Below are 144,179 nucleotides of genomic sequence, written 5' to 3'. Positions count from 1 at the left end.
GGTATACACTGACAGGAAAATTATAAAGCTTACTTTTTCCCGATATGAGATGAACGCCTTGCTTCATAACTCCATCGAAAGCTCCATGGCGCGACAACAGGACAACCTCGAACATCGACAAGAGCGCCTCCACAGACTTGACGCTGGCTCGCAATTCCGGCTTCCACTTCGGTTTCGGAGAGGCCAGGAAACAGGGAAAGATTTTAGGTGCGTGGAGAACAGTTGATCACGCCCAACGCACCACAACATTACTCTTGAACTTTCTATGTGAGATTGGTTTAGACGGTCGTCTCTAGGACCTGTGAGAGGTGAAGACAGTGCAAAATGTGTTTTCGCGATAACGATTTGTGTAGACAAGATTACTCCTGCTTGTATTGTGTCTGAAGCGCGCATCCGCCTATTGGACAACATCTATATAGTAAGTTCATTGTACCATATCATAATCACCTGTGACCTACATTTTCCTGTATCTCCCACTTCCCCTTACCCCAGTGAGGAGTAGCAGGCTAGAGACGTGCTGTCCAGGCAGACCTCTCCTCCTTTCTCTTCAGTAAAATCTAATCCTTATGCTCTTGTAATGCCCAAACGTAGTATTACATCAAGGCAAATTAGAGCACCTTGTTCACCTTTATTTTTGTCCAAGAAGAGTACACTTGCACAAAAATAAAACAATTAAATGCTAATCTAAAGCTAAACATAGCAATTAATTAATTAGTCATTACTTTTCTTGACTACGCACAACTTACAACTCGCTCCGGCTACGTGTTAAGCTTCCCGTGCTTAAATCATAATTTTGAGGTACGAAACTCAACGTAGCATATTTTATGATACGTTGGTCATTACACCGTTACCATCTCGTAATGTTTACGTTTACGCACTACACTGGTCACAAGCTCTACCTAAATGCAAGCAGCAGTTCATGCGAATGCAGTTTGTCAAATGTCGATGCGTTTCCACTTCTAGCGTGACCATGGCTGTGCGCATGGCGTTCAGCGTACCTCAGCGCAATCCCTGTGTTAGGGCTATAATCTGCCGCGAGTGCAAACTCTGCACGAGCTGACATGGTGTGGCATCATGCGCGCTTTCTTCGTGCACGTTTAGTGCTGGCGGATGCGTAATCTCGACTTTGGCAGCGACATTGAAGCGAGAGGCGGTCGAAGCATTCGCTCCCCGCTGCCGACGTTTTTCATAATAGCGTCGTCCCACTGACACTATCAGCCACGGGTGCGGGGTGGACGCAATGTCATGACTGGGCTCGCCTCGTACCGCCGATGTGAAGATACCGCCGTCGACGTGGCCTGAAACCGTATCTTTCGTCGCTGGCTCTGAAATTCAACAAAATTATTTGTTTTTCTCATTCAAATTTGCTTTTTTCTGATTGCCCGATAACAGGGTAAAATTTTGCGGCCCCTAAGAAATGGCGATCGGTGACTGTACTTATTTGCCTAAAAGCTGGAATTTCGATATAGAGAAATTTCAATATGACGAAGCAAATAGCCGGTTTAAGCGACTTCGTTATATCGAAGTATAGCTGTATGGTGTACAGCTGCATATGACTGTTGCAATATTGTTCCATGGACACTCCAGGTAATTTTTTGTCGTCACCGTTATGTTCGGGATACACATATTATGTATAGAAATTTCAGTTAAATAAATAAACAAACATATCCGCCGGCAGGATTCGATCACGGTACCGCCAGCACAGAAGCCCGATACTTTATATAACCGTGAAGCCGCACAGGCCTTTCTTCCTTTTATTATACGCCATAAAGGCATGTCACCAAGAGGCAGATTGGGATGTTCTATTCTGCCTGTTGAGGCATGACATCGAAAACCAGGATAGAACATCCATAAGAAGTTCCTACATGCGATCCGTCGTCTGGATATGCTTGACGTATCTTCCGACCGCCGACGGTTGCGAACCTCTCGCGCGAAGGAGTGACGCGATAGAGTTCAGTGGGTGGTGACTACGACCCTACCTCACCCCCAACACGCTGCAGAAGATCCTTCATCTACTTCAACTGGAGGTTCAATCACCTTCCAACCTTTTTCTTTACTGCCTCGCATGTAGCGCAGTTTGCAAACTCAAAAAAGAGATGTACAACGAGATCGTGTTGCGGTGAAACGTGAACCATTGCTCGCTGGCTACGTGTCATCGGCATCTTGGCATCTCTTAATGGTTACAGTACCGTGCTGCTGTGCTGAATGGCCGAGGTTCGATACCACCGTCGGTCACGCACTGTTTTCTTTCTTTATATTAAAGCGAGGTGAGACAGGAACCTGCCTTGTTCTACCTACCTGTACCTGTGTGTTGCAAAGTGCAGGAATTCAGTAACCAGGCTGAAGGAATCCAATAACCCCCAGCGTATCTTTCTTTTACGAGTTCCAGGCGTTCGCATTATGAAACTCTTTGGTGCGCGCGAGGGTTCGCAAGCGAAGAGGGAGAAGACAAAGAAGATTGCGCGCTCGAGAGTGGACGAGCCATTCGAAACTCAACAAAGCTGTTCACACCGCGCAGAAGAGAGTAAACAGACATGCCGACCAGCAGCGTCTCACCAGGTTTTTACGAGTGGACCATGCCCGTTCCCCGCGAACTGTGGAACCCCCAGCACCCGGAGCTGCTGCTAGCGGCGAAGCCGTACGCTCACGTCGAGACTGTCCTGGGCTACACTTTTCGTGATAAGGTGAGGCAGTCTCGGGAAGGGAGGGAGCAAGAAAGATCAAGGAGGCGCGTCGTATCGCGTGAGGCTGCAGTAGACAGACGCAATGGATATCCTGCGTATTTCCATCTCCTACTTCGCTGTTTTCGATTAGTGGTCGAGGATGTTCCTTAGAAACGAAATCATCAGGATAAAAACTCGCCGTGTTTTCTATACGTGCGCCCTTTCGCGCTCAACTGTGCTTGCCTGTGATACGGGACTGCGAGCTTGTCCTTTTACCGCTCTACCCCCACTGCGGCTATTCATGCCTGTTCGAGCAGTAAGAAATGCGTTCCTTGCAAAGTGGAGAAATAAAAAGGCGATGATGGGAATGCTTTTTCCGTGTTCTTAGGTAGCGAGCTATAGCATGCGAGATTGTAAACGCTGTGGCGTGTGGGTGTATTAATGTGATTAGCACTCTCAGCCTGCTTCCGCCACTACAGATAATAAATAAAGATGTATTGAGCAATACGGTGTGTCGCTACATTGCTCGAATGATAATAGAATTAGCGTCGACAGTCATTGTGAGGTGGGCTCCGCCGGAATTTTTTGTTCGCTCTCACTTCCTTTCTTACTGCAAGGCGAATTTCCAGACGTTGTAATAGTAGTAGTAGTAGTAAGTGAGCATTTACTTATTTAAAAGGTATATAACAAATTGCGGCACAAGCCATGTCACGATGACTGTCGACGGTAATGCATGATCATTGAACCTACAGCGACACGACGTACTGCCACCGTCGAAACGAGTTATACAAGAGGAACGTACTGCAGCGGGACTCATCTCTCGCGCGTCCCTATTTAGTCCCTAGGAACACGTACTCGACGCCATCTAGCGCCGCTATCGCGGAGCCGGTGCGTGGCCTCCGAAATGCACGGCGCGATGATGCGTGCGAACACTGAGAAACACGTCACGCGGCCACCGGGCTCCTCTCTCGCGCTTCTTTCTGGACACGCATGCGCCATTCAGCGACACTCGTGAGAAGTCCGCGCGTGGCCTCCGAGACGAGGAGCGTGGCGCGCCAGCACCTTCGAACGCTGACCATTATTTCCTCACTTGCTGCACACTGTAGAGCGGCACATGCTCGGTGACCCAAGTTGCCGGGAAGTTCGTCGAAAAGCGACACATACCCGGTGGATTCATGGCGCAGCTCGCTAGAGCGTTGGCGTGAAAGGCGTTCATTGAAAAGTGGCGCACACCCAATGCAGTTGTGGGGCAGCCTGTTATAGGCGTCGAGTCGCTGTCCTTGAGAAATGCTTGTGACGAGGATTCGATTACTCTTAGCATCGGAGAAATTTAAGGGATCTGTTTTTCGTAATTGTAGAACAGCACGTTCCCAGTGGCACTACCTATTCACTCAATATAGTTGACGTCAAAGGTGTTCTTCGAAGCGAGGCACACACCTACTGGCACATACCCAGTTGCCCATGTTGACATCGAAAAGGTTCATTGGAGACCTGCACAGACCGAGAGGCACATATAGTACTCCAAGCCGGCGTCAAAGAGTTTGCGTTACGTGCACAGACCTGCGTCCACAGTGACGCATGCCGGCGTGAAAGAAGTTCGTTGAAGAGCGGCACGTATCTACGTATTACCGCACACTCATCGACCCAAGTTGGACCGATGGTTGGTTTCGAACCCTGTTACTTCCGCACAGCAGCGCGATGCGCCACCACTGACTACCCAGTAAACCAGGTATAGGTAGGAGGACCGTTAGGTATATATATATATATATATATATATATATATACTATAATTAGATAGCCCCGGAAAGAGTGTGAAGTATTCAAAGAACGGCTAACGCATTATTACAGGAAGACAAAAGAAAAACGTTACTACTGACCGCTGTAACTGCCTTTGACAGCATTTCCTGATGAGGTTCCGCGTGCTCTGCGTTTTGCCATAATTCATAGCCCTGCCGCTGGCAACTCTTGCACTGCAGCCGCGATGCGTGTGCCACAGAAGTACCGTTCGCGTGACGTCATATCTCGTACGCTGCCAATTGTGGCGCTTCGGAAAAGAGTAGCGCGCAGGGTTTTGTTTGAGTTCACAGACATATTTTCACGCCTTTACGTCGGTGTATACATTGCAGAAACGACCGTCACCAGCTGACACCCGCACCGAGCGTGTCCGCTTGCTATGCGCAAACCTGGTAAGCTATCTAGGGGCCCCATCAGGACCTCCACTCTTCGCATATTCGCACCGCGCAGGGTTTCCTACTCATGGCTTTCACCCACGAGTCGTTTCCGCCCGCTTCTCGCATCGTTCCGGGATACATGCGTCCTTTGGACTTCATGGGTGACGCCCTGCTGAAGGAACTGCTGACCGTCCACCTGTACGGAACCATCTATCCCCTGACGCCGAAGGCGCTCCACGAGACGCGCAAGCGCCTCGAGAGCAACCGCTTCTTCGGGTACGTGGTGGTCCACCACGGAATGCACAAGCTGCTCCGGTCCGCGTCCTCCGCGCTCAGCGAGGACATCGTTGGATACGTGAGGAAACTGAGGGACGGGGTGAGTTGAGGGCGCCGAAAAAAAGTCACGTGAATAACCAGTGGTCGAACGAGGAATGTCGCTGGAGCCAACGCTTCGACAAGAACATATTGTCCGTACGTCAGGGCAACAACTGCCTTCCTCAGCAGCGTTTATGTCACGTTGTGGTGACCCCAGAGTTTCATATACAATAATTATTGCACGAAACTCTGTGGTAGCGACGGTGAGCGACCACAGTGCCACAACGCAAGTAATGAAACCGTTTAATGGGCGAACCTTTGTCGAGCAGGGCAAGTAGCACTCAGCACAATGATAACAGCGAGCACACTCGTAGAGCGCTGAAATTTGATCTGCGGGTCAAGCGCACCGGCTTTTATGCATGACTTGTCGAGTGTTTCAGCATAATCACTGGTGTCCGCATGCCTTCCAGAAAGCACTACACAATTGGTGTCGAGCATACAATTTGATTACACAAAAAGGTTCGGTGGCAACAGACCACGGTTAGCAGCTTTAGATATGCAGAAAGGCGCGTCTTGTGCTGGGCGATAACTTTGGACATTTGTTAGCCGTTAGAAGAGGTCACCGGGAAAAGTAATAAGTGCACGTGGCAATATAACCGTTGCTCACTCTTTCCCATCCTTAATAGAGAAGGAAGAAGCGAATCAGCTAGCTGGTGCGATGGTGAGAGACGTGAGTGTTCTAAAATAACAGAGGGGGAAGATGATAGGTTGCGTTGATACTGCTGTTAGATCTTGTTATTTTTTTTGAACATTTTGATTTCCATTACCACATTGTTCTTCTTCTCTTCCCCCATTGAGTTTGGAAGAGAGAGAGAGCAACGAGCACATAAACGCTAAGGAAAGCAGTTACCGTTCTTTCCCGTGTAATAAAACATATTGTTACGCATGAAGAAAACGAAGACCAGTGAACGTGCTTGCGGTCCCGAGTGGAAGAAGGAAGAAGAGAACGACGCTCAGTTGATAAACCAGCTGACCGCTCTTGCGCTCACCTTCGCGACCTAAAGTAAACGGTCCCCTTCATCCGTCAGGGTTATAAACGGTCTCCTTCGCGCGTAACAAAGTGGTGGAGGTGCTGGGTACACGTCCTTTTTTGTTACAGCATTCAAACGGCGATAGTCGACGCAAAATCTCCAAGATCCATCTTTTTTTTTAACAAGAATCACTGGAGCTGCCCACGGACTTGCTGACTCTTGTACGACTCCCTTTTTCATCATTTCGTGCACTTGTTCGTTGATAATCTGGCGCTCTGATGGTGAAACACGATATGGCTTTTGTCTAATCGGATTTGCTGAACCCGTGTTGATGGTATGGCGCGTTCGAGACGCAGGGATTGCAGGTATATTGTCCTTCTGCGCAAAGTCGAATACCGAAACGTGCTTCGAAAGCACACCCACTAACGTTCGGCGTTCACTCGTGCTGAGCGATTTATTGACCATCGACAAAAGGGCCGTTTCCGAACTGTGGCCGTCAGGTTCTTCCGGCACATCTGTAAGTTGAGCCACTGATAAGGACGCGTGTTCCCTGGCGAAGGCTAATTTCATGCCCTCAGATAGTATAACGGGCTCCTTAGAACAGTTTACGGTCCATAAGCCAGTGCGTCCGCCTTTGATCGACACCACACAATGTGGAACCAAAACATTCTTCTTCATACAGTTAAAGTGCATCGGTTCTACGGTAGCTTCGAAGCAGTCGGAATCGGCGCCGCAACAGACAACGGGAACGCAAACGGTAGATGATGCAGGTATGACCGTATCACCACAAACACACAGTGTAGTTTCGCGATCTACAGGGTTCTCCAGGAGTCCTGATGGAATCCTACCACTTAAGAATACTTTTCCGGTGCGGCAGTCGACAGTAGCACCACACTCCCGCAAGAAGTCCATGCCGAGAATAACATCATGGGTCGACCGAGGAATAATTACGAACTCTGTCGTAATAACATGGCCTCCCAAAAATACGTCAGCACTACACACACCAATAGGTCGCAACGGCTCACCACTCACTCCACAGAACTTTGAATCTTCGTCCCATTTAAACAAAACCTTTCGCCCTAACACGTGTTTAAACGAGACACTCATGACCGAAATTGTTGCGCCTGTGTCCACCAGAGCCATCACAGGGACATTATCTACAAGCACGCGCACTTTGTTTTTCAGCATCAACACAGGAGGTATTTCTGTCAGTAGCACGTCTCCAGCGACCTCACCTCCATCGGCCGCGCTAGCTAGTTTTCCGGTGACGAAGGGGACGCGGTGCGACGCAGCGGTGAGGGAGAACGGGGAGCACGACGTTGCGGTGGGGGTGTCAAACTTCTGTCAGATGCTGGGGAGCGATTCCGGGAGCTGCTCGGCCAATCCTCGTCGCCAGACGATACGTGTGCTGGCCACGGGGCACCGTGTGGCCGTTCGGAGGGCCGAAAAAACTCTGACGGCTGGCCATACCATGTGGTTATACGCTGGTTGCAAAACCGCGATATATGACCTGGGACACCACAGGAATAACACACCGGGAGAGGTCTAAACCTTGGTCGTTCGTCGATGAAGCGGATATTATCATTTTCCCGCGTGTAGTGGGTTGGTTCGTGGCGAGTGTCACGACGATACATCGGGCGTCGAGAAGGCGTGCGCTGAGTGCGTTGGTCATAGCGCGGAGTCGGCGGGCGTGTTGTCATCCTCGACTGTGGGGCTGCGCTGTACTCCACGGCCGCTGCGGTAACCATCGGTTGCCAAGGGGCCGAATGTGGCGCCGTCATAGCCTCACGTGACGTGTACACGCCATGGTGGTCACCAGTGGAATGCGACAACCCTTCGCGGCGGGAAAGTTCCTCGCGGACAATCTGTCGGATGGTCGAAGGAAGGTCGAGGCAAGGACTCGTGTCCACACTGGCAACCGTCGTAACGTTTGCCAACCGACCAAACTTTGGCGCAATCCGACGCATCTTGAGCGTTTCAAAAGTTCTGCAGTGCCGTATGACATCGGACACAGAACTGAGGCTCTCCTTTCCAATTAGAAAATTGTACACATCCTCAGCCACTCCTTTCAGCAAATGCCCAACTCTATCTTCTTCCGACATGCGAGCATTGACCACCTTGCACAGCTTTAACACTTCTTCGATGTATGTTGTGCATGTCTCACCTGGTAGCTGCGCCCGTTGCGACAGTGTCTGCTCCGCACGCTTTTTTTTGGCGACTGAGTCCCCAAAACACGCCTTTAACTCGTCAACAAAATGGTCCCACGTCGTAAGCGCGTCCTCGTGGTTCTCATACCACACGAGGGCGGTATCGGTCAGGGAGAACACCACGTTGGTGAGCTGAGCGGTTGCATCCCACCCGTTGGATTTGCTCACTCGTTTGTAGTGGACGAGCCACTCGTCGGCATCTTCCCCCGCTTTGCCTCCGAAGGTGGGTGGAACTCGGTAGTATGGCAGCGGACTGCTAGGCGCTGCCCTCGGAGTGGCTCCTTCTTCTGGCATGTCGAAGATGGTCACGGCTGATGGCGGGAGGCCGGCAAGTCGACGGCTTCGACGAAGCTGCGGCAGTGATGGTTCCGTTGTTGTGAGCGATACCCCGCACCTCCACCACTATGCCAGTGGCATAGGTATTCGTGCCGTCCTAGTTCAACGCTGCGGTGACCGCGAACACGTGATCGCATATGCAAGCCGCTCATTAAGTAGGCCCGAGCAGAATTACACTGTGACGGAACAAGAATGCCTCGCGGTAATATTTGCGGTTCAGCGGTTTCGTTCTTACCTGTATGGACGCCCCTTTACAGTGGTCACCGACCACCACTCGTTGTGTTGGCTTGTGAATCTTCGTGACCCTTGTGGCCGCCTTGCGCGCTGGGCGCTCCGACTGCAAGAATACAGCTTCACCGTCTCTTATAAGAGTGGTCGACGACACGCTGATGCGGACTGTCTCTCGCGTATGCCACTTAGTACTACGGACTGTGACGCCGACGACTTCGATCACCTCGTGGCTTCTGTGTCGCCGCGTTTTCCAGACTTCGACTGCTTCAAAACCGAACAGCGAAAAGACGATAAATTAACACCGCTCTTCACCGCTACGACCGCCTCGACGACAGCAAACCATTTCTGTGTACGTGATGGACTCCTCTATAAGAAGAACTTTTCCAGCACTGGCGCACGTTTTCTCCTAGTGGTGCCGGAGAGCCTGCGCACAGCAATTCTGCGTGCTATGCACGACGACCCTACGTCTGGCCATCTGGGTTCGGCGAGGACACTTTACCGGATTCAGGAACGCTTTTATTGGCCTGGAATGCGACAATCTGTTGAGACGTATGTGGCCAGCTGCATGCAGTGTCAGCGCCACAAACGGCCATCTACTGCTCCGGCAGGTCTTCTGCAGCCGATCCCGCCTCCAAGCACGCCTTTCCAACAAGTGGGCATTGACTTCGTAGGCCCATTTCCCAAATCAGCCAAGGGAAACCGCTGGATAGTTGTTTGCGTCGACTACCTCACACGCTACTGCGAGACGGCGGCCGTGCCCTCCGCAACTGCCACTGACGTTTCAACATTCCTGCTGCAATATGTGATCCTGCGACATGGTCCGCCCCGCGTGATCATCAGCGACCGTGGACGACAATTCACAGCGGACGTCGTAGAGGAGCTGCTTCGTTTGTGTGATTCCCACTTGCGTCACTCGACACCATACCATCCACAGACGAATGGGCTTACGGAGCGTACCAACCGAACTATTGTAAACATGCTATCTATGTACGTTTCATCCGACCACAAGAACTGGGATGACGTACTGCCTTTTATCACGTACGCATTCAACACCGCCAAGCACGAGACCACCGGCTATAGCCCTTTCTTCCTGCTGTACGCACGGCCACCCCGGTACACAATCGACACTGTTTTCCCCTTCTGCAGTCACGAAAATTCCACTGTCGCCGAGACTCTCTGCCTCGCCGAAGAAGCTCGTCGTATTGCTCGTTTGCGCACTTTGGCATCGCAGGACAGATCAAAAGTACGCTACGACATTCGCCACCGTCCGGTAACATATCGCCCTGGTGATTTAGTCTGGCTGTGGACTCCAGTACGGAAACGCGGGTTATGCCAAAAGCTTTTGGCCACCTACGATGGACCGTTTGTGATTATTAGCAGACTCACGGAAGTCACGTATAACATCGCTCGCCTCACGGCGAGGGGTAGAAGAGCTGCCAAGACACAAGTGGTCCATGTCGCCCGCTTGAAATTGTTCACGTCAAGACACATGGATTGACTCGCCCGGCGGGCTTCGTCTGCGACGAGAGGAATGTTACGCATGAAGAAAACGAAGACCAGTGAACGTGCTTGCGGTCCCGAGTGGAAGAAGGAAGAAGAGAACGACGCTCAGTTGATAAACCAGCTGACCGCTCTTGCGCTCACCTTCGCGACCTAAAGTAAACGGTCCCCTTCATCCGTCAGGGTTATAAACGGTCTCCTTCGCGCGTAACAATATATTAAAACTTTAATTTGCCAATCGCCCAATGAGAGTTCTGCGTTTCGCGCGTAATTTAACAGTGAAATGAAAAAAAAAAATAACGTCGCATTCTGCACCCTGAGCTCAAGCTGCTATTTGTGGTCGTAATTCTCAATCATTGCAAAAAGTCACTTTTTTTTTTTTTTTTTGCTCGAGAGAGTGCCTGGACACCATCAGGTACACTCATCATAAGGACATCATCACTCTGTACACAAAAGGATGGTTTGCTGGACAAGTTGGCGCTGCATTCTTGAAGCGAGCAGTGCGAAAATACTTGATCCGAAGGAAGGAAGAACGTTTTTACTGAAATCACACAAATACCTGGCGTTAAAAAACTTACGTTGCCTGCCTCTCTTTCCCACTCACTCACTCTCTATCTATCTATCTATCTATCTATCTATCTATCTATCTATCTATCTATCTATCTATCTATCTATCTATCTATCTATCTATCTATCTATCTATCTATCTATCTATCTATCCAATCACCCTCTCTAATCTTCCCGCACCAAGGAGTATCCGGGCTTCCGAATTGGGGCTCCTCCCAAGCCCCTAGCGGACGCCTTCGAGGCCCTGGCATCAGCCGTGTACTTGGACTCGGACCAGAGCAAGGCTACCCTGTGGCGTTCCTTTTTTCCCCTGCTGCGGCGCCAGATCAACGTGGAGCTCCAGAATACCGCTGCCATAGCCACAAGGAGGGGCAGCTCTACGACGAGCGGCAGCGAGTCATCCGATGAATAAACGCCGCTCGCCGGATGGTTATATTTCCCGTCTAAACAGTGACGCGTTGAATTCGCATTTCCTCTGCATAATTATCCCGTAGTCTACTTTCCAGGAAAATAAAGAAAAATAAGCTTCTCCACATGGGCTTCTTCGTTAGACATAGTATGAGTAGAACTTGTTACTGTGCGAGATGGTTGAGATTTAATGAATGCATTGTTGCGCTAACAGGAAAATAAAGACTTGGGAAGACAAGTAAGAAAAGGTAGGTGGAGCGCTGCACTTCAACTAACCTTAGTCTTGCAGCAGAGTAGGTAGAATCAACAAATGCACATGCGTACATCAGTGCTGTCTAGAGCGATGACAGTGACGTTTTTAACAGCTGCATCTGGTTGTCAAGCAGCAAAACAGGCGTATCAACTCGTGCCTCGCTATTTTATGTGATGTGCCTCCAAAAGTTCTCTTGCTAACGTATCACCACTCCTGCCATCCTTACCCATCTTAATCTCACGCAATATAGTGGCTGCCATTCGCCTGCCAAGTAAACCATGAAATGCGCAGGTAAATGCGCCTTACCTTTGTTAATTATAGGCAATTCATGCTCCCGTGTCCGGTCATTGACACATCTCTCTGTTTGGCCCACGTAGAACTTCCCACATTTCAGCGACATCTCGTATATAACGCCAGTCGCACATTTTACGTACGGTCTAGTGGGGTTTTTCTGGCACCACCCTGTCCTTTTGTCAACGCGGCTTATGCGCGGACACAGTCCAGCCAACTTGTGTGGCACCGAGAAAACAACTGGCACACCAAACCTATTAGCGACTTCAAGTTATGGGAAAGTTTGTGGACGTATGGCACCACTGCGGGTTTGCATGCTTTTTGGTCAGGGCTAGGCGTATGCTTTTTCCTATTCCCCTTCTGGAACAATGTTTTTGACACCGCCCCTACTCCCCCTCCTCCTCCCCACGTCAATGTCTGCGACAATGCGATTTTGAGACAATGTCTAATTTCAGGATAGAAATAACGAAAGTTAAGGCAAACGCGTTCTACGAGCGCACTCAGGTCCTTCATATCCTGGTCTAATTATACGAAAGTCGAATTAACTGGAGTAGGATGAACGGAATTGTATATACTGTAGTACTTTTTCTTCTGAAATACAAGTGTATATACTACTGTCGTATATTCCAACCAACCTGAAGGTAATACTTAACACGAAATAATTACAATCGGACTAACAGGGTGTCTACCAAGTTGACATTTCGAAATTCCCTGCGTTTTCCATGTTTTCCCTGAGTGCCTTTTCAAAATTTCCTGAGTGACGCAGAACTATGTTTTATGTCAAGACGGGCTTAAACCATGTCACCCGATGTTGTCAGTCTTTAGTAAGCTTGCGAAAAAAACAAATAACGAACGAATTAATTTTATTTGAATACTAAGGAGTAGCGTTAATTTTATTCAAAAAGAGAGTAAGAAGGGGGGGGGGTGTAACATGCACAGCAAATATCTTCGACAAACATTGCAAATCGAGTCGGACATTCTCAAATACGAATAAAAAGGAAATGCATACAAAAGCAAATATTTTCGAATATGAGCTATTTCTATCAACTGATAGCAAGCTCAGTGGTACGAGGCCAGAACTTTGTCACAATTGAGATTCTCTCTCAACAGCTCGTAAGTCAACCTCAACTGTCCTGGCATACTCTCCGCCCGCGCACGACGCCTCACTGTTGTGTTTCACTGCTTTAAAGTGTTTGTTTTGGTTTGGATCAGGGACACCTGCATCTCGGCATCAGCCAACACTTTGTTTTTTGTGCTCAAGCTCCTTCAAAATGGCGGCAGCAGGCTTCCTTTCCCGTTCAATGCTCAGTGCGTAGGCCCCAGCTTCTGTGCTCGTCCTCCTTCCGCCGCTCGTTCGCCCCGCGGACCACTTGAGTCATCCTCTTGATCAGTTGTACAATCAACGTCTGATTTTTCGAACTGTCTAGGGGCTGCGAAAACGTGCGAAAGAACGGCCAGTTGGAAAAAACGAATGTATGTCTTTCACTGTCCTTAAGGTTTCAAAATGTCATTGACACATTCGAAAAAGGTCTGAAGGCCTGTCAGTACATGTATTAGGCATATCGGTGCTCGTACTGTGGCAGGAGATACCGGGTTCGCGCGTGTATAGTTAAGGAATACATACTGTGTCCCGTGGCAATAGCCCCTTCCCATGCTTGTTATGCTTCACCGCAATACTTTTGCGTATGCTTCACCAAGTAACATTTCTGTACAGAGGCGAAGCTGACTTTCGGGAACCGGCGTTATGCAACGCATCGGGCTTTCCGAGCTTCGAAGCCAATCGCGAGGACCACAAAGACGGAATCGGTACCATTGCTGACAGCGGCGAATTATTTCAATGAAAAGCACGGCACACAACGGTAAGAAGCTTAATAGCGAACGTCGAAGCAGCTAGGCCTAGCGTTGCCGCAGTGGTGGCTACGGCTTTCAACGGATCTGCATGCGAGAGCGCCGGTTCGAGGCGGTGAGGTCATCAAAATGGCAGCAGTGATGGCTTTGATTAATGCCGCTTCGGACCTGCTGTCACGACAAAAAGTCCGGAAAATCGGACGGCAAAGGGTTCTTGCGTCCGAAATTTCAGACGTTCCGATACATTGACTCTATGGGGTACATGAAAGTGCTGCGAAGCCGTCCGAATTATCGGGCATCCGGAAAGTCGGTCTTTACTGTACACTGGCAATTTCTCCAGCCGACAACAGAGCGTCAAAGGCGATTCATCACGATTCCTGTCGGTTACTCGAGCCAGCATTACCGCGACACTCGCTCCCTTTCAAAAAAGTTACAGCTAATTTTCCCTGATAGAAGCACAAATTCCCAGAGTTTTTTCAGACTACTCAAAAACCCCGAGAATTCCCGGTTTTTCCTGAAGATTGATTAGGTCACATTTTATATTTTTTACGCAACCTTCTATCACCTGGGCCAGAGTAGTGTTCCTGTATATGCTCCCGCAGGGAGCAGAGTTGCGCATACCTTTTCCAGCGCCGCTCGCACCGCTATTGGCCGAGCGCGAAAAATGACGTCAAATGATCCGCGCCGCTGCGAAGCCAACTTTACGGGCGCATCGCCAACTCATGCGAATTTGTCGTTTGCGTCAGTGCCATCGCCATTGCAATCAGCGGACCGTTGATCGTGCGTTGTGAGGAGCAGCTGCGGGTTTCAGGTACGGTATTCGACGATGTGAAGTCAAGGACCTTGGTGAAGTGATACGAAACACATCGTACTGGCACTTGTATTCCAGTATGACGGGGTGCGACGCACCACACTGCACAAACCGCACGGAAGTCAGCCATAGGAGTAAATGCTTCAGCCAAGCAAACTAGCTGGAGACACACTGATACTATAGTGAGAGTGTTGTTGCTAACAAGTCTGGGCTCCTTGAGTTTGAATGCACCCTTCAGAGTTTAAAATTGAAATGAATAATATGTACCTCTCTCGTCAACCGCAATTTCTGAAGAGCTAGGACATCGTTGCAGAAAGCACACAAGGGAACAAGGATAAAACGGGTGCTAAGTTGGCATATGCATATTTAGCTCTCGAGCTGTGATAATTGTAATATATTCCTTCTCCGTGTGAAGTTTTGAGAACAGTAAAATTGATTCTAGTCAATTTATTGTCTTGAAGTGCACAGGCTGATTTATTTTGTTAACTAATTGCTGCCATAGAAGCTAAGCCGCAACTGTATGTGTGCTAGCTTGTGAGCATCATGTATCGGCCAGTGGAACAAAAACTTGTCGTTCATTTAAACACGCTAGAAATCCACGTTGTGCTTTGGTGAATGCTGTTTCCTGTGGGCGGGAGTGGAGTGAATGCACTGTTCAATGAGGTAAAATTTCCTTGCCTCTGATGCGATAGGTCACAAAGCTTTGTAACCTGGCTTTTTGGCCAAAAGCTGCTTCAGTGATTTCATTGATTTGATACAGTGTCTTCAACTACTGGCTTTTTTCCGAGTGGTAAGAGATCAAGAAAAATGTGTTGTCAGATTACAGTCTGCACTGTGTGAATAATTACACTGCAAGTTTGCCATCTTGATGTGATTAGTGCAATAAAAATAACCTACTCTTAATAGCTTGTTGCCTTTCCAGTTTCTTTGAATTCTGCCCCCAAGGTTCTAAGAACCAGCACACTTGGCCTGCTGCCAGCAGCCGTTCATGCATTCCCTTGTATGAAATAAATTTGATCTAGAAGCTCTTGCATCTTGAATCTTTTTCTATTTGCAGATTTGCTGCTATATATATATAGCTGATTAGTCTGCGGTATGAATGAATCGTAAAAGCAAGCTTTGCTTAAAATGTGCGCATGTGAACATTTGAAATGCGCTTAAATCTGTGTCTGCACCGCATGTATCGAAAACGTGCAGCTGTTGTGAACATTGGTTAGTGATAAATGACGCTCTGTTAACGGTCACTGACATAACTGCAGGCACGATAGCTATCTTGGCGACGGTCATTAATCGGCTGGTTTCGGCAGCCAAAATGCGCTAAGTGTTCACCTTACGTGTGTGAAGTTTTAAACACTCTTTAAAACATTTCTTGCTTTCTGACAGTGATAAGACAACTTCATATGCATGCTGAAAATCATTGCACCGCGTTTTGTGGCAACGTACTGCGCGTTTGCGAGCGAACTTTGGAGCTGTTCGAGCCACGGGAGTATTTTATTTTGGGGAATGGAAGGCGGTCCTACCCCCTATTTGTACGTTCATGTGTGTGTTTGTATATGCGTGTTTACATAGGTACATACAAAGTTTCGGTTGGTTGGAAGCCCACCCCCTACGACTGCACGAATGACTCGTTCGAGCGTAGCCTGTATTAAGAAGTGCCCTTTGCTAAGCGCCTGCGAACAATTGGCGCTTGTAGCTCGCGACCACTAGAGAAAAAGGCGGAACACCGCGCGGCATTTGGCTCCTGCGCGCACGAGGAGTGGCTTCGCTGCAGAGCTGGATCACGACGGCGGACCTATGCGCAACTCTGCTCCCTGCGGGAGCATATACAGGAACACTAGGCCAGAGGTCAAGCAGTCCGAGATCCAGTGAACTGTGTGCTGTGAAAGTGTGCTGGTCCAGGTTCTGCAACTGAAATTCACCACCTGCTGTGGTTCTGCTCAGGAAGAAGGGCTACCCGAAAGAATATAACAGCTGCCAAGCTACAAATGAATCAGACAGACAGACGGTTATAGCTGTTGGCTCATGGACAACAATCAAGTTCGCTTGGGCAATTTCTACATGAGGAGGACCTGCACACCTTTATGTAAATAAACAACTATGCCACGGGGTTCCTGAAAAAAAGAGCCAGATGTAGGTATAGAACAGCAAGTGTTTGAAGCCTGCATTAGTAATACCTAAACGTTCTTGCAGATCATACAAACTGTGGGAATCAGTTTATTTAAGCGATGCTTTCATTAATATTTGTGATCGAAGTACCCTAGCTGTTCCTGCTTAGCAACAATTTGCAAGTAGAGATTACGCAACCCAATTTGGCCCATTTTCGCTAAGAACCACCTGGCTCAACATAAACTTTTTCGTTCAATCATGCGATATGCTAGGCATAACGATGGAATTCAACCCCAACGACATGAGGATGGGACAACGACAATGGATGACGTCACCGTAATCAATACAAGATAACAACGGAGCAGCAACGACGGCATGACAACTGCACGTGATAACGACACAATGACAACAAATGCATGATAACGACGATGTGATGTACGACGACGGCATATGACCATGAGATGAGGATCGAAGCTGAAAATGATGCCGATGTTATGATGAAAGAATAACAAAAATGGAATGCCCATGGCAGTGTGACGATGCTACAATGCCGACAATGGCATGACTATGTGACAACGATGACATGACGATCATGGAATGACGACATTGGACCGACGACAATTAATGGTATGATGACAATGTGATGCCGACACTGGAATGTCAACGACGGTGCGTCAACAATATGTGATGTCGATGCTGGAATGATGCCAATTGTCATCATACCAGCATCAACATCACATTGTTGGGGTATGACAGTGAAGGAAAACAAAGATTGAACGACCGGCCACGGTGTCATGAAGACGCTAAAATGATGATGGCATGGCGATTATGGGACGATGCTCTAGCGGCGACGATGGTATATATGACGACGTGATGTCAATGCGTCGTCAATGCGACGACGTGATGTCAATGAGGGTGCAGCGGTGGCGTAGAGGTAGAACACCCGCCTCGCGTGCAAGAGGTCCGTGGTTCGAATCCCGGTGCCGGCAATTTTCCACCGGATTAAAAAAAAAATCCGCGTGTTGATAAAATTGCACAAACAGGCCTGGAGTGTGGCCTGATCCCGGTGACCAGAACCGGTAACGCACTCCCTCACCAGAGCAGGATTGGCCACCCTGGTGCAGTACTTGGCCACAACCTCCTATGAACACAACAATCAAACCCCGGCCCTCAGTCCCCAGCAGCTGCGAAGCAACTGACCACGGCGGCGGTCAGACCTGCGACGCAGCAGAGGGTGCTAAGAATCACTGGCTCCGGACAGGCCGCCATTGGAATATGAACCTGGCAACGTTTAACGCTAGAACGTTATCTAGTGAGGCGAGTCTAGCAGTGCTATTGGAGGAATTAGAGGGAAGTAAATGGGATATAATAGGGCTCAGTGAAGTTAGGAGGCCGAAAGAAGCATATACAGTGCTAAATAGCGGGCACGTCCTGTGCTACCGGGGCTTAGCGGATAGAAGAGAACTAGGAGTCGGATTCCTGATTAATAAGAATATAGCTGGTAACATACAGGAATTCTATAGCATTAACGAGAGGGTGGCAGGTCTTGTTGTGAAACTTAATAAGAGGTACAAAATGAAGATTGTACAGGTCTACGCCCCTACATCCAGTCATGATGACCAGGAAGTCGAAAGCTTCTATGAAGACGTGGAATCGGCGGTGGGGAGAGTGAAAACTAAATACACTATACTAATGGGCGACTTTAATGCCAAGGTAGGCAAGAAGCAGGCTGGAGACAAGGCAGTGGGGGAATATGGCATAGGCACTAGGAATAGCAGGGGAGAGTTATTAGTAGAGTTTGCGGAAAAGAATAATATGAGGATAATGAATACCTTCTTCAGCAAGCGGGATAGCCGAAAGTGGACATGGAGGAGCCCGAACGGCGAGACTAGAAATGAAATAGACTTCATACTCTGCGCTAACCCTGGCATCATGCAAGATGTGGACGTGCTCGGCAAGGTGCGCTGCAGTGACCACAGGATGGTAAGAACTCGAATTAGCCTAGACCTGAGGAGGGAACGGAAGAAACTGGTACATAAGAAGCCGATCAATGAGTTAGCGGTAAGAGGGAAAATAGAGGAATTCCAGATCAAGCTACAGAACAGGTATTCAGCTTTAACTCAGGAAGAGGACCTTAGTGTTGAAGCAATGAACGACAATCTTGTGGGCATCATTAAGGAGTGTGCAATGGAAGTCGGTGGTAACTCCGTTAGGCAGGATACCAGCAAACTATCGCAGGAGACGAAAGATCTGATCAAGAAACGCCAATGTATGAAAGCATCTAACCCTACAGCTAGAATAGAACTGGCAGAACTTTCGAAGTTAATCAACAAGCGTAAGACAGCTGACATAAGGAAGTATAATATGGATAGAATTGAACATGCTCTCAGGAGCGGAGGAAGCCTAAAAACAGTGAAGAAGAAACTAGGAATTGGCAAGAATCAGATGTATGCGTTAAGAGACAAAGCCGGCAATATCATTACTAATATGGATGAGATAGTTCAAGTGGCTGAGGAGTTCTATAGAGATTTATACAGTACCAGTGGCACCCACGACGATAATGGAAGAGAAAATAGTCTAGAGGAATTCGAAATCCCGAAGGTCACGCCGGAAGAAGTAAAGAAAGCCTTAGGAGATATGCAAAGGGGGAAGGCAGCTGGGGAGGATCAGGTAACAGCAGATTTGTTGGAGGATGGTGGACAGATTGTTCTAGAGAAACTGGCCACCCTGTATACGCAATGCCTCATGACCTCGAGCGTACCGGAATCTTGGAAGAACGCTAACATAATCCTAATCCATAAGAAAGGGGACGCCAAAGACTTGAAAAATTATAGACCAATCAGCTTACTGTCCGTTGCCTACAAAGTATTTACTAAGGTAATTGCAAATAGAATCAGGAACACCTTAGACTTCTGTCAACCAAAGGACCAGGCAGGATTCCGTAAAGGCTACTCAACAATAGACCATATTCACACTATCAAGCAAGTGATAGAGAAATGTGCAGAATATAACCAACCCTTATATATAGCTTTCATTGATTACGAGAAAGCGTTTGATTCAGTCGAAACCTCAGCAGTCATGGAGGCATTACGGAATCAGGGTGTAGATGAGCCATATGTAAAAATACTGGAAGATATCTATAGCGGCTCCACAGCCACCGTAGTCCTCCATAAAGCAAGCAACAAAATCCCAATAAAGAAAGGCGTCAGGCAGGGAGATACGATATCTCCAATGCTATTCACAGCTTGTTTACAGGAGGTATTCAGAGACCTGGATTGAGAAGAATTGGGGATAAAAGTTAATGGAGAATACCTTAGTAACTTGCGATTCGCTGATGATATTGCCTTGCTTAGCAACTCAGGGGACCAATTGCAATGCATGCTCACTGACCTGGAGAGGCAAAGCAGAAGAGTGGGTCTAAAAATTAATATGCAGAAAACTAAAGTAATGCTTAACAGTCTCGGGAGAGAACAGCAATTTGCAATAGGTAGCGAGGCACTGGAAGTCGTAAGGGAATACATCTACTTAGGGCAGGTAGTGACGGCGGATCCGGATCATGAGACGGAAATAATCAGAAGAATAAGAATGGGCTGGAGTGCGTTTGGCAGGCATTCCCAAATCATGAACAGCAGGTTGCCGTTATCACTCAAGAGAAAAGTATATAATAGCTGTGTCTTACCAGTACTCACCTACGGGGCAGGAACCTGGAGGCTTACGAAAAGGGTTCTACTCAAATTGAGGACGACACAACGAGCTATGGAAAGGAGAATGATAGGTGTAACGTTAGGGGATAAGAAAAGAGCAGATTGGGTGAGGGAACAAACGCGAGTTGATGACATCTTAGTTGAAATCAAGAAAAAGAAATGGGCATGGGCAGGACATGTAATGAGGAGGGAAGATAACCGATGGTCATTAAGGGTTACGGACTGGATCCCAAGGGAAGGGAAGCGTAGCAGGGGGCGGCAGAAAGTTAGGTGGGCGGATGAGATTAAGAAGTTTGCAGGGAAGGCATGGCCACAATTAGTACATGACCGGGGTTGTTGGAGAAGTATGGGAGAGGCCTTTGCCCTGCAGTGGGCGTAACTAGGCTGATGATGATGATGATGATGATGATGATGATGATGATGATGATGATGATGATGATGATGATGATGATGATGATGATGTCAATGCTGGATTGATGCCGATGGTATGACGAGGACAGTGTGACAATGATGGAGCTGGAATGATAACGGCATGACGACGCTAAAGTGATTACATATATAATGGTATGATGACTGCAAACAATAGCTCAAAGGTGGCAGTGCGAGGACGATATACAGGGTGTCCCAGCTAACTTGGACCAAGACTTTGAAAAAACCTATGCGTTCTTCAGAACATAAATTGGGTGGATGTTGTTATCGTTTATCTAAACTTACAGTACCTTTTTTCTCTTTTTTTGAGTAATTAGCCAAGATAAATTCATTAACTTCTTAAATATAGCTTGAAACGTTCAGGCGTCAATAGGGAAGTTGTGTAGCTTCACAAATATTGCCAAACCCAGGTACTTCCAACGAGATAGACTTAGCCATTTTTATTCGGGAAGAACGAAAGCCCGCGGAGTTTCAAAAATACCACGTGACAGCACGCTTTGTGCGCCCGAATGCGCCTCGATTACAGTGCTTTCATGAATGATTTGTAAAAACATCGCCAGCGCCGCGTCTTCCCTTCACTTACGAGGAAGGGCTTCAACCTTTGCTCGGCTTCGATATTACCGGCAGCGGCTGGCGACGGCGCTCCGAAAAAGCGCTTCGTCAGCAGCCGCTCGCGCTTGTCACTGAAGAACGCGCCGTCATCAGCCGTTTATTCCGACATGACGAGTAGAGTTTTTTTTTTCCAGTGTTGAAGTGAATGCGGAATAGAAAAAGTACACACAGAACATGCATCATACATCTGGAACCTGTGCGAGAGAGAGCATCATTTGTTACAATGCCGCTTTTCTTCCAAGCTGTGCCAGCGGCTAGATGCATGTGAGCTGGAGCTCGACTGTCTATTACTGTCGTGCCGCGCAACCGTGTCGAAGCATTTGTTTGCAGTGCCTAAAGCATGCCGTACTCAAGCGAGCAGAAGGCGAACATTGTCTTAGCCATGGGAGCGGCACGGGGCGACAAGAGGAAAGCTGCCAAGGTATACCGAAATTGTCAATGTGGGGGAAGACCTAGAGCGAACACAATTATGAGGAGTTACTTGACACTGAAAGAAACAGGTAGCTTCAAGAAGACACGGCACAGCAAGGGGACCATCAGTGAAGAGGCTGAAGGAGACATTTCGACTTTCATGACTGCAAACCCTCATTCCAGCGTGCGTGATGAGAGTGGTAAGGTCGGCATTTCAAAGTCTTCAGTACCAAGAGTTCTTAGAAAGGCTGAAACTCATCCGTATCACCTCCGACTGCGTCAAAAACTGCAAGAAAGATACTTTCAATGGCGGCTTGCTTTCTCAAATTGGATCCTTGTGAACAGTGACAAAATACCGGATTTCGTTGACAAAGTGCTCTGGACAGGTAAGGCAACCTTCTCCAGAAATTCTCAAGTCAACATCCATAATGCGCATTACTGGAGCGATACGAACCCGCATTGGGGGGCGCAGACCAGACACCAGTACCAATGGTCATTCAGTGTGTGGTGCGGTATCTTCGACAGAAGAATAATTTGCCCCATATTTTTTTACTACATGCTCACTGCTCAGCGGTACGTGAACATCTTGGAAGGCCCAGTCGAAGATTTTCGCTGTGACCTTCCTCTTGCGTTCTTAAATCGAACTTGGTAGCAGCACAATGGTGCACCAGCTCACAGCAGCAGCCTTGCCCGAGCCTGGCTTGGCGAAGCCTTCAAACGGCATAGGGTCGGGCGGCATGGACCAGTGGTATGGCCTGCAAGGTCACCAGACTTGATACCTCTTGACTCCTTCTTGTGGGGACATGTGAAAGACCGAGTGTACCGCAAACGTGCAACTGCACCAGAAGCGCTAAAGGCACAGATTGCTGAGGTCTGCAGCGAAATACCGTCTTGCATCATCAAAAAAGCTACATCGGACGTGCTGAAAAGGTGCTAATACTGCATTATGGCAGAGGGCGACTTGTTTGAACACATTTTAGAGCGCAGCTCTTTGGCGTCCGTTCCTGGGTTTCGCGTCGTCGTCGACGTTGTCGTCGGCCTCGTAACCAGCTCCGCCCCCCTTTCATCCCCCCAGCGCTAGCAGCGACCGACTGATACCGCTGGATGCCGCTGACGCCGCTAGAGAGTCAAGATAACGTGACTGCATAGAACACCGTCGCCGCCATGCAGAAAGAGGAGGAAAGGGTACCCCCCCCCCTGTTCTTGTGTGGCGGATAGGGTGCTCTTCAGTTGCCGACGCGCCGGTTATTTCACGTAGGCCCCGGCACGTCGACGAATACGTGACCACCTTCCCACGGCTAGACCTGGTTCTTAGCGCTGCGGAAGCGAGGGTATCAATGCAGGCATTTGCTCTGCGGTGGTGGTGGCGAACGGCATCGCAGAAAGCATAACCAAGTTCTTCGATACTTGCAGTTGCGGCTATCCTTCCGTGGAAACATCGCCCACGTGGCACCGGCGCTGACAGAGGAATCCTTCCACGATTACATCCAGCAGTGACGTCATCGAGCTCCTTAAAAGAACAAGGCTTCGCTGGCATCGGTGCATTTGCTCTGCGGTGGTGGTGGCGAACGGCATCGCAGAAAGCATAACCAAGTTCTTCGATACTTGCAGTTGCGGCTATCCTTCCGTGGAAACATCGCCCACGTGGCACCGGCGCTGACAGAGGAATCCTTCCACGATTACATCCAGCAGTGACGTCATCGAGCTCCTTAAAAGAACAAGGCTTCGCTGGCATCGGTGCATTTGCTCTGCGGTGGTGGTGGCGAACGGCATCGCAGAAAGCATAACCAAGTTCTTCGATACTTGCAGTTGCGGCTATCCTTCCGTGGAAACATCGCCCACGTGGCACCGGCGCTGACAGAGGAATCCTTCCACGATTACATCCAGCAGTGACGTCATCGAGCTCCTTAAAAGAACAAGGCTTCGCTGGCATCGGTGCATTTGCTCTGCGGTGGTGGTGGCGAACGGCATCGCAGAAAGCATAACCAAGTTCTTCGATACTTGCAGGTTGGTGCTGGTGCAAACTGTACCTTTTAGTAGAAGTATTGCTTGCTCCTTGCCACCACCACTGCTGCTTCTAATGTTACTCTGATGCACTTTTTTTGATTAGAAATGCCTGTGTCTGTACTTTGTCTAGTCTGCAATGACACCCTTCCAGAATCAGGCCCGTACCCTATGTGCACAGAATGCGGCTTTGGTTACCACCTCGGCGCATGCTCAGGCGTAACTAAGTCCGCGTTTAAAGCACAAGATGACGTGACAAAGAAAAATTGGAAATGTCAGACGTGTGTTGTATTAGCAGCTCGAATTGCCGCTGACGTGCGAAAAGAGAAACACGAGCAAGCTTCAGGAGTTGAACGGATGTTGTCTGAAATTAACAAGCAGTTGATGCAACTACCGGCCATTATGAATAAAGTTGAAGAACTCATGCTGCTGAAGCACACAGTAGGCAAATTAGAGCAAACTGTGCAGCATTTCTCGGATGCGTATGATCAAGTGCTGGCTACAATGAAAACACATTCTTCAGAGATAGCTGCTTTGAAAAAGAAGGTCGAAGAAGCTGAGGTAAACAATGGTAAAGAAGAAATCTCTAAACTGCGACAGCAAGTTAACCAAATTGAGCAGTATAGCAGGCACCACAATCTGGAAATTCATGGTATTCCGCACAGTGACAATGAAGTACTGCTTGACAAAGTAAACAACCTAGCGAAAACACTGCAACTTGCCGAACTGTCTCGAGCAGATGTTGAACGTATACATAGGCTTCCACCCAAACCAGGCAAAGAACCTGTAGTACTCGTCCGTTTTGTATCCCGTGTCATGCGGGATGAATGGATGACAAAAAAGAATGATTTGAAAGCAAGGAAATCGAATGTTTACTTCCTTGATAATCTGACGCCAGAAAACAAGAAGCTTCTGTGGGAAATGAAGCTACGATGTCAGGAGAAGCATTACCAATTCGACCCGCCGTGGTTGCTCAGTGGCTATGGTGTTGGGCTGCTGAGCACGAGGTCGCGGGATCAAATCCCGGCCACGGCGGCCGCATTTCGATGGGGGCGAAATGCGAAAACACCCGTGTGCTTAGATTTAGGTGCACGTTAAAGAACCCCAGGTGGTCAAAATTTCCGGAGTCCTCCACTACGGCGTGCCTCATAATCAGAAAGTGGTTTTGGCACGTAAAACCCCAAATATTATTATTATTATTATTATTATTATTACCAATTCGCTTGGCATAGGGACGGCAAACTGTTCGTGCGCAGGGCTCAGGGCGAGCGCGCAATCCGTATTGCATGCGAAGCTGATTTATCTCTGATACGCTGACTTTCTCGTGCCTTCTGGGCGTTACAGATTACTTTTTCTCATGGCGGGTACATGCGCATCAGCTTACTATGACAGTTCTTTATTTACATCTGCCATAAATGCTTCATTTTTTCTAAAAGATAACAAGCTATCTATCTTTCATTTAAATGCTAGGAGCCTGAAAAATAAATATATGGAAACGGAAACTTATTTGGAATCTTTAGAACATAAATTCGAAGTCCTAGCTTTTACTGAGACGTGGTTCACAAGCGCGGATGATATTGTTCAGTTTGATGGTTATAAATGTGAAGGTGTTTATCGTAAACACCGCCGTGGTGGAGGTACTTCACTTTATCTGAAAAACGATCTGTCCTACGAGCTGCTGTGCGAATTCTCGTGCGTTACTGATTCCTATGAGTGTATTGCTGTAAAATGTTGTAAATATTTTATTGCATCAGTGTACCGTCCTCCTTCAGGTGATCTTGATGATTTCATTGAATTCATTACCAAAATATTGGAATATGCTTCTGATCTGAGTTTCCCGGTTGTTTTGGTTGGCGATATGAACATTAACTTATTATTACCTACTGCTCACACTCAACAATTCATTGTGTTAGTGCAATTATAAGAATGCAGTACGTCAATTTGTTCGCCAACCAGAATAACGCCAGATTCTGAATCATTAATTGATATATGTATAACGAACCACGATCCAAATGATGTTTTTTCGGGAATTCTCACCTCTGATTTAAGTGATCATTTGCCGGTATTTTGTTTTTTGCCACGACATGAAAACAAAAGAAGGTGTTTTCGAAGTCAACTTTCTTTCTGTCGCCACTTTAGCGATGAGAATATGAGTTCCTTTCGCTCCATGATAGAGAATACAGACTGGTCTACAGTGTATAGCGAAAATGATCCGAATATTTCGTATGATACGTTTATTCAGATAATAAAATCGTGTTATGATGCTGCTTTCCCACTACAACAAATAAAGACCTACAAGAAAGCTAGGAAGCCGTGGGTAACTCGAGAGATGTATAAAAGAATGCAGAAACGTGACAAATTATTTGATACATTTATTCGGTACAGGGATCTTGCGATACTAAATGAATACAAGAAAATAAGAAACAAGTTGACTTCAGACCTCAAAAAAGCTAGAAACAGGTATTACGAACATATGTTTTCTACGGTATCAAACAATCCAAAGAAATTATGGAATGCAGTTCGCAGGTTAAAAGGAACCCAGTATAACACAAACCCGAAAAATTGGAGGACGCTTAAGCTTCGCCTTCAAGAGTGGAACGCGACAGCGTTCCCGTCGACCCGCCAAGGGGTGTAAGACAATGGGCTACGGCGCAGCGACTACGCGCCCCGCATCGGACGCGGTGAGCGTCGAGCAACGCAGCGTTCACTAGAGGCGCTCCGTCTCACACTCCGGAGACCCTGGTTCGATTCCCACCCAGCCCATCTTGGAAGTTGCTTTTTATTTATGAAGTGCCTGCCGTGATTTATCGCTCACGGCCAACGCCGCGGACGCCGACGCCGACACCGACGCCGACGACACCGGCTTTTCTGCGACACGAGCTCCTTAACGCTATCGCGTTAATACTCTAACGATTGGTGACACTGAATACAGTGAAACTTCCTTGGCCAATAAATTCAACGATCATTTTTTACTTGGTGGTGGGTCATCCCACTCTAGTGGTTCATTACTGCCACCTGAAAGATTTCTAAACCACGAGACTTCCAATTCTATCTTCCTATCACCCTGCACTGAAACGGAAGTGTATTCCGTTCTTAAGGCTTTAAAAAAAGATACTGCAGCAGGGACTGATGACATAAAAGCCGGACCAATCATATCTGTTGCTGATGTTGTCTCGGCTCCATTATGCCATATCTGTAACAGTGCTTTCGTGAATGATATTTTCCCCGATTCTATGAAAATTGCCAAAGTGATTGTATTGCATAAGGGAGGCTCTGTCGCTGATTTAAATAATTATAGACCGATATCCATACTACCTCTTTTCTCAAAAGTGTTGGAACGACTCGTAAAGTGCAGACTAACTAAATTTCTAGATAAAAACCACGCCCTTGTGGACCAACAGTTTGGCTTCCGTGAACACAGATCTACTGAAATGGCACTTGTTAAGATCAAAGAAAAACTCCTTAGTAACATCGAGAACAAACTATATACGGTTGGTCTTTTCCTGGATATTAGAAAAGCTTTCGACTCCATTGAACACACTATCCTATTTAATAAACTGTCATACTACGGAGTTCGCGGAGTGGCCCTGAAACTGATTCAGGATTACTTCACTACCAGACAACAATACACGTGTTATAATGGGTTTTGTTCACACAAGAAAGAAATTGCACTCGGTGTCCCTCAAGGGTCAATTTTGGGTCCCCTGTTCTTTATTCTATACGTAAACGATATTGTAAACATACCGCTTACTCCAGACATAGTCTTGTATGCTGACGACACAAGTTTGTTTTTCTCAGGTGACAGTCTACGAGTGCTAGAAATTACAGCTAATAATTTGGTTAGATCAACTTTTAGTTTGGTTATCAGCAAACCACCTGCAGTTAAACGTCAATAAAACAAAATATGTGGTTTTTAAGCCTAGAAATAGGCCTGATGACTGTGCTTTTTGTGTAAAGTTCAATAGTTGTGTAATCGAGCGGACTTCAGCTTTTAAATTTTTAGGTGTGCTTTTTGATGAGAACCTGAGTTTTACACCTCATGTAACGAAGATTCATTCTAGCATTTGTAGGTCAATAGGCATATTGTGTAAAATTAGATACCTTGTTCCTACTTGGTTGAAACGCCGTCTGTATTATGCTTTAATTCAGTCTCATCTTAGTTATTGCCTGTTGGTATGGGGGACTACATTCCAATCAAACTTGGATCGATTGATATGTCTCCAAAAACAAGCAGTTCGCTGTGTTGAGAACCTTGGACCCCGCGATCACACGGCACCTTTTTTCACAAAGCATGCACTTTTAAAAATTAATCAACTGTACGAACTTAAGCTCGCTATATACATACGAGGCGAACTCCTGAAAAATTCACTCATTCTTTATCAAAACCACCTCTCAAGCTACACCCAATACAATTTCAGGCATGACCATATTAGAGTTCCATTTTGCAGGACGAACTACGGTAGAAAACAACTAGCATACTTAGTCCCATCCTTCATAAATGCACATCCTAACACGATCACTATAGCGCAGAACTTCAGATCATTAAACTGCTTTAAAAGTGCCATGAAAAAATATTTGCTTTCCCTTTCTGATTGACATTGTGCTAATTGGTTTTTGTGTGTTTTACGTACAATTATTTTAAGTGCGTTTCATTTTGTGCTTGTAAATATATAAAAATTTTTCGTGTTCATATTACCCTGTTGATCCTAAACTATCTCTACTTGGAAAGTTGTATAGTGATTGTTGAATTTAATGCACGTATGTTTGCAATGTATGCTATGTATGTCTAATCCACGCTATTGATATGTGTGTATACTATCTGTATGTTATATGCTACCGCACTGTTGAGCAATGTATGGGTGACAGGGCCTTAGTCAGGCAGACAATGTACTGCCTTTAGCCTTGCCATCCAAGACCTTCACTGTGTCTAAATCAATGCTGCATAAATAAATATTGTTTGTGTCGGCATCGGCGGCGTTGTCCCTGAAACCAACTCCGCAGCTGGGGTTGACTCACTATCGGCGTCAGCGGCATCAGTCAGTCGCTGCTATCTCTTCCCTCCTCCCTTTATCGTGTTGTCCGCTTGCTGCGCGCGCTTCTGCCCCCATCGTTTGCCGCTGGGTGTACACGCCGCCCCCCTCCCCCCTCTTCCTGCGAGTCTCCGGTTGTCAAAGCGCCGGCTTGAACTTAATTCCTTTCTTCGCTCCTCCTCCAATGCAACCCCTGTGCGATGGCAATCAGAGAGCCAGATCGGTGGCGGCGGATCTGTATATGTGCACCGCCCGAGCCGAAATTGCCGCTGCCGTTCGCCCTGTGCGGTGGCAATCAGAGAGCCAGATCGGTGGCGGCGGATCTGTATATGTGCACCGCCCGAGCCGAAATTGCCGCTGCCGTTCGCCACTGCGAAATTATCTGCCAGTTCTTTCTGAGCCATGAGCGAGACGACCGATGGAAGTCCTCCGTCTGCTGCTGCTGCTGCTAAACGAGCTGCCAGAGCAGAGGCCCAGCCCCGTCGCCGTCAGAATCCAGAGGTGCGTGCCGCCGAAGCAGAAGCTTACCGTCGCCGCCGTCGAGATGATCCAGGAGTACGGGAAATATAAAAAAAAAATTCTGTGATAGCGCATACATGTGTTGCTCGATTTCTTTGCCTCAATCTATCGAAAAGGTGAAACAGCTTATTTGCTGCGCTCAAATTTCGCATTAGGAAGTAACGTAATCGTCGGTAATTTTTTTTAGACAGACATCACAGCGAATAAATCTCTACAACCATTATCCATGAAAAGAGCCATCTGTGTCAAACCTTTGTATGACGTGGAAAAGGCACGTAAGTAATAGGAAATTACAAATTCTCTGCCGACAAGGAATGGAAAGGAAGCTAAAAAGCAACCTTCTGTGTCAGTTTACAATTCTTCCTTTTGTGACAACCAGCGTAATTCACACGACATTATCAAGCTTGTTATCAAGGAGTTTGCTTGTTGGGGTTTTGCTCCCAAAGTTGAACTTATGAGCTTGTCATTTTTTACCCGCGTGCATTCTGCTAGCGCGAGAGTGCAATTATCGCCGCAGGAACGGGAGCCGCACTGTATTTCAACTGCCGCCCAAACCCACTGGAGTTTTTATCTCGAAACCAAGCACAACACGAAGCTCTGTTGTGGGCAGCACAACAGGCATGAAGCGAGCAATGTTTTTTACAAAGTATGATTGAGAGCGCTGTAATCGTGGCGCATTCTGGCGTACAGAGCGCGCTATCACGTGGTATTTTTTAAACTCTGCGGGCTTTTGTTTTTTCTTAATAAAAGCGGCCACACTAAGTCTTATCTCGTTGGAAATGCCTGAGTTGGGCAATGGTTGTGGAGCTCCACAACTTTTCTATTGATGCCTGAACGTTTCAAGCTATATTTTAAAAGTTAATTTATCTCGGCTAATTACTCAAAGAAAGACGAGTAACAAAATGGTACTGTAAGTTCAGATAAACGCTAACATCCATGAGATTTCTGTTCTGAAGAACGCATAGGTTCTTTTCAAAATCTTGGTCCAAGTTAGCTGGCACACGCTGTATATGACAATGCAGTGACAGTGAAGATGGCAAAAGTATGACAATATTTAAACGAAGGAATTATCAAGGAATGTAAATGAAGGAATGATCACAATGGCATGAAAATTATGTAATGATGACAACGGTGTGTTTGCATTGGAGCTCACATCCACACTTATGTGCATCTCCTGCCGCAGCTGTGGGCCATCTATTTCAATACGCACTATATCCAGTGCTTGTTTTCACCAAGTCCAGTACTGCTCAATCGTGCAATATTGTAGCCAGCAGTGATGACAATGGTACAACAACATTGGCGGCACAGAGACAACAACACGATGACAAAGGTATGACAATGCTAGAATGGCAACTGGATGTCAACTGGGTGACAACCACAGTATGACGATGTGATGCCGATCCTGGCCGATGCTGGCCGATGCAGGCCAAAGCCTGCCCAGCACATTTCTCCATGCCTAGCTCACCTCGGCACAACTAAAATGGGATGATGACGGTTCAATCACCAGGAAAGAAAGATGACGACAGAATGACTATGATGACATGGCAGCAAAGGAATTATCACAAGTAGGGATAATGATAGGAGTCCCGTCCTGTGTATGAGCTACTCAGCAAGACAGCCGCCAGCCAGCAGCAGCAGAAGCGGGAAAGTTGAAGGCAGAGGCAAAAAAAGCTCTGCATTAAGAAGCACTAACATGAACTGCAAGAATGTGTAAACTATAGACCAAAGGTCCTTCCATTCAATGCTGCACTCTGTGCTAAAACTCTCTAATGTAAAAAAAAATGACATGGAAGAACACAAGGTACATGAACAGGAAGTACACTGTACACAATTTTTATTGTTATTTCAGAATCTCTAATCTATGTTTCATCAATAACCTGAACATCCATGTCATCCTCATCAAAAGCACTATCTGGCATCTCAGGCACAAAAGCAGTCTCTGTTGACAGGACTTTGATGATGGCAGCAAGTAACCGTCGCTGGTTGGCTGATATGGTTCCTGCCAGGATCCCAGGTGCAGCAATTTTCCTTTCAAGAATGCGATCAAACTCTTGCCGCAAGTCCTGTGCATTAGAATAAAGATATACACAAATAAATAGCAAGCTACGCAGCCCCCAATATATCAGATTCTCACAATATCAACAGAAATGCCTCTTGTTAAACTGGACTTTTTTGTCAGGCATCACTGAAGACATTCTAGTGTTCAACTTGAGCTTAACATTGAAAATAATCATAATTGTTAAAAAATGTCATATAAAGGCTGGGCTTTCAATTAAATGTTAAATCGAGTTCCGTGCATTTTAGTGTTCATATACTGAATTATTTAGCAACCCCTTCAACTTCATCTGCCTAGACTCATAAGTAGGATTGAACAGAAATTGCAGTCACTATTAAATCAACACTCAATGACTGACTTGTGGCTAAATCTTGGCAGTAGCATGATCTGCCTTTGATGCAAATACAAAACATTTAGTGCTATAAGCCTTTATTCACACATATGTACTCATCGCAACGTTTTGTTTAGTAGTTCTTCCAAGGCCACAGCAATTTCATAAACAAGTTAATCCTACTGCCCCCAAAACTATATTGCTTATGCAGCTGTCAGCAATGGTGATGTCACACAATGGGCAAGAAAATACAACAAACCCATATCATGACGCAGTTGCAGAAAATTAAAAAAAAATTCTTCACTAAAGTCTGTAATGCTTTTGACTGAAACGCATGCATTTTAGAAGGGATTATTAAAGTTGCAGTGGCAATGTGGTACCAATGGTGAAACATTGCAAGCCACAGCACCATAGATTGTGACCCTTAATTTCCCCACGGTTGAGTCAACTAAGGCAGTGTTGCAAAAACGGCAAAAACGTGCTATGCAACCTCACTTGCATGTGCATGCATGTGTGTGTGCAGCACTTTATTGCACGCGAATTTGTGTCTCCTTGTGCCAGATTCATATGCACACAACAGGTGTCTATGCGGTGTGCTGACTTCTTTCAAGATCTCTGCCATCTTTAACAGTGAGTAGGCCTTTATGTCACAGTAGTTAAAGGCCAAGTGGAACAAATTTAACTTTGGCTAAATATGTTAAAAATGATTAGTACATGTACCACTGCACCAATCTCGGCAAAGCCACAGAGCTGGTAATTGTATAGTTTTTTATATATTGTTACGAAGAGTTGCGAAGAAATGGTTTTATTTACAGGCAAGGGATGATGATCATAGCGTGATAGTAGTGCAGCTCGGCCTCTCAAACTCCTTGTTCTCTTCGTCTTCTCTTCTTTTCTCTCGTCCGTGCCTTTCGTATCTGTTACATTTTCCCACAAGCAGACGAAGCCTGTGGGGCAAGTCAGGATGCACAAGCAGGGTAGAAAGGCTTCAGGCGAGCAATATGAGTCAGCTGAGTCCTGCTTCATCGCCGACCATTGCACAGTAGGCGAGCTATGACGTAAGTGAGTTCGCTCAGGCGGTCCACAACTACAAATGGGCCTGAATATTGTGACAAGAACTTTTGGCACAATCCACGCTTGTGTTGCAGTATCCAAAGAAGAACCAAGTCACCTTTTTCCAATGATACTTGTACGTGATGGTCGTCGCATCGCTCTTTCGAACGACTTTGCGAGGCCAGAGTACGAAGACAAGCTATTCGACAGGTTTCTTCAGCCAGACACAAAGTCTTCGATACAGAATCGTCACTGTGCAGAACGAAAAGTAAGAAAGTGTCGAGAGGGCTTCGCGGTAACCTTGCATACAGGAGATAAAATGGGCTATAGTTCGTGGTTTCGTGTTTCGCCGTGTTGTATGCGTAAATGATGGAGGGCAGCACGTCGTCCCAGTTCTTATGATTGGAGGAGACGTACATGGCAAGCATGTTGGTCAGCGTTCTGTTTGTCCTTTCAACGAGGCCATTGGTCTGTGGATGATACGGCGTGGAATGACGGAACTGTGATGTGCACAAACGAAGTAACTGTTCAATGGCATCAGCCGTGTACATGGCAAGCATGTTGGTCAGCGTTCTGTTTGTCCTTTCAACGAGGCCATTGGTCTGTGGATGATACGGCATGGAATGACAGAACTGTGATGTGCACAAACGAAGTAACTGTTCAATGGCATCAGCCGTGAACTGGCGACCACGGTCGTTGATGATGACACATGGTGGGCCATGACGAAGGACCACGGAACGCAACAGGAAGACCGCCACGCAAGCGGCGGTGGAAGACGGTACAGCTGCAGTTTCTGCATACCGTGTAAGATGGTCTACGCAGACAATTATCCAACAGTTCTTGTTGTTAGATAACGGGAATGGACCCAAAAGGTCAATGCCTACTTGCTCGAACGACGTGCTGGGCGGTTTCAATGGCCGAAGGGGACCCGGGGCTGCGGTGGTCGGTCGCTTGTGACGCTGGCACGTTTCACAACTAGCGACATAGCGCTTGGTTGTTTCGTACATCTTGGGCCAGTAAAAGCGCTCCTGCGTGCGGTGTAGCGTTCGTACGAAGCCGAAATGGCCGGATGTCACATTGTCATGCATGACGCATAGAACGTCGGAGCGAAGGCTCTCGGGGACAACAAGCAGAAAACGCGCTCCATGCCCGGAATAATTAGTTTTGTAGAGTAATTTATCACGGACAGTAAAGCGACCGCTGCCTTGAGAAGTATGGGCAGCGACAAAAAGCGGATCGAGGGTAACATCACTCCGTCGTTCTCGCTGAAAGTCTGCTGCGTCAGGGAACGTAGAAGTAACAGCAGCGAGACAGTCGTCAAAATTCTCAGCATCGCAGTCGGTAGCCTCAAGAGGAATCCGAGAGAGGCAGTCTGCGTCAGCGTGACGACGGCCACTCTTGTATGACACCACAAAGTCATATTCCTGGAGGCGCAGCGCCCAACGTGCGAGGCAACCAGAGGGATCACGCAAACCGACCAGCCAGCATAAAGAATGGTCGGTGATAATCTTGAATGGTCTACCGTAAAGATAACACCGAAACTTCTGTATGGCGAAAACAGCTGCCAGGCATTCCTGTCCTGTAACCGTATAATTGCGTTCAGATTTGCTCAGGCAACAGCTGGCATATGTGACATGTTCTGCGCCACTGTGACGTTGTACAAGCACCGCTCCTATCCTAATTCCACTAGCATAAGTGTGAACTTCAGTCGGGCAAGATGGATCGAAGTGACGCAAGAGGGGTGCTGATGTTAGTATAAACTTCAGTTGAGAGAAGGATGCGTCACACTCCGGTGTCCAATTGAAGGATGCATTTTGTCGCAAAATACTTGTCAACGGGTAAATGATGTCGGCAAACCTGGGAACAAAACGACGAAAATACCAACATAGGCCAATGAATGAGCGAAGTTCTCGTGCTGATTGTGGTGGATTGAAGGAGCTCACCGCTTCAATCTTACGAGGATCGGGTCTGACGCCATCCTTGTCGACTAAGTGTCCCAGGACCAGTGTTTGACGTTCGCCAAAGCGACATTTTTTGAGTTTAGAGCCAGTCCTGCTTTCTCGATGCAGTTGAGAACAAGGCTGAGGCGTTCATTATGTTCTTCAAACGTGCGGCCAAAGATTACAACATCATCGAGGTAACACATGCATATCTCCCACTTTAGACCACGTAGTACTGTGTCCATGAATCTTTCGAAGGTGGCAGGAGCATTGCAAAGGCCAAAAGGCATAACATTAAATTCGAATAGGCCATCTGGAGTCACGAAAGCGGTCTTTTCCTTGCCGGCAGGGTCCATAGGTACTTGCCAATACCCCGATCGCAAATGAAGTGTCGAGAAGTAAGAAGCAGCGTGTAAGCAATCAATGACGTCATCTATTCGCGGTAGTGGATAGACATCCTTCTTTGTCACTGCGTTTAGATGTCTGTAATCCACGCAGAATCTCCAGGAGCCATCTTTTTTTCGGACCAGGATTACTGGGGCTGCCCATGGACTAGACGACTCTTGAACAACACCTTTGTCCATCATCTCCTTGACTTGCTCTGCAATAACCTTTCGCTCAGAGGATGACACTCGGTAGGGCTTCTGGTGGATGGGGTGTGCGGAGCCGGTATCTATTCTGTGACGAGCGCGGGACGACGGTAAATGAAGGGGTGCATCTCCATGTGTGAAGTCGAATGCAGCCTCATGCCTGGCAAGGACATGTACCAGTGCTTGCCATTCCGACGTACCGAGAGCCTTGCTGATCATGCCAAGCATTAGCTCTTCAGAATGGTGATTATCGCAAGGAGAGCAAGCTGTAGAGACGTTCGTAGTTAGTGCTGCTATTGAGCTACATGTGGCTTTATCGAAGAGAGCGATTTTCATACCACGTGGAAGGACAAATGGCGTGGCGGAACAGTGCAGCGCCCACAATGTGGCGACTCCTTTCATCATGCCCACGACAGAGCAGGGCACAGGTATAGCTTTTTTAGCACAATTTATGCGGAGAGGCCTAACTACAAGGTCAACAAAATCAGCGTCAACAGTAGTTGCAGAAACACGAACGGGCGTCAGGCACCACGATGGTGCCATCACTTCATCAAGAACACTGAGTGTGTCTGTGTCCCTGCCTTCACCACACGAGCTTTGTTCGGAATCTGCTTATATAGTTACTTGTTCAATGATATTTCACCACAACCACAGTCCACGGAAGCACCGCACTGTTCAAGAAAATCAATACCAAGAATGACATCGTGCGAACAACGAGCAAGAACAAGGAATTCCGACACAAAAACTTTCCCAGCCAACAAAACACTCACAGCACAAACACCAAGGGGATGAAGCCACTCGCCGCCCACTCCACGAAAGGAAATACCGTAGTTCTAAGAAAACATAACTTTGTGGCCTAGACGGTTTTTGAAAGCGAGGCTCATTACAGACACAGTCGCCCCAGTATCAACTAACGCCATGGTCGGTATTCCGTCAATTGAGACATTCACTTTGTTTTTGAGCATCACAACAGGCAGAGGCATTTCTGGCAAAGACTGTCCGGCGACATCACCCCATTGGCCGCGGATGTTAGTTTCCCGGCGGCGGTGACGAAGAACAGTGCCGAGGGGACGGAGAGCGACGAGGACGGTTATTCGGTGGCATCAAACTCCACTCAGAAGTTGGTGAATCGCTGCGTCTGGTCTCGTGTGAGAAGTGGTCCATAGGAAGGGAATCGGTCGTCCGCAAGTCATATGAAGTACGAGTTCTGGGTGGCGAGAACATCGGTGGTGTCCTTCGTGATTGACGGCCTTGGCGACAATACCGAGCTATATGGCCTGTGGAACCACAGTTGTAGCACACGGGAGGGTCGCGGTTCACAGCATCTTCCTCGAAACGGATGCTAGGCTGCTGCTGGTGGCGAGAAAGTTCGTTGTGTGGATAACGTGTCTCTGCGGCTCGCCGAAATCCATTATATCGTTCATAAGTCACGTCTTGGTAGTAGGGTCAGTGCTCTTCTTGTCGCGGCCTGACAGAAGTCACAGGGCCTCGGGGGTAAAAACACGGCTGCTCTCGTTGTGGCCGAGCGTCATAAGTAGCGCCCCTGTCGTAGAGACGTGGCTGCTGTCGGGGCGCGAGTTCATAATCCTCGGTGCCCCTCGCCGCAGGATACAGGGAGGATGCCACGTTTGGCTCGAAATCTGGTGGTTGGCGGAAGCTATGAGTGCCTGGATGTGTCACTTTCGCGTGCAAGCTGAACTCTTCCCGAACTATTTGTCGCATCGTTGATGCAAGATCAAGAGGCTGGTTGTTGTCCACGCTTGCAACTGTAGTCACATTGGCTAGCCTGCCAAACTTCGGCGTGATGCGCCTCGTTTTCAGCTGCTCGAAAGTATGACAGTACCGAATGACGTCAGCGACGGAGGCCAGGTTGTCTTATGCGATGAGGAAATTATAAACGTCTTCAGCAATTCTTTTCACGATGTGCCCAACTTTATCTTCCTAAGACATTCCAGAGTCCACCATCCTACACAGTTTTATTACCGCCTCAATGTAGGTCGTGCAGGTTTCGCCTGGCACTTGCGCACGTTGCAGTAACGTCTGTTCTGCTCTTTTCTTTTTCGTCGCGGAGTCGCCGAATCGCTCTTTGATTTCAGAAACAAATCTTCCCCATGTTGTGAACGTTTCTTCGTGATTGTCGAACCACATCAACACAGTATCCGTAAGAAAGAACACAACGTTCGAAAGCTGAGAAGGACTGTTCCACTTGTTGGCGGCACTCACCCGGTGATAATGGATGAGCCATTCCTCGACGTCTTCGTCCGATCTTCCGGCGAAGGGACGCGCATCTCTCAGTTGTAGAAAGGAAGTTGTCAGCGCAGCTGTTGGAATGGGCCGTTGTTCGTCTGTGTCGTGAGACATATTCAACTCCGGTAGATTCGGCGGGAGTCCAGCAATGCAACGGCTCCGTCGAAGAACTTCTGGTTCAGCCTCCATCTTCGGGTGTCGATTACCCCGCACCTTCCACCACAACTGTTATGAAGAGTTGCGAAGAAATGGTTTTATTTACACGCGAGGGATGATGATCGTAGCGTGAAAGTAGCGCAGCTCGGCCTCTCAAACTTCTCGTTCTCTTCGTCTGCTCTTCTTTTCTCTTGTCCGTGCCTTTCGTATCTGTTACAATATTATATATTTCTATATAATTTACATATCTACATATAGTTAAACCTTAATATAACAAACTTCAATACAACGAAATTCGTGACATAACAAAGTATTTAACTTTTATAACTTCTTGTCTATAGAACAAACACCATGTATTTAGAACCTCAATATAATGAAATGTGTTTATACACGATTTCAATATAACAAAATTGCACAGCTGCCACAAAGGAATATTGAGACAATAAACGGAAACTTCCGCGGACGCGGATGGTCAAATGGTTGAATACAAGCAGCTGCTATAGGACGCACCCACAAATCGCACACCGTGCGACAATAAGCAACTGCCAAAACGGTGCAGCATCATGTTGTGCATAAAGTCCAAGTGCAATAACATCCTGTTATGTCTCAACATGGCCAGAGGCATTAATTAAACGTTTGCCACGAGGCAACCACCACCCATCAATCAGCGCCTACCAAGAAGTCAATGCAGCATCGACAACGAACGCTGATGGGTCCACAAAAGGCACCCACCCCCACCACTACTGACAGCCTGAACCAATGATAAAAAGGGCCAACGTCAAATGCTACCAAAGCCCAGCGTCGACCATGCAGTCCCAGGTTGCTATCCTGTCCCCTATTCTATGCTTCAGGTGAGCAGAGGCTTTGAAGGTGCAGGTGCTGTGGAGCGTTGCGATAGCATGGGCGTGGTATCACAACTGATTCGACAATTGTGATTGGCTGCGGTTCAGTCATTCCTAGTCATTGTCTTCCTAGTCGAGTCGCCTAAGGAAGACAATGGTATTAAAAGTGGAGACTTTTCATGCAGTAGGGCCGATATGTTCTGATGTGAACTCGGACGTTTAACATGCTCCTGTGTAGAGTGGACTTCTGTAACTGGAGCCGTGCAACTAATGTAAAATAAACCCTTTTTCCTTCAGTCCTACAATTGGACGTATTCATTGATGGGCTTGTTTGATTCACTGCCCTAACGCCACCTCGAGCCGCAACAATCCTATGAACCCCATGCACCCTTTGGTGTGAGTGAAAGTGTGCGAGGGTGAGCCAAGAAGGATGATGACTTGGTGAGCGTTGTCTTCCTGCACCCTACCAAGCGTGCGCGAGGAAGTGGGGCAGGGTGCAGATTGGCGGGCATCTTGTTTTCTAGCATGGCTGTAACTGCGCACGGCTGTCAGCGTCTGACAGAAAGGCAGCCAGCGCGTTCCATGTATTGAAGCTGCTTATGCAAAGAGTGGGCATGTTGAGATGGCATGGCATCATGTGCGCCGTCTTCCCACACGTTTAGTACTAAAGGCTGCGCAATCTCAAGTTATGGAGAGACGTTGAAGTGAGAGGCAGACGAAGCATTTGCTCCCTACTGTCAGCGCTTTTCACAATAGTGTCATCCCACTGCAGCCAACCATATCAGCTGCGGGGCCGGAATGGACGGGAAGGCATGGCTGGCTTCGCTTCGTCCCGTCGATGTGAAGATATTATCGACATGGTATGGAACCGTATCTTTCATCATCGACTCTCAAATCCATCAAGATGAGTTTTTTTCTCTCATTCAGATTTGCTTTTTCTGACTGCCTTATAATTTGGAAAATCTCGTGGCCCCTTCCGTGCAAGAAAAAATTATCAGCGGCTGTACTAATTTTCACAAAAAGGTCGCTTTTATAGATAACAAAATTTCGATATAACAGAGCAAATTGCCGATTTTACCGAGTTCATTGAGATTTAACTACATTATATATATATATATATATATATATATGTTCATTTATTTATTTATTTTATATGCAAGTCTCGGCATGCTATGCCCAAGATTTTTCAGCTTGCTGCGGGTGCCGGGCGCTCAAGCTAGCTCCCGTAGCTGCACCTGGAGAACTACAGAGACCGATCAGAGCCCAGTCAGCATCTCGCACTGGAGGAGAGCTCATCACTGCATCCCGTAGCAGCCGTGTCATTTTTGCAGTGTGGTCTCTAATATTGAGAAGGTCATGTTGAGGTACTGCATGTTAGCTTATGCGTCACTTCCAGTGAGCGGCAATGGTGGTGTTTATCAGTTTCAGTATTAAGACCAGCTATTTTTTTAAGCTTTTCGTGACACCTCCCTTGTATTTCAAACATCAAATTTTGCACCGAGGTTCCTCGTGTGTACACTATCTTGAACTAGGCTTTTTATGCTGTAAAATATATATTTGCAGTTGACCTTTAACTGTACATGAGCACATGTTCGACAACTCTAAACCTTGCTGCACCATCTCATTGTGCCTTATGGCTGCAGTTGTGCTGTGAGCTAGACAAGGCACAGAGATGATTGCTCATGTTGACTGAAGTCTGTGTAGTCGCATGAAACCATGCAGGACATAACTGCAGCATTTTTGCAGGTCACATATTTCTAGTACTGGCAGGCCTACGAATAGTTGGATGGTGCGTGGCGTCGGTGGCGTACTGACGAAAGTGCGGCTCTTGACCGTAAAATTTGCCGTGATTTGAGAGGTCAGTGAAGCAAACAAGGAACACTGATACTAGGGCATTCACAAAGTCCCTGCATTCTTTATAAAACAAAAAATTCATCGACCATTACGACACTCCTGAATGCAAAATTTGAGGGCAGCTCTACACGTTTCTATTTTGTGATATATTAGATGGCGTGGACAATCTGTTTGTGCGGCGCATTGCAAATGGAGCGAAGTGTGGCGCAACTGGCTCACTAATCTAAAGATCGCGAGAGCCAGTGCATGGGCGATGCGTGGGCGCGATCCACAGCAGCCACCGCTGACAGGCCTCCCAGACGACATGCGCTACTGTGGTGCCATCTCGTTGGTGTAGCCGCTGCACAATGCTTTTCTTCTGACGCTTTCAGCATACCCTCCTCCACTTTCCGCCTCAAAGTGCTGCTACACCCTCCTCTCCGCTTTCCTTCTCGCATCTTTCATCCCCACTGCGCTCCACATTCGCTTTCATCTTTCGCTGTGCTCGTTCGCTTGGTTATGCCAATGCCGACGCTCGCCGCAGCGTTCTAAAAGTACTACTCATAATGTTATTATGCCCTTGCAGTAACTCTGCCATTCATTAAAATTTGCAAAGCAACCTCAGTGCACTGCAGAGCACACACCTTGATGAGTTCTGCAAGATTATCATCGCACTGAAGAGTGATCCAGTCATCAAGCGTGATAGTGTCCCCGCTGTGCCTGAAAAAGCCTCCAAAGAGCAGAAGTGGAATGGGATAGACTGGAGTGACATCGTGCAGGAACGTCTGAAAAGGAACAATGAAAAAAATCTGAAGTCCCGCACAATGCACAAGAACACTCATAGGCACAGCGAAACATGTGCTACCAATAGATTTCTTGTGTGCACACATTCAGCTACCTGTGCTTTTTGCTTGGCATCCTCAGCCAGCGTGAGCAAGTTGCATGAAGCTGCAATGAAAGTGCCGAGCACAGCAGTATCACAGTGCCCGTACCACTCACAGCACTACCGCAATACTATTTAAAGCCTCACTTAAATGTACCTAATGTTCACATTGTTTGGGAGTCTGGCACTGGGAAGAACCAGCACAGCGCTGCACTTTAGACCCTGTTTGTGCCACAAAATTGCTTAAACAGTCATTGTGAACCAGACCTTTAGTGCAAAAAAATTTAAGAAGGAATCAAAAAAGAAGGCATAATGAAGAAAGAAAGAAATTGATGTATTTATCAGCTTAGAAGCCAAAGCATTTCAGAAGCCATAACAGACAGCAAAGGTGGGGAAGAGATCTTTTAGCCATGCAAGGTCTGCCAACTGAAGCAAGCTATGCAAGTCACAGATGTTATTACACACAAAGGCCTCACTTCCACAAGTACGCAAATACAGGCTGTAAAACAGTCCATTCATAAAGATCATACTACAGTACCTACTCGCATAAAGATCGCACTGTTTTGTCAAAAAAATTGCCGTAAATTCATGGGTGTGATCATTACACTGGTTAAATTTCCCACAAAAAGAAATTTTTTTTTCATCCGGAATTTGCTGCGGGATGACAACAGGTCAACAAACAGGCAGCTGCCGCTGTAACAGTGCAGGACACCAAAACAAAAATGGCGGCCGGCGGAGAAAGCTGAACGTGCCAAACAGGATTTTTTTTCCTTTCGTGAGTACATTACGCGCATTGAAACAGTTTCTTCCGTATCGGTAATGGATAATATTGTTAATATCAACAAGTCTGTGGCAATAACATAGACACGTCCACTTTGAGGAGACAGAAACAGAGATGGGCGTGCTTAGCTGCCAGTGACATAGAAACACATGGTGGGTATGCTGCGGAAACTACGGCATTTGCCTTCACTACTATCCTAATACGGAATGTTTCTGCTAAGTGTGGGCGGATATCTTAGCTGTGTTACAAGCATCAGAGTATGAATAGGGTGCACTTCTAATGTATCAGTGTAAACGTGGCTACTATTGTCGCTGCTCGTGATTTGCTACATGCCGACGAGTGCAGACAAGAAGAACCGAAAGGCGCCTTTTTTGTTGTTGTTATTGACCACAACCATTATAAAGCCTACAAATAATAAAGCCAAGGCAAGTTTGGTTGTAGCTTTTTTTTTTTTTTTTTTTTTTCATGGAAGTGTGGAAAGTGATGAAAGGAGTAAAGTGGGGCATCTGCTTAAGAATGTTGGTGCGTGCAGACCAGTTGGTATGTCTTGAAGAGTCGTTCGCATAGCATTCGACAGATGGTAAGCGCAATCATCGTTAGCTAGGCTTGGCACATGACATATCACCGCGGCAAGTTCGGGGTGCGATCATTACATGGGAAAGAAAAAAATGGAATTTTGACGACAAAATTCCGGGGTGTGATCATTACGCAAGTGCAATCATTATGCAAGTAAATACGGTATTTGTATTATAAACAGCATGCACTTGCATAACCTCTGCTCGTGCAGCACTTTGTTTCCATATATGGTATCGGTGGATGTGCTCGCCATATGCCTTATCAATGCCATCATCAGTGAATAGACGACGCGCACTACTTTGGTGCCATCTCATGGCGAGCGTCGCCACGCTGTGCTTGCGCAGCGCTACACTTTTCTTCTTGCGCTTTCGCCGTACCCTCCTCCTCTGCTTTTTGCCTGATGGTTCCGCTACACAATCCTCCTCCGCTTTCCTCCTCGTGCTCTCTTCGCAATTGCCATTTTTCACCCGCCGCTGCACTCCGTGTTTGCTCTTTCATCCTTCATTGTGCTCGTTCGTTCAGCTATGCCAAGGTATGCCAATGCTCAATGCAGAAGCAGCCGCCGAAGAGCGGCACTCTAAACATACATTGTCCTACATCCAGGTCTGATTTCACACTGTACAGGCTTCAAGAGCCAAAAAGATGATGAGCATCAATTGCAATGACAAAATGTGCTATTTTCACTTCACACAAAGTAGTGGGGACGTGCCTAGATTACAAATATTTTTAAAAAATGAGCAGTATGTTCTCACGCAGAAAATCGGTAACATCTCTCATGCTTTCATACCCCTTTACTATTTCACAAAACCACAGTATTGCTACTGCTACACATGACTAAAAGTCAAATAATAGTTCACATAGTGTACCATAAGAAACCCGACAAGGTTTAAAACATACGTCACTGTGAACGCAAGTATTCTGGTGGGCAAACATGAGGACAATGCACTGTAGAATAATTACAAACTGCTCACAACAGCTAGTAAAACAACTTAATGCACAAGGAATGCTGTTTAATGTGGGCGAGCTACTGCTGGCATTCAAGACGAGGACATGTATGCCACTATCAATAGCTGTGGATTACTTACCTTTGTCGACCGAATTTTGGTATAATACACAAACCACTGAGTGTCAAAGCCGCACTGAGATACATTCACAGACTTCGGATGTAGTGCAGCCTTTGCGTCAGTCTTCGTGGAGCACCTCACAAGTCTGTAAAAGCAAAAATGGAATGCTTAATATTTGCAGACCTTCAAAAGAAAGCGTCAAATTCTGTTTAAAAAAAGTATATATATATACTTAGCCCATCAAGACATTGGTTATGAGGACCTTGGCAGTAGGAGGTATAATAGTGTAATATTACAAATTTGTTTTTCACAGCACAACTTTTCAGCATTATCAAGCTACTACAAAAGAAAAGAATATATAGCTCCCATGTCAAAGGTTTTAGAGCGCAGCTCTTATGCACCTGTTCCTGCGTTGAGCGTCAGCGCCATACCTTGGTGGTGTGACCGAGCGAACGAGCGCAGCAAAATATGAAAGCGAACTTGGAGCGCAGCGGGAAAGAAGAGTGCACGAGGAGGAATGTGGAGGAGGGCACTACAGTGAAAGCACGAGGCGGAGAAGGAGCGAAGGGGAGACGGCCTGCGCATGCGCCGAGTTGCGAGTGGCCACAGCCGCCGCAGCCACATGGGCGATCTTATTTGCACTTCTGAAGGGGGGGGGGGGACAGAAAGCATGAGGGGGGAGTGCTACGCTCGTCTGCGGTACCAGCGTGTGTGACGGAGATCACTGCTCCTGCAAGAGGTGATGGCGAGCAGCTACAAGTAAGGCTCGATGTGACACTCCGTTGGGTGTCAGCACCGCTGACACTGGTGGCACGACTTCCCGGCGACGAAGGGCTGTTCTCATCGTTAGTGGAAAAGCGTAGTGCTGCGCAAGACGGGCTACGCAGCGGTGATGGCTATGATATGGCCCCAGAGTGGCACGCGTCGCATTGTCTGTATAGAAACAAAGCGCACTACTCACAGCGTTCTCTTCCTAATATAAACTGTGTATGTACCAATATAACCATAATAAAATATACTGACCCACGAAAACGCAGAAAGAGCTGCGCTCAAATTTCGCATTAGGAAGTGCTGTAATTGTCAGTGAATTTTTTGCTGACATAACACTTAATACGTATTATGTCAGAAACCATACGTTTCTTGGTGAATGCATTGACAGCCTGCACGAGCAAAGCATTGCTATCCACACCTTGAGGACCACCACATAATGCGAGATCCTAATGCAACAGTGGATTAGGTAAAATCTTCCTAAGCTCAGTCTTCCCACAAATTTGCCTATTCAATAGACCACACATCCAACAGAGTGCAAAAGGATAACAAAAACTTGAGACACCTTTACCAACCTTTTATTTTTGAACTGGCCCTTGGCAACATTTGGATACAGACCGGAGCAGATGACCGCTTGCAAGACTTTCAAGTTATCTGCATGAAAATCAAATAAATTCAGGTCATGGCGTAGGCTTCAGCTGGAGGGTGTCTGCAAAGTTGGTGCTTATTTTAAACCTTCAGTAATAAAAATCTGAAAATCCCATGCACTATGATAATCGATGTAAATGAAGCTTTGTATGCTGTTTGCTTTGACTGACAACAATTAGTGGTGATGTTGGCGGCGAATGTGCAATTTCTTCAGCATTAAGTCCAATACGAGAGTGGTGAGTTGATGTTAAACATTACTTTCCGTGTACCACAGCTGTTTGTCTATGTAGTCCACAGAACACACAGGGAGACATATTTGCTTGTTGTTAGTCATCATTCATAATGTCTGAGAGGGATGAGCATTATCATTGCCTCACATGGCACATTGGATTGTGGCAGAAGTGTTAAACTTTAATTGAACTATAGGGCTGTACATAATTCAATTAATTGTTATAATTGTATGTATACATTGCATACACACATTTGCAGTCTGCACCATGTTTCACTGCATAGCGAAGACGCTCCTGTTTCGCGCAACGCTTCTCTTGGGACTGGGTGTCCTCGACACTGAGTGCACACTTTGGAGCTATTTTGCTGGTACATATTTACGTGCTCTTTCTTCATACATGGCCAGCACGCTATTGAGAGGCCAGCTCTAAGCAGGCTGTGGATAGTTGTAATTTTTACACTATCACAGCCCAGCACAAGACCTCCACAGCCCAGCAACTGCATTTTTGTTGCACAGGAAAGCAAGCACAGCACGTCCCATACGCACAAACTGTGAAATGCCGCTGCCACCGCACCAGCTGGGATGCACGGAGGCAAGCGCATTCTGTTGGTGTTGCAAGAAACCCAGTGGCATGCGTGAGCAAGACCACAGCAGCAGCGCTCGGAAAGTCGGAAGAAGAGGCAAAGAAAGCCTTGCTTTAAAAAGAAAAATTACAGGCACGTTTGTCCATTTTGGTATAAGTCATTATGGTGAGTCTAAGTGAAAATGAGCCTGGCTGAGTAGAATTTTAGTGAGTCCGAGTGAGCCCTAAGCAAAAAAATATATTTTGTGAGGGAGTGTAAGCAAGTTCTGCTTGTTTTGACAACCTATGCGCCAAAGGGAAGTGTCCTGCACACGTCTTCAAACTTTGAGCAGCACTTCACTACAGCTTGCTTGAAGCCCCTCTACAAGGCAATGCATCGGTGGGGCATTTGGGCAGATGGAAATGCGAGAAGAAATTAGACCCAGATTTTGCTGCAGCACAGCAGCAGTGTTCACAACGAGAGAGCAATATGTGAACGTATGAGCGCATGTACAAACAAAACAGCAATTCAAAAGCTGAAGTGTTTAAGTTGTTCTTGGAATTTACGCTGATTTCATAAGTTTTATTGATTCATCACTTTCTACTCTTAAACCAGGAGGACGACTTGGTAAATTTTCATCCTTCTCATTTTACCTATGCAATTTGAACGATAACTAGGTCAAGTGACTTAAAAACAAGCTGCAAAATAAAAAAAAAGGGAAGCTCGTTGGCATAACTTGATAGACCACAAAACAAACATTCCAAGGTACACGGTGAGTAGCTGGAATAGTGCTCTCAAGTAGTAAAATAGTAAAACCAACAATTGCAGCAGCGTGTATTCTTACAAACGTAACATTGCGGCAATGAATGAATGCCGTAAACTTCTGAGTGCACGCATAGTAAGTGTCATGGCAACTGGCATGTGAGATCTGCTTTTTCTATGTGTCGTGTTTCAACACGTGTTTTGTGAATCCAAACGCATTACAATATTACATATACACTACACTCCTGAGGCACAATGTATGCCCATGAGCAAAAGTATACGGACCAGGCACTGCGTGATAAAACTCAATGCAACTTGCTAGAACAAAACAAAGGAAATAAAGAAAAACGTTGTGATCGAGCTAGTTCCTTACCTGCCACGCACCGGCTGAAGTAACACGTTCCGTTAGGTGTTAGTTGCAAACAAGCTGTGAAAGCTTTTGTCTTTGTGTAGCTAAAGTGCACGGATGCTTTTTTTTCTTTTTGCAACAAAAGCTATCACCACAAAAGCGAATTGACAACATCAGTGCAAAAGTTTAAACGTGCACTTTGTTTTGTCCCAGTCGCCATGTCTTTCTCTAAAGATCAGAAGAAAAACGCGATCCTTGCCTTGGGAGCTGCAAATGGCAACAAAAGGAAGGCTGCAAATATGTATCAGTCACTGAAGAGTGCCAGTACACCAAACGCATCGACTATTATCAGAAATGATGAAAACCCGAGACAAAATGGCAGCTTCCAAAAACAGCGATGGAGGACTCTGTCTTTCAGTCCTATCCTACGCATGGATGTTCTCACATTTATGACCTCAAACCCTCATGCTAGCGAGCAGGATGTGACCACCCAGGTACCAATTTCCAAGTCGTGTGTTTGGAAGTTTCTAAATGACTCAGCCTTTCACCCGCACCACCTTAACCTGCACCAATACTTCGAAGATAGGGACCAGCACAACCGTATAGATTTCTCAAATTGGGTCCTCACAAAAGCTGATGAGTCACTGGACTTTTTGAGCAACATCATGTGCACAGATGAAGCCAATTTTTGCAGAAACAGCCAGGTAAATTTGAATAATGCACACTATTGGAATGACTCCAATTCAAATTGGGTAAAGTGCACTCGGCACCAGTACCAGTGGTTGTTCAATGTGTGGTTCGGAATTTACGCCGGTGCTCTAATCAGTCCCATTTTCTTAGATCACACACTGACTGGACAGCGTTACGGTGGATGAAATCCTTGAATGAATGGTGGATGAGTGTCTCAGCAAAGTCTCACTGTCACGTCTTCCACTTTTGTGGTGTCAGCAAGATGGGACACCAGCACACAGCAGCAGCCGAGCACGATACTGGCTGGATGCGACTTTTCATGCGCAACACATAAGAAGGCACAGGCCTGTATATTGGCCGGCTAGGTCACCTGGCCTCTCTCCACTCAATTTCTTTCTTTAGGGTTGTGTGAAAAATCATGTTTAAATGATTCAGACGGACATCAAGTGCACTCAAGGCAAGGATAATGGATGTCTGCCATACAATTCCAGCGTCAGTCATCAAGAAAGCCACAGAAGATGTGATAGAGTGGACTCAGTACTGCATAGCTGCAGAAGGACACCCATTCAAACATGTCCTCTAGGCAGCAGCTGGTGTACAGCGGTGCTTACGAATTCACAGATAATAAGGGCACACTGAAATCTGATGGTTTCAAATGCACAAACATTTCTATACTTACCAACAGAAAAACCGTCCCTCCCGTCTGTCCCGTAAGACGATCGCTTTCAATAGAGCACCCGCAGCAGCAAGTGAATTCACGTTCATACTGCCTCTCGCTTCAACACCAATGAAGTCGCGAGAACACAGCGCTCAGCTCTCGGCACACGCCACACTCTGCCACTTTCGCAGATCGCTTTCAAGATAACGGCCGCACCACCGTGCCAGACGTAGCTACTGGCGGAGCAGAGTTGATCAAGATGGTTCAGTGTACCTAATAATTGTTGCATACATTTCCCTTATTTGCTACATCTCCCTCGTCATTTCATCCCACGTCCACATCCACTGCAGCTATCTATGACACCGGCAAACATTGCTTCTACTCGCCTCTTCTGCGTCATCTCATGCAGGTCTCACTTAACAAGTTTGGTGTTGCAACCGTGTTTCTCCGTTTCATGGCTCTTTCCTGGTCACTCTCACAATTATACGAAACACACCAGCATACTACCACAAAACACCACAACAGTACTACGAAATGCTTACGCATCATTCAAATACAAATCCCAGAAAAAAACTCTCCATATATATTTGTGTGCGTGCGTGTGCATCTGTGTGCGTGCACATGCGTGCGTGTTTATTTCACTTTTACTTTTTGCCACGAACCTGCTTTAACAGTACGTATACACTCTAATGAAAAATAAAACCTTCACTTTAATTTGTGTTTAGTCTGAAGCAAGTTTCTGGCGTGAAATATAGCTGCATGCGCACTCTTTCAATGCAGTGTGAGCAGAGCCGAGATTTTGAAACATTCTATGCCTATTCCATTGCTTTTTGCGTTTCGTGTGTGGTCATAGCAGCACTTCAGCCGTGTTATGAAGGGACTTTTGTTATCAATGTGATCAGTCAACCTTGAGATACGGATAATAAGTGTGACGTAGAAATGAGATGAAGGAATAGCTGCAAAGCCAAGAAACCTGCTGTTGATGCTCCTTCCGTACCATTAGCAAGGTGATGCGCTGTCTCTTCAGGTTTGTGACAGGTAAAGCAATTGCTTTCAAACAGATTATTTGGGGGTGCTGCTTTATGATGTGGGTGGGAGCGCAGTCATGTGGTATTTTTCATTTTTCATTTTTCACGGGGTTTCTTTACCAGTCGGAAAAAAATCGTACGTGATTAGTATGTCGCTGAAAATACTGCAGTTAGATGTCATTTGGGGGTGCCTACAAATGTCTCGTCGATACTTTGACAGTACATCTCAAGTTAGATAATTAATTATAATTACCTAGTTAAATCAGAGTAACAAAAAAATTACTGGCAGCTTCTCCACTGTACGGGAAACAATATGCACTAGTTTTCTTCGAGTAATGCAGCTGCTCTTTTTTTGGGTCTTGGTGCATGATAGTTGGGCCACCCTATATAATACACTCAGTAACCAAAATGATGCCAAGCCGGATTCAATCAAAATCAGAAGAATCAAAAGCAGTCATGCAAAGCAGTACTTATACTTAGACTCACAGAAAGAAAAATAGAGAGATGCTGCAGTTTCTCCAGAAAGGGAAAGCAGTATTAGTGATAGCAAAGTATAAAACGATTTCGCGAAGGAAGATTACACCACCGAGAGATGCCATATTCTTGGTTGGGTGAGAGGACTCGGGCTGTGAAATCGAACTGTCTTCTACTATGAGGTCTTGTATATACTCCTATCAGGCCGTCACTTCAGTGAACAATTATTCGAGGTCACACGAAGTTTCTTCAAGTGCAACTGCTATTCTAGGTTATATATATATATATATATATATATATATATATATATATATATATATATATATATATATATATATATATATATATATATATATATATATATATATATATATATATGCATGGGGTTCAAAAAGCTGGCCGGGCCTCAGCACTGCCCCCCCAGAAAAAATTAAACCTTTCCGCCTATGACTTGTGGTCTAAGTGGACTTGCCCAAGTCTGATTCTGGTAAGCAAGCACGAGTGAGCGCAGCCCAGTAGAATTTTGCTGAGTCTGAATAGGCAATGCTGGGTAGAATTTTGGCGAGTTCGAGTGGGCCCGCCTGAGTAAAATTTTAGCGAGTTTGAGTCTGAGTGAGCATTTAGCAAAACATATAATTTGTGCGAGCCTGAGTGAGTTTACCTACGTTTACCTGTGCCTAAATTTCAGCAGTGGCTTTTTCATTCTGTCTCCGTTGGAATTCGGCCACCATGGCCACGAATTTAACCCACAACCTCACGCTGAGCACCAGAATACCGTAGCTACAGCAGTGAGTATTCATGAAGTACTGCTTCGATCTATAAACTTGTTCCTTCAACCAGCCACCCAGGAGGAAGTTGGATGGCATTGAAACACTTTGTACCAGAAGGCCAATCGAGCAGGTTGACGAATTGAAAGCTGTCATTCCACTTAAGGCATTTGTAATCTGCATAAATAACATAGCCATCTGCTGTCACATACGTGACAAAAAAGAATATTCCTTTCTCGTCTTTCATGATAATGATCACGTTACTGAAATGATTAGCATAAGGGTCAAACTTATAAGAAATTTAAAGTAGTCGCAAACTTTCTGGACAAACTGCATAATTATAAACGGTCAACAGAGCAACATAGACAGCTTGTTGCACTTGTACCTACTGAAAAGTACATGGTGCTTGTCAAAAGCAGTAAGGATAGATGTTCAAGGGGAGGATAACAAAACTATAGTGCCTAGCACTCAAGAACCTTGTTTGATTTTTGTAACAGCTGATTCACTTGAGGTTCTTTCTCAAAGAATCAGTTAATTTCTCCTTGAACATTTCTTGTTTGGCAACACCAAATGAACCTTTCTTCTCTGCTTCTCAGAAATTTCATCATGCATATTACACATACACTTTTATTAAAACTGCTTTTGTGGTACCTTATTTGCCCCAGCTCATCACTGCGAGCCTTTCTACAAAATTTAAGCATACATGCATCATCCTTCATATTTCGCTTTCTAACTTTTGTCCTTAAAGGTAAAAATGTAATGAATTTTTCAATACTATTCACATAAAACTTTCAGTTCATGCTTGAACCACTTATGAACAAATAAAAAAGCAGCATTGGTTATCAGACCTGAATTTTGGTTGTACTCTCGGGCCTTGATGTCCTGTGAGCCTATGAAGTTCAACTCATGCAAGTACTCGGCAAACTGCTGTCGCATATTTGACAGCATCTGAAAGAGATCATTTCGAGGGAATATAAATTTCATATGTGCAACTGAAACAGAGAGCTAAATATTGGCAACAATTTTAAATGGAGAAGAATCCCATAAGCTGGAAACTCCTTATATTAAATTTGTCCACATGAGATGCCCCAACTGATGCAGTTTTCAGAACTGCGATATCTGTTCTTGGTGCAGAGTTGCAGATTTGTAAACTTCGTGTTCAGTATTTAGTTTTTTTTTAACTTATCGATTTGCAGCAATTTTTGTGAAGAGAATTTAAACTTCCTCTCAAATGCAACAAATTTTACTCGAATCGGTCTGGCGGTTGTCTCATGAGAGCATTTGCGCATTTTACGTGCATTTAAAAAGGGAAATGAGAGTGGGCCTTGAGCTAAAGCTTCCTCGTAATGCTATGTCTGGTGCAACGGCATTAATTAACTGGATCTTGGAGTTGTTTTGCCTTCTTTGTCTTTTTACACCGTTACACACATGCAGCCTTTTGTGAACTGAACTTAACAGCACCTTTTAAGGAATAAATATACAATATAGTAACCTTCAGTGTGTTCCATGAGAGAAAGTTTGCATAGCAGAACTCGTTGCCATCACGCCTTTTTACTGCTTCTTCCCATTGCTATAAAGAAGAAAGCAAGAAAAAGAAATGTTTAATCATCTTGCATATTTACAACTGACACCATTGTATTTATGCATGAGTGTCTAGGACACAATAATAAATGTGGACACAATAATAAATGTGGACACCATAAAAGGTAAAAACAATTTGCTCACTGAAAAAACATTGACAAGCATGATGTGGTCACTTTTGGTGTTTCCAGCAAACCGCTTCTTTGCTTCATCCACAAGCCTCTCCTTTCCCTGGTGAAGAGAGCAAGAAAAGAAAAAGAAATGATCCGAACACATTATGCTCAGACCTCGATGCACTAAAGTAACATCTCAAGCCTCTAAGTGAATACTGTCTAGCCAAAATACAGTACAGACAGTCTAAGTCTTGTCAGTTTACGTAGTTGCAGGTTGTTAAAACACCCACCACCAGCAAGCCGGTGGCTAGTCGCGCATGTTTACAGTTGGACTTCATGTACTAAACTTCTATTAATTTAACCTCCACAGCACATGGAACCTTAGTTAAACTTATACAAGAGAAATGTATTAATTTGACTCTGGTTAATTCAATTTTTCGGTTATTTCGTTCCCAACTGAAAATCCCAGCTGCACCCATACATTTCTATATGCCCAAACTTTCATTATTTCTACCCTGAATCTGGTTAATTCAATTTTTCAGTTATTTCGTTCCCAACTGAAAATCCCAGCTGCACCCATACATTTCTATATGCCCAAACTTTCGTAATTTCTTCCCTGAAATTGGCCTTCACCAATTGATTCGAACTTGAGTGATCAATATGCAAGTGTCTGACCAGAATAGCGGCAGTGTCTGTCTTGGCAACTCTTAAGGGCCAGTGAATGAGTCGAACTCAAATCAATATCTCCTGCCGAAATCGTCCATTTCCAGCCTGCCCTACGAAGACTTTCAAGTGAGAAAAGTAGCTCACAACGAATGAATACAATACTGACCAGATTCTAATGCATGCCTTTCCTTCCCCTGAAAATTGGTTCAAGAACTGCCTGCGCGATGTAACTGAATATGAAACCGAAGATGCATTTGCAACAGCCTACCGTCAGAGCCAGCCTAGTCAGCGTCATCGCCATTGTCATCACAAGATGGCAACAGAACAAGTTCTCGCATAGCAGGATGACGATGTGCAGGTTTCAGTCTTTTATTACAAAAGCTCATTCAAAAGATAAAGCTTTTTACATGTTAAGCTAGCGGCAACCAGTCAAGTCGCATCTTTTGAGGTTTCCAGAGAACTGCATGCGCTGCAGGATGAACTAGCTATGCTAACTGGTTAGTCTAGGTGTGGGCCTAGACTAACTCCACCCCATTTGTGATTGTGAAGGAGTCATTTGATAAATGCATTAGATTGAATGCGTAATACCAAACTGAGGACAATGTGTTGTGGTTCATAGACAGCAATCAAGTTCTGTCTGATAGCGATGATGATGGACATCTAATGTAAATAAATTTCTATTATGTAAATGTAAATTTTGCCCGTTTCATCTTGTTCTTGTCTACATGATCGGAGGAATGTTACATTTTTCTTGCTAATGAATCTATTTGCATTACATTTATACTTTTTTAGGAGCTCTAATGTTGTTTCTACATTAGTTTTCTACTTTGAATCCATGAAAAGAGGTTGCACAGTCGATTTGGGGGCATGTTAGAATCATGTAATTAGTGCTGAATGAATCAATGGTGTGTTTCGGCATTTTTCTGCCCCTAGTTTCACTTGGTCAGCCAGGTGATTCTATCAGTATTGTGGTTGACATCAGGGTCAAATTAACGGAAATCAACTGGACTGAGTTTGAAAGCATGAATGCCTTTAAAGGGTTTGAAGATGACCGACTTTTTTTTAAATTCAGGTCATATTCACTGAAATGAAACAAACAGAAGTCAAATTGTGGCCAAATCGCAGAGAATTGAGAGATAGATTCTCCACTTTTCTTCATTTTATCAGTTACCATATTTATTCAAATCTAGCGTGCACTTTCTTCCCGATAAAACGGTCCAAAAACTGCATGCGCATTAGAATCAACCACGACCCTTAATCTGAATTACCACATCACCATTATTTAAAAATGGCCACCTCATACACCGTTTGTCTTTCTGTTTTCTGTATTTGCTCTATCAGCATGGAAGTGCCAACTGCGAAAAGACGCGATGCCGCAATTCAAAAGGCAACTGATCAGGTGTGCAGAGACGGACGGAAATTGGGCCGCATCATGGGTGTTCGGAGTTCCCGAAACATGCGTGCAGGACTGGCGCAAACAGGAGAGACGTTCTACTCCGGTAGCTGCTGCGTACGGCGCAGCCGTGCGGCCCCTATCTTGAAAGCAATCTGCGATGGAGACAGTCTATGCATCTAGGCGCACCGCAGTGTGCTCTCGCCGCTTAGTTCATGTTGAAGTGAGAGGCTGCATAAAGGTCAATTCGTTCGCTCCTGCTACCGCACCTCCTCACTCTAGCATTTCGATAAAGTTTTCTGCGGTCATTGAGTGAGACGTGTCCATGTTTGCTTGTGCCCTCGTGACGCCATGCTTGTTAATTTAGTTGGTAAGCCAGTGTTTAAAAGTTTACACGGCTGATAAAACTACTATCTTTACTTTTCGTATAGCTTTCTACTAATTTGCTATCGCAATCAATGCTTCGCCTTTGTGCGAAACTGCGACTTTTTCTACTTATCGCAATGGCGAACGGGTGCACGTTACAATCGAGGGTTTTTTTTTTTCCTTTTCTTTTTTTGTCACAGAAAACGAGTGCTTGTTACAATCTAGGGTGCATTAGACACAAGTAAGTATCGTAGTCTCACACATTAGACCTTCTCCAAGAGCCAACATGAAAAAATAAAGTATTATTAACACTCATTTCTTCTAATGGGTTTCACCCCATGGCAATCACTGCTGGTGTTGCATGAGCTGAGGGGAACATTTTACAGCACAAAGCAAAGTAAATCTGTCATTACACATGATATTGCACTGAACCAAAACACTATGTCGGTCGTCAGCGTGCTAAGCAGTAGTGTTTTACTCATGCTTCAGATCACAAGCTGTGTCTTGAACTCACCAGTGGTACCATAAAGGCATCCTTGAAGCTCAAACTTGCGGCCACAGTGAGGATGGGGTCAAGGCAGGAGAAGATGGATGCCATGATGATCATCTTGCCCGTCTGAGGATCCAAGGGCAGCTTGGCCAAGTGGTAGCCCAGAGGAGTCAAAGTCTCATCTTCATTTAGGGCTTTCTGCACGAGCGTTAACATTAGTTTCAAACAACGGCCACGTCCGTGGGATGTGGAATGAATTTTGTAATGTTTATTGCAAAGGCTAATCCTGAGCATATAGCCTTTTTTGTTTCTGCCCTGTCATATGCACAGTTGAAGAGATGGATCGTAGATTCTGTGAAAGACTGATTTGGTGAATTTTGTCAGTGTCTATAGGTGCACAGCTTGCAACATATTCACCCATTACAGCTCTTGCAGCTGGTGCTTTAGGCTACATCTTTCAGACGCAAGGTCTGCAAGTATGTCTGTCTGTTAAGCAATTTAGCATTGTTTTTGCTGCAGCTGCACTCCACGATATTTTGTTCCCTACTGTGTAGGCAGGCAAGAATGAAATGCAAGCAGTGGGAAACAAAGTAAACCACCTTTGTGAGGTACCATTTTTATACAAAACTGTACATATGTAAGTTAACAGTCAACACCCAAACTGAATGGGACATCAAAATACAGTCTTTCATACTTATTTTATTCCCTGTTCACATGAACAATACCGCTTCAAGTTGCTGCTTTTCTTCAAAGCAGACACTTAAATTTTTTTTTTACGTGGGTTTGTCGACGTTCATCAGGTGGGCTGAAGATCGCGTTTTAGCTGTTATATATTTTCATTCTCAAGTCTGCCTGTACACACAGCTTTCGATGCTACACATACAAGTCTGCATTGTTACACAAAAAAATGTTTACCCTGAAACCTGTCTAATAGCCATGCCACACGGGCACAGAAAATGACATTAACTTGCTAATGCCTTAAACTTTAATGCCATTCATGGGGTGCCACACAGACATGCTTAGTGACATTAAAGCTTAATACCATTCACAATGTAGTGCATTCTCGTAACTCACTTGGCCATCAAATGCATACTCTCGTTCCAAATGTCTCCACATTCTGACGAGGCTAAACGAATTCTTAGTGAAGAACAATTAGTATATTATTCACTTTGTTTTAAAAATAGCTCTTCTTTTTGCAGCATAGTGCATTCTTACAATTATTACAATTCACTTGGTCGTCGAATGTGTACTCTCATTTCCAATGTTCCCGCCGTGGCCGCGGTGACATTTTGACAATATTAAGTAAACTTGTAGATAAAAACAACTAATATATTCTTCACTTTTTATAAAAAGGATCTCTTTATTTTTGTAGAGATCAGCAGACGACCTTGCCGCTACACATGGCTGCAGCACTAGTCGTGAGCATGTTAGCCAGGAGAAGATGTTCAATTGCACGGTGGCGGCTCCTTGCCTTGGAATTTCTCAACTATGTTTGGCTTGAAGAAGCATGTATGCCACAACAAACTGGAGCACACGGTCAAACTCTTCAGGATCGCTGCTTGAAAGCTTTGAAGTTGTGAGCACCAATTTTCCAATTTTAATGTTTTGGCTACGCTATGGATTGGCCATCGAGCTAGCTTCGGCTTCAAACAGTTTACGGCTGGGTGCAACAATGACATTCCTGAAGTAAACTACACAGAATACGCCTGTGAATGTTTGTCATGCCATTTCTTAAACATTCACTCCCTAGATGACTGTTTTTATTGTATTACGATTGGTATAAACTTAACTGTTTCACTGCAGCTATCACCATCGCGATATTTAATGTCATTAAGTATGCACATGTAGCAGTGACTGAAATATAATGGTATTAATAAACTTAAGGTCTTACACTTTTAATGGCATTAACCTTGCCTGTGTGGCATGGGTATTAGTGTATCTGCTATCTAGGGACAGGTACAGAGTGCATAGGGTGGCAATAAAATGCTTGCAATTATATATTTGCTTTCTGCACTTAATGTTTGCTTTTTAATGGCAGCACCAAACAGTGCATATGCTCAGGAAGCAAACACACATGTTCAGTGATATCTGTTGCACTGCCTTAGCACTTGCTTTGCTCCTTTAATGGCTTCCTTATTTACAGAAATGTGTTCCATTACTTGTCCTGCCCCAACTTTTCTGGGTTCATATTTCTCAGCTTCTCACTCTTCTGCACTTTTTGCTAAAGTAGCATATATTTTAGTTACAACATAAATCTAGAAAACTAGGGAAACAACAGCTGTGGTAAACAGGCATTTGGAAAAAGCTGGTTTAAAATAAATATACTTGCCAGTGTAATTAGGAACTGAAGGGAAAGATGTAATGCCTCAGAAGAGGGAGGATTTATTGCCTTTTGGAGAAAAGCTTCTGCACTTCCTAGCTTCAGTATCTGCAATGTTATAAAATACAGGTTGAACATCATGCTGCACTCAAATTTGATGCATTGAACTTATAGCATTGGAAATGCGCACAATTGACTGTGGACAATTTTAAAAAATCTAAGAACATTGAATGCTCAACCACATCTTCAATGAATTTCAATGGCACCCATTTTCCAACCTGTTTCTTCCCCAAGTTAAAGCAGTACCAAAATAATTGTACCTCTATGGCCGAAAGAGCAGTCCTAACCTACTCAATAATCAAGACATAAATGTGTATAGAACATTCTGCCTTGAAATTCTTTGTTATAAAGGCTTTACCTATAGGCATCCTGGACACATCACATGGTGACTGCTGAGTAACATTTGTGCTTCAAGAAGTTTTCACAAGCTTTGTGAACGCATATAAATTTTTTATTTCTCAGGAAGACACACGATTTGTGCATATGTATTATTATAGTGGACATTCTATTTTAAAGGATTGCACAGCCATTTTTAAGGACCCCACTTGTGTGGCATGATCGAAAGATTATCATAAAATGTACCCAAGCTTGCAACGGTCTCTTCAGGAAAATGGCTTGAACATTTTAATCATATTCTGTTCTGGGAAATCCTTCGGTTACAAATCTGCAGACGTTGGCAACACATGAATGACAGAGACAGCGTACTGCAGAAACAGAACTCTAAACAAGAACAGCTTTGGCAGTGACAGAAGTAACACCTCACACATTTTTTTTTTAGAGATGTTTTCAAATTGTGAAAGGTTATGTGAAAAACTTATAATTAGGTATGCAGACACGGGGAGCCGGAGGAGAGGGAAGAGAAGCAAATTGAAGTAAGTGTGAAATTCCAGGAACGCGATAGTGAGTTCAATTATGTGCGTGATAAGCATAGAAAAGTAAACGATGTAACAAGGCATTGTGCAAAAGCAATGCCATTTTTCAGCATAAACTTCCTGAAGTTACACGCACAAGAAATTATAAATTGGAGGCCATATATAACCAGATGGTGGTTATACCATGTCACATGGAACGAACACTTTCTTGGTTGAAAATTTTCACCTGTGCATATCAATCAACTCATACGTAATGTGAGACTTTTGTGAATGCAGTTGAAACTTGATCTAACGAAACCCAATTTTATGAAGTTCCCAATCTAACAAAGAAATTTTCATTCTCCTGCAGGTACCCATAGGGTCCAATGTTGTCATCAACCCGAATTAATGAAATGAACTTGGCCGAACTCAATTTAATGATGTTTTTCCTGAAATAAATTATTAAAAAAAGCGGTGATTTCTTTTTAATCTTGACACAGATGGCCTTTTCTTCAAGCACGCGCTCTATAGCTATCGTGTTAAAACATCTAGGCGCCCTAGTCAAGGCTATAGCTTTGTTTTGATGAAGCTGCACGCCGCGCCCATGCATGGAAGAGCGGATTCAACACCGCCTTGGTAGAGGCAGCAGTGGTTGTTTTCATTATTTTATGGTTTATGCAAGAGATCGCTGGATTAGTGGCAAATGCAATGACATGGTAGCTTTTGCCTGTGACTATGTTACAATTTTATATTTCGAAGGACCAAAAAATTTCTTTTTCAATTTTACAAATTTCCCGATTTTACAAAATAATTCGAGCGTGGTCATCACTTCATTAAATCGAGTTTCAACTGCATTCATAAATATAATTCCTTATTTAAGGAATAAAACAATGCTTGTTTCTATAACACTGAGACACGCTCTTTCCGCAGGCACTACAATTTCAGGAGATATTCCCGATCGTAGGCAGTCCGTTTAAAAGGAGTGTCCCGGTATTTTCATTTTCGAAATAGTGACCTTATGCAAAAGTTTGCTTTTTCATAAACTTAGACGGTCAAAGAGAGGCATAATAATGTTTCAAGTTATACACAATAATGCGAATGTCACATGTGATATCATGCAAGCACGCCAGTCCAGGTCATCATTGAAAGACCCGCCATGCTTGTGATGCTAAAAAAGTTACTGTAAAACTGTCCCCATTTGTGGGACTTGTCTACAGATAGTTAACTCCACAAGTTAAATACACAAGTTAAATACACTAGTTTACCGTGTCTTCTCTGCAAAGAAGTTAGAATAACAATTTATTCCAAATGACCAACATGATATGATGGAAAACTAGCACTGTGCTACATTTACATTGCACACACATTCATAGGTATTTTGACAGAATTTACAAAAATTAGGAAGAAATTGCTGAATGTAATGTTACTCATCAGGAAAGTATTCAAGTAGCAGGATATATTAAGCGATAAAAAGCCAACTACATTCTAGACGGATTGCAGTCAGTCGCAAGATGCGCGGCAAAGCCGACAGGTCAGGGGCAATAAGTCACATAGCAACCGATGGCCTTTGCGATCGGTACCATCGAACTATCACCCGCACAAAAAGCAACCTCTAAAATTTCAAAAGGTCCTTATTCAGACATGCCTTGTAAGCATAGCTCTTGCTTTATAATAATTATGTTTTTTACAATAATGTGAAACCACTGCAAAATAAAACAAAAAGCGGCTGAAGATGAACTGAACGATGATGATGATAGTGCGCGACTCGCAACAGCGCCTCTCAGGGCAACGCCGCTGCAGCCAACAATCTAAAAACGTTGGCTGCAGCGAACGACTACATTCCAAAATGGCTCCTCCGGCGAAAGGCGAGCTCACCGACGCCGAGAAAGAGCTCTACAAGGCTATTCAGGCCGGCGATGTGGCCGAGGCGCGAACGCTGGTCAACCGCGTGCGAATCGACTGCCTCGACGAGCACGGGATGACGCCGCTGCAGCACGCCGCGTACCGCGGAAACTACGACCTCTGCAAGCTGTTCCTCGAGTGCGGCGCCGACGTCAATTCGCACTACCACGACTCCGGCTACACGGCGCTCATGTTCGCGGGCCTGGCCGGCCGCGCCGACGTCGTGAGCCTGCTGCTCGAGCACGGCGCCTCGACGACCACCGTCAACTCGCTGGGCCGCACGGCGGCGCAGATGGCCGCGTTTGTGAGTAACCACGACGTGGTGGCCATCATCAACAACTTCCTGCCCCGAGAGGAGCTCGAGTACTACGTGCGGCCGCAGGGTCTCGAGAAGGAGCCCAAGCTGCCGGCGACGCTGGTGGCCCCGCTCTACCAGCTCATCGTGCGCACCAACATCCACCCGGTGCGCGTCGCGCTCTACCTGCAGCAGAAGCGCGAGCTGATCGACCAGTCGGCCAAGGTGGAGCGCGTACTGAACCTGCTCTGCGAGAAGCAGATGAAGACCACCAGCGCGGAGCCCAACGAGATGCTGGCGCTCAAGTTCCACCACCTGGCCTTCCTCATCAGAACGTGCTGCAAGTTCGTGCGCGACCGCGCAGCGACGTCCGGCGGCAACACCGAAGGAGCCGGCAAGGACAACAAGACGTCGGGCCTGCTCGAGCCGCTCATCAAGACGTGGTTGCGCGGCCGCGACGAGGACGACTTCCCCGTGCTCCTGGAGAAACTGCTGAGGCAGTCCGTGCGCGAGTTTCCCTACCACGAGTGCACCATTCTCCAGCAGCTGGTGCACACGCTCTCCGGTGTCGAGGTGAAGAACAATCTTCTCGTTCGTTCGCGTCACGCGGATTGTGTTGCGATTCGGCTGTTTGATAGCGCCGTCGTATTTTTTGGGTGTTGCCGTTCGGTTTACCGTTATCGACTCGGGGAAGATTAGGAGGTGCTGCGCCGGCAGCTTTGCAATTGGGTAGGTTTGCCACTCCGCCGACCTTCACTAGTCACTACCTGGGGGCTCATTCATTTGTCTTCCTTTTACTTCCCCGTCATACTACAAGTCAGTAGTGCACCAAAAGTGATTGCTCAAGGCATCAGCACACCTGCAGCTAGGCGACGACAGCATTTGTCAAAATTGCTCCTAGAGTAGTAAGTCTAGTGCCCACTGCTCACTACTGTGAAGTTATACGGTCACTCTTCTCTCTTGTGCAGGTCGGAAATGAGCCAAGTGCTATCTCCATCTTGGCCGAGGCCGTGCGTGGCCAGAAGGGGTATGACCAGGGAGCCTCGTGCACGGCCTGCGGCGAGCCCCAGGCCGACAAGCGCTGCTCAGCCTGCAAGTCTGTGCAGTACTGCGGAGCCCCCTGCCAGAAGTTGCACTGGTTCACACACAAGCGCCACTGTGCCCGCCTGGCTGAGGAATACCAGAGGGCCCTGGTCGAGAAAGCGGCTGAAGAAGAGAAAGAGCAACATGCGAAGGAAGAACAAACGTCGACGACCGAGGCATCCTCAAATGGCTGCCCCGATGAGTCCACCAACACCCAGTCAACCAGTGAATGTGCGAGTGCCACACCCATAACAACTGCTTGAAATCACCGCATCTTGTTGAACGAGAGTGTCTGTCAAATTAAGGATGCCGCCACATTTTTTTCATGTGGGGAACGGGGATGAAGTTGTGGCCAAGCGAAGTGCACTGCTGTGAGATGCGGAGGCTCAAGATACCCCTTGCAATGCATTTGCTCGTAGAACACCAAATGCACCCTGTTCAGCCTGTACATCATGTGTCATCACGCTTATATTTAAAATGCATTTCTCTAGCAAACTTAAGTGAAAAATGGTCTATCCAGGCAGCTGTTTTTATCTGCAGACATTTGTCATGAACTCTTGCCATCGCAACATTGCAGTTTCCTGTTAAAAAGAAATTTATGTTAGAGCTCCAAGCTGATTTCGTTTAGAACATTTACAGTTTCAGGTAAATTACAGTTCAACAGTTTAGGGTAGGTAGAAGGTGTCACATAAGATATTTATATTAAAAGGAAAATGTAGCTTTCTTTTCGAATTGAAATTTTGGACTTGCTATTAAACATATGGTCTGAAATCAAGTGCTTATATTTAGAACTTCTTAATCACTACTTAAAAAGCCCAACACAAGCAAATGCACAGTGCGATACGTATCATCATCCCTGAAAAATCTGGGTGGCCATATGCAGGCAAGTGTTCATTTCTGCAAAGACCAGTGCTTCTAGTCAGGTGTTGTCAAGCCTATGTATGTTCATTTTCCAAGCCACTGTAGCTGTCAAGGTCCACAATCACAGAGTGCAATTTTCTTTCTTAGTGATGCTGTTATAGCAACTTTGCATTCTCCACTCTGCATGCTGAGCTCCTGTGCTTAAAAAAAAAGAAAGAAAGCTGTGTTTTTCGCACTTGGCATTATTTAATGAACCCTTAACTACTCAGTACTGTAATGCTGTGTTTGCCGAAATAAATGCAATCTGACTGTTGCTTGGATCAGTTCCTTTAGGTACCTGCTGATTTTTGTGACCCAACCTAAAGGAGAGTTTCAACCTTTGGTCAGCAACATCAGTCATGGTCTTGCTAGATATATTCCTCCTGGAGTTTTAATCAGTCCTCTCACGTCACAATACGATTCTCAGAATGGCATTATAAAGAAGCAACATTTCAAACAAGTTGATTTTGGAAGGAACGTAATGTAAATGCTGGCTTTAGTGTGCTGGCAACACTGCATTCCTGAAACAAACAAGCTTGTCACCACATGCACTAAACAGCCATGTAAAAAAAAATAATGCCTCCTTTAAACATGAACAAAGTGTTATAGATCTAATGCAGAAAAGTGCTGCCATCTGTCGATGACTCAGCATTGCTAGCATCTTGAGCACCACTGGAAAAGTGTTAGCAACTGCTGTGGCTGTTGCTTGCGAGTGCTTTTAAGAAGCTGCTGTACTTTTGTGTATGAAAAACATGTGGACTGATATTTTACAGTACTAGGAAGTAAAAGATTTAAACAGACTTGAGGTCATTCCCCTTCCCCCTTTCAGTAAATAAATAAATTCCAACAACAAAGTAGTCTTTGTGGTGACATTCAAATCATACTTAATCAAGTTCTAGCATGTTCTCGCAATGTATTCAGTGTTTTAATTGCTGGTAAATAAGGTATTACTAACATGAGCATGTTACAGGTCTGTTATGAGAGGAAAGAAATGCAGTTTTTTTTCTCTGGTTTCCGGTCATAATGATTTGCTGAAAAAAAAAATGCTGCTTATCTAATATCCTATTGCAAATCGAGTATGCTTCCTTTTTACAATGCTGCACTAGAAAATGTGGAACATCACAAAATGTACTTAAATGCCCTCAACGCTTAAGGGTAGGTGCTAGGGATATTATAGGGAAAATATACTAATTTGTTTCTTAAAGGGACACTAAAGGTTACCAGAAACTCAAGTTAAAGTGGTAGAGCAATGTTCTAGAACGTCTAAGGCGTCAATATAATCGCGAACAGAGCTTTAGTAACCGAGAAATTGAGGTAAATGCATGACATGATTTGAGACCCCCCAGCGACATTCCGGTACTAGCCCGATGACGAAAGGACTCCTCATAATTTGTGTTACTAATACTCAACTACTCGTATTAAAAATATCATTTCATTCGATTATAAGACGGAAAAAAATGATACTTGTCTACGTCTATTCGATTCTAAGAAAAAATAACATTTTGACGTTACCCTTCAGTTATATGGGTGTTCGAAAGGTTTCGGTTTCGCTCGACTCTGCGCGCTCGACTCTGCGCCGCGCACGCTTTGGAGTTTCAGTAGTTTCGTTATCGCGTCGTGCTGTGAGGGTTCTGCTGGCTCGCGAAACTTTCATTTGGAACAAGCAGCGAGAATGCCACGTCCATGTGATGTCGTGGGAAGCCCTCGTTGCTTTCCCGCTCCGGAGAGCCGGTGTCGAGGCCGCCGTCGTACTACGCAACGACGCCGGCAGTGCGAGCCCTCAGCAGCAGGTCGCGCTCGTCGGTGCTCAAATCGCTGAAGTTGAGCCCACCATCGCGAGCCAATCTGTCGGTGTCAGGGTCCATTGCGACGAGCGTCGAAGTTAGCGTCATAGAATGAAGTACCAGCTTATGGGCGTCTTGCGCTGGAGTTTGAGGTATAGTAGCGGCGCCTGGTGGCGGTGCGGGAAACGACATCTGGGTCGTGCCAGCTTGGGTCGTATTGAGCCCTGGCTGTGGCGAAGCACGTTTCTAGGCCGAGTTTTGCGTCGATTCGCACATTTTTATGCCCTGTTGCGAGTGCGAAAAGGCTCGTCGCTTCTCATAGACCACGCCGACCACGCTGCGAGCTCGCCGCAGCCTATAGTTTAACGAAAACGGACTCTCCATGTGCCGTGGGACGTAATTCGTTTCTCCTTCCGCTAGCCACCATACTCCCGCTTTCGCTCTGCTGTCGGCTCTGTCTTGGCTCTGTTTCTGGCCGCGCATTCGCGTTTTGCGCAGAAAAGCCGTAGCACCGTCTGCGGACGCCGTTCTACTCACCGATGGCGCAACGTCACTATGAGACCATGATGTCAGTACTCCTCGATCGGAGGGCGGGCGATTTGAACTGCGCTAGAGGTACGCGGACGCTTCAGAACGCATTTTCTCTTAAAATAAGTCTCTCCTTGGCACGAAACAAGCGTTTCGAGGTTTCTGTGATGGTATTTCAACAGTCCACGTTGACTTAATAGTAACCTTTAGTGTCCCTTTAACGACAGAACTTTATTGAGCTGTTCCTCTAGAGGGCTTATTCCGATTAGAAAAGGAACGGCCACATTTCTTGAATCAGTGTCCATTAAGCGACCAGCCCTCGTTGCTGCTACAAATGGTGCACGTGACGTAACCTGTGCAGCTGGGATCATACCTCCTGGCTTCCTTAAATCACGACGCATAACATGCTTTTCAGTGTGGAGCACTTGGAACAGCTTTAATTCGTACTTCGCACTGTTCTTAGAAGTGCCATCAAATCGGGTGCAAGCTCTAGCAAGAGCACATTTACAGGAGTTCTGATGTACCCGTTTGCCCAGCAAAAAGGCCCATCAGAGGAGGACGCAGTCACATTAGCAAAATATCACTGTCTTCAGTCAAAAAACATCTGTGTAAATGCATCAGTAAAAGCCTACTTGCATTGGTGAAAAAATGCATAGCATGCTCCCCTACACTAAGCACAGCCACAATTTTATGCTGCCCTCAAGTTAAGGCGAAAGCCTCAGATGGCTCATGGATCAAAAAATCCGATGTCTGCCATTATGGCACCTAAATTCATAGGGAGTCAAACCCTCTACCTTTGGTGCGAATCAAACCCACAACCTGTGGAGTGGAATAAGGTGAAGCTAATTAACACTGTTGCAGCTTGAGGTGGCGTTAGGGCAAGGAATCGATGAATACATCCTGTAGTAGGAATGAAGGAAAAAGGGCTTATGTTACATTAGTTACACTGCTCCAGTTACGGAAGCCTATTACATGCAGGAGCATCTTAAACGTCCGAGTTCACATTAGGACATGTCGGCCCCACTGCACAAAAGGTCTCCGCTTTCAATCCTGTAGTTTTCCCTAGGTGACTCAACTAGGGAATCTGGTGACTGTATCGCGGCCAATCACAATCGTCGAAGCAGTCGCAATACCCTGCCTATGAGATCGCACTGTTTTGCGCCGCTCCACCTCTGGTAGTATGAAATCAGTCACAGGATAGCAACATGGAAATCCAAGGCCAGATGGTATGAAATAGGGGACAGGTTAGCAACCTGGGAATCCAAGGTCGAAGCTGTTCCCAGGGTAGCATTTGATGTTGGCCCTCTTCCATCATTAGTTCAGACTGTCAGGTAGTGGTAGGGGCCTTTTGTGGACCCGTCAGCAGTCTGTGTAAACGCTGCGCTGACTTCTGGATAGGTGCTGATGGATGGGTGGGGTTGTCTCGTGGCAAACGTCTTAATACCCTTGGCCATGTTGTGACGTATTGAAACCCATGACCTTTGGTGTTAATTAGAGTAAATTAGCCCATCGATTTCTTTATAAAAAAATGCGAAGCCGAAGTGAAGAAGAAGCATCAGCACGATCTGTGGTGTTAGGGCACAGTTAAGATAGAGTTAAGGCACTCGAACCAACAGCCTTTGGTGGTAGTCAAACGTGCTTCGAGATATGGACAAACCAGTCATATCTCTGTTGATTCCAACTGACATCGTGAAGGTCGAGAGTTGAACCCACGACATTGGTGTGAATTACAGTGAAGTTCAACAAGGCAATCGAACCCACAAGCTTTGGTGGGAGAAAACAAGCAATGCACTCTTTAAAAAATTTATGCCCTTTGGGGCTTGTCTTATCCCACAACAATAATCATCTCTAGAATAGCAGCTTGGGCTTGTTGGTTTTCCATCCTTTTTGAAAAACGTTGTTGAAAGTCAGCGCTTGTGGTGTCTTCTTCTCTCGTCCCTTGTCTATATTTTGCGCTGTTACTAGCAGGAATAATCATCTGTCTTGCCCACATTTTCTTTCTGTAACACTGCGAGCCTGGAATTTCCAAGTCACGAACAGCATGTGCGTTACCAGCGTGACATAGCATTCTCAGAAGGAAAGTAGCGAATGCAGCATTTTTAAGAAAGGAAGCGCAAGCAAGGCAGATGACAATTATTGTTGTGGGACAAATATACACCCTAAAGGGTGCAACTGTTTTAAGAGTGTAGGAAGTAACAATGCATTCTAATAAAAATCTCAAGTAATGTAATGAATTTCTCATGAGCGCGCGGGCTTCTGCTTTTCTCTTTAGCGTATGCTAAAGTCACAATTTTTTTCACTGTCAGGACAGTACAACATGCAGTAGACAATGTTTTAGCTCAAATCAAGAGGACAAAGTGGAATTGTTCAGGTAAGTGCAGAACTGACAACCAGTGAAAGATTCGATGTGGCACTGACCTTAGGAAATCTCCAGGAACTGTGAAGGGGTTAAAGGGAGTTTCGAGGAAAGGACACCGCCCCACAGCTGGTGACTAAACATGCACATTTTTTATAGTGATCGCTATATGGCCTCCTTCCTCCCCTAGTCATATTATTGTCTCTGCTGAGACCAGTGTCCGTTGCTGCAATCCCAAAATGCTTTGCAAGAAATTTACAAATAAATAAAAGAAGAGATTTCTTGTCTCATGGGGATTTGAACTGCGGACTAGCAGACTGCTGGACAAAAATTCTACCTCTTGGTCACTCTGCCAATGCCACAGCAGTGGAGAATATCGCACCTTGAGAGCACAATCGTGCCAGTACCTGCTACGATTACCTGACGCCCACTTGACTTCTACAGCTCTGTAGTCGATAAGAGCTGGCGTCAGTTCCTCAGCTTCACAGTTGCAGAGGCCATGCAGAATTATGCTTTTTCGTCTACATGAAATGACAATTGCATGCATCTGCCTCATCTTCACTGTTTTCTTATCTTTCAGCTTCTCCTCATGGTTAGTGGATGACGCTGACATTATAGTGTTTGTGATGAGAGGACGAAAAAGAAAGCTGCATTGCTTCACTTCATCATCGGGGAACACAACTTCTAAATATGGATATAGCTGGCACTTCTCTTTCCTCTCGAAAGCAGATTGCTCGCGTGCATCTGCGAATGTTTGCTTAATGGACACCATGCAAAACACTTTAATGCCTACTGCCACTGCTTTGCCTTACAGGCAGAATGGCATTCCTTTTATCAGCTTACCTTGATCTTGAGAATTAGTGTTTCCAGTCTGGTCCGGAGCATCTCTGGCAGCTGATAGGCCTCGAGCTGAGACTCTCTCCAGGAAGTGTACAGCCGGTAGCATACACCAGGCTGCACTCTGGTACAAGAACCAAAACAAGTGCCCAGGCAACGACCATCAGAAATGGTTCTAACTATATGGTCGGCGATGGGGCAGGAATGCAGAAGAAACTCCTCGTACAAAAGTGTGCTGTGCCGGCTCTTTCTACACTCAAAAAAGAAAGTTCCCTCACATTTTGTACAGGTATGAACAGAAGACTATTCCTTCCATCAGGATTAAACAACAAATTTGCCACAGTCAGGCACACACAGCTGAGAAGAACTGCGACAGGTAATGCAGACAGCAAAAAGAGTGGGCGGACCAAGATGACAAAGCATCATGTGTGCATTTAGTACTGGAGGTTGTGTAATCTCGAGTTGCAGAGACACGTTGAAGCGAGAGGCAGACGAAGCATTCGCTCCCCGCTGCCGGCGCTTTGCATGATAGTGTCATCCCACTGTGGGCGACACTATCAGCCGCAAAGGCGGAGTGGCGAAAGCGTGGCTGGCTTTGCTTCGTTTTGTCGATGTGAAGATATATAGCAACTATTGCAGCAGAACAAGCTCATTGAAACATTAATGTCAGCAGTTGGCCTTCACATGAGATGCTGGTTCGAAAGTGTGTGACCAGAGATATTCGATGTCTAGTTGGATAGCTTTCTACAAGCAGGCTGCAGAATTATATGAATGGAAATTTGACAGAGACCATATATTTAACATGCAACTATTTCTTGCTTGACTAGCAAGAAATTGGCACGAGTCTCGGCTGTTGGATAACAAATGTGAATCATGGTCCAAAAATGGAAAGCAAGATTTATAACAACCTTTCAAGAAAATTCAGTTGAACAATGGGACCACGCAATTTACTATCACTTCAAGTCTGGTGCAGTCGACTTCCATTAATACAATCCTTATGGAACTTACAAAATTAATCAAATTATCCGGCTGTTTTAATTAAACAAGATGTAGAAAAAATGACAAACCACTGATTCATTTGCTAATATTTGTCCAATTCTAACATGCCACCCAATCAAATGGGCGACCACTTTGTTTTGTACAAAATAGAAAACTGACGTAGAAATGACGGTAAAGCTCCTAAACAATACAGAAGTCTAACGTGCACCCGATTTTTTAGCAAGAAATTTATGTGTTCCCCAATGGCGGCCAATTTCCTAAAGTCAGTTTCGCCACACGGATTCTTAAGATCAACTTCGCCGCAACACACCCATGTTCTGTGGTAAAGCATACAAGCGCCGTGATGATGGTGTTGGTTTCGTACACCGACTGCACCACGGCAAAAATTTTCGGACCATACTTTTTTTGTAGGAGAAAAAAGGTGCGCATTGAATTTGGTAAATTGTAAGCTATGGTTATTGTTCGAAAATATTTTTAGGACTGGCCGAAAATAGGTGGCAGGAGATGACGTGCGTTCAGCACATTCACTTTCCCCTAAGCTCTGCTGAGACGGACGCTTTCACTAATGGGGTTGCTATTGGGGCCACCATAGCGGCCAGGCGCGTGCTTGCTGACTGGCCAAGCTCAAGTTATCTAACGAAGGCCAACTTTAGAATCAAAATAACCAACGTTTAGGCCCATAGAAATGCACAAGTGCCGGTGAATTAATCGTAGCCGAATGAACAAAAGTCTACTATACTTCCACCTTGAAAAACACTGCCTCCTTCAGATTGCTGAGCAACAGCTGACGTTACAATCCGTACTAACGCTCATTACCCATTGATTATCAAAGAAACTGCGATGGCTGGTACAGGTTAGACATCCTGAAACTCCCGAAGCAATGTTAAAGCTGTTACAAGCTTTTCAGCATTACTGGATGGAGAAACCCAACAAACATTGCCAAGATCCTCATGGGATATCAAGTTCTAGATTCCACATTACTTACCAGGGCTTCTCGCAGGAGAAGCGGTACGAAAGAAGCCATGCAATCTAACAAGAAAAAAGCAGGTGAGGCTTAAAGAACTCTAAATGATGCTGGGTGCCAACATCATCTGGCTATTCGTATCTACATTTGCGTCACCAATAACAATTGCTCCGAAGGAAGATGGCAGCCTGCAGCTCTGAAAAGACTATAGGATATTCAACAGCTAAACAAACCCGATTCTTTTTCCAATTCCCTAGATAGACAGCCTTATCGGTGAAACTGGCAACTGCATGGGTTTTTCTAGAATCGACCTTTGCAAAGAGTTTTGGCAAATGCCACTTCAAGAAGAGACGAAACAGTACACTGCCTTTATTGCCCCTTTTGATATATATATGGATACAATCACCTGCCATTTGGCTGGAATTTTGCCGAGTTGGTTTCAAACGATGATGAGCACTCTTCTGAAACTCTACATTGGCCATTTTTGTAGCATTTACACGGACGACATCATTGTATATTCCAAGAATACCTGGCACATGTGCTCACAGCTTTAACCCTTTAACTGGCAAGATAAGAAAAACCTGACCTAGAATGTTTTTATTGCTTTATTCTTGCTATTGTTCAAATACATACCAAATGAAATATGAAAGGGTTTCTCTGAAAATTAAGTGGGATACAGTGGGTCAAAAATATCGTAGACCAGCTGGTTAGAGGCGAATGTATGGTCCAAAACTTGTGTTTAGTACTTGTTTTGACAAGGTAAATGATTGTTCTTGAGATAGACCTCAATGGAGAGAAAAAAATAGTAGCTTTATTAAACAGAGGAAAAAATTTTAGCATTAGCGATAATAGGATGACCACGTCCGCTAAGACGATACCAACAATGTCGTCGAGCTTTGTCACCAAAACATCTGCTGCTGCTCACGGTCAAAATTTTGTGACTACCGCTGTTAATAAGGTACACAAATTAAGACAAATTGAAAGGCACAGACTAATATTTAGTTTTGTATAGTGTTTGCAGACATTTTTGTAAGGTAAACAATGTTGTTGAGCTGCCAGTTAAAGGGTTAAAAGTGAATTCTTCAAAAACAGAGTGACTTTTCTGGGTAGAGCATTGGAAGGAAGCACCAAATACACAAAGAAAGAGTCTCTGATATGTATTACAAAGCTAGTGAAACCATACTACTTCCATTCACTCTAGGTGTTTCCAGGTTAGGCGGGCCATTTTAGAGCACTCATAAAAGATTGTGCCTCGAAAGCGCAGTGCTTCACAAGGATGACAAAAAAAAAAAAAAACTTCGGAGGAAGCTTAAGCTTCGCCTTTAAGAGTGGAACGCGATAGCACTCCAACATCCCTGACTGCTTCTCACACTTCCTGGCAACTGCTGCTGGAACACCGCCTCCATCGCTCGTCAGCCCATAAAGCGGTGAAGGCACTTTTGTGCTTCTTGAGGACGACAGGCTTATGCAAACGTCTGCGACTATTAATGCAATCTATATTAGACCAAGCGCGTAAGCGAACTCACTGCTAATTTTCTTCTTTCCTTCCCTCCTCTCTCGCTCTGTCACCTTTGTTTTTCCCTTTCCCATTCCCCGGGTGTAAGGTAGGCAACTGGACATTATTCTGATTAACCTCCCTGCCTTCTGCTTTTCTCTCTCCCCCCTCTCTCCTGGCAACTGCAGCGTATGTAACTGTAATGTTTACCAGGAAACGCTGGCGGCAAACGCTATGCACGAAGGCAAGCTTTATAGTAGAAATGCGGCCTCTTGCCTAGGCCTTGATGCAGCGAAGGTGAGTGCCATCTAGAGCTGTTCGCAAGGAACCGGGCATACCGCTTTGTGGCCTCTGAGATTTGCACATGCTGGCATGCAAACCTCAGTGGTGACACCTACTCTATGAATGGTAGAAATGCTAGAAAAGGGGTTCGTGTTTGAGTTTCCCCGTAACAGAATTATGTTTACTGGCATCTTCAGGTTACAATATGACATTTTCGTGTCTGTAGGTTGTGTTTATGTTGAACTTTAAGATCTTTCTGATGCATGTTACTTTGAGGAATTGGTTCAGTAAGGTCTCTGCGCCACGTGGAGGGGCTGGATGGTTGTGGTTTGGATTGATTTTTTGCTAAGCAACGTCCGACGCCGATGCCGACATCATATTTTTTTGTGAAACAGGGCCTTTAACACTACTGCATTAAAAGAAAGACATGCCTTTCTCCTGCACAGTGGAGTGTGATGCAGCCTACACACACCTGGTTGAAGTGCTTTCCTCTGATCTTGCCCTCTGCCTTCCCGACTTTGCCCTTCCTTTTTAACTTAGTACAGATGTTTCTCATTATGGAACCAAGGCAGTTTCATATCTGTAAGACTGTGGCTGAGCAAGAAATCAACTTTGCACTGTTGGCTACCATAGTTACACATTCACGAGAGCAGAAGTGCATTACACCACAACAGAGAAAGAAGCACTGGCTGTTTTAAAAGCTATTCAATATTTTCGTTCATACTTGGAAGGAACGCATTTCAAGCTCTTGACAGATCATGAAGCACTTACGCATGTATTGAAAAAGGCAGAACCCCAAAACAAGATCGCCCGCCAGGTAGGCAAACTCCAGCAGTTTGATTTTAACATCCATCACCGTCAAGACGCTTTGAAGAAGGATGCTGATACTCTATCCAGGTTGACAGTCATATCTGAGGAAGCTCACCATGGAACAATAAATGTCACTAAAGTATGGGAGGAAACTAAAGTTTTGGAACCCACTGGGAACGGAAAGATAGCAGTGCCTCCAACGTTGGTCCCAAAAGATTTAGATCTGTACCATAACAGCTCTCATTCTGGTGGCCATCATGGATTATAGAGATCATACATGAAGCTTACAAAACCACTTACATGGCCAAAAACGAAAGAAGACACGAAGAGATATGTGCGGTCATACCATGAATACCTAATAAATGAAGTGAAATTTAAGCACCCTACTCGGCACAGTCTTGCCCAACTACTCGAGAACGCAATTTGAGTTTGTGTACATGGACTTCGCTGAGGTCTGGAAAAAGTTCGAAGATATAAAGAAAACACAACAGTACTTCCTGGTGTGTGTGAACGAGTACACAAGGATGATGGCTACAAAACTGAGAAGAGAGGATGCCAATAGCAGTATCGCTTTCATGAGCTGAAAATGTTTCAGAATATTAAAGTACTGGTATCCGACAATGGGCCAACATTTATAAGCTGTCGACTGCAGGAATGTCCACAAAAGCACGGAATCATGCTGCGATTTACCGCACCATATCATCCAACAGGTAACGACTTGGTTGAAAGAGCCATTCATGATCTAAAGCAGCACATGAACACGTATCCAGCATTTCTGAGATGGATGGGAGTGCTGCCTTGAAGCTGCAGTACTCCATCATAACCAATCCTACACAAAAGGCCTAAGATTCACCCCTATGTTCACCGCTACTAAGAAGTCAACATATCTTCCAGCTGACAAGACACTGGGAGGGGACAAAATGGTCAAGAAGTCAAGAAAAATGACGCAGACCAAATGAAGTACCACACATGAATCGAGCACAGTTTTGACAAAAGGCAAAGTCCTATGTTACCTGAACTTGCCATGGTTGACTGGGTGTTGGTGAGGAAAGGACTTCCAGGATTGAACTTGATACACAAGGGACCCCCCCATATCATGTCGTGAAAACAACTACTCGACAGGGCCAGCTGAAAACTGTTTAGTATTTTGGCTTAAACGGCGTCGTAGAGTCAGCCTCCATAAGCAAAATTTTCAAAGGGACCCTGAACCACCTCATGGGCTTGGTGAAATATGTAGTCTGTGGGTAGCGTACGCTGCTGTGAACATCTCAACCAAGTTTTGCTGTCGTGTGCGGTGTGTGGAGCTCGCAAGCAAAGCGTGAAGTCACCTTTCTCAAACACTCCCTTTTCAACAGAAGCCTGCTCCTCATTCTCTTCTGGACACTTCATTTTGTAATAAAGCAGATTTCAAATAAAGCAACGTAGCATAGATACCGCGGCCACTGTGGGGTGCCAGCACGAGTCCACTGGCTAAGCACACTGCGGCTCGCTGAGGACAACATTTGGCTTATGTTTAGCGCATCATAGGCACCAAAATCGGAAGTTGCGGAGTCTGCGTTAATATACAAAATTAAATTTGAACTGCGTGCCACAGTGACATTTAGAAGGCATAGCATTGTGGACACGCCCCACTCGGCCATAGCCTTCGCAGTGCAAGGCATTGAAGAAGGAATAGAAGCATATCGGAGGCTGTGTTTGATTGCCATAAACTCCACTTCTGTTGAACGCTTTTAAGTACTTCTTGTGGCAAAGTATTTCTGAAATACATTCTAGGTTCGTTAGAACATCCCCGCATCTATCAGACTTTTGGACATAACAGACCATATTTCAACCTTAGTTTGGTCTGCCTAATGCAAAGAAGTTCGCTTTTAACGGACCGCGCTACCACGGACTATTGGCTACAGTGGACGAAATTAGTGGCAATCTTTTTTGGTCAAAATCGGGCATATAAAACAGACTTTTGACGTGTCAACAACGGCTGGCAACTGACTTGCAAGGGTCAGCCGATGATTGCGGCTAAATATCTTGCGAGGGAGGCAGGGAGGAAAGCGGGGCAGAAGTGCGCAGTCTTTCGCGCATGAGGCACTGATGTGACTGGTGTTAACGGTGCGACCGCGCGGGTGCCATATCTTGAAAGCGATCTGCAATGTGGGCGAAGTGCATTCCAGCACGGGTACCGTATCTTGAAAGCGATCTGTGATGTGAACAAAGTGCGCCCAGTGCCGGTAGCTTCGTATCTGCTGCGCTTTCAACGTTTAGTTCGCGTTGAAGCAAGAGACAGCATGAAGGTCAATTCGCTCACTGGTGCTACCGTGCTTATCTTGCTTAATTTGCTATCCCAAGCAATGCTTTGCCTTATGGGTGAAAGTGGGACTTTTTTTTTTCTTTGTTTTTTACTTTGGATGTTCGTCACTCACTCTTTGCAATAAAGTTGTTAGACGTTGCGACGAAAGTTTCAGAAGTGAGGCATCTCGGATATTATGGACTTCGGATAAAACGGACGTTTTTTGTCGTATTATCAGAGTTCGTTATAATGAGAGTCGACTGTAACCTATTTTTACTTCAAATGCCTTTCTCCACTTCAATAAAATGTGGTTCAGGGCCCCTTTAAGTATCATCCCAGGAGGCATGAAAGCAAAGTTGGGGGGAGTGAAGTGATCTGAAGAAAATGGAAACAGAATAGGTACAAGCAAAGGGGAGAATAAAGAAGTGACTAATGGTGACGTACATTCTACATGTCTGTGTTTATTATGTGCAGTATCACTTCAGATTAAACACACATTAATTGCATAGCTGTATCTGCTTTATATTTCACCATTTGATCTTTCATCTCACATTTTCCCTTCAAATTATTCTCCTTTTTTCGTCCCATTAACCCTTCCAGCATCATTGACGTACCAGTATGTTTCTGCATTTCTGTCCCACCATGTTCCTTTTGACATTCTTTTTGCCAGATATGGATATGAGAATCACACCAACAGAGTATTTGACATTATCCTTGTAATTTTTTTCATTTCCACAGAAGGAACCTGACATTGGGTCTGCATCACCTCTGAAAAAGCCCAACACTGAAAGGGTTAAGAATATACATTCTTCAAAACTGCCCGCTTCAATCTCACGTGATATTTCAATGATAATGTGTGGACTTTTATAGCACGAGCATCAGGCATAGTGACATATTAACTTCCTTTTTTTTTCTCATCTATTTTCATGTGTACTCAAAAATCTTCATAGGACTTAAAATATTCTTAACAATGTTCAAAGCCTTCACAGACAATGTGCAGTTAAGACAAAGTTTGAGCAAAACCTCATCACCATTTTAGACATGCTCATCAACTTTGCCATTTGATCATGACTTTAGTATCAGCAGGGTGGTGAAAAGATGCAAGGTGAAAGACACAAGCTAAGAGCAAGGTGAAAAGACGTGAACACAAGTTTAAGGAGGACGTGGGGCAAAACCCTACAATGTGCTATGGACACAGTCCAGCGTTTCTCTCATGCCTTCCTTCAACTTGTGCTTGCATCTTTCCACCTTGCTGGAACTGTCATACATAAAAAGCCAAAAAAGCCGCAGTACCAAGAGATACTTCAGCATGCTACCAACAGGTGCGTGCCTTACCTCCCTGCTCGCCCTTTGCGCTGTTGGGCATTTGCCATCGACACCCACTCAGCGTCCAGAGTGGCAAGGTTTTTGTCCACATCAAAGTTGGACATCTTGATCTTACCACAGTCGATCACATACACAACATCATTGATGGTGATGCTGAAATAGGAAAAGTGTACACAGCATGACAATCACACATGTGCACCCACATCTGCTCATTTTGGCATTTAAGAAAACCTCTGGTGCACATTAACTCACATGAGAAATAACCACTAGTAAACCCTTGTTAACTCGAACTCTGATATCGCAGAGTATTGACTAAGTCCAAATTTTTTTTAAGCTGCAGTGTCAACCCATGTGTTTTTCACCTTTTATCTCACAAATCTTTCCACCAGACTCCAGATATGTCGAATTTTCGCCTTCAAGAATACCAGGAAACAGTCAATGGGGCAGCATCGGCAGCATCCCTTGCACTTGCTATTCACTCAGCAGCAGCTTACTAGCCAAGCCAGATGCCGTGCCGAACTGCGCTCTCTGCCTATCGTTCCCCCTTCTTTCTAGTATCACTGCCCTCATGCACTTGCTCGGCTGCGTGCTGCCACTTGTAACCTCACACGGCAGCAGTGAGCTGGGAGTCGAAGTCTTTTTTTTTTAGAGCGCCGCTGTTAGGCAGCCATTCCAGCAGCGAGTGGCATCATTAGCATTGTCCCTTGTAATTGAGCGAATAAGCAAAGTGAAACATGAAAGTGAACGTGGAGCGCAGCGGGAGATGAAAGACAGCAATAGCAAAAAGAGCATGAGGAGGAAAGCAGAGGAGGAGGGTATGGCGAAAGCGTGAGAAGAAAAGCAAAGTGCCGCGCAAGTTTGTCCTTCCTGCAGTGGTGATGGCTACGAGATGCTGTCTGAGTAGCACACGTCGTCTGTATGGCAACAAAGCACTGCATGAGCGGAGATCTGTCTGTGGCAGCTGCCGTGAAGCATGCCCCATACATCACCCATGTACTGCCTTTTGTGAGCTCTCAATTAGTGAAACACTAATGCCACACTCTGTTCCATTTGCAACGTGCCGCATGAGATAGAATGTCCGGGCCAGCCAATATATCACGAAATGGAAACGCATATAAAGCTGTGCACAAATTTCGCATTAGGGAGTATCGTAATTGTCGCTCAAATTTTTTTCAGCATCAAATTATATACATACCTTATGTAAAACGTGCCTGTTAAAAACGTGCGCTACGTTTCCGACGGCACCACATACTATGAAACAGATAGACGAGGATGCTTATCGCCATAGGATTGGCGGTGATAGCTGTGAATGCCGCGTGCTACGACCCCAGTGAAGATTTCCTGGTACTGAAATGAGAAACTGAGTGCGTGCCAGTGTTTTCATGTGAGACAGGAGGGCCAGTATTGCAGTGAAGCTGCTGCGGCGGGTAGCTACCATATTGGTCTTGATCACGCACACCTCAATCACGCATTTTCTTGTTTATATGGGACCCAGTGGCCCGAAAACTATCACACAATTGCAGTTTGGCAGCATACTGAACATTGTTGCCGAAAAAATTGTGTTTTACGGGAACGTATGACCTGATAAAAAAATTAACATAACTCTATCAGGTAATTTTTTGTGTTCTCGACTGGGAACATTGGCACCAGGAAAACGTACATAGTGGGAACATATCAACGAGCTTCTACTGTATATGTACAAAAGCCCAATGTGCAGCATGTTGACAATTCCCTACACCAGACGAGAATGTTGTACATATACTGCGCTGCATATGCCCGTCCATTTCACCTTCACCTGCTTAGTCTGAAACCTAAAGGAATAGTCACTGTTTTCGGTTCCTCGTTGATAATGACGATGCACTTCTCGTCTTTCTAATGGAAAATGAAGGGTTTATAGACCCTTTTCACAGCAATCTCTCTTGCGCTGCCATGTTTGATAATGTGGTAACACGTCAATTGCTTGCTTCAGCTTCCACCAATGGCTTCATGTTTACAGTGGATGAGTATGATGCCAGTGCGGCTGGGCAAGCCTCTGTTTTGGTGGATATCGTAGACAGTGAATGAGTGAACAACATGAAGCGACATGTAAGGGTTTTGGGAGCTCATTACACCTGTTGCAAATTGAACAAGCAGCGTATATGGTGCAAGTACCAGAAGTGCGGCTAGAAATTTGTTTGAAGCTGTACAAACTTTCTGCTTATGAATTAACTCAGGATGAGTGTCCTTTGCGCTTCATTCTTCATTTTGAGAAATGCTTTGAGGAAGTGGCTTGTCATGCTTCTGACCCATTAACGTTCCTCAGTGCAAACACTATTTCAATGTTTATTTTTGCCTGACCGCTCGTGGGTGTGCTCAGTTGCAACACATTTGTTAACTCAGCACTAATGGCGTAGCCAGGGGGAGGGGGTCTAAACCCTCCCCTTTCCCAAGGAACAGAAAGTATCAGGAGGTGGGCTCTGAAAGAACAACATGGATGAACGGGAAAGCTTGAATGTGACAGCAACGTGAGGGCTAGCGGCAGTCAGAAGGGAGAGGGGGGTTGTCGTGTCACTGTACCATGAACTTAAGTTTATCGAGTTTCCTCACAACCGCTGTCATGTCTATAGTAGTAGCATTTCCTTGCCATCTCACGTCACCTGTTCCTTGCCCCCTCTTGTATGGGAACAGTGAGCGAAGAGCGGCAAGGCTGTTATTCCCTCTTTTCATGACAGCATCGATTCTACCCATTCTCTGCCTCCTCTTCCCCCCTCCTCTCTACTATTATATCTAGATTTCCTCTGGACTTGGGTACAGTAGAAAAGTAAACACTGCAATTTCTGCTGTGCTTTTGCGACGAGTCACAGATAATTACAGCTGTAAAGAGGCTAATTTGGCGATCGACGCCCAGGAAGCTCCTTCCATGTATATACATGCTCTGCACCAACCCCGACGCGGCATGTAAGAGAGCCGCAGCAGCACTGGGAAAGTCAAAGGAAGAGGCAAAGAAAGCTCTGCTTTAAAAAGTTTCATCTTAAAACAGAACAAGAAAGAAAGACCTACAGAACGCTGACTGGTGCACGGCAAAATATGTGGAGGACAGGGGTGCTGGGCCAGGGAAGCTAAGAAACCACCACAACAAATAGGTGGGAGGACAGGTAAGCGAATGAATGGCCTCAAAGTCCAAGCAAAAACAGAAATATAGGAATGTTAGCGGACGCCGCACCGTTCAAGAAATCAGTGAATGTTGAAGAGTGTGACAGTGACTAACAGAAAAGAATGTTAAGAAGGAGCATGGAGTGATGAAAACGAGGAGGGAGGAGGATGCACATATATGGTGTCAAGAACGAAGTTGGTGGATAAACTGCAGAACTGGATATAAGAACTGGATATACAGAACTGGGTGGATAAGTAGGGACATAGGGAGAGCGTCTCGTCACTGCCCGATCGTTCAATACCAGTCAGCTGAAGCCAGTTGCCTAGCTGAAGCTCACCTACCCCAGTGTAACACATGCTGCTTGCAGTGGAGAGCCCATCCTAAGTAAACATCTTGACAATTTTAGAATAGACAGGTGTCAGGAGACACGACGCTTTCAAATCTCTCATAGCTACTCACCCCTATTTTACTGCAAACAACGGATGCCATAATTTTCACAAAGGCTTCTTTTTACACAGGTAGCAGCCATGCATCGAACTGTCTGCCTCATCAGTTCCCAAGTGTGACCAAATAACAATATGCATCGTGTGATAACTACAACACCATGATCGCAAGTTGCTTTCAAAAATCTCTTCAAACAAGCTGGACAGCAGGTGACAAAAAGTTAGTGAAACATGCGTCATATCACACTATCGAAGTTCAAGCACAAAGCTTTGTTCCTGTATTTATAAATCTAGAATAATATAGCATGCCCACAATACCAAAAGCATGATTGAGGGGTAGGTAATTTGCAAAATAGTGCCCACCCTCTCCCACACATACTTGTGGCTGTACCACTCACTAGAAGATTTGGCTGGAAAACAATGGTGATCTCCACGGTTAGCTGAGCTGCAACAAGTCTGAACTGCAAACGAGAATACACATGATAGTGCGTTGTATTGTTTTTGTATAGCCCTGTTTTTAGCGGTGTTCGTTTTTCCAAGTAATGTACCAGCTAGGTCATCAACATACATTATATAAATGCATCAATTCATAAACGAAACTTTAGTTTTTGTTTATATAGTTAAACCTCAATATAACGAACTTCAATATAACGAGATTCTCGATATGACGAAGTATATCTTTTGTCCATGCAACACCATGTGGTCAGAACCTACGTTTATCATCATCATCATCATCATCCTAGTTACGCCCACTGCAGGGCAAAGGCCTCTCCCATACTTCTCCAACTACCCCGGTCATGTACTAATTGTGGCCATGTTGTCCCTGCAAACATCTTAATGCCATCCGCCCACCTAACTTTCTGCCGCCCCCTGCTACGCTTCCCTTCCCTTGGAATCCAGTCCGTAACCCTTAATGACCATCGGTTATCTTCCCTCCTCATTACATGTCCGGCCCATGCCCATTTCTTTTTCTTGATTTCAACTAAGATATCTTTTAACCGCGTTTGTTCCCTCACCCTATCTGCTCTTTCCTTATCCCTTAACGTTACACCCATCATTCTTCTTTCCATAGCTCGTTGTGTCGTCCTCAATTTGAGTAGAACCCTTTTCGTAAGCCTCCAGGTTTCTGCCCCGTAGGTGAGTACTGGTAAGACACAGTTATTATAAACTTTCCTCTTGAGGGATAGTGGCAACCTGCTGTTCATGATTTGAGAATGCCTGCCAAACGTACCCCAGCGCATTCTTATTCTTCTGGTTATTTCAGTCTCATGATTCGGATCCGTGGTCACTTCCTGCCCTAAGTAGATGTATTCCCTTACCACTTCCAGTGCCTCGCTACTTATCGTAAACTGCTGTTCTCTTCTGAGACTGTTAAACATTACTTTAGTTTTCTGCAGATTAATTTTCAGATCCACCCTTCTGCTTTGCCTCTCCAGGTCACTGAGCATGCATTGCAATTGGTCTCCTGAGTTACTAAGCAAGGCAATATCATCAGTGAATCTCAAGTTGCTAAGGTCATCATCATCATCATCAGCCTAGTTACGTCCACTGCAGGGCAAAGGCCTCTCCCATACTTCTCCAACTACCCCGGTCATGTACTAATTGTGGCCATGTTGTCCCTGCAAACATCTTAATTTCATCCGCCCACCTAACTTTCTGCCGCCCCCTGCTACGCTTCCCTTCCCTTGGAATCCAGTCCGTAACCCTTAATGACCATCGGTTATCTTCCCTCCTCATTACATGTCCTGCCCATGCCCATTTCTTTTTCTTGATTTCAACTAAGATGTCGTTTACCCGCGTTTGTTGCCTCACCCAATCTGCTCTTTTCTTATCCCTTAACGTTACACCCATCATTCTTCTTTCCATAGCTCGTTGCGTCGTCCTCAATTTCAGCAGAACCCTTTTCGTAAGCCTCCAGGTTTCTGCCCCATATGTGAGTACTGGTAACACACAGCTGTTATACACTTTCCTTTTGAGGGATAGTGGCAACCTGCTGTTCATGATTTGAGAATGCCTGCCAAACACACCCCAGCCCATTCTTATTCTTCTGGTTATTTCAGTCTCATGATCCGGATCCGTGGTCACTACCTGCCCTAAGTAGATGTATTCCCTTACCACTTCCAGTGCTTCGCTACCTATCGTAAACTGCTGTTCTCTTCCGAGACTGCTAAACAATACTTTAGTTTTCTGCAAATTAATTTTCAGACCCGCCCTTCTGCTTTGCCTCTCCAGGTCAGTGAGCATGCATTGCAATTGGTCTCCTGAGTTACTAAGCAAGGCAATATCATCAGCGAATCGCAAGTTGCTAAGGTATTCTCCATCAACTTTTATCCCCAATTCTTCCCACTCCAGGCCTCTGAATACCTCCTGTAAACATGCTGTGAATAGCATTGGAGATATCGTATCTCCCTGTCTGACGCCTTTCTTTATAGGGATTTTGTTACTTTCTTTGTGGAGGACTACGGTGGCTGTGGAGCCACTATAGATATCTTCCAGTATGTTTACATATGGCTCATCTACACCCTGATTCCGTAATGCCTCCATGACTGCTGAGGTTTCGACTGAATCGAACGCTTTCTCGTAATCAATGAAAGCTATATATAAGGGTTGGTTATATTCTGCACATTTCTCTATCACTTGATTGACAGTGTGAATATGGTCTATTGTTGAGTAGCCTTTACGGAATCCTGCCTGGTCCTTTGGTTGACAGAAGTCTAAGGTGTTCCTGATTCTATTTGCGATTACCTTAGTAAATACTTTGTAGGCAACGGACAGTAAGCTGATCGGTCTATAATTTTTCAAGTCTTTGGCGTCCCCTTTCTTATGGATTAGGATTATCTTAGCGTTCTTCCAAGATTCCGGTACGCTCGAGGTTATGAGGCATTGCGTATACAGGGTGGCCAGTTTCTCTAGAACAATCTGACCACCATCCTTCAACAAATCTGCTGTTACCTGATCCTCCCCAGCCGCCTTCCCCCTTTGCATAGCTCCTAAGGCTTTCTTTACTTCGTCTGGCGTTACCTGTGGGATTTCGAATTCCTCTAGGCTATTCTCTCTTCCACTATCGTCGTGGGTATCACTGGTACTGTATAAATCTCTATAGAACTCCTCAGCCACTTGAACTATCTCATCCATATTGGTAACGATATTGCCGGCTTTGTCTCTTAACGCACACGTCTGATTCTTGCCTATTCCTAGTTTCTTCTTCACTGTTTTTAGGCTTCCTCCGTTCCTGAGAGCCTGTTCAATTCTATCCATATTATAGTTTCTGATGTCCGCTGTCTTACGCTTGTTGATTAACTTAGAAAGTTCTGCCAGTTCTATTCTAGCTGTAGGGTTAGAGGCTTTCATACATTGGCGTTTCTTGATCAGATCTTTCGTCTCCTGCGATAGCTTACTGGTTTCCTGTATAACGGCGTTACCACCGACTTCTATTGCGCACTCCTTAATGATGCCCATGAGATTGTCGTGCATTGCTTCAACACTAAGGTCCTCTTCCTGAGTTAAAGCCGAGTACCTGTTCTGTAGCTTGATCCGGAATTCCTCTAGTTTCCCTCTTACCGCTAACTCATTGATTGGCTTCTTGTGTACCAGTTTCTTCCGTTCCCTCCTCAAGTCTAGGCTAATTCGAGTTCTTACCATTCTATGGTCACTGCAGCGTACCTTGCCGAGCACGTCTACAGCTTGTATGATGCCAGGGTTCGCGCAGAGTATGAAGTCGATTTCATTTCTAGTCTCACCATTCGGGCTCCTCCACGTCCACTTTCGACTAACCCGCTTGCGGAAAACAACAACAACAACTCGAAAAGTTGCTAAGGTATTCTCCATCAACTTTTATCCCCAATTCTTCCCACTCCAGGTCTCTGAATACCTCCTGTAAACATGCTGTGAATAGCATTGGAGAGATCGTATCTCCCTCTCTGATGCTTTTCTTTATTGGGATTTTGTTGCTTTCTTTATGGAGGACTACGGTGGCTGTGGAGCCGCTATAGATATCTTCCAGTATGTTTACATATGGCTCATCTACACTGATTCCGTAATGCCTCCATGACTGCTGAGGTTTCGACTGAATCAAACGCTTTTTCGTAATCAATGAAAGCTATATATATACGGGTTGGTTATATTCCACACATTTCTCTATCACCTGATTTATAGTGTGAATATGGTCTATTGTTGAGTAGCCTTTACGGAATCCTGCCTGGTCCTTTGGTTGACAGAAGTCTAAGGTGTTCCTGATTCTATTTGCGATTACCTTAGTAAATACTTTGTAGGCAACGGACAATAAGCTGATCGGTCTATAATTTTTCAAGTCTTTGGCGTCCCCTTTCTTATGGATTAGGATTATCTTAGCGTTCTTCCAAGATTCCGTTACGTTCGAAGTCATGAGGCATTGTGTATATAGGGTGGCCAGTCTTTCTAGGACAATGTTCCCACCATCCTTCAACAAATCTGCTGTTACCTGATCCTCCTCTGCTGCCTTCCCCCTTTGCATAGCTCCCAAGGCGTTCTTTACTTCTTCCGGCGTTACTTGAGGGATTTCAAGTTCCTCTAGACTATTCTCTCTCACATTATCGTCGTGGGTGTTACTGGTGTTGTATAAATCTCTATAGAACTCCTCAGCCACTTGAACTATCTCATCCATATTAGTAACGATATTGCCGGCTTTGTCTCTTAACGCATACATCTGATTCTCGCCTATTCCTAGTTTCTTCTTCACTGCTTTTAGGCTTCCTCCGTTCCTGAGAGCATGTTCAATTCTATCCATATTATAGTTCCTTATGTCAGCTGTCTTACGCTTGTTGATTAACTTAGAAAGTTCTGCCAGATCTATTCTACCTGTAGGGTTAGAGGCTTTCATACATTGGCATTTTTTGATCAGATCTTTCGTCTCCTGCGATAGCTTACTGGTCTCCTGTCTAACAGAGTTACCACCGACTTCTAATGCGCACTCCTTAATGATGCCCATACGATTGTTGTTCATTGCTTCAACACTAAGGTCCTCTTCCTGAGTTAAAGCCAAATACCTGTTCTGTAGCTGGATCCGGAATTCCTCTAGTTTCCCTCTTACCGCTAACTCATTGATTGGCTTCTTATGCACCAGTTTCTTCCGTTCCCTCCTCAAGTCTAGGCTAATTCGAGTTGTTACCATCCTATGGTCACTGCAGTGCACCTTGCCGAGCACGTCTACATCTTGTATGATGCCAGGGTTAGCGCAGAGTATGAAGTCGATTTCATTTCTAGTCTCACCATTCGGGCTCCTCCATGTCCACTTTCGGCTAACGTGCTTGCGGAAAAAGGTATTCATTATCCGCATATTATTCTGTTCTGCAAACTCTACTAATAACTCTCCCCTGCTATTCCTGGAGCCTATGCCATATTCCCCCCCTGACTTGTGTCCAGCCTGCTTCTTGCCTACCCTGGCATTGAAGTCGCCCATCAGTATAGTGTATTTTTTTACTTTACCCATCGCCGATTCCACGTCTTCATAAATGCTTTCAACTTCCTGGTCATCATGACTGGATGTAGGGGCATAGACCTGTACTACCTTCAATTTGTACCTCTTATTAAGTTTCACAACAAGACCTGCCACCCTCTCGTTAATGCTATAGAATTCCTGTATGTGACCAGCTATATCCTTATTAATCAGGAATCCGACTCCTAGTTCTTGTCTCTCCGCTAAGCCCCGGTAGCACAGTATGTGTCCGCTTTTTAGCACTGTATATGCTTCTTTTGTCCTCCTAACCTCACTGAGCCCTATTATATCCCATTTACTACCCTCTAATTTCTCCAATAACACTGCTAGACTCGCCTCACTTGATAATGTTCTAACGTTAAACGTTGCCAGGTTCAGATTCCAATGGCGGCCTGTCCGGAGCCAGGGATTCTTAGCACCCTCTGCTGCGTCACAGATCTGACCACCGCCGTGGTCAGTAGCTTTGCGGCTGCTGGGGACTGAGGGCCGGGGTTTGATTGTTGTATTCATATAGGAGGTTGTGGCCAAGTACTGCACCAGGGTGGCCAATCCTACTCTGGTGAGAGAGTGTGTTACCGGTTCTGGTCACCGGGATCAGGCCGCACTCCAGGCCTGTTTGTGCAATTTTCTCAACACACTTCTTTTTTTCCGGTGGAGAACTGCGCGGCACCGGGATTCGAACCACGGTCCTCTTGCGCGCGAGGCGGACACTCTACCGCCCCCGCAGGAGTTGTACGCCTCATTTAACCTACAGTGGTGCCTTATTTGATCAGTCAAGGTGGACCAATCTGAGCTCGGTTATACCGCACGGATGGCACTCAACTAGAGAACCTGGTATTTATGACCTGCACATGTGTGGCCATACATAATAGAGGCGAATTTTTTTTTTTGGGAGGGTCCCTATACAGTGATAAAGTAAAAGAAAAGACATATTAAAAGGGGGGAAGAAAAAAGAAAAAAAAGGAAAACAACAAAAAAAGGAAGAGAACAGGTGATTCGAACTCGTGACCCTTGGATGTTGCCCGGAAAGGTAGCTCAGTCGGTTGGTCCGTCAAACCCCAGGTTGTTTATATATGCAATTTCAATACAACGAAATTTTGCTTCCGCAGCAAAGGAATGCCGAGACAATAAATGGAAGCTCCAACAGACAGATGGTCAAATTATTGAATTACAAGCAACTGCTTGCGAACGCAACTTTCAAATCGTGCGCGACGCCACAAGAGTGAAGCCACATTATGTTCTGTATAAAGCCAAAGTGTGATAAGATCCTATAGTGCACCACGCACTTCGTGCTTTATGTGTGAGTGAAAGTGTACAACAGTGAGAAAAAAATGGTGGCTTCACGCACGAGTGCAGCCTTGCCATGCAAGCAAATGGAAAGAGTGGCAGGGGAACGAGTTCACGGCTACATGATCAAGTGCGCGAGGGTCAAGCGTTGAGAAGTATGTTGACGCGCGTTGTGATTTCTGGCACGCATCTCGGCCGTGGCTGCGCATGGCTGTAAGTGGGGCTGAGCACATACACAGTCGCGCACACTGCTTTAGAGGCAATCTGCCGCGTGTGCAAAGAGTGGGCGTGCCGAGATGGCGTAGTATCACGTAAGCTGTCTTCCCACACATTTAGTATTGGAGGTTGCATAATCTTGAGTTTCGGTGACCCATTGGAGCGAGAGACAGACGAAGCATTCGCTCCCCGCTACCGGCGCTTTTCCCGACAGCATCAACTCAGTACAGGCAACACTATCAGTCGCAGGGGCGGAGTGTATGCGAAAGTGTGGCTTCGCTTAACTTGTACTGCCAATGTAAAGATATTGTCAACGTACACGGCATGAAACTGTATCATTTGTCATTGACTCCCAAATTCATCAAAATGAATTGTTTTCTCATTCAAATTGGCTTTCTCGATTGCCCGACAATTTGAAAAATTCTGCAGCGCCTTTGCATGTGAGAAAAGTCGATCAGCGACTGTACTCATTTGCATAAAAGGTCGAATTTCAATACAATGAAATTTCGATATAACGAAGCAAATTGCTGAATTTACTTACTTCATTATATTGAGGTTTCACTGTATCATCATTTTTAAAAATAGCATAAGGATGATAGCATAACTCCATGCGAAAAATATGCATTCTTGTTGTTCATACATTCCTGTCTGGGAGAGCTATAATTCTGTCTTTGAGTGGTGCACAATTGCGCACACACACACACACACACACACACACACACACACACACACACACATATATATATATATATATATATATATATATATATATATATAGAGAGAGAGAGAGAGAGAGAGAGAGAGAGAGAGAGAGAGAGAGGGCAGAGGGAGGGAGGGGGAAAGAGTGGTAGTTGTTGGCAGAGAACCCCCTACCACCCCTCGAAATAAATTTCTGGATATGCCACTGCACTGCTATGCCCTGCACCCACGTCACCCATGCTTTGGTGCATTGGTTCAAGAGTGCACCCGCTCACCTATTCTCGATACATTGCCAATAGAGTGAGTGTAATTTTGCATGTGAGTTGGGGTGAATGCATGTAGATAATGTGCAAGAAACTTACTATGCCAGGAAGTGGCACTACGCCCTTTGTCAATATGTAATGAGCGGTGTTCACTCTTGCCGACATTCTGGAGTTGAAGTTCCTTCTTTGGGGGTAAGCAATACAATGCTGGTAGATAAGTGAATTTCTTTTTATCCTTGAAGAAAGCCTTACATCGCGAAGGGCCAGCAACACAGGCACTCTTTGTGTAGCAGTAGTCCATGAAATTGGCCAGGCAAATTCGTTACATTCCTTAATACGTATGTCAGTCACTATTTTTGCAGCCAACTACTACATGTGTCTTCCCTCTACTGTTTCACATTTTGCAGCGTGAATAGAGCACAGTGCGTTAACGAACACCTAGTTGCATTTCAGACAGACGATCACACCTCAGCAGGGCAGAAGTGGCGAAGGTTTTGTATTCATGCCCTTTTCCTGAGGCAGCATGCAGCACACTGCTGCAAGTGCCATCTCATTTCCCTAGAGCAAAGTGCTCTGCGAAAAGGGCCTATATAAAGCAACTACTGGGTGCGATATTATACGACATTTATGCATCTAGCATGGATTACCAAATTGATAGTACATATGTAACGATGAGAAAATTATAGTAGTGTGTCAAGACCAGCATATTTCTTTTGGAAGCCCAGCTTTCGTCAAACATCTAAATAGTAGTACAGTACAGTAGCACAATTTAAAATAAGACTGTTAAGTTTCTCGATAAATCCACTAATTGGTGTACACAAAGAACTTATGCAAATACATAGTACTACTAATGTGAAATGCTCATTTCCTTTCTTAGCATTAAAGATAAGAACTAGATAGACAGGCAAAACTACCTTGTTTCAGCGATGTTGGTGGCAAGAACAATTTTGCGAACTCCGGAAGGAGGTCTATCAAACACTTGTCTCTGGTTGACAGTTGGCATCATGGAGTGCAGGGGAATTATCAGTGATGAACCTGAAAAGATAGAGATGCACTAAGTCACCAGCACAGCAATGAAAATAGTGGGAGGAAATGGTGGGAGGGGGGGAAGCACAGAGGGAATACTGCCACTAAGTAGGCTACACAAAGTATGTAACTTCTTGTGGTAAGGTGGAAAGCTGGGCAAGTTGAAATTGATGCATTCTATGAATCGGCGCAGAAAACAACGGCAACACTAAGAAAGGAAGGACGCAGGACAAGCGCCTTTTTTTAGTGTTGCCGTAGTTTTCCACGCTGATTCAAAGTATGCAACTTCTTACCTCGAAGACCTGAATCAGCTTTCAGACGTTTGTTCAGCTCACTGATCTGCTCCCACCCCGGAAGGAAAACTAGTATTGCTCCTTCCTAAAAAGTGAGTGTTTGAAAGCCGTTAACACTGTGAAAATGTGTTGAAAGGAACTAAAAACAATGACAATACAGTTATACGCATTCTCTTACAGCACAATGACACGAAAATCTCAGCGTCAATTGTCTCATAAGGCAGTGCACACTGATATAGCGAAACAGACACTGCACAAGCACCTGCCAGACGGCACAAAAATCTAAGTGGATTTCTTTAGTGATTTCAAGAATTGAACAAGGCATGCAGCTAGTATAGTATGTTAATGCAGTGCACAAAGCATGTATATTGTTACAGCAGCAGTTTGTAATGCGCAGGAACAGTTAGTGAGGCTTAGTTACCTAAAACCATGCGCAAACTACCAGCCAGATCAGCTCTTACTTCACATGAGCACCATGCACTGATAAATATAGCGGTTGTCAGAAGACAGTACTACAATCTCTTAAGCACTTCTATTAAACGTTGGGTGGTCGGTTCACAAGCTCATCTACAAATGTAAATGAGAGCTTCTAGCATTGCCCACTGCACTGGCACGTTAACTAAACATGATTGCTCTTGTTTCTGGCTACTCCGTGGCTTATCTAGGAATGAGGCTAGCTCATTTTGAATAAAAACCAATAAGATTAATTGAACTGAGGGGTCCCAAGGCAACAGATGAGCTATAAGAGGTATCGCAGCGAAGAAAACAAGATGACTTGGCTACTTACTGTTCTCTAACATGTGCCTAAATCTAACTTACATCTGTTTATTCTCACATTTTGACTCATCAGAATGTGGCTTATGTGGCCAGAAAGTGTGACTACTGCCACACGCTCAGCTGGAGAATGCCATATAATTGGTATAGCATTCAGAAGCAATACGTAGCCTCAGGTGACGTGGCATTCATGATGTGAGCAGTTAAACTGTTAAAGCAGTATTCACAGAGCTGAGAAAACCAGCAGTTTTCTCCAAATTGTATGTACCTCGGGGCATGCATGTCAAACCACTGTAAGACAACCGCAACAATACGCTGCATCAAGAAAAAGAAAATGATTTCTGGATTTTTACGAATCAAAACCACAATTTGATTATGAGGTATGCTGCAGTGACGGATTCTGGATTTTTTACCATCTGGGACTCGTTTTTTGCATAGCCCGGCCGCCTTGCCCGAGATCAACCCATGACCTTGACCTCAACAGCGCAACGCCATAGCCATTAGGCTACTATGGCGAGTCACCATACACACACAGAAGTCGGATGTTTTGCTCGGCCACCACAAACCATCCATGTGGAGAGCGTCAGAAAAGCCAGATATAGCAGTTAGTTTGCACATCTGGCAACTATGGCTACATTGTCATCGTTCGCCACCACATAGCCAGCAGCGGTGAAACAGACCAGAAAACAGCCATGGCATGCCCAGCTCAAAAGGCATAAAAGTCACAAATCTGAAGGCTTAAGAGGAAGCTTTAGCTCGGGCCCAACTCCGACGTGGCCTATTCAAATACATGTAAAACGCAAAAACGTTTTTCTGAGATAACCCCTGGACCGATATTAATTAAATTTGTTGCAGTTGAGAGAGAAAGGCAAGTTCTAGTGACTGTTAGAAGCGGACTTTCAATTTAGGGCTTGAGTTTTGTTAAAAAGATTTTCAAATATTTTACAGTTTGAAAAAAATAGAAGCACGAAGTTTACAAATTCATAGCTCTGCATCAAGAACAGATATCGCGGTTCTGTAAACGGCATCCATTAGATCATTCAAAGCGGACAAATTCGATATGTCATTTTACATTTTACGTGAGTTTATTATGTTGTTTACAAGGGTTCTGCAAAAGCTGTATTTCCATATTATTAAAATTTTTGATATTCATGTGTAAGAATGTCAAATTTGTCCGCATTAGATGTGCCATTAGGTACAATTCACAGAATTATGATATCATTTTTTCTTGCTGAGTTATGAAGTTGTAAACTTGATAGTTTCGTTTACTGAAAGTTTGCAATTTTGACGAATTTTTAATAAAGAATTGACAACCTAAATCGAAACTACGAAACCAACAGTCACTAGATTTTAAGTTTTTCTTTTAAATGCAACAAACTTCGACAAATTTGGTGCAGTGGTTGCCGAGAAAAACGAATTCTCCTTTTACGTGCATTTAGATAGGAGCACCCGAGCTAAAGCTTCCTCTTAAGAGCTGTGTGTCACTACCAAAACTGCGTGTTGACGGAGGAAATGCTTGCTTTTGTATTTTGTTCTCTTGCATAGTTCTCTAGCATGCAAGGGGCAGTACTCAGACACTTATGCTCCTATGCATGCACTAGCTGAATTCGTGTGGTACCGTTGGTACCTCTCCAGCCTGTGTGAATAAATGAACAGCGAAAGGACTTTTGTCAGTGTGTGATGTCACGTAGAACTCAGATTGAATTTCTTTCATCATGTGAATGTCGCTCAATTGCAGTCTAAAGGTGCCCACAGCATAAGACACCAACATCTAACATTTAAAAAAATACATGGCAAGCAAGAAATAGTAGAGAGTAGTGCACGAAGATCCTCGAAACTAACATATGAAAGCTTCAGTATGCTTACAGGTTTCTTGGTACAGATCTCTGAAATCAATGCATGTACCAAGTCCAAGTCTATGCACATCTCATTCCATTCTGATAAAGTGTCCAAGGTTCTGTTTGAATACCTGAGTGAAAAAAGACAAGAAAGAATGGAGAGTGTGGCAATGTACAAATGTCAGTCTTGACAGAAGCAAAGTTCCTGAAATGCTAGTTTGAAGTTTTCATAGACTACTAAATGCAAGAGGCCTTGAAAAGGTTTCCCAATGCCATACTGACATGTTTATCGGTGATTGATCACAAATTGATAGAATGACAGCACCTTCATTTTTGTAGTGATAAATTACTTTCATACACTCACAATCTCCTTCTCTGCACAGCTGATATACTTTATGAAAACACTCTTTTACCACGTGTTTTAGCCTACTTCAGCCAACAAAATAAGTAAGGAAAAGGAATGAAGAGACTTCAAGATATTCTGCAGTCTGTTGTACTCTTCAATCTGTCCTCATATGTTTCTTAATTTCACCTGACATCAATCCCTATTACTTTTAATCCTAAGTCCCTGTTCAAGGAAGGATGATTATGTTTCTTTTAATTTCATGTGTAAAAAGATTCATAAATCTGGTCGAGAATATGATTAAGAGCAGAAGGAGCAACAAACACTATAAGAAGTATTAAACCGACTTTTGAAACAGTTTTTTTATTTTTTTACAAGCTGAAAACAGGCTTCAATATGGCATAGTTTGTTCAACTTCATAATTTGTGTCACAGTCTTCGTTGATCAGTCACACTGAAGTCATTAACACATATTCTACCTTGAAAAGCAATTCAAACCTGTTATTAATAAAAAGCTGTAATTAATTGAGAATAAAGAACTATTACCAGATAGTTCTCATCTATTTCTGTTAAATCACTGAAACTTCAAGAGTACACATTTTCTTTAGAAAGTTTTTTCTGCTGTCGCGCCGCTACGGAGGTTTAACACCATAATAAAAACAAGCGTTGTGCGCGGCACAAGGTTGTAGTTACTGTAGTTGCAGCATTTATTCGGCCCGAGGTGTGAACCACTCTGGCCAAAAAACCTACTCACTTTCCTTCGAGGCTTCGAATAAATGGCATGGCATCTTGAATCATGCTCTCAAACTTCTTTCTGTCTTTCCAATGAATACCAGCGTTACGAGAATACACACTGTTTCCTCGGTACCTGCCAAGGAATGAGAAACATACCCGAGTGTAGCATTTCACTAACATAGACAAAAACATTTCCTCCTGTTATTTGTTTTTCAGGAATTGCACAACTTCAACTCATAAGGGTGTAACTAAGGCAATAGACATGCATGTACACAGGCATATCAATCAGAGGTGGACCGCAACCTATACTATGGGGCAAACCTTCCCATAATACCACACTCCCAAATTATTTCTGCCCTGTTGCCTGCCAAAACCACAACCTCATTAGTAAGCACTCTGTAGTGCGCAACACTGGACTAATTTTGACGCCCCAGGATTCTTTAGTGTAGACATAAATCAAAGTACACAAGCATTCTTGTATTTTCCACCATCGAAATGCAGCAGCTGCGGCCGGAAATAGAACTCGTGACCTCGTGCTTAGCAACGCAACAGCCACTAAGCCAGAGTGGCGGATACCACCATGAGCTGCCTCACGGTCACTCCATTCAAGGTGGCTGCAAAGATATCAAAACTCCCAAACAGCCAGTCTAGTGCTGAATTTCCTTATTATTTACACCACATGCTTGACTTGGTGTAGCTACAACAAACTTTCCAAACTTTTCAATGAGAAAATTACCAAGGCATAATACACTATCCAAAATGACTTGCCCTTTGCACTCATCTGCACAGTGTACGGCAGGAGTTCCCAAACTGGTTTCTACAAACGGCATTTTAGGGTTCTGCAACTGGCCAATATGAATACAACCCTATCCCTCCTTCGGTGTACTTTTACATTACGGTTTAATTGAACAATTAAGACCGTAAGCATATCAGTGGTAAAAAGAAATGACAGGGCAGAAAGGGAAGGTGGGTGAGGTTCACCAAGGTAAGAAAGTTTGGGAACCCCTGGTTTATGGGATATCAAACGCAGGTCTGCCAAACTTGAAATTTGAAAAATACATTTGAAGTAAAAGAAAACAATAATTTGATGAATTATACTTCAATTGTGGAGATTCACAGAAACTTTTGTTTGTAGGGACGTTGTGAACAGGCACTCTGCTCTATATAGTCACCCCAACAATGTGCTACACCACAAATAGAAATACTTATGAATTTTATTCATGAAAAATTCTAATACTATATTGGCAGCCAAACTCTGGTTGTCATTATACATTGGTTCTATAGGATCATGTTGCTTCGGTGGATAGGTCCAAGATGGTTCGAAAAAATGAAGCTCTGAAAAATTGGTCAGCCACTGTATTCACTTCTCTTGCAATATCAGTACCAACTTAAACTAAGGCGCAAATGAAAAAATTGTACAATGATTAGTGCCAATATGACAATTGTAAACAAGCTCGAAAAATCTGGCATTTTACGATAAAAACCATACAAGTTGCCTGGTGTACAAATGTTACGAGGAAAACTATAAACTCCTGTTCAGCAGCTCAGAAGGACCCTATGTTACCCTTGCCTCCTTCCCCACTGTTCAGACCTGCATTGACAGGTTACTGTCCTCAATATCTCTCATTGTTACTTGAGCAGCGAGATAGCTCAGCTACTCAAAAAAACAAATGCATTTGAACGCAGCAGATCACCCAATAGAACAAGTGGAGATCCGTAATCCGCACAATGGCAATCTCAAAAGTACTGGTGCTCTGAAGTACATTATGTACTGATGGGATGCAAAAAAAAAAAAAGTTATGATCTGCCAAGGCACTAATGCCTTTGGCGAGTCAGGGTCACAGAAAGAGGGTGCCATAGCCTTATAAGTAGCATTGGCAATGCGGTACGTGAAAAGGTAACATCAGTGAGTTCTGTAGAAATTTCCAGTAACATATATGTACTGACCAAACATAATTTTCTGCAACAATCAAATGCAAGTTAGCTTCTTATTATCAAGCAGGCGGTACCATTCACTAATAAGAACAGAACACACAATGTGATTGGGAGAGCTGGTTTCAAATTTTCACAGAAGTGGCATCTTGTCCAATGTTTACATCGCCTCCTCGCTTCCAAAAGCTCTACTCTTAGCAAAAGTGATTCTTTGGACATTTTTAAGCCCTAATCTAGCACTTCAGCTTGACTCAATGCATGACTTTAGTGTAATGTCCTCAATAACATTACAAGGATAAGGTGCACAACACAAAAATAGAAAAAAAGTTGTCATCACTGAGTACCATTTTGTGTCAAGAGAGCTACAATGATTTCAGACAGATCACGAGGGATTCCAAAGTGCCAGGTTGTGTCGTATGCCTTCTCCATATCTAAAAATACTGACAAGAAAAACTGGTTGTGGACAAAGACATCACAGATATTTGTCTCGATGCGAACAGAGGAATCTGTTGTGGATCTACCCTCCCTGAAACCGCACTGTAAGGGATCAAGTTCCTTGTTGCTGTCAAGAAAATGGATGAGGCGACGGTTAATCATTTTCTCAAATAGTTTGCGTAGGCAACTTGACAGAGCTATAGGCCTTTAACTGTTGGGTGAGGAAGGGTCCTTGCCCTCTTTGAGAATAGGAATTACCATTGCTTCTTTCCAGGTGCCTACAACGATGAATATCCAATGAATATCCTACAATGATGATTCGTAGTTAAAAGGAGTAACAAAGGGTGCCATCTTGGAAATACATGAAAAACTTATCACTAGTGGATGTCGCCACACTCCCTCTCTGACTAACCTTTCATTGACTCAGACTAGCCTTTCACAAATCATTCATTATGCTGCCAAACGTGAGGTTGTGGAATGGTATCCTGACCATGACAGCTGCATTGCGATGGAGGTGAAATGCAAGAACACTCACGTACTTAAAATTAGGTGCATGCTATGGAAAACGATGATCGTAAGGAAACAAGAGTGAGACGGTCTGTTTAGTTTGCCATTTTAGTGAGCATTGTCTTCTTCTCTCCCCGCACCCCCAGTCTCGGTCGTCGTCTTTCTTATCTTCATGGAGGTTCCGCTTCAGGCACTTCACGCTCTCCGCGGCTTTGATTGTCTCCCCTCGTGGGGTAATATAGAATCATGTTACCGATGGTGCTGGATTCAATCTTCACCCCTGGTGCTTCGTAATAAATGGCCTTCAAAACCTGGTTGCTTCACTGTTTTGATCACCATGTAGGGGCCGATGAATGGAGACTTCGAGCCATCCAGTCCTTTGCGTACAACTAAGTGCTGTGGTTCGATGTCTGGGAATTTTATACCGATGCTTGAAGTCATAAAATTTGCTCATTTATAGCTTGTCCTAATGCTGTTGTTATTTTATCTTGGCATGTTCTTGTAGAGCTACCTTGTCTACTATTCCCAGGAGATGATACGCTGGTAACCATGGGCTGGTTCCACAGGTAGCAAAATGAGGTGTGCAACCAAGGCCAGCCATACAGCAGCAGTTGTGTTGCTGGACGGTAGCTTACAGAGTGCATTTCCATCCACCAGGGAAGTTTGGATATAATGTTACGTATGTCTTCAAATCATGGATCAATCACTCAGCCAAAGCGTTACCCTCAGGATGGTATGGTGTAGTGAATCGCAGGGTGATCCCTTTTTCCTGTGCCCAAGCTCTTCGCCTTTTGCTTCTGAATGCTGGACCATTGTCGGTGACAATGACTTTAGTATTGGCTATGAGGACTTACAGAGTCGCCATCTGTTGGAAGTGGCTTGCTTGTTTAGTATGTGGGATAACTTGACGTACTTCTCATATGTCTTACTGTTGACGCTCAATAAAAACACGAAGCAGAAGCCCTCCTGGACATTTCTGTAAGTACTTTCGAAACGATAGGAGTTATTTACTGCCAAAAATATTGATCTCGAGCAAACAGAAAGCACTGAATGATGTAGAGAAGCTATCTCTTCACCCAATACGTACAGTGAACGCCCATTGCATGTGGTCGTCGCTGTGGAGTCCCCTGAACAAGTTTTTTGCATGAAAGGGAGGTAATCACTGAAAGCAAACTGTGTAAAATATGGCCTCATAGTGGGCTATCTGTATAATGAAATGGAGCATAACAGAATGAAGCCTCAATGGTGCGATCGCACAGTTTCGCAGCAACCAACTGCACCTCTGCGTGCATGTCCGCGTACAATGTTTTGCTTTCGCTGCGAGAGCATTTTCGCGCTGTGCCGTGAGCTTTAGACCATAGCATATGAGCATTTTGCAGTACACAAGCAACCAGTGTTGCATAGATGCTATCATATCTGTTCAAGAATAATACACCAGAGTTGTAGCCGATGGATGTTTGCAGGTTCTAAGTTTCGCAGTATAAGCTTCACGCAGCTCCTTGTCCCATGGGTAAGTGTGAAGGCTGACACCAGGCTCCATTGCGTATGTGCGGCACTCCACACCGGGCAATAGCCTACCATGTTGCACACCGTCAGAGGCAGCCACTACCCATTACAGTGCTTTCAAGTGTTGTCAAGTAGACGCTTGAAGCGGAACAACCTCCCCACTTAATCCGAACTGCAGTGCAGGTGATACTTTAAGCTTTCGTTTTCAGCCTGCTTCGGTGCTTCCAAAGCAGCCGACGTGGCCACTGTGTCCACGTGGCCCCTCATACCACGTCACGCCGATGGCAGTGCCTGCTTTTTCAGTAATAGATCTCGCCCCCAATTCTTAAACATTTCTCATTGAATAAGCGAAACGACAGTGTTGGAGTCTTCGTTTCCTGGTTTCCCAGCTGCCATTTGTGTACAATGGTCAATAGCAACCAGAAAAGCTTGTGTCTTATGCACTCCGTTTCCTTTCTTTTTAAGCTCGGCAAAGTCTAGGTGCACAACTTCAAATGGCACATTGAAGTACACAGATACTGTCATTTCTTATCCTTTAGGCCTATATTTTGCTTTTGTCACTTGGCAGTGACGACAAACCTTTACATAATCGTGTACATAATTTTTCATATTTTTCCATGTGAACCGCTGCAGCACTTTCAGATATGTCCTCCAAAAGCTGTCGTGCCCTCCCAAGTCAGGGCTGTCGTGATAAAGCTTCAAAATCTTCTGCCGATTTGTTTTTGGTACCTCGAACTTTCCATCCTTCAATACTATCTCTTCTGTGCCTTCCCAAATACTTGCGACATGCTGATTTTCAGTTATTTCAGTCTCCCGAATGTGCAATCTTGATAAAGCGTCCGCGTCAGGCAGCTTCTTTCCAGGACGGTGAATAACGTCGAAGGCGAACTGCTATATTTCACTGACCCAATGAGCAATCTTTCCCTTCGGTTGAGTAATGTTCAGCAAATACGTTAAAGCTTAGTTGTCCGTAAACAAGATAATGTGTTGACCTTCGAGGTAAGGGCGAAAGTACCGCAATGCCATGATGATGACCAATGCCTCTTTTTCCGTGGTACTGTAGTTTTTTTCCAATTTGCTGAAGGTGTATGAGTTTCCTTGGTCTAGCTGGACATTTCAGGGCTTTCATCAAGGACTTCACCACGAAAACAAGGTGTTTGACAACACTAACCCAACTTGGAGCACTTCCAGTCTCGATCATCATCTTTATCTTCACAGAGATGAGAAACTTAATACAAAGCACCCCGCTACAGTACTTCCCATAACCAGGATGTTCCTTTGAAATGCTGCACCCTGTCAGTCAATCAATGCTTTCTGGTTTTCTCCAAGGAGAGACACATTTTCCAAGTTGGTGCTAAGGGGTCACCACATGGTGGTGAACTTGCCATGTGCGTTTAAAACACAGTGAAAAGAAAGAATGTTGGGCTTGGGCCATTTAATATACAATGAAAAATTTCCAATTACTAGCCAACCCATTTCTTCTTAGGAGTCTACTACAGGAACAAAAAATAATGTGCTGGCAAGTTGACATATACTTTTATACCCCAAGTTCCACATATCATTTGTGCTGCGCCAAAATGGTAACTTAGCAATTCATACTGACTAATTACTGCTTCTTCGATTAAACTACTTCAATGGCTTGCTAAAAGCAGTGGCTGCCCACATCAAGCCACGTGTGTGTGAAATGGGCTGCCAGTGACCAAGAATGTAACTATGACGCAGCCATACCCAATTTGTTCAAGAACATCTTCGAGGTAGGCCACTTCCACAGGAAAAGCAATGCCTGGTATTTCTAACCGTGGGCAGTTACCTGGGGGTATAAAATTGAAAAAATTGAGTACACCTAATGACAAAAGAACATTGCAAGAGAAAAATGGGTAACAATGCGAAGAACCATGTACACTGCAGCAGCACTTTTTGAAGCCTTGATTCGTGCATGCGATGACCCAATCGCGGGTCACTTGTCGTATTCTGCTAGTGCATTGAGCTCAACTCATACTTGGTAAGTCACCAGACATCCTGAAGGTGCAGAGAGATGTCGCCACATGACACGTAAGATCAGAAGCAACCAGAATTTTTTTTTTTTTTTTCCGTAGATTTCTAGCAAAAATATGTCACTTGCATGCTGCAGAAAAGCCTTGCATAGCCACACAGGGGGAATAACTACTGTGACCCACCTGTGACCCCAATCTCGGGGAAGGTGTTTACGATTCTGCTAATGCTTATCCTAAAGCAAAACGCATTCTCTACAAAACACAACATTCTTTCACATACTGTCCGCCCAAAACACTAAAAAAACACAGGATTGCAAAAAAAGCTAAATTTCCGTAAAGCCTAGGCACACTGCCTCAACATCAATGTTACAGTGTGTAGCACTGTAGTCTATTAGAAGTGCCATGCTCTAAGAATGCAGAAATTCACTTTCTTGCAGAACCCGTTTTCAGTGAACTTTTGCTTCCAACTGTACATACATAATATACATTGCTTTATGACTATTCTCAGGCAGCCAGATAATATGTACTATAATGCCAGTGCATCACTCAGAAAGAGTGCGCTTCAATGAAGCACATAGAGTAAACACAGTCGTAGATTTCCCAGTTATAAAAAAGAAGACATGTCAACAACAGAACCATCACATAGAAATGAGAGCAGCTGATAGTAGTTTGCTTCTAATGTCACTCGCGTGCATTTTTGGCAAAAGGCATTCGAATTAGGATAGCAATATGGGGAAGCTGGTCCAGGTTCACAACGTGAATGCAGCGCAAAGCAATGAAGTGCGAAGCACCTTCGTGTGTACATCTTTCCATTAAGCATACAATTACAGTACAACCTCGTTGATACGTTCCTCTTACGTACATTTTTCCAACGCCAACATTTGCAATTGAGAACACAAAAAATGACCCAATACAGGTCTGCTCATTCATCATCATCATCATCACCATCATCATTATCATCATTTATTGTCCCTTAATAAAACTCCTTTCAGGGTTTTTTCAGGGTATTACATAAGGGGAGGGGGGCAAAGGCATCAATAAGCACTATGGTCATTATTATACAATGGTACACAACGCTTACTGTACATGCTAGAAGATGATGGGTGAGAAAAAACAATAACAAAAACAAAAATAATAAAGTACAAACTGGCAGTAGAACTGGCAGCACAACTGGCATTCTTGACCGGTTCATATGTTCACAGAAAACAAGATTTTTCGGCCCCAACGTTCAGGACGTTGCTAAACTGCAATCATATGATATGTTTTCCAGCCGCTAGATCCCAAGTAAACAAGAGAATGCATCATGCACCTGCAATTGGGAACAGTATATAAGCGCCCAACACAGCAGCTACATCGCAATACTCATCTGCCTTCTGAAATGAAAATGCTGGCGCGTACTCAGTTTCTCATTTCAGGACCAGCAAATCTTCTCCGGGGTCATCGCACGCAGCACTCCCAGCTGTCACCACCGATCCTATTGCAATAAACATCTTTGCCTATCTGTTTCACAGTGCGTGGTGTCGTCGGAAGCGTAGTGCACGCTTTCAATAGGTGATAACTGAATAGCTGTGCCACTCTCTGCTGCAGATTGCGATCATATACATTTTCTGGCCACTAGGTCCCATGTGAACGAAAAAAAAGGTGTGACGTGCAAGCGATTGAGAACAGTATATAGCCGTCCATTTCACATGAAAATAATGGCAAGCACGGTTTCTTATTCTGGTACCAGCAAATCTCTGCCCGGGTCGTCGCATGCCGCGTTCACAGCTATCGCCGCCAAACCTATTGTGATAAGCATCTTCACTTGCATGTTTCACAGTGTGCGGTGCATAATGCCATTGGTAGCGTACTGCACACATTTAGTAGTCGATAATCCAAAGACCCTGCCATTTCCTGCTGCAGGTGGCATGATGTGGGCATCACGTTTCGCTACGATGGCATCCAGCGTCACCCACCAGCTCGATTTCACTTCGGTTTCCTGTCAACCTCTCAAAACACTTCGCAACAGGAAAACAACAAAATGTGTCTCGGGCTGCCGGGGCACCACGAGCTCGAAGCACGTTGGCATTCTGTGCCGCAGTGATCCACGCGACGTTTTGCATTACGTAGATGTCAAGAATAGTTGAGTCTGTCAAGTCTTTTTAGTTACTTTGCATCATGCATTTTCCCAGTTAGTATGATTTTTCTTGTGTTTTTTTCCAAAAAACATGAACGAGGTTCTACTGTAGCTTCCCCCACTTCGTTGCTTTGCACTGCATCAACATCACGAAAAGGCATCCCCCATTTTTTTTTGCAGCCAAATGGCTGCTGCCTTTGCAATTTTCTTACGGTGCAACTACAAAGTAAAGATTACAGCTGTTCAATCGTACTCACCAAAGTAGTCAGAGAAGAGTTCCGCATTGATCGTGGCGCTCATAAGTATCACGCGCAGGTCAGGCCTCACGGCCAGCAGGTCCTTTAGGATGATGCTGAGAAAGTCAGTCTGCAAGTCACGTTCGTGAACCTCGTCGAGTATTATGTGAGAGGCTCCCATAATGTACCTAGGAAGGAGTGTCAGACAGTAAACATTGCAATGCCACGAACAGGCTATGCCACCAATGAGTATGGCCTGCGATATTGGGTCACTCACGGGTCACCCTGAAGTTGCTGCAAGAGAATTCCCGTGGTGCAGAAGAGGATAGAGCCACGGTCTCTAGGTGCTCTACTGAATAAGAAAAAGAAAAGACAAAAAATATACAAGCTGTTGGAAAACCTCCAGTAAACACTGTCAAGCTCTTAATTCTAGCAACAATTTGTGGAACTAACAATCTTTTCCATGTTTTGAAGGGCAGCAGTGCTCAGCCAGACTTCAGGAATGTTAACAACGCACAAGGGCATCATTCTTGCAATTCCAAGCACAATACATTCAATGCAGGGTTGATTCCACACAGAATACATTTCTAAATGGTTTCCTTTTGAATAGGAGGTTCAATTTATCTTTACAGGCATCACTCTTGTCTTTTTTTCATCCAATGGGAACTAAAATTATATTATGGGGTTTTACTTGCCAAAACCACAATTTGATTGTAAGGCACACCGTAGTTGAATTGTATTGACATAATACAATTTACAAAAAATGGAATTGCAATAATGCATCTTAATCTCTAGCGTGAGGCTAGTCGGGTATCATTTAAGTAAAATTATGAAAAAGAGCATGTTACATAAAAAAACAATAATAATGCAAACAAAAATATTTTTAATAACATTATAACATTTGAAAACAAATTATAACACAATTATTACACTGCAAACTATTTCAAACGTTTCCTGCATTTATACAGGCGAGTTTCACAACATTAGCATGCATATTGTTAAAGCTGTATAAGCAACACAGTCATGTATGTACAGAGCATAAGGTACAACACAATTATACATGGTACTTAGTCAATTCAAGATGGTTACTCATCTTGAAAAATGTTTTTTAGCAATTAATATATTAAGTGGCTGTGTGCCAAAACCACCAATTGCCCTTTCCCGCAAAGAGTTTACCTGCGCAATGGTGTGTAAAGAATTTTTGCAAACAGGGCATGTATGATGACGTACACGAAAACGTTGTGTATATGTATGGGTCCCTTGCTCGAAATAAAGATTGTTGCAAGTTAGCATCTGTGTGTGTCACGTCTTCCTTTTGTCCATGTCTTTTCATGCGCTATAAGCCTCACAATGTCTTGCCAACAAGCCCAAATCACTGCATTACGGTATGTCAAATATGTCTCGGAAATTGTACGAGAAAACAAGCTTTACTAAATTGCTTGCAGACTTCTTTGATACGAGGTTTACAGCTAGAAGATTTGTCAAGTAATATGCCTAGGTATTTTACAGAATTCACTTATTCTAGCGCTGAATTATTTATTGTAAGTGTACATAAGTGGTCATGCAGAATTTTGCGCGGTGGAATAAAAAAAATATACTTGGTTTTCTGTATATTTAATGTTAGTTTGTTTGAAGAGAATTATTTGTAGATATCATCAAGCTCTGAATTCGCACAAATAAAGGTATGGTCCGGAGAGTCTTAGGCACATATGAGAGCTGTATCATCAGCATACATAAATATTGAAAACTATTTTACGACACAAGGAAGGTCGTTAATGTATAGCAAGAAAAATATTGGTCCAAGGACTGAGCCTTGGGGTACACTTATAGTTGTTTCAAGAAACTCGGACAGGGTATCAGCTATTTGCGCTGTCTGTTTACGGTTTTCTAGATAACTTTTTAAGAATTCTAGGCACATTCTATGAAAACCATAGCATTCTAGTTTGTTTAATGCACGTAATATGCAGTGGTTGACAGTATCAAAGGCTCTGTTATGTCAAGAAATATACCTACAACTGTTCTATTGTCATTTAAGTGGTAGTTAATAAGTTCGAATAAGGACAAGACGGCTGTGTCAGTTGACCTACCCTTTCTAAACCTATGCTGAGACAGGGTGTAAGAATACTTTGGTGTTCTAGGAAAGACATAATTCGTTTGACTATTAGTTTTTCAAATACAATATTTATAGTACTTAGGATAAAGGTAGGATGGTAGTTTTCTGGGATGTTTTTTTCACCAGCATTGAGAATAGGGATTATATTTTATAAATTACGAATGTCTTGATACATAGATATGCAAAATGATAAGTTAAATATTTTTTCTAAAGGTGCACAAAGAATATTGATGCATTGCTTGAGTGCCACAGAAGGTATGTTGTCACAACCAACTGAAAATTTAACTGGTATAGTGCTAACTAGCGTTACAATTTCACTAGATGTTATATAAGTAAATTTAAACGCATGAGGATGGCGAGGAGGGTACGTAATGTATTGCTTGTTGGCAGCCGTAGCCATTATCCGAGAACCTACTGATCAAAAATAGGTATTAAACGTCAAAACTAGGGTGTTTAATGACACTCCAATAGCGACAAGTCTGGTATGGTGGAAGAGTTTACAGGGGGTTTAAAAACAGAGTGTATATGCGCCGTGCTATTCGTGACTAACCCGAATATTTAGTTATTAAGTTTGTGTAGTATTCTTTTCTTCTTATTTGAATGAGAACCGCTACTTTATTACGAGCCAACCTCAATGCTGTAGGTAATTGTAATTGTTTTGTGCATTTTTATTTTTGAATGCCGAAAGTCTTTCTTCTTGATGTGTTCTGTCATATGTCTTATGAATTGCTGTGAACAGCACTATTGCCTCATTTAAGGTTTTGTTTAGTTTAGAATAAAGAGCATTCACATCTGGGACAGAGAATTAATCGGAATGTAAAGGTTTTAATGAATGAATGAATTCAGTGCACTGCAGACGTTGCCGAAAAGCTGGAAAGATAATGCAACTATGAGTGGCCCGAGACTTACTGCGTTGAACCTCTGTGACAGGGAATAAAATGACAGTAGGGGAGTGATCACTTGTAGTTGTGTCATGAATAGCACACTAACTGCCTTCAGTGTCAAAGTTGCATAAAATATGATCGGTACAGTTACCATTCCAGTCGTATGTGATAGCCAGCTGAGTCCCCGCATTGCTCCGCCCGCTCAGCTGCCACCCGCTCTGCCACCTGGAATATAATATTCAAAGCATTTGCAACACAGCCGAGAAAACACAAGTATTGTAATTGTGTCTCATTAGCCACCATTTTTCCGTCAAAAAATGCGAGAAGAGAATGTTTCCGCTCTTTTAATGCTCCTGTAAATTTGACACATCGTTGCATAGCAAACCCATGCAAACACCATGCATGCGTTAATGTAAGCCTACAATCAATTGCTTTTCTTGTCACTGCCAATGAAGATGCAGAAATCTACAGCTTCGGAAGTCGCAAAGCGTCAAGATACTACCCACCAACTGGCACAAATACCAGGTGTTTTAGCCAACACTTTCAAGGATGTTTCTTCAATTGCTTGTGGCAGATAGCACAAGAAATTGAAATGCATAATTGACTAATTAACAAAAATCACTAATTATGTTTAAGCTAATTACACTATGCCACATATTGCAAGTTAAAAATTCTAGCCAGTGATTTTGCAACGGAATGAATTTTCAGGATGACAGTAGTTTCGAGGTATGAATTCCCGAAGATTGTGGATGAATGCATTGGCGTTCTGGTTAATTTTATGCTTCAAGATATAAAACAACATTTCATTAAGAAAGTAAGTGGAACAACAATGCATCTTTACCGCAAGTTTTACAGTGCATATCTCGTAAATGGTGTCATCCGCACAATACTTTTCGAGTAGACGTGCCTTGCAGTCTCACCCGCTAGAATTTGTAAATTGCAATATGTGCCATAAGGTGCTTAGTTAAAAAGTAATTAGTACACTTTGTTAATTAGTTGATTATGCATTTCTATTTTTTGTACAAGTAATGTCTGCCTCTTCAAGTAGACCAGCCCATGGACTGGAATTGTGTAACCTGCTGCAGGCAATTTTTTAAAAATTTTGAAAGCATTCACTGAAACACCCTGCATATTGTCAGAGCTGCAAGCCATAGCCACAAATAAAAATTTTAAACGAGTTGACATTACAGCTCTTCCACTGTAGCATTATCGGCAATGCTTGGCAACTGCATCCATTGGGTATTTATAAAACAATAAGGTAAATAAGGTTGCACTACAACTACACACTGTGAATAAGGCTTCTGTGCAAAAGTTAAAACATCTCTCATTTTCAACTTACTTGTTTCAGCTGTGGCCAGTGTCCATAACATTATTTGTCTGGTGACTACTCCTAACCAGCAGCAATGTTCTTGATCGACTAATTTAACTTTTGCCTGAATAACGTCAAACGCAATGCATCAATGGAATGGTGGCTTGCCTGTTCATCAGGTTAATGCACAAATAAAGCAATGTCCCCTGAAAACATCCCAAATATTCTTAAGGTCATCATTGTACTGAACTTAAAATACAACCCCAGATCGGCTTCGAATCCTAGGCATTGACAGAATATATTTTGCATTTTCAGCAAAAATTGTCTTAACAGTTGTTTCCCTGGGACAAAAAGAATATATGAAACAAACAAACAACCTGCAGTGGCCTAAGCACCTGGTTTACAAATATGTGTGTTTGTCTATGCTTTTCTGTTGTGGTGGCCAGCTCATGCTTCAGTGGGAACCAAGCTTGTCAAATGGAAATTCAGCAAGCGAACCATCGCAATCTCACTGTGCTTCAGTGGTAGTTAAGACTGATTGGCTAATCTGGTGAGAGATGCTGGTTCACAACACTGCATCAGCTGCATCCTGGAAGGATGCAGCTACAAGATTGCAAGTCACAAAGTAAAGCTTCGGCAATTTAGCCACTCATGACTAGCCAGAATATGTACAAGTGCGAGCACAAGCTTAAACACAAAGATGGATGTAACAGTTGCGAACACCACTCACAGATATCGCACTGATTCGGCGCGGTTGAGTGCAGATGACTTTGCAGAGGGACCCCATGCCTTTTTGAATGTACGAATCCAGTATGAACTGTGGAACCTTGGCAGAGAAAAGCAAGACTGAGTTCAAGACAAGTTTAGTACTGTACAGTGAAGAACCAAGGAAAGCAGAGAGAAAGAAGTGCTGAAGAATCCAGCATGCTTTTCTAATATATCTTTAGCCACTGCAAGTCGTTAACACAACAGCGACAAACCTTAAAAATAAATTCCACACACTGCTCACATTTAACTACCAATGCTACAAGTCAACAAATAAAAATATGCAGATCCAACGCACTTCAAGAACCAGTTTAAGCAAGGCTTTCTCTCAATGCTAGTGAGGAACACAGTTCTTGTGTGGCGACAATTCAAATATTCAACACTTTCCAGCATTCAAGCACTTTCCATTGAAAATGGAAAGTGCTTCGCTCAACATTAACTTGTGGAGCTCCAAAAGTGCACAGACATGTCCGACAGACACCCGAGTCTATTGTACACACAGTAAAAGCTTGTTAATTTGACACCCGTTAATTCGGAAATTTGGATAATTCGGAAATTTTGATAATTCGGACGGCTCTATTGGTCCCGGCCAAGTGCATGTTAGTCTATGGGACCAAACCTTCATTAATTCGTCAGAATTCAGCCCCGCACCGCTTAATTCGGACAAATGCTGATGGCTGCCGCTATACGAAAGTGTGGTAAAGCAGCGCTGGCACCACTGGAGTGAAACCGAGACCTGCGAAGCATCGCCACCGTCATCAATTAATGGGGACGATCGCAGCGTCACCGAACGTCGGTGTCTTCTTTCTTCGCTCCACTGCGCCTTCGCCGTCATTTTCCCTTGTGTTGTCAAGTCGGCATCAGCTCTTCTTGCGGAGTTTTCTTTTTTCGTTGTGACCATGTTTTGGATGCCACCACCATCGTGTGCTATAGTGATGGCAGCGCCAGCAAAGCGGCAGAAGAACGAAGCCAAGAACTTCGCGACTAAAGTGGAAATTTTGCAGGCTTTGAAGAATGGCGAATCGCGACAGCACGTTATGACCAAGTACAACGTGAAGCGGAGCACGTTGGGAACCTACATGAAAAATGAACAACAGATTCAAGCCTTCGAAAGCGAGAATTTCAAGCACCAAGAAAGCAGTTCTGTACCGCAGCTCATCCCCAGCTCGAAGAAGCTTTGCTCCAGTGGGTGACTGTCTGTTGCAACGCGCATCTGTCTTTGTGCGGACCTCTCATCATGGCACAAGGTGAGAAGTTCACTCCAATGATAAACATTGAATCGTTCATAGCTTCAGAAGGGTGGTTCGCGAGGTTTTGGGAGAGACACGAACTCGTCTTCAGAAGTGTGTGCAGCGAAAAGGCCAGTGTTGATGAAAGCGTGACAACTCAGTGGAAAAATGTGAAGCTGCTTGATGAGCACATCACCACAAATAAACCAAGTGACGTGTTCAATGCAGACGAAACTGCTCCATTTTTCAGAGCTCTGCCCAACAAGAAGTGCAAGCAAAGGATAACTGTGCTTCTTGCCGCCACTATGACTGGCACGGAGTGCTTGCTACTCATTGTCATTGGGAAGGCGCATAAGCCACATTGTTTTAAAAACAACAAAAGCCTTCCTGTCGAGTACAGAGTGAACAGGAAGGCTTGGATGACCTCAGACATTTTTCGAGGCTGGCTGCAGCAGCTGCGTCTAAGGACTGCAAGATAATTATGGTTGTTGACAACTGCAGTGCACATAACTGTACAGTCTAACTGAAGAGTGTCAAGGTAGTTTTTTTGCCGCCCAACACTACATGTGCCCTTCAGCCGAAGGACCAGGGTATCATGCAGTACGTGAAGTCGAAGTACCGAAAGCACCTGCTACAGAGAATGATCTTACGCTCAGAAGCTGGAAAGCTGCATGAAGCGGACTTACTCGGCGCAGTGCACATCATCGCCCACGTGTGGAAAAATACACCTTCGCAAGTCATCGCCAACTGTTTTCGGCACAGCGGTTTTGTGAGGCCCGAGCATGCGGCAGCAGCTGGCGAGGTGTCAGCCGAGTCCACTGATGATGACTGCCCGACCTTCGATGCTGTCCTTCCCACAGATGTGACCCTTCAGGACTACATCGCGATTGATTAATGTGTCACCACGACTGGTCCCCTGACCGATGAAGAAATTATTAATGACGTCACTGGCGCCTGGGAAGACCATGATTCAGACGAAGAGTCATGCGAGGAGGTGCAACCACGACCTCATCGCATCTCACGAGAAGTCATGGAGGTGCTTTTGCTATTGGAGGACGTTTGCCTGAGCACTTCCGACAGTTTGCAGGCTGTTGGCCACTAGGAAGAGTTAAGAAAAATTGTGATGTCAGCCGGAATCTGCGCGAGAAAGCAGATGACTATTGCAAAATACCTCAGTAAATAAAGGTATTCTTCTCCAACTTGATTTTAATGTTGTTTTTCCTATTCATTCGGTAATTCAGCATTTGGATAATTTAGACAATTTTCCCGGTACCGTGGGATCCAAATTAATGAGCTTTTACTGTACTACATGCCAAACCAAGCTCATCCTGCATGCAGTGTTTCTCAACGTACTTATTTGCACCCATAATCAAGACAGTCCGGTTCTGCTGTTGTCTTACCACTGCATGTCGCTGATGCCCAACTTCCCGTTAACAAGTAAGTATGCACTCGCATTTCAAGCCATTATTCCCACCGCATCAACACAGCTCCACTGCATGTGAAATGTGCACCGCTGGGTGCTGCTTCACTCCACATTTTTAAGCCAGCAATGCTTTCACACTCTAAACCACAATTCGCTTAGAAACAATCGACATTGCAACCATCCCTGATGCTTCTTTCGAGCTTCCTCCACTCTCGGTACACACCGGGTAACATTTGTACAATGCAGCAGAAATAAAGTGGGAGAATAGGCAAAGAAAGCTTCGTGAGTAACATTGTGCAAGACAGCAGCCCGAAAGTGGGAGAATAGACAAGGAAAGCTTTGTTTTAAATGTAGCACTACCTTTAACTGAACCCACAAGCCAGCTACCACTACCACATGACCACTGCGGATAGTTCAAGCCCCAACCCTCCGTGACCCATCGTGCAAGACAACAGCCAGCATCCACAAAGTGGAAGGCAAACAGAAGGCTCGCTCTAAAATTAACTTACTTGAGTGGTTTTTCCAGATCCAGTTTCACCACTGATGACCACAACCCGATTGCTCTCGATGACTTCAATTATTTGCTATAGACAAAAGAGGGGAAGAAAAAAAGAGCAGTCGCATAAGTATGTGAGGCACATAATACTAAATTGGTGCTTTAATGCTCACAACACACTTTACTATAACTGTCGAACATAGAGATGCTGAATTGTGTGCAACCTTTATTTTTTCTCTTTTTGAACGTCAGCTGGTCACAAAGAATAAAAGAAAGGCAAGGCTTTCAGGGCTGACTGCGGCTCAAACTATTATCTGAGGTAGTAACAGTGCAGAAGTGAAAACACTAGCAGACAGTGAATGAAAGGCTCAAACTTTTTACTAGGACACAAAGTAACACTTTAGTGTTACTTTGTGTACCATGACTGTCCATGACTGTGTCCAATGACTGCTGACCATAGCTAAAGTAACACTGAAGTGTTACTTTGGGTATGGTCAGCAGTCATTGAAATGCGGTCAGAAAAGGTCACTTTCACACTTTTGCAAGAAAATATCCACTAGCAAGCCACACGTACAGTAATGAACAGCAATGATGCACGCCAGGTAACACACAGAAATTAATCTGTTATTAATGATATAACAGCAGCAAGTACAGCTGGTTTCCTTGCATTATTGTACTTGCACGTGGCTTTAGTGCCCAGGATAGAAAGAAACCCCAACGACTGACCAAAGGTGCATTTCCATGCCTTTTAAACACCATCACACAACAACAAAAAATTATCGAACATGCAGAATTCATACCTCTCGCATAGTGTAGGCAGGCAGTTTCTTTCTGAAATCAAGCATGCTTTGATATTCCCGTGACTGTGCCTTGGCTTCCAGGCTTTGGTGAAGCTTTTCATCAAGCGCAGCATTGCGCTCGAGCTTCAGTTCTCCACCAACGCCCCTCGTGCCAAGGCGTGTCGGTGCACTTGAAAGGTACTCCACTGCAACGGCATTGATTGAGTCGAGCCGCTCGTGGCTTGGGCCCTCTTCCAGGCTAATGTTGTGGATGATATGCTGCAGATCTTGCTGGCTTTCTGGATCAATTGATACAGCAACTTTCTGGAAGGTTACAAAATACCTACACATTAAGGATGCATGTTCTTTGTGGCTGCATTTTTCGAGTGAAACACGCACACTCATTGTCAGAAGTGTGCCACAGCTGAAACCACAGAAGTATAAAGACTTACAGCAGCAAAAGAACCAAACATATGTTGCATCACATACTCAAAATCAAAAACACTGAGTAATTTAATGGGAGTGAAAATATTAAGCGGATCAAAAACAAACCAACTACATTTTTTTTATCTGATTGTAATACATTCAAGAATGTAATATTTTGTAGTTTTAATGACAAACTTGTGGCCAAGTACAGTGCTCAAGAAATCAAACATGTTAATTTAGGGCTCACTAATGCACACACTTTCATTCTCATTGTCTGTATTCATGTGACATCAGTGTAATTTTGGCCGCACCATTTTCAGTCACTGGACTCATAGTTAACTGACATGGCACACTGGAGTAATTGCACGTATGGAATGTGCTACTTAAAGTTTCTGTGTCGTGTTTCATTCCGTGAACACTGTACATTACATTTACATTTCTTGAAAAAGTCACAGGAAAGTGATCAACCTTTAATGGCGACTCAAAGTACGCACTGTTGGGCCACCTGGCCAGAAGTCGTAAGCCAGTCTGGCACAAGCGAGTGTCCCCTTTCACCGGGGAAGGGAAGCCCATCCATTTAAACTCTGCCAAGGATGAAGGCTGCAGCATTTGATGAACAAAATGTTTCTTGCAAAAACATAAGCACCATACCGAGGTGTCCCCTTCCCTTGTTCTCCTGCACTTCCTATACTAGTCCATATCTTCCAATTATCACTTCTAATTAGCACATCACTTTTGAGTATTCCTCACTGATCTAACTCTGCACAAGTAACATTGCCTAAATAGTGCAGACAATGAAACAAGAAGGAAAAGATACGAGAGCTAAACAAGGCACATGCGAGCGTATTATATCTGGTTCTCCTGGCCTGCAGTTTCTGCCATTTGCCATGTGAACACAAATAAACAATTCCTACTCTCTTACGAACCAGCCGGGGTGAAAGCTTCGTTAAAAAGGCTTTGACGAAAAGTTGGTTGGAGAGTTAATCACCAAACACTTCGTATTTTAAAAAAGAGTACTACAATGACCTTCATGAGAAAGCAGCATAACCGTCTGGCTCATTAATGAAGGCTGCGCTAGCACGAAAAAATGTTTAGGCTGAATTTATCTGGAAGTTCAAAAGCCCAATAAGTGAAAATTATATTTTTTTTTTTACTACAACTTAAGCTCAAATCTCGAAATTTGCACAAGGCTGTTAAATGTAGAGAGCCATCCACTGTTAGGGAGAACAGTACACCTGTAGTGCTTCAAATTAACTGCAGCTTAATACTTCTCTTTTCATAATAGATGTCTGCCTAAAGTACCCCATTAATCACTCTCACCCCACTTTTCTTTAAGTAGAAAAAATGTTGACACTGTAATCGCTTGCACAATGGTGAAATGTTCTCCCTTGCAATGAACAGCCCTATAAATTGCTATTTTCTGCCAACTTAACAAAATTGAAATTTTGCTCATGCAATTTTATGCTAACAAAACTAGCCTTTTCCAGGTCTAGTTCAAATATCTTAATTTAGTGAATTACCAATAGCAAAAATTTCCTTTTCATAGTTTGCAACACCATATTGAAATGAAAGAATGCAAAATTTCATTACAGGTAATGACAAATGCATTTCTAAAATTGAAGTTGATGTATAAAAGGATTCTGAAAAATGCAAGCAATTCAGTTATATTCTCACTCTTCTGGTGGCAAGAGGCCTAATCCTGCCAAAATAACTATATGTAGCATTATAGTATTGTAATCCTTGCATTGTAATGATCCCAATATGCAAACAGAAAATGTGGCCCACAAATCTTTGCAACACAGCCTAAAAACCGATGGAGAGAGTTCCAAGTTATGTGTATAATACACTGAGACAGTCTGTTGTGGCTAATGAAAAATAAAGAATTAAAAATTGTAGGGTTTAACTCTTTCCTTACTACTAGAAATGGCATAATTTTCATTGCTTCTATGTTCGAACGTTTTATTTCAAGACATAGTAGTCTCAACTTTTACCATGGTACATAAGATTATGGCCTGACCACTGGCGTTGTAAATAGATGCAAAGCAGTAATCATAGCCCAGTCAAGTTTTTTTTTTCTTACAAATGGTATGTGCAACTTCAAAGAAGCCTCTCATGGAACATGAAAGAAAGTAATAATTTGCTATGTTCAGTTTAGGTACCAAGAGTAAAAAAAAAAACTGATACGTACAAAATATGCACCTGGCTCCTAGTTCCCATATTTTGTAAGTCAGACCACGCAAAAAAAAAAAAAAATTGTTACGCACATTTATTGGCAGCAATACTAGCCATAGTGATGCCCTTATACTATGGGGGAAAACAGCAGCTGTGCAAATGCGAAATTGCGCAAGTTCCTACTGTGCAGGGAGCACTTGTTTTTACTCATTGCAGCAGGAATGATGTTCCATTTTTTACTGCATTCTTTAGGCTCACGAAGCAACGATTGTCAGGTCAGAGAAGCATGCAGAAGCCTCCTCATACTTGATTATTGTGTTCTATCATCTTTTCTGTGCAAGCAAGCTGGTCTAGTGCGCTTTCAACTGGCATTGAAGCCTCCACATGCTTCGTACAGTTTCTGTATAATACTGTAGAATAATGTGCAGTGTTGCACACTATTGTGCCGTAACTAACAAGGGCACTTTCACAGGTGGTGTTAAAGATATAAGAGATTAGACTGCTAGTCAAGCTTCGGTCGAAGGGTGGTCTGAAATCGACTGTGTGCTCATGTATGTATGAAAACTACACGACAGGAACGATTGCTTGTAATAATTTGTACGTACGCTGTGAAAGTGCTAATGGATAAAAGCAATGCATGGCGGGGGGGTAAAATAAAATTGCACTTGGTATCAGTCAAATACAATTATCAAAAGTGCACGCCCTCATGAGCATCTACCGTTGTTTGAGACATCGTTAAAACAGCCTAGACTACAAACTAGACAGCCCAACAGAAGCTTCTGTGTGTTCACTACTGCTGTTATTTAAAAGTTAGGTTGCCAAGTTCAGCAAAGATAAAGTTTTGCATCGTCTTATTGAGGAAGTGTATGGAGCACTGAAGGCTAGCTTCGGCGATACCTCCATTCGAAGAAGTTTTGTATTTCCAGAGTTTCCAATCTGCCGAAAATAGTCAGATCTGACAGATAGTTAAGGTTCAGTCGACATTACAGATGATGGATGGTGCTGCTAGCAGAAAAAATTCCAACGTTAATTTTACCAACATGCAGAAAAACTGTAACCCAAATTGATCAGTTTCTATAGGCCTGGTAATGAAGAGTTAACATGTCGAAACTGTACAGTGGGTTATGAGGGATTCTGTATGAGGGGCTTTGTATTTAATTTTGACCTCCTGGGGTTCTTTTATGTGCACCTAAATCTAAGCACACAAGCGTTTTTGCGTTCCACCCCTATTGGAATGTAGCTACTGTGGCCACATATCAAATGCATGGCAAATCTGCTTAGCAGCAGAATACAATAGCTACTGAGCTACTATGGCAGGCAAATAATACAAAGCAAGTTTTGCAGATTGATGCGCACAACCCTGCACTGCAGAAGTTTATACCAAAGTGAATTCTTTAAATTTCAGCATGAGATATCTTTCTTTTTTTTTATATCTAAGAATACCTCTGTATAATGTCCTGCACTGCCTGCCCAATCACAGACCAACAGCATCATTGTAAAAAAAAAAAAAAGAAGTTATGCAGATCCAACGCACGTGTTGGAATCGATGTTTAGTGAAGCTTTAGTAAAAGGATTAGCTAAATTCTTTAGAACTAATAACACTGCACACAGTTTTGTTTACTTTCATCCCATGCAATGAGGAGTTGCATGAAATGTCTTTTGTTTATCCACCATGAAGGTCAGAACTTTATTGCCTTGCAAATTTTGTTTATGCACCGCATCATTCAAAACCTATGCCAAGACACAAACTCTACTTCAGGTGGATGCACAGTGCAAGACGAATACACATTGATGTCACAAGAACTAAGGCAATGTATGATGCTTGTTGATGGAAGAATGGTGATGGAAGGTGTATGCGCAGAAAAGTGCAACACATATTGAGCAACATTTACAGATTCTCTACCGCTCTTGTCACAGTGGGCACCCATTCTGGAGGATTGGCAAAGAATAGTAATACCCTGAGTGGCACATAAATCAAAGAAAGTATATAAAAAAATTTGTTATAAATATAATTAACCATTCCTTTGACACATTGATATCTCTGAGCTGACATGAAATGTTCAGGTTTTATGTAGGAATCATAGTGGAACATTCCCATTCTGGAGGACTGGCCATGAATGGCCATACACACATACATAGTAGTTAAATCAAAGAAAGTAAATAAAAAAATTATAAATATAATTAACCCTTCCTTTAACATAATCATATCCCTGAGCTGACATGAAATGTTCAGGTTTTATGTAGGAATCACAGTAAAACATGCACATTCTGAAGGATTGGCCATGAACGGCCATATGCACATACATAGTAGCTAAATGAAGGAAAATAAAGTAAACATAAGTAAATGCAAGAATCTGTTCAATAAAAATCGCCACTCCACTAATTGATCAGTGCACTTTAGAGATGCCTGTAAGCCAACATTATATGTTCAGAATGTTACTATAATAACTAATATAATTATTATCTGTACACTTCGTAAGTGCACAAGGCTTGTACAAGTTACTTTGTTGGTAGTTTCACATAACCTTCGCATACATATCCACAAATATATCCGTAGAGGTAGCAACCAACCCAACAGCACACAGCGCCCAGGCAGCCACACGAAACCCAGGAAACTAAGCAAAGAAAGCTTCGCTTTAAAAAAACCCCACATGATAGCAACACGCACAAAGGAGAAGCAGCCGTACTTCTATATGCTGTCCCACAGCAACATCTGCATTATGAGATGCCATAATAAGGAAGTTGTAGATTATCTTTACTACTACGAGTTCTTCAATGTGCACCAGAATATAAGTATGCAAGTGTTTTTACAGGGGCGTCCTCATTACAATGTGGCAGCAACCAGAAATGAAATCTGTGATGTCCAGTGTGGTTAAACTGTGTTGCAGTCATCCAGAAGAATGTCAATCAACATGCAAAATTACCAACTTACCATATCATTCATGTGCAAAAGTAGCAAGGGCATGCATAAATTGCATGCCATTGAGGAAGTATGCAACAATGAACTATACTGGCATATGCAGTTGCAGCTAGCGTGCTCGAGTTGAAACTAAACCATGTGTAATTATCACCGTTTTTCTCCTGCATACACACTTCTTTAAGATTTTTACCTTCGCTTTTTGTCGCAGATCTGCTTTCAATGAAAGAAATATTTTAAAAAGTCTGTACAGCCCCATTGTTTAAGTTACCTGGTAAACAGCAGCCCATTCCTTTCGAGCTCGACCCCTCCGTGCAAAGTAAAGGCCAATTTCCTTTCCTCGTAGACCTGCTGGAAAGCTCGAGCCAGGGCGTCCGCCCCTGCCTTGTCCACCTAAGTGAAAGGCAAGAGAAACCAAATTAACGCATCGCAGAAATGGCTCTGCTGTGCACCAGTGCATGCATTACACCGACCCCTTTCTGCATGGAACACATTTACCTCTGTTCCAGCCCGAGCCTCTGCCCGATCCTCTGCCTCCCCTTCCTCCCAGTCTTTCATGCCGCGCAAACATGACAGGTGCTGTAAAAGAAATGGAAGATGGAGTGTAACGGGGATGGAGAAGGGGGGGGGGGGGGGGGTGCAATAATCAGGCATCTATAGCCTTCTGTATGTATATAGGAGGCTATGGCATATAGTTCGACATACGATACATTTGCTCCACATACGTCAATGGGCAAGTGAGTTATCAAGAAACAGACCTTAGCAGGAAACCACATTAAATGCTCACAAACAAGAATCAAACTAAGTGAAAACGCGCATGGGTATATATACAGTTCCATCTCATTCCTGGAATATTCTAACACGGCCTTTCTTTAAGTAGTGTTTCTAATGCAATCGTCGTGACTACTACAACAGTCTTTCGACGTGCGACTACCGTACAAGAGTCTCAAAGTGGTGCTCGGCCCAGAAAATCCCCGTATTCGAATGACAGGCTCGTACAGCGGCGGATTTGTAAAGTTACGAAGTCCTTACGAGAATTAAAAACCGTTTTTTTTTTTCCTTTTTCTCTTATCAGAGAGTTGCACTGAGCAGTTCATTACTACTCGCATTTGTGTGCCCACTTGAAGATGCAATAGCTCTGCCGCGACGGTCAGAGGTGTGCAAGTAAAGTGACCAAGTTCTCAAACCGAAAATTACAGGAATGTTTGACTTAGGCGTTAAGTTGGAGTCCAAGCTTGCGGGCCATAGCACACTTTGGCTAAACATACAATAATTTCGCACCCATTACACGCCTACAAAGCTCTGAGAAAGGTTTTTTTTTTATTATCAAAAGTATGTAATTAACGATGGACAGCAACGTTCAGTGCCGGCTGTGCCCACGTTTCCTTCTTCCGTCGATTGCCTTCAGCCTACCTGAGAGTGGAACGGTAGAACTGACGAACTGACGTGAGCTTTTTCAATGTAACAGTCTTGACGAACCGCCAATCATTTCAGAAACAGACACATGCATGGTTATTGTTGACGCATAGAGGTTGACGTATGAATGAGCGGCGAATCCACCGAGTGCAAAACGAAAACGGCGCAAGGGATAGGTGGCGCGGGTGCAAAGTTTCGTAAGTCACGTGACCAACAAACCATTGGTCGAATTTTGGCTAAAAAACTGGACGAAGCATCTAATCACAGTGGCATCGATATAGCACGGCTTCACTAGTTGATGACCACACCGGCAAAAAAAATTAAATAAAGTTACATAATATTTTATTACCCGCACACGAGCAACCAAACGCTTCTTCCGCTAACGCAAATGTTTCTCTAAAACTAGCCTTTCTGAAGACTGCAACAATAACGCTGTACGATTGTTTTGAGCGTTTATCTTTATTTTATGGTTGTTTTTGTTTACCTCTTGTAGCACGTTCGTTCTGCCGATGCATGTGTAGGTGATTGATCAAGGGGATGCACACAGCCGCATTTTTGTTTAGGCTGCGACTCCAAACAACGTAAAACCTTTTTGTTATACGGCTAGTGTGACAGTCATAAATGCCGGCCCTTTGTGCGTGTTGCGAAAATGAAACGTTCTGCCTTTACGCAAAGCTGGTGGTTTCGAACATGAACGGGCGCTCTGTGCGGGCGTTTATACTTCATTATATACTGCATGTCTTCAATCGCCTTCTTGGCACGCTCAAATATGCTCACTCAAAAACAAACCCAGAGCAGCCAGTTGAGTGAAATGTCGACTGGTAACGAATTCAAAACATACGAGCACACATTTGGGCGATGCTGTAGGGCAGATACGCTTAGGTACGAACAGCGCATGTAAACAAAGGACGCAAAAAGAAAAGAAAAAGTTGTACACTTGCGTCGCTACGTATATTTTCCGTCTACGTCCTGTACTTGATTATTCCACTAGAAGCAACGTACCAAATGCAGTACGTCTGTTCTTGTATCCACTAGTTTTTCGCGCACATAACCTTGCCCTGACCATCCCATTACTTCTCAGAGTAACCTCTGAGTCAGTAAGCTTTGTCACAAGAAGCATAGAAGATTGTTATGGCTAAGCATTCAAAACAATATTCCGCTTACAAGTGGTTTAAAATACTCGTATTTGCAGCTGTTGCTGAATTGTTTCGTCCACTTTTTGACAATGACAGCATATTCTTTGCGGTAGTACGTTAGTACACTGAAAATCGCTTTCGGGCACTAACTATTTAGTAGCGTCAGCAGACTCTTATTATTATTAAGTAAGTATTGTACTATTCTGGGACGCCAAAACGAGCGATCTGGTAACGTCGCGTTATTGTAATGTAAAACTTGAAAATAGCTTTGAGAGTTAGACAGTTTGTAACACGAGTTTCTTATTTGAAACAAGCGTTATGCCGCAATTCGTTTGGCTATCACCTGGTTTCTTATCGGCCACAATCTATGCTAGACCAGTTGCCCGCTCAAACAAACGCCTCCCTTTCAATTCAAATTTATATGTTCTGCTGCAGTACCAATTGAAAACGGAAAATGCAGAGATGTGCATCTCTAGTCCTATTGGTTTCTTTTCATTATCTCACATTTTTTAACTTTTTTTATTTTTCTGTCACTGAACTGAAATACTTTGTTAAAGCATCACTATTGTGAAAGCCCCATCTACAAAAGCGCTGCTATTTTTGGCTGTATCTCAGTTAATAGATGTAATTGACTCACAAGACAGTTAGCTGTTTGTGTATATATTCCCCTTGTGGGCATATTTTTTCTGAGACCGCAATGTCTAATTGCTACTACACGTTGGTGTTTCTAATTGTTTGTTGTTTAGGGCAACTATGGAACAGAGGGAGAAATGAATTTGTATAGCAACATAAGCAAATCCTAATGCCTGAACATGACTGGTGTTGCGGAGGCACCCACCTCTCAGACGGAGGCAACGAATGCAGCCAGTGGAAGCAGAAGCACATCTGACAGCCTGTCTAGGTATGTCTGCATATGTTAGTGCATAACATGCTTCTTCTTCTTTAATTTTCTATCCAAAGAGGGATGCTTTAGAGCATAAGAGTGTAATTTAAATGCAGATATTCCCTTCAGGCACTGTGTACACAATTCTGCTCACCAATGTACCAAATAAAAAGCAAAAGCACTGATGAAAATATTTCAAAATTGTCGCACACATCTTGAAACACTTTTGATTAGACTGTTGTTCCAAGTTTCAATAATATTTGTAAAGTATTTAGTAAAACAGGTTGGAAGCTAGATGGCTGGTTGTTTGTTCTTGGTGTCAGTATTTCGTCATGTAGCGTGGGCTCACTTCATTCGCTATTAGTTTGCAATGTTTTACGTCGGGCATATTTTTCAAGTGGCCGGATAAGATGCTTTCCAAGTATGCCACGTATGAAATAGTCAATGTTCTCTATTCTGACGTTCCTGTGGAGTATTCTCACGTGAAGTCTACATTTCTAAACTTCACAAAGCTCACTGAAGAACTGAAAATCCTTAATTCATTCTACAGCTGCACACCTTTCATGACTCTGACGATGCTAGAAACGATGGTGAAATTAAAACTGACAGAATTAATTGGCATCTGAATGGGATATAGAAGGACACAACCCCACAACATGCAGGAATCGCAGTAGAACTACGCAATAAAAGTTTGTTTGTACCCATAGTACATAGTAGCTTGTAAGTTGGTCATTTCAGAGTCTTGTTCATGTGTAACGGCTTTTGGATATGTCTTGTGTCAAGACAGACCTATTGTAGGTGCAATTCATTCCATTTCTCATGACAATAATGCACATTTTTCACCATTGAAGTTTTTGTTGCACGTATAGGGGCAAAGAGCATACACCTACCACAGTGCTTGTCCTTTCTTGCTTTTAAATTTCAAAATGAATTGAGGGCAACTAGCCCAGCTTACAGTTTGTTCATCACTACGTTTCTTCTTAATTTTTATTACAAAGAATGTAGAACTCCGTTTTTTGATAGCAGACACTTCGTAGGTCTAAGGTAATTATAAATGACATTGCCACACCCACTTGTGACACGGACTTTAAGAACATTTTACATTTCTTTGATAGAATGCCTTGTCTGTCCTAATGACATTACATTAAGGAAATGAAAACAATAACGAGGTAAGCATGTTAGGAAATATTACTTTCCCTTTCCCAAAAAAGAAATGGTTTATAACACCAACCAAAAAGAAGATGGATCTCTTTTTGTTGCTATGTTTGATGGCAATGAGTTCCATTGTCAAATTCATAGTAGTTCAAGGATTGAAGCCTGAAATTTTGTGGTGGCTGCCACTGTTGTTTTGACAAACAGGTTGGACCTTGCATGCATGATCAGCATGAGGTGAAGTATCAAGTGCTGTAAATATGCCTATAAATGAAAGAAGCGTAATTGTGATATAGTGTGAAAACAATGTTGGACGATTAAGTTTCTGACACATGGAAAGTGGTTGAATATCAACGAATATTTCATTCCAGACACATTATGATAATGTTACAAAGATGATGTGACAATTTTAGCTTTACATGGGAACTTTGTGACAATAAGGCATAATTATTAGAAAATTTTTTTGCCCATGGAGACATTGTCGATACATGTTGCAGAAACCTGCTTCAGTAATGTGCTGTGAACCTTTGGTGGAGCGTCAGTGTAACATTGCTATATCACTACTTGTATTATTTTCTTTCTTGTATTGCAGCAGCACTGCTTTCAAGGAAGAATTCCAGAATGTATACAATGAGGTCCAGGGAACAGAGCTTTTTGACAAATACGATGACTCTGAGTCCTCCGACCCTGAAGACATCCAAACCACGATTTCGCGAGAGTCTCCTTCCCCCTGCTCAAAAGGAAGGAAACGGTGCTCAGGTCAGTCTGATGTGTCATTTACGTGGTGCATGTTTGTTTTTTTCCTCAGGGCCAGTGTTATGGCCGATCATCACCAAATGAAGAGTAATTGTTTTGGAAAGCGATTAGCAGAGCACAATATCCAGAGAGGCAGGATCTAGAGAGGCTCCTTCAGCACGTACCGGTGGGCCATATGCATTGGACAATGAACAAAAAGTACACAAACTCATTTACTGCAGTACCTGCATCACACAGGCATACATGCAATTATTTGATGTCCCTGTTCATTTTTTTACTACATTACATTGCTACTACACGAGATGTAAATGAAGACAAAGAAAAGAAACAAAAACAACAGGATTGTGTACTCAATAAACACAATTATCTTTTTTTGTTTTCATTGTCTTTGCGCTATAGTGATGGCAAACCATTTCCAAATCTCAAATGTCCTCTGGGATTTCATTTCTTACCTAAAGGCAGTTTTTTTATGATTATTATAATATTCAGCTAGCTTAAGCTGCTGACTGTGAAGTTAAATTGTTTACAAAGATGTAGTTTTGCTGTTCTCATTCCCTTTATTGATCATTGCCTGCTTGGGCTATAATAATTATGGAGTAATTGATAATTTCAGAATGTCATAACATGTTAACTATGAAAACAGCAATGCTGCTTTGGTCATTTACTGCTGCTTTTGGAACTTTACAAGCCATTGGTACTTTACAGCTAAGCAGAGAAAAAGTAGAAGTCGTCACAAGAAACGATTTGTTTCAAGAATGGTGGAACCCTGCCATGAACCATCATCACCACGTATGTTGTTCATTCCTAACATTGCCATTTTCATGTTAGTCCCAAGAAACATGTTAACAGACTTATGTTTATGAGCGTGCATGATTAGAGAAAGATGCTGTTGTTCTCCTTTCCTCTTTCGACGAGGTGATCTGCATGCGACGAGTACCCCTTCATTCATATGGTCTTGCATAATCGCAGAAGTAAATAAATGGAGTAGCCGCAAACTTCGGGTCCTGCACCTGGTTCCTTCTCTATATGCATGTAACTAATGAAGGAAATAAAATGCGTGACAAATAAAGCAAAACTATATGTAGCCAGTGTTTTGGTTGGAGCAGTGAAATGTAGGCTGTGCCAGTTCCTGGTGAAAGCAGTACTTTTTGTGATACAGTTTACCAGAGTTTTTTTTTTCTTGGTGCGTAACTGTGCAGATGTACTGTGACTATATGGCTTTAACATTTATTGAACGTCTTAATTTTCTCGCCATTTAGATTTCTTCAACCTGGCAAGTTATTCGATTGCAGGGCTATATTAATCACATATTAAGCAGTGCACTGTTTCATTTACAAGACACAAGCATTTAACTCCACTCTGAATAAAGTAGTCATTGAAAGATACAAGTGCACTTACTAAACAAAAATAAATAAATGAAAGGTAACTCCTGTGGTGCTTCGAGAGCGGTGCGTAGATTAAGTCTGTTGTTGTACTCCTCAGCAAATGTAACAGCAAGCTGTTGTAGATTATTTTTTCTTGCTGTGAAGGGGTCCCCCTTGAAAAAAATAGTCGTTTAATGTAATAGCTGAGTTACATAGCCCTGCGAGGCAAATGTTTTTCAGTGTGGATAGACCAGCAAACATGCATAGTGGATGGGGTGCTGTGACTGGCTTTCCGAGGTTGTACCTTTGTATTTGGTGTTTAGTTGCCTTACAGAATAGCTATATCATAACAGGGCTAATAGAATTCATGCCGAATTAAGATTGGAATCGCATGGCCATGCACCCATTTCACTGAGCTTATGGTAGTTGTAAAGTTGTCAGCCCTCCTACCCACTCCACAGAGCAGCCGATAATGTCGATAGTTGTGAGCTTTCCTGCCAGTAGCATTGCTTGTAGTCTTACTCAAATACATATTTACTGCTAAGCCTTTGTGGGATGGTATGGAGATGATTCAACTCACGTCCGATTTCCCGTCTTGTCCTCTCTGCAGCCTACGTGCGCCCACTCATCACGGCGGTGATGCCAACGGTGCCCACCAGCTCTCCATCAGAGCAATGGCTTTTGCATTACAAGAGGCTCAAGAAAGCGAAATTCAAATGCACGCTGCTGCTTGGCCACAACGACACTGTGCATTCAGTCGCCGTGGACCAGAATCTCGTTCTGTCTGCTAGGTTAGGCTCTTCAGCATCTTTATCAAGCTAAGCTTGAAACACTGTATCAGCTTTTATTAAAAAGAAATGCTATACCTCTGTGTATAAATTTTAAGAAGATTTAACACACATGGAGGTTTGTATTACAAGTTTCAACAACGATGCACAACTGTCCAGCGGAACTCACGATTCCTTTCAGTGTGAGGAATTGCTGTGCTCGTGCTTAATGTGAAAAACACACTTTTAACCTTGTTATCACAGTTGTATTACATTATGCTATGTGCAGACTGCTTGTAAAGCACGAAAAGAAAATCAGATTGACTAAGTTATTAATGTGTACCTGCCAACTTTTGTGATTTTATCGCGAAATAACAAATTTTTTTAGCTTGTTTACAATTCCCATATTGGCACTAGTCTTTTCACTATTTCTCATTTGTGTGCAATCTGAATACAAATATAGACACTGACCAATTCTTTAGAGCCATATTTTTTTGGACCTGCTGGATTATTCGTTCCTACCTGAAGCAGCACCACCCAGTCATTGAACCAGTCTATAAAGGCAACTAAAATATCGACCACCTTTTATTTGTTGTAAAATATTTGGTTTAATACTGCAAAATTTGACCATTAATATTTTGTGAAGAAAGTTCATTAGCATTTCCATTTGTCTGCAATGCAGTTAACTATTCCTGTGCCTGTGGCACAGAGTTCCTTTTCACTGTCCGTACAAAAAACGGTGTCCAGTTTTTTTGTTTTTTTTTATGAACAGTAAAACACCTGTAGCCTTAAAACAGTCTAGTAATTTTTCACAAAATTTTTTTGTTTTTTGGTTTCGGCTGTAGTGCTTTTCAAGTTTTAGGATTGACAGTTCTGTCATTGCTATGTTCGGCATTTGTTGCTTTCTATTGTTATGCCTGGTGTGCACGAAATTTTTGCGTCTTGTATCAAGGCGTCATTGCATTCTTTGGTACCACAGGACCTGATTTTCAGTGTTTTCTTCTTCTGCTGCATGAACTCATTGTTGAGATGAGAAGGTTGACTTCAAATGTTCGTTTCAGTGGCGACACAACAGTCAAAGTGTGGAGCACGCAAGCAGGCAGGGAATTGTGCAGTCTGCGGGGACACACAGGAACTGTCAACGCTGTTCTCCTCCTGTCCTCTGAACAGACAGAAGTGCTATGCGGTCGCATGGGGCGGGCATCAACATATCGGCTGGCTGTCAGTGGTTCCTCTGATGCCTGTCTCAATATATGGCTTGCTCTCGAAGGTGCGCTTTTGAGCTGCCTGGCGGCTTGCTAGTTTACCACAGGAAAGTAGCTCACGGCAGACTATTAGTTGTTTGAGTGCTATATGTATTTTATCTTTACTGTTCATCAATGATCCGGTCACTTACCTTTGTACTAACCTCAAAGAGATTATGACACAGCCCCTTAGATTCACCATACTGGTCACATACAAGTTCTGTACAGACGAAATAATTCCTATCTAGAGTCACGCAGTCTTCTGAAAGACTTTGTGCAGAAAGTCAAGATGCATCTATTACATGAATAAAAATATGAACTTATTTTTTTTCCAGGTGGAGATTTTTTTGTGAAAATGAACCTGTCTATATATTCTCGCATCATAAAACCATTGTTTAGACTTCTATGGGTTGTGCTGAATAACTCTGGCATGTGGCTGTGGCTATGATTCAACATAGCCAAGCTCAATTCATCGCTTTCTTTACAGTAACACAGCTATTCTCACCCCTAGAATTAATTGGAAGTGTAACTTGTAGGTAAAAAATCAACTTTTTTCTATTATTTCTATTTTTTGCTTCAAGTTGTGGCTGTTCCAAATGTCTACATCAGAATAAGGTTCATCCTTTACTTCTGTTTTCACGAGCAGGATTGTAGCACCCATATTTTCGTTGAACTGTGAACTAGTGCCGTGTACATATGTTACTACATGCAACATGAAAAGGAATCGTACTGTAGTACAGCTAAACCCCAATATAATGAACTTCAATATAGCAAAATTCTCAATATAACAAAGTATTTAACTTTTCATAACATCTTGTCCATAGAACACCATGTATTTAGAACCTCAATATAATGAAGTGTGTTTGTATGTGATTTCAATATGACAAAATTTCACTGCTGCCGCAAAGGAATGCCAAGACAATAAATGGAAACTTCCGTACATGCAGATGGTTAAAGGATTGAATTGCAAGCGGCTGTTCGCAAAGGCACCTCTCAAATCACTCACAGCAAGAGTGACCGCGGAAGTGGAGCCGCATCATGTTCTGTATAAAGTCCAAGTGCGATAGGATCCTATTGTGCCTTGCGCACTATGTGCTTTAGATGCGAGTGAAAGTGTGCGACAGTGAGACAAGATGGCGACGTCACGAGTACCACCTTCCTGCGCGATCAAAGGGAAAGAAGGGAAGGGGAGCTCACTCGTGGTTACGAGATCGAGTGCGCGTGTCAGCCGTAGCTGAGCACATATGCAGCCACGCACCCTGCTTTAGAGGTAATCCACCAAATATAAAAAGAGTGGGCATGCCAAGATGGCATGACACCACGTAAGCTGTCTTACCGTACGTTTAATATTGTCACGTGGTGGTGACGTTGAAGAACACAGTAGCAATACTGTGAAAGACAAAACTAACTTTTATTGGGCGAACCTGTGCCCACAAAAACAGGCTACACTTATAGTACAACGATAGCGGCAAACACGGTCGGCGATCGGTGAAAATCTGATCAACGGTTCAAGCGCGTCAGCTTTTATACATCAATCGTCAAATGTTCCAGACTAATCGCTAGGACCCGCGCGCCTTCCACAATGTTCTACATTATTTGCGTCGCACACAAATGCAATCAAATTACATAAGTTTCGGTCACAGATAGTGGATGGAACCATCGATAACATTCCAGAAACTTCCCACACATGCAAGCGCGTCCTGCGCTGTGCGATAACATTTGTTAGGCAGTGAAACGTGTCGCCCGATAAAGACAAGTACACGTGTCAATACCCCCCTCTTAAAAAGCATCGACCCGATGCTGCAAAAAACGAAAGTAATAAAGAAAAGCACTCGTAGCAAGGAAAACAAAATAAGGAAGTTCGTCAGCGTGCGTAAAAGGGCTTCAGATGCACTACGTGGACCACTTCAGATTGTGCCCGGTGCCGCTGTGACTGCGAAATGCCATCTGGCACGACCTCATAGTCCAGTTCGCCAACACGTCGGATGATCTTGTAGGGTCCGAAATAACGTCGCAATAGTTTCTCACTGAGTCCTCGTCGACATAGTGGGGTCCAAACCCAAACACAATGCTCGAGCGAGGCGGTATGCTCACTTGATCTTCGAGCACACTCAAGGCGTGGTGACTACGAGAGCTCTCTGGAGGTATCGCTTGATCTTCCGACAGCGTTGTTGATTTGGACTTCAGGTCTATGATTGTGCCGTGTTGGTTCAGAAAGTCCATGCCGAGAATGACGTCTCGTGAACACTGTTGGAGGATAATGAAGGTGGCAGGGTAAGTCCGGTCATGAACGGTAATTCTTGCCGCGCAGATTCCAATCAGCGTAATGAGGTGTCTTCCAGCGGTTCGAATTTGAGGGCCTTCCCGTGCAGTTTCAACTTTCTTCAACTAGGCGGCGATGTGTCCACTCATTACGGAGTAATCGGCCCCTGTGTCCACTAAGGGCGTAATTGCGTGGCCGTCGAGAAGCACGTCGAGGTCGGTGGTTCTTTGTCTGGCGTTGCAGTCAGGTCTCGGCATCGGATCACGGCTGCGTCGTGTTGAACTGAAGCCGGAACGTCGCGTCGTCAGGTCATCTTTCGTCGTCGTATTCTTTGCTTTCAGACTTCGTCGGGACAGTGGTGTGTCGTTATGTCATCAAGGTATTTTCTTCGGTGTCTTCATCGGCGGTGGAGGATCTTCGTCAGTTCGACGAACAGCAACCGCACCTCCATCGGTTGCTGCTTTTAGTTTTCCGGGTATGGGCTCGCTGACCGGCCCCGGGCTGGGCCAGTGTATGGTCGGCGCTGCAGCGACAGGTAGCGGCCTGGTGATGGCGAACGTGACGGTCGTCGAGAGCTCCACTGAGTAGCGGCGAGGTAGTCGGCAATATCGCGAGGGCGTTCACCTCGCTGCGGACGCAGAGCGTTGACGGCAAAACCTCGCAGTCCCATCTCCTGGTATGGGCATCATCGGTAGACGTGACCCGCTTCTCCGCAGTGGTAGCAGAGCGGGTAGTGGTCAGGAGTGCGCCAAACGTCTGCCTTCCTCGGGTAGCTGCGCTCGGCGATGGGTGGGCGTGCTGGCGGCGGTGGTGGTGGTCGACGGAATTGCGGCGTTACGGGGCCCTGGCGCGGTCGTGGAGGGGGACCTTGACGGCGGGCCACGGCGGCATAGGTCATCGCTTGCGGATGAGGCTGCGGTGATTCAGGGGCTACTCCGAGTTGTTGGAGCTGCTCACGTACGGCGTCGGCAATCGAAGCCACTTGAGGCTGTGATGATGGGAACAGCTTCTGTAGCTCCTCCTGCACGACCGCTCGTATATTCTCGCGTAGGTCGTCGATGGCCAGTGACTGAACTCCGGCGCAGTTTGTCGAGTTCGTGTGGCGGTCGAATTGCCGGTTTCGCATGTCGAGTGTCTTCTTGATGCTGGTGGCCTCGCGAAGAAACTCGTCGACGGTCTTCGGTGGGCTTAGTTCCTCCTTCACACCATGCATGAGTAGGCGGACTTTCTTCTCCTTGGGCATTTCAGGGTCGGCGTGGAGGAATAGACGGCTCATTTCCTCCGTGAAAATCGCGGTTGTCTCATTAGGTAGCTGCACCCGAGTTTCTAATAGCGCTTGAGCTCGTTCTCGGCATACAATGCTTGTGAATGTCTGCAGGAAGCCGTTTCGAACAGCTCCCAGGTCGTTAAGGTGGCTTCTCGGTTCTCGAACCATGTCCTGGCAGTGTCTTCCAATGCAAAAAAGACATGTTGCAGTTTGTCGTCGCTGTTCCAGTTGTTAAAAGCAGCGACCCTCTCGTATGTCTCAAACCCAGCTCTCCGGATCCTCAAACGTTGAACCGCAGAACGTCGGAGGCTCCCTGGGCTGCTGCAGCACGATGGGGGACGCCGGGGCTGCCATTGGGGTGGACTTGGTGGCGGTCTTCCTGGTCGTCCCAGGCAAAAGTCTGTGCTCCGGGGGCAGTTGTTGAAGACGGCGGCTTGCTCGATGGTTCGGGACTACGTTGGTGTTCTCTTTGCGGTCCGGGCTTGTATCATGGCTTGTCGGGGGCGTCCAGTACATGAACGAAAAGCACCTCCACCAGATGTCACATGGTGGTGACGTTGAAGAACACAGTAACAATACTGTGAAAGACAAAACTAACTTTTATTGGGCGAACCTGTGCCCACAAAAATAGGCTACACTTATAGTACAACGATAGCGGCGAACATGGGTGGCGATCGTCGAAAATCTGATCAACGGGTCAAGCACGTCAGCTTTTATACATCAATCGTCAAATGTTCCATACTAATCGCTGGGACCCGCGCACCTTCCACAAAGTTCTACATTATTCGCGTCGCGCACAAATGCAATCGGATTACACAAAGTTTCGGTCACAGATAGTGGATGGAACCATCGATAACATTCCAGAAACTTCCCACACATGCAAGCGCGTCCTGCGCTGTGCGATAACATTTGTTAGGCGGTGAAACGTGTCGCCTGATAAAGACAGGTACACGTGTCAATATTAGAGGCTGCGTAATCTCATATTTTCGTGACCTGTTGGAGCGAGAGGCAGACAAAGCATTCGCTCCCCACTGCCGGTGCTTTTCCTGATAGCGTCGTTTCAGTGCGGGTGACGCTATCAGCCGCGGGAGCCAAGTGCACGCGAAAGCGTGGCTAGCTTCGCTTGGTTCATACCGCTGAGCAGATATCGTTGACGCACATGGCGTGAAACCATGTAATTTGTCGCCAACTCCCAAATTTATCAAAATTGTTTTTTCATTCAAACTTGCTTTTTTCGATTGCCTGGTACTTCAGAAAATTCTGCAGCCCCCTTCCATGTAAGAAAAATGTATCGGTGACTGTACTTATTTGTGCAAAGGTTTAATTTCAATAAACGACATTTCAATATAATAAGGCAATTTGCGGATTTTACCGACTTCGTTATATTGAGGTTTAACTTTAACTGTACTTGCATTCTTGCATGCTTTTGCATGCATTTTGAGTGGCTGTGAATACTTGGCATTCAATTTTGAAAGCGCTTTGCCGCAGTTCTAGCACTACATAAATGTATTTCTGCTGCAGGGAAGCTGCTGAAATCGATGTACACCTACAACGCCATTACAGCTCTTGCAGTAATCACTGACGACTGCCACATTGTGGTTGGCACAGGTTGGTGGAATACTGTGATAATTACATTTTTTCTTGAATCTCAAAGGTTAAAGGAGCTGCTTGTTCATTTTCAATTTCCAGAAGGGGGCAAGCTGGAAGTTTGGGACGTGGCAAAAGGATCTCCTCTCAGTTCCGTCATTGGCCACGATGGCGTGATTGAGTCCATACGGGTACGTGAATCATGCGGGCATTGCAAGCAGTGCCAAATCACAACTATGCAGGTCTAATTAATACAAAAATATCTAGCTCAGGAAGCCACAGCTCTAGGTCAAGCAATGGGCTACATTATGAAACCAGCTTTGCAAAGTTTCATGGGGGTAAAAAAAATTTCCCTTTCACATGTTTTTGAGGTTTGTTATATTGCCTGCTTGTTGTGGTGCCAAGGGTAAAAAAATTGCGTCGTTGATTTGACACCTGGGCTGAGAAAATGAGGCAATTCTGTTCCAATTCTTTTCCTTATCTCGCTTCATGATTGGTCGGAGTGGCACTCCACTTATGTTATCACTAGGATCGGCCAGTCATGAGTGGTGGATGGTAAGAAATGGACAGAATCAAGTGAAATAAATTGCTGCAATATAATACCAGCCCTGAATTGTGCAGTTGCAAGGTGTTTGCTTGCTGATGGTGCTAATTTTTCATACTTTGTCTACTGCTTGCAGCACTAATTCATCGTTCGTGGTTTATGGCTCACAGCACCTCACATTAGCAAACTTTTATTAGTGACAGCCTGCAAAGCTGGAATTCTTGTCTCAAACTCGCAATGAATGAATTAAACCAGCAACAAAGACTAAGGAAAAACTGAGCCCCTGGAAGCCAAGAGACAACTTTATGTGACTGCCCCTAATTGTTTGTATGACTGAACTTATTATGACTGTATTTTGTATGACTGCCCCATTCTGAGTAGCCTTAGATGAAAGCAACAGTGCTGAGGTGAACATACTGTTCGGGTTCAGAAGTTGGAAAATGACAGCAGTTACATTCCGTTGGTCCACGACTTAGCGCTAGCAATATGGAGTTACAACCTCTGGAACTGGGCCAACTGCATGCTACATTAACTGCACACATTTAAAAACCTAGAAGCCACCCTGCAGGCACTACTGTTAACTCATGTCACACTACCTGCATAGTCAACTTCCCCAGGATCATTTGATTGTGTGCTTAAAGACCAACTGCAGTAAAAATTTTTAATCCGTAAAACGCCTAGTTTCAAATGGGGGAGGGGCATAAATATAAAACAGCTTCCATGCAATATTTTGCATTTTAAATATAAGTAAATGCATTGCTAAGCTCACCAAAATGGATATTTTCTATGCCGACCCACCATTACAGCTTGCCCAAAATTATGCGGGACCCATTCGGTTGAGAACTGGCATGCCGTCTTGGCATAGCTTCCAAAATTTTGCACCACCCGTAGTGCGCTGAAGATCTCTGAGCTCATGTTCCAGTATCTGTATCATACTACTAACCACCAGGTGTGTGCGTCACCCGCTGAAGTACCATTTAAACGTTGTTAATAAAAGACTGGACAATAATAAGTCCTGCAGTATCAGAGAGATTTAGAATAGGGGCACCAAAAGTATGGAGCCCTAGAGAAATAGCGCCGAAGCCTCTGCACATGCGCGAGATGCAAACTGTATTTGGGTTTTGCATCGGACATGCTATTTCGCTCATTTAGCAGGAGCCCAAAAAGCTTTGCGTCAACAGACATGGAGGCACCCATCGAAGCGGCGGCTCTAACCTAGCACCAAACTGGACTCGATTCGTGGTAAGGTGTGATGTTCGCAAACAAGGAGAAGTGACTGCAGTTATCACTTTCTCTCCACTAGGGTGTGTTATGAAGATTGATTCTTTAGGCATCGCTGAATCCGAATTCGATTGTCGATTTAATGGCTCGTAGGCCTAACATGGCTTAACTTGGCTGGTGACGGCACGTAAAGTTGGTTACTCAAAACTAAGCACAACTAATTGCTTGCTGCTAACAGAAAACCTCGAAATTGTAATTAAATGCAGAAACACGAATGGTCAAAATTACTCTTCTTATCATAAAATGGTATATTTTAATTATTTATAATAGCTTTTCTTTGAGCAAGACGCTATCCGCAAATGCAAAGCCCTATTGTAAAACTCTTCACTCCTTCATGCCCCAACGTTAACACATGCAAGGCTCTTTGGGGCCCCAAACTTTTGAGGCCCCTATTCTAAAATTCTCTGCTGCCAAAATTGCTTAAGTAGCATATACTACTCATTTACAACCCATTTAGACAAAGTGAAATTTCATTGCAGTTGTCCTTTAACCCCATTTTTATGCTTATATTTAACGAAACAGTGGTACCATTACGGGTCATGATTTTTTTTTTTCGATATACAAAGGGGGACCCCGACATACAAAAATCACCTGCTACCATTTAGCGTAAAAGAACTTAATAAAAGTGCAGGTGATGGAAAAGTTACTGTCATTTACGCTGTGGAAAGAAAAATGCCCTTTGGCAGCCTCTGTTCGTCATTAGCCATTCAGAAAGTGGCAAAATGCCCCTGGCAAGGGTGATGAGGTGAGCTCATCATAACTGAATAAGTAGTGACCGTTCATCCAGATCCAACCCCTTACCGCATAGGGTCAAGGGTTGTATGCTACAAAGTACAGTCATTATGATCCTGCTACTGCGAGCACTGTTGAGACATGGAATGAAACAAAGGGACAGAAGGAGGAAAATTCATGATGGGTGATTCTTTGCAGTTGTGCAACCTGCCACTTGTCACTGCTTCGCTTTTTCGGCGAAACTGTAGGTGTCTCTTTATTCATGCTTCTCCTTGCTTTCCTGCGTCTGCCAGGCTGACTGGACAGACACTGTTTTCTCAGCCTCCTCCGACGGAAGCCTAAAGGTATGGCAATGGCTGTCAAATGAGCTGTGCGCAGTACAAGTGTATGATGCCGATGCAGCCGAAAGCTGCCATATGCACTGCGTGGCAGTGGATGGCTCCAAGATATTCGTAGGCAGGGACAGTGCGTGCGTGAAGGTCATCGACTGGGCCACAGGTGAGTTTCGAGAGTTCATAGTGTAGGTGCGCGCAGCAACACTGGAACGTGAGCTTCTGCCGCGAGCAGTGTCTGCATCTTGTGACACTACATACCATGCATTAATACATTTGAATACAGCTTTTATCCCAGAACAGTTGACCTTTGAAATTTGTTACCTGGTAATGTGCATTCCCTTCCCCGTAGGATTTTATTTCTGCATTTGATTATACTATGTCATGTTCTGTTACTTAGTGTTTTTGTAACATCCTTGTTTATGTTCACTCTGTGAATCCTCTATTGTACCCATTCATGCTCTACTATAACCGCGTTTGTAGGGCTGCAGAATGTAAAATAAAAAATGGTAAAGCTAGTTCAATGCAGTGAAAGCTGTCAAAACAGTGAAGCTAGTGGTCGTTTTCTCAAGTTTGAACTCATGTTTAGCATGATTTTCATGAAAGTCTTTTGTCTCATTGTTGTTTTGCTACATTCATGCTTCGGTTCCGGATTGCGCACACTCTTCAGTTGCATGAGGTTGCAATCAAACCACGGTCTATCACACCTTGCAGCTGTGGCCGCACTTACAGTCGAGGAATTCTCTCTTAAAGGGACACTAGAGGCAAATACTAAGTCGACGTGGACTGTTTAAATGCCTTTCCAGAAACCTCACTACGCTGGTTTCATGCCAAGAAAAGACATCGTTTAGGAGAAAATTGTATCTGAAGGGTCCGAATACCTTTTTCGAAATTGAAATCTCCTGCCACCCAACCGAGGGAGTGGTGATGTTGCATACGCCATCACCGCCCTTTGCAGACATCAGTGAGCAAAACGGCGCCGAACAGACAGCGGCATGCAGCCAAGACAGAGCGGCAGATTTGCCGCTGCCGCTGCTTTTTGGTCAAGTGGCGTAGACCGTTCGGGCATCCCGCGACATCACATGGAACTTGTCTCTGCTACTTGCAGTTTGTGTGAGTTTTGCGAGCGAGAAAAACCAGCGCAGCACTATGCGATCAGGAAAGTATTGAAACGTGAAAGTGTGGGCAACTCAGAGTCGAGTGAAAATGAAACGTTTCAATCGTCCGCATCGTCGTCAGCGGTAATTTCAATGAGTTCGTTTTTCTAAACATGAAATGGAACTGGACAAGTAGCATTCTTTTTTTCATCTTAATACAATGCGAGGATGTTTTTTGCAACGAGTAGTTGAGTACTAATTACAGAATTTAACTGAGGAGTGCTTTCGTCATCAGGCAAGTAATTGAATGTCCCCGGGGAGTCTCTAATCATGTCCTGCATTTACCTCAATTCCTCTATTACTAGGGCTGTGTTCGCGATAATATTGTCGCCTTAGAGTTTCTCGAGAACTAATCTGTCACTTTAGCTTGACTTAGTATTTGCCTTTAGTGTCCCTTTAAAACCGTCCATCGGCACCCTCCATAGGAGGAATCTCTGAGTCAATGTCTCTGCTTGGCCTCCTACTTCCAAAGTTGGGGGTTAGCTTGGCTCTGCTGGCGCTTGGCTTTGGTTGCCTTCTCTTGAAAGTGGGGGTCGGCTTGCCTCCACCAGCGCTTGGCTTGTGCTTCTCATTCTTGATTCTTGGCGGTGGTAGCTTCCCTCCACTACCGCTTTGCTTGCGCTTCTCGCTTTCGAAGCTCAGGATTCACGCGACGTCGATGCTGCCGCTCGCGCCGAGAGGAATCCATGGGGCGAAAGGGCATGCGCTGGCGAAACACGTGCTCCTATACTCTTCTCCTCTCCCCTTCCCCAGCGCGCGCTCCGATTGGTCCGCTCCTACCCTCGGCACGCCCTCTGGCGGCGAGCTCTGGAACCTGCCCCCCCTGCGTGACACAGGACGCCGGATGATGAATGCTGGACTTAGAAGAGCTCCGCGGTTGATAAATAAACATCTTTTGACAGTGTGACACCTTGTGACACTAAACGAAAGTGCCAAAAAAATTTTTATAATGAGTGAGTGATTATGTCTTAGAACTTTCTGTGGGCCTAGTTGGTGCATACTTGACAGATATTTTTAAAAAACAAGAGACATGACACAAAAGGAACGTCATACACAGAACAGGCGCCTGACCTATGTATGACCTTCCTTTTGAAAAATGACACTGAAATGTTACATGCAGGGGAGCAGTGGAACATAGTCACTCAAATATTTTTAAAGCGCAAACAAGAGCCATGGCACACAAAAAAATTCATACACAGGACAGGTGCCTGTCCTGTGTATGACCTTTCTTTTGTGCCCTGTCTCTTGTTTATGCTTTAAAAATATTTGAGTGACTATGTTCCACTGCTCCCCTGCACATAAAATTTCAGTGTGAGTTCTTTTCCTAAAAGAAGAGTTGTTCAATACAAGAATGCATTCAGTGTGTTACACTTGATCGCATTGTCTCATGTCTGTCACCACTACTGTTGTCTCTTCTGGATACATATCTTGTTTTTATTTGCTTGGGTAGCCATGTGGCATAACTTTAAGGTGAAATTAAATGTAAGCATGAAGGCGATTTTCATGCAGATACAATAAAAGCAACTTATAGAGCAGGTTGTTCATGATCCATCTCTCAATAGTCTTCAGGTTAGTCAATTCTTAACCTCACACCTCTAAGTACCCTTTCACGAACTGTCTTTGTCCCAGGGCACATTCCAGTATAGGCTAGCACTATCATGCTATGTAGAGCTTTGTCACTCCATGTACTCTATGTCTCATTTTTGAGAAATTATTTTTCTTATACACAACTCTACAGATTTTCCAAAGAAACTTCTTTATCTGCTGGCACTGTTTTATATGACGAGCTGACAGGACTTTAGCAATAAATCATACACCCTGTATATCTAGTCATTTCTGATTGCCCTCATTAAGTTCATACATACCTGTGCAGTTTTGTAACACTTTGGCCAATTGTTATCTGTTTATTGAGCAAAAGAATGAACTGTACCTTCATCTCTTTCGGACCAGGCTGCTCGATACTTGCCTCGAGTTCAGGCTTCCCATTTGTCTTTAAACCTTCGCTTTAAGGCTTCTTGGAGGCCGGATAAGTTTCCGAGGATCATGTGAAAAATAGGTCCCATTGACTTTGCCTTGAGATGCTTTTTGCAAGAGAAACTGTGAAAGCAGTAATCCCGGTGTGGTGCACACAAATGCAGCATTGAGCAACACTTTGTCACCATTTCTATACTGTAATACAGAATAGCATTGAATAAATTTAGTAAGCTTTCACTGCACCGGAATACTAGAGGTAATAAATAATTGGGTGCAGTAATTTAGATGGAGGTTTAGGTGAAAATTTATCGGCAACCCTACAATCAGCATCTTCCACTGCCCACAATACAGCTCTGAGACTTTGGCCCGCAGCCCTTATTAGCAACTGACAGTTTATATTTTGGTAAGGCAACAGAATTAACTTAATGAGCTACTTACATGGACAGACTAAATAAGTGCACAAAATGTTGGTTGATGTGACTATTAAATAATCCATGTGGTGGTTTGTTTTGTCACAGTGCATATGGTGACATGTCTTTATGGTTTTTTTTTTTTTTTCAAATCAGGAAGGGTGGACTACCTGAAAAACCACCCTCACGACCATGGATTGGCAAAAGCAGTTTTTGTCAAGGACAGCCTTCTTTTGTCAACATCTTATGACAGATATACTGGAAACAGTACAGTGAACAGTAAGTAGTACTAAACCGTGTGTGTCATCGTTGAGACCAAGTTGTGGAAAACATTTTGTGCTATGCATTAAGCATAAAAGCAGGCAATATGCAGGCAATATGCATCCATGCAGAAATATTCATGGACACGCCGCACTGTTCTGCAGGCTTTCCTGCTTAGTAGCAGTGACCTTATGATGAGATTTGGGGTGTTACCATCTTCATTTCTCCATATATAATACACTACAGTTGAAACTAGTTTTACTGATGTTCGTCAAAAAATAAAATCCCTGCAGATGACTTTTTTTCCCTCTGTGAGCATGTAGTGTCAACAAATAACAAATGCGAGACAGACAGAATTTTGGCATTAACAGCGTAGCGTTCAAGGTGCTTGCAGCTACCTGGTTTGAAACTGCAACCACTTTAGTACCTTGAATTCAGATTTGCATATCGTGAATTAAAATTTACTCATCCAACCTTCACAAGAACAGTCACTGTAAATTGTGGCTTTCTTTTTTCATGAATGCACTGCACAATTACATCTGGAAACGTGACTTATAGATGGAATCAGTGGTGCCTACTCACAATGCTATATTGTGTTTCAGAATTAATTATTATACATCATTTTATTCAAATTGCCTGTGACAGATAGTGCAATTCTACTCCTTCAGCTGAATTGCCTGAAAAGGTGAACGTCAGTTGCACAAGAAATTGAAATGCATAATTGCCTAACTGAAAAAATACTAATCAACTTTTTAACTAATTATATTAGGGCACGTCTCAAATTATGAATTGAAGCTAGTTGGTTGTCAAGGCACATTCACTTAGAACAAATTTTGAAACTAGCACCAGTTTTGAGAAAAAAACTTTGTCAGTTTTGCAGCACAACACACTTTTGTTTCACTTAATTTTTTAAACAAAGCACCCTTTATGCATTGAATAATGACAACTCCAACACCAATGCATGTTGTTGCACACTTTGGGAACACATATCTTCGAACTGGTGTTGTCACAATTTGTTCCAAGTGGATACACAGAGTGAACTCACTGGCTTCAATTTTTAAATTGCAATATGTGTGATAATGCAATTAGTTAAAAGTTAATAAGTCAACTAGTGTCAGCTAGTTAATTATATCTTTTAATTTCTTGTGCAAATAATGTTTGCCTCTGAGTAAAAACCAGCTCAAGGAGCAGAATTGTGCTACTTGTCATAGGCAATGTTTAAAGATTATGCGCAACTCGTTTTAAAACGCACAATATAAATACCTAGCAGAACCGCAATATGTGGGCAAGAGTGATAATTTCATTGATTTGGACAATTAATTAACAAACAGCGGAGACAACAGGTATATGGGAAGATGGCACCCGTGTTGTCATCTTCCCGTAGTCCTGTTGTCTGCACTGTTAGTTCAGAATATCACAGTATATGGGGTTGTAGATTTCCGGTTTCTCAAGGGATTGAACTATGCTTTAGTATTATAATTATAATGAATGCTTCACAATGCTTTACACTGCAAACGCAGCTGAGACCTTAAAGACTGAAAATGACATATACAGGTAGAGTGGAACCCCGTTAGCACGTTCCTCGCTGTTGTGTTTTCCCGGCTGCTATGTTGCATTTTTGCGGTCTCAACATACAGCCCATTGACTCCTATTTATGGTTTTCCCATTTAAAACATCACCATTTTGTAATGCTCCGGCAGTTTATGTTGCATTTGAACACAGCAGTCGTATAAATTTAGTGATGCAGGGGCAAATTTGCTCTCGCACGTCGTTGTGAAGACAATGAATGTATCGTTGGGGTGAAGCCTGTCAAGCCCTGCACATTGCCCCGCATAGAAATGCTGGCAGTACATAATTAAGACTGTTGCGCAAAGAGACAAAGGAACAGGACTTGAGCGAGAACACAATGCACTACACCTGAGCGCACCTGAGGCAGCACCTATACATGTGTTGTGTTCTTGCTCAAATCCTGTCCCTTTGTCTCTTCATGTAACGGTGTTAATTATGTTGAACTAACTAGCCCACTACGGTATTTTCCTTAATTACATTGGAAGTACATGTTTGTCAGTCTTGATAAGCATGTGTTGGTGCCACTTTTTCTTTTTTGACAGTTTCCTAAAGGCAGCTTTACCACACTACAGTCATTTGATGCGGTAAAGCATATTAACCCTCCCCCCCATACAGTATTCAGAAATGCAACTTAAGTCGAAGCCCATGCTTGACTTCATTTAGATGATGCCTGGCTAATAACGTGCTCAAAGACGCTCACTGCGTTTCCTTCGGCGCATTCACAATAGGGGTCACTTAGATCAAGTCAAGCATGGGCTTCAACTCAAGTTGCAAATATGAATACGGGGGTAAGAGTGGAAAGGGCCACTGTCGCAAAACATAGTAAATTTCCCTTAATTGTACACGTTTGCATGTGTTTGTCTCTGGTCACAGTACGAGCGCCAAGAGAGAGAGAGAGCAAGGACAGGAAAGGCAGGGAGGTCATCCAGACCTCCCTGCCTTTCAGTTATCAGTACACTTATCCGACAAAATGTCTGATAACTTTACTGGCAGTTGTTCAGAGCTGTTTCTGACATTGCTGTGACTATTTCGAGGTTTCCTCACTGTTGTTTTTATTTTTCACAGTTCCTTGAAAAATGTGTCGACAGTTTTCTACTGTATTTGTAAAACAGGTGCCTGTAAGCTGTTCATTCATTGTGCCCGCATTCACTGCTTAGTGTATTGTCTCCACTTGCGAACAATGTGATTAGAGGCCACGTCCTCGCCAACCATGTCCTGCTGCCATCATTGCACCAAGTTTTATATCATCTTTAAAGACGTCTACTTAACAGAACATTGCATGAGCTCCTAAGCTGCTTTTCTATGGTAGCTTCAGTGAGCTTCACAAAGGCACGAAGGCTCTGTACACAATAGATATATTGTGTTTTTGTCTTTTATCTTCTGTGTACAGTGTGTCCATGCTGCTGTCTTGAAGATTATCAGTCACTAACTAGCCCAGCCATTGATTCAGGTATAGCATGGTTCAGCTCGGTGCATCTAAAGTACCATAAAAGAAAACTCCACTTTATATGTGTAGCAATATCTGAGAATGGAGCAAAGCATTTTATTGGGCTAGAAGTTTAAAAGCAATTGTTTTACTTTTTGCACATGTACCTTGAACAAATTAAATGCTAACATGGAAGTACTGTATGCAAGAACCGTTCTTGCGAGTGATGAGAGTGGCGATATCGCACTGCTGTGGTATCATGCTGCCGAAGACAGCATGGGCCTAGTTGAAACCATGCCTAAATAACTCAGTGATAAAAGCAAAGATGACAGATGTAGTTAGCCCAAACTTCTTTGCATTTAATTTGTCCATGATATGCAGTATGTTTTTGACGATGTCCTGCTCAAGATAGCTGTTCATTACTAAATCGAATTCACGAAATCGTGGCTCACCGAAATTAACCACATTGTTGCTTCTTCTGGGCATGAAAAAGCTCGTACTACCAGCAGTGACAATGTTCTGCACAAGATAGCTGTGCTTTACCAAATCGCATTTACGAAATCGTGGCACACTGAACTTAACTGCAACATTGCTTCTTCTGCATAAGAAAGAGTTTCTAACAGTGGTCGTTGAGGGCAGAGATGGCATGTTTTAATTGAAGTGTACTTCCTTTGTTAACTAGTGCGAACCCTCCCTGGCGGTGCTTATGTGGGCACGCTGAAGTGTACTGGGCAAGGCAAAGTCAGCGCCTTGGCATGCGACATTGTGGAGCGGAAAATTCTCAGGATTGTAACGGGAGGCACAACACTTGCCGTCTGGGACTGGGCACCTCACGAGAATAACGGGTAAGTACAAAACCCACGACGAGCCAGCGGAATTGTCGTGGCACCCCGCGCTGGCTGCAGTATCTATGCTATGCATCAGACCACTGCTATATGCAACCGTAATGCGTGTGCGCAGCGTTTGCTTTGTGCATGACAGAGCTTGAGCGCACGCTCACATTCTCCAGTCTGGACGTGCTATGTGGCGCGGTCTGGGTTTGTCTTGCACCAGCTAGACTGATGGATAGTGGCCACATCCAACTTGCGCATTTTGAAGCGCTATCAATAGCTCAATACAAAGTCTGCCAAAGCGTCTAATCTGAAATGGCCAGGAGTGTGCGCGCACTGGCATGCGTGAATGTGGTCCAACCTTACTGAAGTTTCGCGTGGTTCGAGGCTTATTGAGTGTGGAAAACTAGCCAAAATTAGCGAGACCTGACAGCTATGACACCAGTGAGCAGGGTGGCCAAAGTTTACTTTCTATGTGGGCAGCCACGGCCGAGCGTGAACAGACAGTGATCGCCTTACAATGATCGGCTTCTTCCGGAAGTGTGCAATTATTATCAAAATCTGTGTATCAAAATTTGAACAGATTTTCACTACTTCAGCCTGTTTATTAAACTGCATCAATAAATGTGCACAGTAATAGTAGGAAGAAGCGCACTAATCCAAACACCCTTCTTGATTGATGTCAGCTATTCGCCAATGGCAGCCGCGTATGGGAATTTGCTATATTACAAGATAAAGCGTCCAGGAAAGAGCGAGGAGCATGCTTCTGTTGAAAAGAGAGTGTTTGAGAAAAAGGCGACTTTGCGCTCCACTTGCGAGATCCAGGCACCATGCTCGACTGCAAAATTTGGCTGATATGTTCACAGCAGCGTATGCCATCTCTGCAGTTTTTTTTTTTTTAGCCAATTCCAAGCAGTGATTCAGGACCATCTTAATATTGTGCTGTCTAAACAAGCCCTTTCAGACAACAACTTCTTTGACTACATCAATAGTTACCCGCCGTGGTTGTTCAGTGGCTATGGTGTTGGGCTGCTGAGCACGAGGTCGTGGGATCGAATTCCCGCCACGGTGGCCGCATTTCAGTGGAGGCAAAATGTGAAAACGCCCATGTACTTAGCTTTAGGTGCACGTTAAGGAACCCCAGGTGGTCGAAATTTCCGGAGTCCTCCACTGCGCCGTGCCTCATAATCAGAAAGTGGTTTTGGCACGTAAAACCCCATAATTTAATCTTTTTTTTTTACATCAGCAGCGATACTGTGCTATAACAGGAACAGTGTAGTTTTGAAAACATATTCTTGTTACATCGCAGCAGGCTCAAAAAATCGACAAGCTTCACTTTCGCTAGGTTTTGCCTGTTGCCAAACACGTACACTATGCAAATGTTTAAGAAACTCTCTTTTGTTTTGCAGTGAATGCCCTGTACTGTTTCTCGAGACGCTTGCAGAATACACTCAGAGGGACGGAAATGAATCGAACAAAAGCAGCGACAGTCCAGAGAGACAACTACAGCTGTATCAAGGCAACACTCAGGCTGGCGATACGAGCTGGTGTAACATCATGTGATCTTTTAACTCGCTTCATCCTCAAAAAAAAAGGCATGTGTTATGAAGTAACTGCATTGTTATTTGCCTGCTAATGCCCAAGAATCAAGCTAGTTGCGTGCACCATTGCTCAGCAGCTTCAGTGTGTTTGTGAAGTGTCATAAGTGAGCCGCAATTCTGCAGCACAACTCTTTTAGCTCAACTCCTGCCTGATCAAGGTAATGCATTTTTAGTCAAGCACCTACTCAGAGATCAACTGTTAATCTTATCCATATGCATTTTTACACAGTTTCTACCTTGTGCTTTCATGCAGCGACATGTACAATAGTATTTTTTGACAATAAACACACTTTCACCAATGCGCCAAGACCACAATTTCTTCTTTCGTGCTTCTTCGGCCTCATGCAGTCAAATCAGATGCCATCCCAGACTCCAGTTCCAAAAAATAATGCTGCCATTTCAGTAGCTGGACATAATGGTAATGCACTGCTTCCTGCAGAATAACTGCAGTTTCTCTATCTGGAACTGCTTTGTGGTTTGTCCATAATTCAATTTGCGCAGGAACTTGCACTCCAGTTTTCTCCTTGTGTACCTCACCTGTGTAATGCCAGTACCGAGCAAGAAAAAATAATGAAACCATTTTGACAACACACTTCTAATCGCTTCCCTTGTTCACAGTGCTTTTGCAAGCCAAAATTCTGTGCATGCAGTTTTTGAGACATAATCAAGGGTTCGATGAAAGTTCGTCTGGTCAGGCATGGAAATGAAGGGAATCACGGTCACTGACCAAGTCTGATGAATGATCCGATGTTTCAGAACCGTGTACGGGTTCCTTGTTCACCGAGTTTGACAAGAAATCGTCGTCACTTATATAGCCAGCACGTGATGTAATGAACGTGCGTAAATGGCAGGCATAGTCCTTGGTGTCCAGTTCATCGTAGCTGGCGTCGATTGAATGATTAGACATTCTAGCATTCGTCGGGATGACACATTCTTTTCTTTGGCAATAACAGTGGCATTGTCCCAGTCAATCTTGTGATTATGTTCCTGCGCATGCTCAGCAATGGCGTTCGTCGTGTGACTATTATTTCTTACGTCACGTTTATGTTCCTTGAGGCATCTGGAGAACTTCCCTGTTTCACCAATATATACTTTATCGTATTTGAAAATATGTGCGACAGTGCCTCGCTGATTCCTTGGACGTAAGGGATGGCTGCACGTGCACAGATTGTCGTGTTGTTCTCCGAGCTTGGCTCTAATATCCGCCTCTCAGTCCTGCATATGAAACGACTAGGGCAGCCGTTGCGGGTTAGTTAGTAACCGTTGCGGGTTAGTAAAAGATCAGCGAGGCAGTGTCGCGCGTATTTTCAAAATACGACTTGCGCATTGCCCACATCCCGACCAGCAAGCTCCGGAACCAGCTCATGAATGTGAAAGACAGGTTACCTGTTGAATCATTTCCAGGAGTTGTGTATAAGATACCATGCGCTGATTGCCACAAAGTATATATTGGTGAAACAGGGAAGTTCTCCAGACGCCTCAAGGAACATAAACGTGACGTAAGAAATAGTAGTCACACGACGTACGCCATTGCCGAGCATGCGCAGGAACATAATCACAAGATTGACTGGGACAATGCCACTGTTGTTGCCAAAGAGAAGAACGTGTCATCCCGACGGCTGCTAGAATCTCTAATCATTCAATCGATGCCAGCTACGATGAACCGGACCCCAAGGGACTATGCCTGCCTTTTACGCACGTCCATTACATCACGTGCTGGCTATATAAGTGACGACGATTTCCTGTCCAACTCGGTGAACAAGGAACCCGTACGCAGTTCCGAAACATCAGATTATTCATCAGACTTGGTCAGTGACCGTCATTCCCTTCAGTTTTTGAGACAACTTGAATAGTCTCTGTAACAGAGTGCTTTAGCATAAATACATGTATACTAGTGTAGAAACACTGTAATGCCAGGAAACGGATGAGAACAGCTAGCCCCAAGTCTGACCCTGTTTCAAATGGCTTGCTTGATAGCAGGCTCTTGACCATTTCCATTGTGTCAGGCATGGCCCCGAGTTGTTTGTGAGACATGTTGCCCAGCCA

The 144,179-nt window shown here is 44.2% G+C and overlaps 4 protein-coding genes across 5 annotated transcripts; 3 read left to right on the top strand and 1 right to left on the bottom strand.

Annotated features, from left to right (window-relative positions):
- Window positions 1-2,446: 2,446 nt before the first annotated feature.
- On the top strand, window positions 2,447-11,554 carry LOC142575819 (uncharacterized). Its single transcript, XM_075685496.1, has 3 exons — window positions 2,447-2,684; window positions 4,908-5,210; window positions 11,206-11,554. Exons 1-3 carry the CDS (start codon window positions 2,535-2,537, stop codon window positions 11,431-11,433), a joined length of 681 nt encoding a protein of 226 aa, XP_075541611.1. The 5' UTR covers window positions 2,447-2,534; the 3' UTR covers window positions 11,434-11,554.
- Window positions 11,555-31,264: 19,710 nt separating this feature from the next.
- LOC142575818 (ATP-dependent DNA/RNA helicase DHX36-like) lies at window positions 31,265-117,788 on the bottom strand. Its single transcript, XM_075685495.1, has 25 exons — window positions 117,595-117,788; window positions 116,680-116,760; window positions 116,453-116,574; window positions 110,688-110,990; window positions 109,901-109,975; window positions 106,705-106,800; window positions 104,817-104,890; window positions 101,946-102,020; window positions 101,690-101,856; window positions 99,051-99,132; window positions 92,962-93,075; window positions 91,894-91,996; window positions 89,254-89,338; window positions 88,849-88,969; window positions 76,430-76,573; window positions 68,267-68,384; window positions 57,674-57,772; window positions 55,369-55,542; window positions 52,461-52,547; window positions 52,228-52,305; window positions 51,584-51,683; window positions 45,143-45,221; window positions 43,821-43,944; window positions 41,140-41,280; window positions 31,265-31,510 (listed from the first exon to the last, which is right to left on the bottom strand). Exons 2-25 carry the CDS (start codon window positions 116,750-116,752, stop codon window positions 31,307-31,309), a joined length of 2,838 nt encoding a protein of 945 aa, XP_075541610.1. The 5' UTR covers window positions 116,753-116,760; window positions 117,595-117,788; the 3' UTR covers window positions 31,265-31,306.
- Window positions 60,402-63,029, top strand: LOC142575816 (ankyrin repeat and MYND domain-containing protein 2-like). Its single transcript, XM_075685492.1, has 2 exons — window positions 60,402-61,345; window positions 61,741-63,029. Exons 1-2 carry the CDS (start codon window positions 60,422-60,424, stop codon window positions 62,116-62,118), a joined length of 1,302 nt encoding a protein of 433 aa, XP_075541607.1. The 5' UTR covers window positions 60,402-60,421; the 3' UTR covers window positions 62,119-63,029.
- Window positions 117,789-118,063: 275 nt separating the features above from the next.
- LOC142575817 (transducin beta-like protein 3) lies at window positions 118,064-142,434 on the top strand. 2 transcript variants are annotated; one of them, XM_075685494.1, is made up of 12 exons: window positions 118,064-118,178; window positions 119,480-119,634; window positions 121,364-121,527; window positions 122,230-122,313; window positions 123,499-123,679; window positions 124,717-124,925; window positions 129,951-130,037; window positions 130,119-130,207; window positions 132,867-133,071; window positions 136,603-136,725; window positions 140,385-140,547; window positions 141,942-142,434. In XM_075685494.1, exons 2-12 carry the CDS (start codon window positions 119,546-119,548, stop codon window positions 142,093-142,095), a joined length of 1,548 nt encoding a protein of 515 aa, XP_075541609.1. In that variant the 5' UTR covers window positions 118,064-118,178; window positions 119,480-119,545; the 3' UTR covers window positions 142,096-142,434. The 2 variants fall into 2 exon arrangements, with proteins under 2 accessions (XP_075541609.1, XP_075541608.1); XM_075685493.1 differs by having other exon boundaries at window positions 121,361-121,527.
- The last annotated feature ends 1,745 nt before the right edge of the window (window positions 142,435-144,179 follow it).

The sequence above is a fragment of the Dermacentor variabilis genome, chromosome 3, assembly GCF_050947875.1.
Source record: "Dermacentor variabilis isolate Ectoservices chromosome 3, ASM5094787v1, whole genome shotgun sequence".
NCBI lineage: Eukaryota > Metazoa > Arthropoda > Arachnida > Ixodida > Ixodidae > Dermacentor > Dermacentor variabilis.
Note: the sequence above shows the minus strand (reverse complement) of the source record. Positions and strands in the feature narration are given on the sequence as shown.

Excerpts from the sequence above, each read along its gene's own strand:
- LOC142575819 (XM_075685496.1), top strand. The coding sequence starts at position 2,535 with ATGCCGACCAGCAGCGTCTCACCAGGTTTTTACGAGTGGACCATGCCC. Across the intron at positions 2,685-4,907 it reads GCTACACTTTTCGTGATAAG|GGTTTCCTACTCATGGCTTT; the intron begins GTGAGGCAGTCT and ends CGCACCGCGCAG. Across the intron at positions 5,211-11,205 it reads TGAGGAAACTGAGGGACGGG|GAGTATCCGGGCTTCCGAAT; the intron begins GTGAGTTGAGGG and ends TCCCGCACCAAG.
- LOC142575818 (XM_075685495.1), bottom strand. The coding sequence starts at position 116,752 with ATGTTTGCGCGGCATGAAAGACTGGGAGGAAGGGGAGGCAGAGGATCG. Across the intron at positions 88,970-89,253 it reads AGCTGATTCAGGTCTTCGAG|GTTCATCACTGATAATTCCC; the intron begins GTAAGAAGTTGC and ends CTATCTTTTCAG. Across the intron at positions 52,548-55,368 it reads ATGCCTTTATGGTACCACTG|GGAAAGGAGAGGCTTGTGGA; the intron begins GTGAGTTCAAGA and ends TCTCTTCACCAG.
- LOC142575816 (XM_075685492.1), top strand. The coding sequence starts at position 60,422 with ATGGCTCCTCCGGCGAAAGGCGAGCTCACCGACGCCGAGAAAGAGCTC. Across the intron at positions 61,346-61,740 it reads ACACGCTCTCCGGTGTCGAG|GTCGGAAATGAGCCAAGTGC; the intron begins GTGAAGAACAAT and ends TCTCTTGTGCAG.
- LOC142575817 (XM_075685493.1), top strand. The coding sequence starts at position 119,546 with ATGACTGGTGTTGCGGAGGCACCCACCTCTCAGACGGAGGCAACGAAT. Across the intron at positions 130,038-130,118 it reads CCACATTGTGGTTGGCACAG|AAGGGGGCAAGCTGGAAGTT; the intron begins GTTGGTGGAATA and ends TTCAATTTCCAG. Across the intron at positions 140,548-141,941 it reads GCACCTCACGAGAATAACGG|TGAATGCCCTGTACTGTTTC; the intron begins GTAAGTACAAAA and ends TTTGTTTTGCAG.